General features: G+C 42.5%; 10 protein-coding genes across 21 annotated transcripts in view; 7 read left to right on the top strand and 3 right to left on the bottom strand.

Moving 5' to 3' along the window:
- Window positions 1–21,027: 21,027 nt before the first annotated feature.
- On the bottom strand, window positions 21,028–34,380 carry clcf1 (cardiotrophin-like cytokine factor 1). Its single transcript, XM_047584476.1, has 3 exons — window positions 34,053–34,380; window positions 25,370–25,524; window positions 21,028–24,285 (listed from the first exon to the last, which is right to left on the bottom strand). Exons 1-3 carry the CDS (start codon window positions 34,069–34,071, stop codon window positions 22,975–22,977), a joined length of 1,485 nt encoding a protein of 494 aa, XP_047440432.1. The 5' UTR covers window positions 34,072–34,380; the 3' UTR covers window positions 21,028–22,974.
- A 1,882-nt stretch (window positions 34,381–36,262) lies between these two features.
- On the top strand, window positions 36,263–48,783 carry ssrp1a (structure specific recognition protein 1a). 2 transcript variants are annotated; one of them, XM_047585731.1, is made up of 19 exons: window positions 36,263–36,388; window positions 37,155–37,235; window positions 37,811–37,996; window positions 40,256–40,361; window positions 41,231–41,424; window positions 41,503–41,603; window positions 41,697–41,826; window positions 41,927–42,030; window positions 43,135–43,263; window positions 43,372–43,593; window positions 43,705–43,777; window positions 43,894–43,899; window positions 45,084–45,216; window positions 45,299–45,344; window positions 45,473–45,605; window positions 45,694–45,861; window positions 47,001–47,098; window positions 47,187–47,358; window positions 48,279–48,783. In XM_047585731.1, exons 2-19 carry the CDS (start codon window positions 37,182–37,184, stop codon window positions 48,348–48,350), a joined length of 2,127 nt encoding a protein of 708 aa, XP_047441687.1. In that variant the 5' UTR covers window positions 36,263–36,388; window positions 37,155–37,181; the 3' UTR covers window positions 48,351–48,783. The 2 variants fall into 2 exon arrangements, with proteins under 2 accessions (XP_047441687.1, XP_047441689.1); XM_047585733.1 differs by lacking the exon at window positions 43,894–43,899 and having other exon boundaries at window positions 36,264–36,388.
- Window positions 48,784–53,103: 4,320 nt separating this feature from the next.
- Window positions 53,104–60,883, top strand: p2rx3a (purinergic receptor P2X, ligand-gated ion channel, 3a). Its single transcript, XM_047584986.1, has 12 exons — window positions 53,104–53,498; window positions 53,579–53,714; window positions 54,017–54,088; window positions 54,826–54,892; window positions 55,156–55,252; window positions 55,345–55,422; window positions 55,541–55,682; window positions 56,732–56,868; window positions 56,962–57,055; window positions 58,395–58,460; window positions 58,530–58,607; window positions 58,719–60,883. The coding sequence occupies exons 1-12, from the start codon at window positions 53,365–53,367 to the stop codon at window positions 58,845–58,847; spliced, it is 1,230 nt and encodes a 409-aa protein (XP_047440942.1). The 5' UTR covers window positions 53,104–53,364; the 3' UTR covers window positions 58,848–60,883.
- zgc:113229 (uncharacterized protein LOC550612 homolog) lies at window positions 60,224–67,178 on the bottom strand. 2 transcript variants are annotated; one of them, XM_047584984.1, is made up of 7 exons: window positions 67,051–67,178; window positions 64,430–65,839; window positions 64,212–64,330; window positions 62,433–62,877; window positions 62,226–62,328; window positions 61,888–62,090; window positions 60,224–61,221 (listed from the first exon to the last, which is right to left on the bottom strand). In XM_047584984.1, exons 2-7 carry the CDS (start codon window positions 65,300–65,302, stop codon window positions 60,973–60,975), a joined length of 1,992 nt encoding a protein of 663 aa, XP_047440940.1. In that variant the 5' UTR covers window positions 65,303–65,839; window positions 67,051–67,178; the 3' UTR covers window positions 60,224–60,972. The 2 variants fall into 2 exon arrangements, with proteins under 2 accessions (XP_047440940.1, XP_047440941.1); XM_047584985.1 differs by having other exon boundaries at window positions 61,888–62,087.
- rad9a (RAD9 checkpoint clamp component A) lies at window positions 66,430–71,764 on the top strand. The gene is made up of 12 exons (XM_047584987.1): window positions 66,430–66,923; window positions 67,058–67,128; window positions 67,253–67,326; window positions 67,464–67,512; window positions 68,405–68,519; window positions 68,690–68,789; window positions 68,973–69,079; window positions 69,397–69,503; window positions 69,677–69,741; window positions 69,831–69,929; window positions 70,654–70,918; window positions 71,378–71,764. Exons 1-12 carry the CDS (start codon window positions 66,890–66,892, stop codon window positions 71,483–71,485), a joined length of 1,194 nt encoding a protein of 397 aa, XP_047440943.1. The 5' UTR covers window positions 66,430–66,889; the 3' UTR covers window positions 71,486–71,764.
- A 126-nt stretch (window positions 71,765–71,890) lies between these two features.
- Window positions 71,891–79,730, bottom strand: tbc1d10c (TBC1 domain family, member 10C). Of its 2 annotated transcripts, XM_047584983.1 has the most exons (10): window positions 79,675–79,730; window positions 79,254–79,430; window positions 77,734–77,833; window positions 77,348–77,455; window positions 76,945–77,051; window positions 76,608–76,722; window positions 76,301–76,366; window positions 76,010–76,199; window positions 74,835–74,995; window positions 71,891–74,456 (listed from the first exon to the last, which is right to left on the bottom strand). In XM_047584983.1, exons 2-10 carry the CDS (start codon window positions 79,388–79,390, stop codon window positions 71,913–71,915), a joined length of 3,528 nt encoding a protein of 1,175 aa, XP_047440939.1. In that variant the 5' UTR covers window positions 79,391–79,430; window positions 79,675–79,730; the 3' UTR covers window positions 71,891–71,912. The 2 variants fall into 2 exon arrangements, with proteins under 2 accessions (XP_047440939.1, XP_047440938.1); XM_047584982.1 differs by lacking the exon at window positions 79,675–79,730 and having other exon boundaries at window positions 79,254–79,661.
- Window positions 79,731–80,181: 451 nt separating this feature from the next.
- On the top strand, window positions 80,182–83,743 carry ndufs8b (NADH:ubiquinone oxidoreductase core subunit S8b). Its single transcript, XM_047585751.1, has 7 exons — window positions 80,182–80,272; window positions 80,954–81,019; window positions 81,099–81,164; window positions 81,279–81,368; window positions 82,112–82,284; window positions 82,653–82,781; window positions 83,264–83,743. The coding sequence occupies exons 1-7, from the start codon at window positions 80,200–80,202 to the stop codon at window positions 83,393–83,395; spliced, it is 729 nt and encodes a 242-aa protein (XP_047441707.1). The 5' UTR covers window positions 80,182–80,199; the 3' UTR covers window positions 83,396–83,743.
- Window positions 83,744–84,205: 462 nt separating this feature from the next.
- On the top strand, window positions 84,206–87,129 carry ran (RAN, member RAS oncogene family). Its single transcript, XM_047585752.1, has 7 exons — window positions 84,206–84,311; window positions 85,242–85,299; window positions 85,450–85,534; window positions 85,874–85,999; window positions 86,110–86,297; window positions 86,429–86,599; window positions 86,753–87,129. The coding sequence occupies exons 2-7, from the start codon at window positions 85,267–85,269 to the stop codon at window positions 86,795–86,797; spliced, it is 648 nt and encodes a 215-aa protein (XP_047441708.1). The 5' UTR covers window positions 84,206–84,311; window positions 85,242–85,266; the 3' UTR covers window positions 86,798–87,129.
- Window positions 87,130–90,567: 3,438 nt separating this feature from the next.
- Window positions 90,568–107,700, top strand: stx3a (syntaxin 3A). 8 transcript variants are annotated; one of them, XM_047585187.1, is made up of 11 exons: window positions 90,568–90,957; window positions 97,996–98,070; window positions 98,211–98,310; window positions 98,564–98,638; window positions 98,740–98,810; window positions 99,074–99,182; window positions 99,281–99,354; window positions 100,510–100,644; window positions 101,581–101,691; window positions 106,907–106,993; window positions 107,102–107,700. In XM_047585187.1, the coding sequence occupies exons 1-10, from the start codon at window positions 90,928–90,930 to the stop codon at window positions 106,982–106,984; spliced, it is 858 nt and encodes a 285-aa protein (XP_047441143.1). In that variant the 5' UTR covers window positions 90,568–90,927; the 3' UTR covers window positions 106,985–106,993; window positions 107,102–107,700. The 8 variants fall into 8 exon arrangements, 7 of the variants coding, with proteins under 7 accessions (XP_047441143.1, XP_047441139.1, XP_047441141.1 ...); XM_047585183.1 differs by lacking the exons at window positions 106,907–106,993; window positions 107,102–107,700 and adding exons at window positions 103,150–103,229; window positions 104,571–106,487; XM_047585185.1 differs by lacking the exons at window positions 106,907–106,993; window positions 107,102–107,700 and adding exons at window positions 103,150–103,247; window positions 104,571–106,487.
- Window positions 107,701–108,860: 1,160 nt separating this feature from the next.
- The window catches only part of kdm2ab (lysine (K)-specific demethylase 2Ab), a 13,310-nt gene continuing 7,714 nt past the window's right edge, over window positions 108,861–114,456 (top strand). The window contains exons 1-10 of one of the 2 annotated variants that reach the window (XM_047585036.1): window positions 108,861–109,071; window positions 109,500–109,540; window positions 110,701–110,839; window positions 111,000–111,078; window positions 111,197–111,243; window positions 111,857–112,035; window positions 112,290–112,396; window positions 112,543–112,636; window positions 113,385–113,538; window positions 113,655–113,770. In XM_047585036.1, coding sequence (XP_047440992.1) covers window positions 109,505–109,540; window positions 110,701–110,839; window positions 111,000–111,078; window positions 111,197–111,243; window positions 111,857–112,035; window positions 112,290–112,396; window positions 112,543–112,636; window positions 113,385–113,538; window positions 113,655–113,770 — 951 coding nt within the window. In that variant the 5' untranslated portion in view covers window positions 108,861–109,071; window positions 109,500–109,504. The remainder of the gene's footprint in view (window positions 109,072–109,499; window positions 109,541–110,700; window positions 110,840–110,999; window positions 111,079–111,196; window positions 111,244–111,856; window positions 112,036–112,289; window positions 112,397–112,542; window positions 112,637–113,384; window positions 113,539–113,654; window positions 113,771–114,456) is intronic. The other variant, XM_047585035.1, reaches the window with a different exon arrangement.

The raw sequence follows: 114,456 nt of genomic DNA, 5'->3' as shown, positions 1-114,456 counted from the left end.
CAACCAGTGGCATGAATGCGTGTTGCGTATCGCGTGGCTTGATTCATGAAAACATTGCTCTACAGTGCCACAAGCAAACACAAACTCCGGTCCTTCCATGTACATACAGAGGGAACGTGAGGTGGAAAACAAAAGTTTGTAAAAACACAGACACAAGAGGTTAAACTCAGAGGCTTAGAGGAACACAAACACACAGGCACACTTGGACACGCTACGCTGAATCTGATGCCATCCAGCTAAAGGCTGCACTTGGATTTTTCCGGCTAATAAATTAGTGATCTGAACACTCCTTGGGGAAGCCAAGATTAAAATTGGCTCCAGAGCATGTAGGCACCACCAGTAGTGAGTATTACAGGGGATATTCAGCCTCCAGAATGCCACTTTCCAGCTAATTACAGGCACAAGCACTGAGGCCGTAGCTAATAAATCACAAAACAAACAGTGAAAAGCTATACTCGCAGTGAAAGACATCACACTGAACTCACAGGAACATTAATCGGCATATATAAGCGTAGTCCTCCCCTGTGCACAGACCCTTCGGCTTTTATTATTTTCTTGGACTGACCTCCAAGCTCTGGTAAATCTCCACTAATTCTGGCATCTACACAAAAGTATTAGTCCTGCTTACTCATGACTCTGACAGGGCTCACATCACAAAAGCCAAATCTGCTCCCTGCAGGGCGCCACGGGGAAGTGTCCAGATTTCCTTTTCAAAGCCGTAGCAATTTGTAGTAGTTGAGTCCGGTTAGTCACAGCTTTACAGATGGTCATGAAACATTTGCTCCAGCTGCAGGTTTAAATCTGTGGGCCCCAATTTCTTAATAAAATAATCCCGGTGGAATTTGTGTGAGCTCTCTCCAGCTGCGAACTCCTGGAGATGTGACCTTTGACCCCACCTGCAAACTGCAGCGTTCATATGAACTGTACTCTCTCCAGAGTGAAGTGTAGACGAAATATCAGCCCGAAGGACAAAGGACGCTCCTCTGAGGACAACAACAAATGATGGTTTGAAAGGACGGTTAAAGAGGAATAAAGGATTAGTGGGTTGTTACGGTACCATTGATTGGGGAAGGAAAACCGCATAAAAAACTGATCCCTCCAAATACAGTTATTTAACAGACACAGTCATGTGAGATCCTTAGTGGGCACCAGCCACAGATGTTTCAAACGAAACCCCCAACTCCACAGTGCATCGAACTTCTCCAGCCGTTATACAGGGTCAACACACAATATTTGAACACAGCTTGGTAAAACTCTTAATTTCCAATTAAATAGCAAACAATAAAATAAAGCTTTGATTGGAAGATCTTCAACCTTCAGAGTTTTGGAATATGTATGAATTCATGCCTTTAAGATGTTCAACATTTCATGTTAGGTGAAGGCTATATTCCACAATTTTAGAACTTTCAAAACCTCAACCAGTTAAACGTGACGTTTAAATTTGCCGGAGAGGCAGCCCAGGCAGCACACTCAGCGCCAAGGCCGCCGTTTTTATTCAGCTTCACAAATCCAAATTTGGCTTGTCAGACCTACTTACAAACATGGCAGTGAGTCCAGGCTCTCGAAACAACCTCTCAGGCTCATACGGGAAATATTACAGGTGCTGCGGCGTGCCCATGTTTATATAGCCTGTGGCCAGCGAGTCATTTTCTGAGCTACTGGATTGCATGATGTTGCACAGAGCAGATATTGCGGTCACTCACCATGAAACGGTAGCTCACTATGAATAGTTGTATTCAAATTTGACCAATGAACACATCATCAACTTTACATCTTTATTTTACATATCAACGTGTCACATTTTTAAACACCACTACGGAAATCCACATATAAAAAACAACCAGACACATATTTTGGATGTTGTCATAATCATTCATGATTTTTATCACGGAAAGAAAATTTCAATTCTGCTTCATGCGAGAGTCATGTAATCTGTACTCTGGATGAAGGACGCCACCTGCTGGTCAGACTGCTCTAGTCCATGATAGATTAAATTAGACAAGGAAGCAAGAGTTTTTACAGGCTTTAACTGGCTGATGTGTGCGTGTGCATACATGCCCAATATTCTCTCTGTGACTCATCGGATTCTGTCGAACTTTTTATTTCTTTATTTTTTGACGTCAGAGTTACTGAACCTAATGATTCTGTCTTCTTTGCTCCAGCCTGGAAGACGCTGGTGGAAGATATCCGCTCATGTCGCCCCTCCGTGGGACTGTTTAGTTAATGGCTGACACATTAGGAAAACGCAGGTGGAAACAGTTAACTGCAAAACACACTAATGAATATTCAACCCAGTCAATAAGGATGATGTGGTTCGTAATACACTCCTTCTGAGAAATCACCCACGGATCTTTCTCCACAGAGACTGAATAAATTGATGAGCAGAATTTGGGCCGTCTGAGCCTGATGAGTTCAGTGGGGACGTCTGAGTCTGACTGGATGAAAGGATACGCTGTGACTGGGAGCAGAAACGTGGAAACAGGACTCTGAATCCACCACATTCAGAAATAACTGTTTTTGTTGCTCAAATGAGTAAATGAGGCTAAAATTTGTCTTGATGGAGACAGAAGTTCAGAGACCGTTCTACGGAGGACACAGAGAGATCGACTAAATTAATACAGCTGTTATGAATGTCCACTTTATTAACAGTCTCATACATGTACTACCAATTCACACACTCAATCGGTTTAAAAGGCTCAAAAAAAGGTGAAAAATAAAATAAAAAATCAAACATTTATTCACTGTAATCACAGCCTTCTTTCTCTTGAGTCAACCAGGACTTCTTGTGCAGTCATCTGTGAGAATGTTTTCCTAAAGTCTACTGAGTGTGCAGTTGAACAAACATTTGATATTTGTGAACGGAGTTAGCTGTATCGAAACTAACAACGTCATGGCTGTGGAACGTCAACAAACAGAATTTCATTTCTGTATCAAATCAATTGAAACACTTCCGCACTCTAAGTGTCTCCATAGCAACCCACTTTATTTCTCATTGATTGCTGTCTGGCCACCACAGTGCCACTCCCACAGGCCAGAAATAGTAGTTGCAACGACATTTAAAAGAAACTTTCAGCAAAAGGAAATCCTTCATGAAGAAACACATTCTTGATACAACTTGGCGGTTCTCTAGCAATTTCCTGTAACATTAAGTGACTAAATAAGTAAGTAGACAGCCTCTTATGTTCTTCTGAAGCACTGAATCTTATCATTTTGAAAGTGTTTTTTTTTCTGACACGCAGCCAAAAACACCTACTTAGCCTTAAACTTTGTCATCACATTAAACAATTACCTTTGTAGCCAGTCACTCTGAAAGTGATGGTTTCTGCCATTTACAGTTCTCTTACTTAGACCAGTTCTTACCTCTGTTACTGCAAACATTTCATATTTGATACATGAGTTTTTGAGACCCCTTCTTTATTCCTGAAAAACTCGATGCATACAATCAGACACATGCAGTACACAGACAATCCACCAGGGATCAGTAATCCACGCACCTGATGTGGCCTTCAATTGAGACATGGACAAAGACACTGGCCTTTATAAACACCTGCTACTAGAGATTGCTATCAAACTAAATTTGCTGCAGCCATGACCGGATTGTGAGGACTCTGCTGAACACTAAGCTGAGTTAAGAGGAGAGGCTGCATTAATTATTAGTAAAAACACTGAAATGAAGTGTTGTGAGACATCGGCTGTAAGAGAGACACTTGCACCGCCTGGTGGACAACACTGGAGCAGCTCACATCTTCTCAGGAGAAAGAAAAGGCTGCACTGAATGAGATGGGCCACTGACCTCGATAAACTGACCTGTCAAGGTTAGTTATTTACTAAAATGATTATCCTGAAGAACACCAAAGCACAGGGGCCCCTTGTTTCTTCGTGGCCTTGATTGAAGCTGACTCTGAACACGTAATAAATATTTCATCAAAGGTGCCCTTGATTCACTCCAAGTTTGTTTGTATCTAAACAGACTTTTCTGCATCGAATGGTCTTTGTCTTATGTGCATCCTTTAGTTTCCTACTCAAGAGTAGGAGTGGGCTTATCTGAACATGTCCAAATGTTGAAATAAAAGACTCTTTATCCAAAAACTAAGGGGGCTGAACTTAAAAAGAATGAGATGATCCAATTTTTCGATCCCAAATCCCAGCAAACCTATTTTTAGTAACAGTAGACAACAAGCTGACAAAGACTAAATGAGGACCACTGAATTTATTTGATTGAGGTTAATTTAGGTTAGAATTTACAGTGATTGCTGACAAGTGATTATTGTTAAAGGGAACAAATAAAACTACAGTTCATAGTATGTTTAGAAACACTTAGTGGGGGCACAATGTCCTCAAAAAGTAATATAACTAAGGGATGGTTCAGAGTCACCCCGAATTATATGCTGTATCAACAAAAAAAGCTTAAAGCCTAACCGAGTAGAGAGGATGCCTTCCTCATAAACCCTCGCAGGAAGCTGGGTCTGTCCATTCTACTTTATTAAACTCTAAGAGCCACAACAGAACTTGCACATTGAGAGTGAAGAATTATGAAATTACATTTCATCAGTGGTCCATGTTGGTAAGTCCCATGTCAGATATATCAGACCTCTTAGAAGTTATTTCACAACAAAGACCACACCTTCTAGTGCGAGGAAGGTTATTGGTTGACTGAACTGGAGGGAATTAGATGGAGGGACAAAAGGGGTCAAGACATCATGGCGGTCAAAGGGAGGAGATGAGAGGGATAGAATGATGATCCTTAGACATGCAGGAACCAGGGCTACGTCTCAGGAAGCTTCCACTCCTTGTCCCTTGGTTCCTATAATTAAAGAAAGAAGTGGATGCAAGGAACGAATGGAGATAGAAGGGTCGGACACACCTTTTATGGGAAAGTACAGGAAATAGGATGACACGAGGACGGGTCTTGTTCCTCAACAAAATCACAAAAGGAATCACAAAACTCAGTCAAATACTGTAAAAAGTGTATATGTAGGTTGAAGGTCATACTATCATGATTTGCTCGGTCACAAAAATGTCAAAAAATTAAAAAAAAAAAAAGAGTACTGTCTCAAGAGCCAACAGCAGTTTTCTTCCTGTCTGGCTGCAAATCGTTTGGCTTTTGTAGTTACAAGAATGAAAAAACATGAGCCCTGATTAAAAGGAAGAAAAATAACTGAGCTAATCAAGCTTCCAGATACATTCCACAGCGCTTGGCTTTAATGAGATCATTTGCAGGCTTTCTGATTAACTGCACGGGCAGAGAAGTTTAATTAAATCCCGATGCATCCAGATGCACCAACAAAACAGAAAGAACAGCAATGCAGCTTTGTTTGACTTTGCTTATACAGCTGATATAAATGCACCATTTGTTGTTTTTTTTCCTGCCATAAAAACAGGGGTTGTTTAGTTGTAAACACTACTGAATGTATGATGCCAAAATGATTTTCCCTCTTAAGGATCACCTGGGTGCTTTTTGGCAAACTTTAGACAAGCATTCGTTTTTCTTCCTACTGAGCTGTGGTTTCTGCATTGACGTTGTGCCACGGATCCTGTTTTTCTTCAGCTTCTGATTTGATGGTGGACTCATGAAAAGTGGCTGAAGCCAATGACAGGAGGAGGTTACGGACCCCTGGATGTTGAAACATAAATTCTTTTCTATGATTTTTACTCTTTGCTCATTGAGAGATTTTGGCAGGATGACCACTTCTTGGAAGATGCAGCGCTGTCTCAGACTTTCTCTGCTTGTACGGCATGCGATTGGCCCGGTTCCAGTGGAGCCCTGGAGATTTTGGAATCACTTTGGAAGCATTTCCAGACTGACAGGCGTCAACGCCATCCCCCTGGAGAGGTTGAGTGATTGAGTTTGATCATGACGTTACGTGGTTCTGAAACCTGTGCGCTGACGGCTTTGGTTTTTGTTTTCTTTTTGTGGTGAAGGCCAAAGTTTGCTCAGACGTATAACGATCGGCTCCAAATGAGACAGGACAGCTGGCATTTGTGTTAAAGAGTTAAAGAGCTCTGTGTTTTGTGCTAAATAATGTAATATTTTTATAATGTGAGGAAAATGAGGTTAAGTCTGAACTTAAATTATATTTACCGCAAGTAGCCAAATAGCCTAGCTTAGCATTAGGACAGAAGTAAGGTCACTGAGTGTATTGTGTGTACATGTTGTTTAATCATTTAATCATTGAAATCCTAGATATGAAAAGGAAAATGCACTGTTTTCAAAGAAGATATATGAACATAATTTGAATGGAAAAAAACTTCTCGGATTTTCAGGTGGTTTTCAGGAAACTGTTCCCATGTGAGACACAGTCCAGCACATAATACCTCAGAAAACACCCACGCCCCCCCCCCCCCATTGGCAAAAACACAGTGAAATGTATCAGTAAATACCGCGATCCTGGGGAAAATGTGGATTATCAGATCAAATTAATTGAACAATGATTTGGAAAAGCGGATAAGCCTCAGTTTCAGTTAGTTTTAGGTAATTTCAGCTATGATAAATGTAGCTAAGTAAAAGATGCTAACGCTAAGAGCTTTAATGAGAAGTAACCGGAAGTAACGTTAGTCATATAATTACGTAGCGTCCGACCGGACGTTAAAAGGATGGCGAGGAGCGATCGCAAATTTTTCATTTATTGTTTCGTTATTTACAGTTTGAACCGAAATAGTTAATGTCGGCCGCAACTATGCCAAAACAACAACATGGACAGCCCTCCAGAATGAAACCGAAGAAGTAACTTAAGGTATGACTTAATCAGAAAAATAAATAAATAAATAAATAAATAAATAAATAAATAAATAAATAAATAAATAATAAAAATAATAATAATAATAATAATAATAATAATAATAATAATAATAATAATAAATAAAAAATACAGCATTTAAATTAATATTACCTGACACAAAATGTGAACCATGACACCATGTTTCTGTGCCCGGATTTGAGAAGTTTCTTCGTAATGCTGCGATCCATTTACTTCTCTTTTCTCTGGCAGAAATCTGTAAAAATATATCTCTGACAGCTATTCAAATGTGTTAGTACAGTCAATCACACAATAGCTCTTTACCTTTTTTTTTAAAAAAAAAATAAAAATAAATAAAATAAAAATAAAAAATACACTTTAGATGCTGTTAAAGTCTATGATTCAAACTAATGCGGCTAATCTCTATGCTCAACTGTCACTCAGTGACCGTAACCACGGAGACGTCCGCTTGTTGTGACGTCACGTGCATACTCTCCATAGATTACCACTATGTTCTAAATATTCATAACTTTATGTAACTCTCACAATACTCTCACAATACTCTCACATAAAAGCCGAGTATTCCTTCCTAAAACGTCCAACAATTAGTTTAAATAATTAAAAAAAAAGAAAAAAGTACAACCAGAAAATAACAAGGACGGTTTAATATAAAGCTTATATTTGGGGAAATGGCTAGCCAGCCTCCCTCAACTAGTACCTCACATCTTAAAAAACTATTTCATAACCAGGTGCAGTCAGTTCCAGAAGTGATAAGTCATTACTTATCAGTGTTAACTTTAAACAGAGTGAAACTCCCCATTTCCCCTACTTATGCTAAACTACGCCAATAACTTTATTTAACACACACAAGTGAGCAGTCTTCATGTCTAGTGGTGTATTCAGACCCACAATAAACAACCAACTGTCACTTGTCACGGTTTTTGTGTGGTGGGGTAGCACCCAAACACAGGACACCAAGAGATGAGGAAACACAATGGAAGGAAACAGAAGCCACTGCATAGATGGAAAATCCAAACAGAGCAAGCCCAAAAGGAGACCTTCAGATTTCAAGAAATACACAAAACATAGTAGATTGAAACAGTACACATTGGAAGGAATACAGACAAGGCGACAAAGAACAAAGGGAAAGGCCATATATATACATACACAAGTGGGCAGAGGGTGATGAGACACAGGTGAAACTATGAGGGCGGAGCACACAAGGAGAAACCAATAAAACAAATAAAACAGGTTATAACAGGAGGAACACAACAACAACAAGGAATCACTTAACAAGATAAAACAGGCTTGCAGAAAGAAAACCAGACAGGGTCACGGGAAAACTTAAACTCACAACCATGACGTCATTTTTAATGGAAGTCAGTGCACCAAATGAAAGATGAGCCAGCTTCACCTTTATTAGAGCTTGTTTCATTGTTTTACAAGTTAATTTAGATGACATTTTAATGCTGTTTTCAAATTAATAGCAATGGCTGTGGCAATGGCTTCAACTTTCTTTTAACGCTTGGCGGTGATGCAACAACCAGTCAAACGTGTTTCTTTCCCCTTTTTTAAACAGAGATGACGACAACAAAGTCAGTGAGCTTTGAAGTAAAACTTTAGCAGTGATTTGCAGAGAGTCTAGTTGGCCACGCTTGGCTGTGTGGCAGATGTGACACGCTACAAATCAAAGTTAAGCTGGCCTCAACTTTTTTCCTTGGCTCACTTTTAACCAGATGATGACATTATGAGCTTTGGAACAATACTTCAACGCAACTTGGCAACAACGTAGCCGTCCACTCTGATAGAGAGAACACAGTAAGCCTCTTGGCAAGTAGGCAAAACGTTGAACCGTTAGTTCAAGTTTATATATTTAGCATGCGTAACGTGTTTTGTGGAATCTAAAGTATTTGTAAAGTTTAAAACATATTTTATGCCTTTAACAGCAGAAAGAGTTACGTTTAGTGTCCTGTTACTCATGTGTGTGCTCGTGTGTGTGGTTTCAATTGACCTGAAGCCCCTTTTAAAGCAGCTCTGTGATGCGGCTGCTGTTTGACATAGTTAGGGAAATTCCATCTTATTAGACCTAATTATCATTCTTCAATCTGTTTCTTGTTAAACAAGGTCCAGACAGCAATCAGCAAACGCACACACACACGCAGACACACACACAAATTCAATGTGGTCTTAATTTTCATTAACATGAAGACGCTTGGCGGGTTGGCAGGGGAGAGGGCGAGTCTCACGGTACTTTAAACATAAAACATATCTAATCCTGTGATTCCATTAGCAGAACACCATAACACATCACTCTTCTCAGCTCAAAACTACACACAGGTGGTCAGACACACTCGCAGCTCCTGAGAAGTCATGAAATGCTAATAGTAACACTCGCTGCTCCCCACAGGAGGGCAACAGAGGCCCATAAAAACTCCACGGTGCTCACTTTTACAACAGAAGTCTATTTAACCTCTTTAACTACTGGCCAATCATTTAGGAAGCAGGACTGTGGGCTGAAGGAAAACAGTTTCCAGTGGGTTATTTACCCCCTGGCAACATTTGGAGCAGGAACTTTCTCCTTAATGTAATCCAGTCCTCTCTTCAAACTCTGAAAACAAAACCATGGATACATCTTTCTGACACATCTTTTTGGTTCCAGCCTTTTGTTCTCTCAAAGATCTTGGAGACGTTTCTATTGCCTCTCAATTCTGAAGCCATAAAGCCCCCGCCTTGTCCAACTTGGAACGTCATTTTACATTATTCTTCAGTGCACCGATTCTGCCCAGGATCTCATCAAACGCTTCACTGCAGAGATCCATACATCTTCCTCATGTGGGTGCGGCCCTCCAGTCCTGTGAAAGACTTGCGAAACAAAAAATGAGCCCACAAAAGTAGCCAAAGCATGTGTTTTTCAACAAGCTAATGTACGCACAGGTGTCAGGTATAGAAACAATATTGGCTAACTATCTAGAGAACATTTTTGCGTGTCAAGATGAATCAGGTTTTTGCTGCATATTCATTTAGTCTAAACTTTGATGCACATACGAGTCTTAATCTTAATTTTGAAGGTGGCTCAAAACGAAATATTCACACAGTCTGTCTGTATCCTGCTTCTTACTCATTACTTAAATCACAGGTTTCCATACGGAGAATTTACAAGACTACTTGGCCCTGAAGGGAGGCTAACGATGCTTCCAGTGGGAAAATGGAAGCTAGTTAGCTTAATTTATTAGTTTCCACTTCTCAACTGAAATCCGATCCTTCCCTGAGCCTATCTTGAATCGCAGAGCCACGGTATGATGTGTACAAGCTAGTAAATATCTACAGAGCTGCCCAAATTATATCATTTCTACATCGTATCATCTTGCTGCTTGCTGTCAGTCAAGTGGTTTTATATAAATAAATGGCATGCAGGTTAGGGTTAAGGCTAAGAACGAGGATGCAAGGTATTGTGTTAAGATTAGGCCCACCGCAGTATGTGCAGTGATATCATGCAACATGATCTGGTGTGTTACTCATACGGTGCCCGCAGATTAGAAACCGTCTCTGCAGATAAGTCCATAAATTGTTTTACTCTCTTCTGAAAAAAAAAAAAAAAAAAAGCGCACAATGGCTACATTGTAGTTTCTTTAATGTTTGTGCAATTGCCTCGCGGAAATTATTTTAAACACTTGAATTTGAAGTTTAAACATTTCCTGCACTGCCTATCTTTTTTTTTTTTTTTTTTTTTTTTTTGCTGTCAGCAGCCCAGTATTCTGGCAAGAAAGATACAGCCTCCATGAGAGAAGATATTTTTTTTTTTATAACTAATACAACTTTGGTCAGAATTGAAAAAAGATGTGAAAATGTAGTCCAGGCTGAACGTGGCCTGAGTTATACTTTTGAGGGGCATCTAGACCTTAGGGGCATTGTGTGTAGGTTGTGATTACCCTCCCTGCTGCTTCCCTGCACGCTCCAGCTCTGAAGTTCAATGGGCAGAGCATGGCACTAGCCGTGCTGTGGTTAGGGGTTAGACTCCCACTGTGCCTCCTCAAATTGAAACTGCATGTTTGCACAGTGAGAAAAGGCCAGCCATAAAAAGTATCCTGTAAATTGCTTATGGTGCATTTGTACCCTGTGAAGCAAGTAGGTGCCTAAAAGTGATTAGCACATTCGACTTATGTTGTATAAAAGCTCCTGCCGTCTTGAAATGACAGCAACCAGAGTTCGGTGTGAAATCAAAGACATCCCGCTGCACCGTTGGGCCAATCTCCCTCTGGCTTGAATTATGACATGAAGCTCTTTGGAAACATGGAGTCGAAGCAACCCTGAGTGTGCATAAAACCAACAGCACTACAGGACAAGCATATTCGCATAAATATGAGATAATTACACAACAGCGTTACAACCGCCGGCGACAGCACATGATGGATGAGCCAGGGAAAGAAAACATGTAGAAGGCGAGTAGTGAAAGAGACAGGCCTACTGGTGTAACACTAACTCTGGATGGAGGGATGGGAGCGAAAGGCAAAACAAAAGATGGATTGAAGGATGAGAGGGGAATGGTGGAGGTCTTAGTGTCTCAGGCCTCAAGTATTACCCTCTCCTCTCGCCCTTCTTCTATTTCTGCCTTTTAAGGAACACCATCACCTCAAGTAGATAATGAGTGCCTTGAAGCAGGCTGAGTAAATCAGACAGAGAACAACGAAGGGAGAGACGAAAGGTGTGTGTGTGTGTGTGTTGGGGTGGGTGGATTGAGAGAGACTGTGGGACACAGTGGAAGGAAGAAGAAGATTAGAAGTGATAACAAATGAAGCGAGAGAAGCAGAGAGGGAGCCGAGCCGAGTGGAGATGTGTGATAAGATCATGCATTAACTTAAAAGCATACTTTAATGAAACTCCACCAAGAGCTTAAGAGAGGGAGATGCGAGGATGGGTCTCGCGTAGGTTAGAAAAATACATCTTCGTGTATGGGTGTTTTTGAGTTCTTGATTTTCACGTTTAACCCTGAATCCCCTTCTCACCATTCCTCACACTCATCGCGCTTCCATATTTACAGTCCCAACAGCCCCAGGTGGATTCTCGATTTCCTTCACTCGTCCTTTTTGAAAAATTTACAGAGGGAAAAAATTAACAATCCAAGTGCTCGGCTACTCTGAAGGAATGCTTGGTCTTTGAAGGAGTTTTAGAGAGGGCAAGGCCAAAATTAAAGCGGGTTGCAACCTCGTGGCTGGGTTCAAAATCAGCAGTGATTGAGTCAAGTTTAAACTTTGACCTCCACTGAAGCTGAATGTGTCAGAGTAAGGAACTGTCAGACTGTCTTTTTTCATTTTTTATTCAAGTATAGAGCTTTACAACTTAGGACATCTACCCAACATTACTACCCAGCATTTGAGCAGAGGCAGGGTCCGAGTATTGTGTGTCGTTATCTCCATTCGTACCGAGTAGAGACATGTAAGGACGCTGAGTTACTGTAGAGGATCAGGGAGGCAGTCTAATGCAGAAAGAGGCTATGACTGCAGAATGTCTGTCCTGCTCAAGTGGCTATTTGATACAAGGACCAATGTTACTGTTGGTAGATTGTAGCTACATGGAAACTATTTCTTCAGTATGAGTATAATCATATTAAATGGAGATTCCAACATCATTGTTTTCAACGGAAATGTAAGACATTATTGAGTATTGATCACGAGGCCTTTTAATTCTAATTCGGTCCACGTAAATATAATCTACACATACTACCACATGGTTTCCATCCTTTCCATCTATTTTCATCCACTTTGCAGTGATCCCTGTCTCTAGCAGTGCCTTCCTGTCTAGGTATCCCAAGGTGTTTACAGGCCAGTCAAGATGTTTAATCCCTCCAGGGAATGGTGGGTCTCAACCCAAATGTCCGGCACACGTGTGCCGTTCAGGAAGCGTCCTCCCCAGATGCTGGTGGTTCTACTCCAAGCTTCCTCTGGATGTACGAACTCCTTCTCTAAGGCTGAGCCCAGCCTCATTAGGAAGGACTTTCGGTCACTACCACATATAAAGAGCATAGGGTTAGAACGTAGGTCCACAGCCTAGTTTCTTTAAACCAAACTGAACCACGTTGCTCTACATTTGCCCGATGGCACAATGATGACAGTGGGATGTGACAGACAAAGTTAGTACTAAAAAAGCCTGGTAATTCCTCAGTGATGGAACTGGTCACTGGGACAAGAAACCAAATGTTTCAACCTAATGTTAACATGTTGGGCTACACTGTGGTGTGGTGGTGTTTAGCACTGATGCCTCACTGCAAGAAAGTTCTGGGTTAAATCCACCGGCCAACTGGGGCCTTTCTGTGTGGAGTTTACATATTTCCCCTGTGTCTGCGTGGGTTCTGTATGGGTTTCCTCCCACCATCCAAAGACATGCCCGTTAGGATAATTGATGATTCTAAATTTGCCATAGATGTGTGAATGGTTGTCTGTCTCTGTGTTAGTCCTGCGATGGCCTGTCCAATGTATACCCTACCCCTCGACCAGTGACAGCTGGGCTATGCTCCAGCGCCCCCGTGACCCTCCAGAGGACAAACAGTTACAGGAAAAGAATGAATGAATGAATAAAAGATTAACGTGTTATGCTGCCTCCAAGCGGCCAGAAAAATTAACCAGTGCAGCTTTAGGGCTCGAAACTTCAACAACTGTTACACGTTTACGTTGGACTAATGAGAAAATGGACACCATATGAAAATGACTTTCCTGCCAGCTTGTCTGTAACTGTAGACGGTAGAACAGCTTCATCTGAGCATCTATGTGGTAAACTTCAATTTCCTCTCCAGTCAAAAATCCCAACAGTCATGTTAATAGAAAACAAATAGCACCCAAGCCTCAAATAATAATGTCACGTTATGTAAAGAAGGGGGTGGGGGGGCATTCTTACTTTAAAATTATATAAAAAACTTTCTCTGTTTTACTATGTTTTATTTTTTATTTTTTTGTATTTGCTGTCTCATTCGTTCATCTCTGTGTCCCTAAACCACAACAGTTGTGGGAAATCAGTCCCAGCTGTCAGCACTTTGATTTGATTCTAGAATATGTCAATCAAGCCGTGCCACGTTGCGCAAAATCTAATTCCAGTCACTCGTTATTTTGCAGAGGAATTAAATTTGACTGTCACACAGAGCTAAAGGATCCCAGGGCGAAACTCACCAGTGCATCTGATCTTTGTTCCATCTACCAAGCAAACCAAACATGAAAGCATGAACTGATCAAAACAACTTTTTCTGGAGCCCTTTGAATGTTCTTGCTTCAAGCAGTAAATACTTGCATGGCAGGGTTGCATGGCAGCTGTAAAAATTTTTATTTATTTTTTTTTTTGCATCCAAAAAGTAAAACACTTTTTGGATTCAAGCTACAGTCATGGAGAGAATTAGGGAGTCTTTGGATATCTGCAGTGATGGTTATTGCGCAGGTTTCAGATGTGAAGCAAAACCACCCATTCATTCAGAGCTCCTTCTCTTCCCCTAAACTTTCCTCCGTTGCTCATCATTATCTGAGCTTCCAGGCAGACACAAACATGCCTCGCTTTAGTTTATTTTGGTCCAGTCTCGTCCTAATGTACTCCAACGGTGAAGGACCGCAAAGAAATTAAAGAAAACTCAGACAGCGTGACGGAATGAAGAAACTGCATTGTATTACCGTGGGGTTTTTGAGACCGTAAAAAGATATGCCCCTGTGTACTTTCCAGGCCTGGAACAAAAAAAAATATTTGGTTCTGTCTTTCGAAACGGTGCACGGTGGGAGAAGAAAAGGTGGTCAAGGGGTTGTGAGAATGTAGGAAAAGCAAAAGAGGAGAATGTGTGTCCGAAGAAATGTGTGTTGTGTCTGTGTGTTTTAAGAAGAGTGTGAGTCATGTGGAGACAAAACACTTTTTTGTTTTTTGTTTTTTTTGGTCCTATCATTTGGTGTTGTGGTGATGAATCATGTCAAATCTGGGTAGAAATCCAGGAAAGATAAACCACTCAATCATTGGGTACAGATTACAGGCTAAAGTCGGTTTAAATAAAGATCACACTTGTCTGTATTTTATCTACAAAACCCATTAAAGACAAAACCAGCAATCAATTAGTCATCACTCAAACAATTTCGACTTAAGTCACAATCCTGGTGGTTGCTCATGCTGAATCTGCTAACATCTATTTAAAATTGAGCTTGACATTTTTGTGCAAATTTTACTCAAAATGGTCTGAATAATATCTGCGTCGGCTTCTGTCTGGTTATTAAAAGGCAAAATTTGTGCCAACATTTCATGCAATTTATAGAAAATCCCAACAGTTATTTTCAAGCTTGAGGCGAGGCTGTGGCATGTCGTTGTTAGGATTATGGTAGATCTCCAGAGCGTGAATGTAATGTCTCGTCCTAAGTGACAAAAACAAGTGTGCGACTGTGTGTACATGTGAGGGAGTCTGTAGTTCTTCCATAATCTCCTGTCTTTGTGTGTCCCGCAGACAGTTTAAAAGCTTTCTATTTACCTTTCGCACCATTCTCTCATTTTCAGGTCACGGGATAAATGTGTGCATGTGTGTGTGTGTGTGTGTGTTGGCGAGAGAGATAGAGAAAGAAAGAGCTTGAGAGAGCGCTGTAAGTCCTCCCTGTGTGGGTGGACAGCTGGTCCAAAACAGGCGTTTTAGTCTCTAACAAACCGTGACACGTCAAACATGTAACGTAGACCGCGACATGGCAACATGTAAAACGCCTCATTGACTCCCACTCAAAGCCTCGGGGAACAGAAAAGGGAAAAAAAAGAAAAATCTTTTCGCTCAAACACTCCAACTGCAGCCATTAATCATAGGTGAAATTTTTACGAGGGATGAGGAGGAATAAGATTGTCATAAAATGAGCAAAACAAATGCGCGGTGGGAAGTTCTTGTCTAAAGTTGCTTGAATCACCTCAGGACGGCTGTGGGAACAAAGGTGCCGAGGTGTTCGGGTGCCTGCGTCGCCCTCTGTTTCACATTTGTGCTTTCGCCTGGATTGACGTCGGTTATCAGACACATTAGATGCCACCACGTCTCCTCTGTCATCTGTTTGTCATCTGGCTCTGACTTGTCTCGACCATTCTCCCTCCTTTGACGTAGCTCCGGCTTGTTTTCTCTTTTCCATATACGCTACAGGCCAAAAGTTTGGAAGCAAGATCACATTTGCACATTAAAGATCATAGTTTCATTTTATATACTTTATATGAAGAGTAACTTAACAGAAGACATTTTTACTATAATTATCACATATTTGAGCTACTCTGGCTTTAACAACATCATGGCATATACGAGGAATTCGTTTCACAAGAGATATTTGTACGCAGATTCTCAAAAGCCAAAGAGTTAAAGAGTTTTTTTTTATGTTTTTTTTTTTTTTTTTTTTTTTTTTTACTTTTCCACTGAAGTTGTGACTCTTGCAAATCCTCTCAATCCCTAAACCTAAACCCTCCTTATCTTTTTCTGACATTCATTCAGGAACGGTCTGGTGACATCAATGTACACCTAAAGGTAAATTGAGGAAAATGGTTCATATCATTTAAAACAAAGCCTGATGGTGCAGAAAATACATCCCAAAATACATATAACTCAGGCTTTTTTTTAAGAATAGCATTGTGAACAGAAACTTGAAGTTGCTTCCAAAATTTTGGCCTGTAGTGTACACATCATAAAATACAATCCCAGACAAGAAGATGAAAGAAGACAGAAGTCCTGGTCTTCTCTATTGAGAATAAAATGCCAAGAACAATTTTATTTATTTTAGTTTTTTCCCAGGCTAAACTTAAGTTTGAGACAAAGGTTAAAACTAAAATATGCCCATGCCTGTGATTTCCAAAAGTCCACCATTGTCCAGCATATTGTACAAACAGTCAAATATCCCTGTTTCTGAAGGTGCATTGGTGAGTCGTATGTTAATTTTACATTGACCACCTTGCGTTGGAGATAACTTCCCGTCTTTGGGTCCCGTCACTGTGTGCTTGTGGATTTCCTCACCTCCCCCTCTTCTGTTAATTTCCTGTCAAGTCGCCTCGCCCTTTATTGCCACACTCTTCCTCCTCACGTTTCTAAAAGCACGGCATCGAATGGCCCTTCATGTAAAAAAGTTGCTGGAACTTGTAATCCCACTGAGAATCAATAATCAGTTAGAATAAATAACAGGTCATTTCTTGGTAGTGGAGTCAGGAAGTTCTTGTTATCAGACCGACGGACAGAAACTGTCGGCACATGAGCTAATTGTGCGTAACTTGCCAAGCGTGAGAGATGATGTAAAGGAGTGGTGTTGACTCTCGTTACCACTCCTTTACAACAGCTTCCATCATCTATCAGGTGGAATAGTCAAACGTCATCTTCTAAGAACTTAAAAAACCGGAGCAAAGGCTGGAGTGAATATTGGGATAATTTGGCTAAATCATTTCTCTCCAAACGTAAGCCATGTAAAATATATATATATATATACACGCAAATGACAGTATCATTAATTTATTTGCATTCAAACGCGCTGTAGCTGGAGTGGAGATGTAAACATGAATCAGTAAAACTGTGAAGGCTGTTTTCCTTCGTCTGTCTGTAGAGTCTTTACTTAAGGCTCCAGTAAAACAGCCGCTCAACCTTACGCCGACATCCACACGTACTACCCATTCAACCATCAGATGAATGAGCGCGCAGCCCCAATTCTCCCTAATTGCTTTTGAAAACATGTCGAGCAGCTGAATAACATGGGGAGTGACAGCTCTCGGTGTTTTCCTGCGGGAGTAAGTCAACAAGCACAGACAGTGACATGAAAGCGCTCGCACACCTCTGCGGTTTTGCTCACTCACACGGACGACCGATTGATTAACTCATAAATCAGCCTCATCCCAGGCCCCGGGCCCTGGAGCGCCCCTCTGCCTCCACCCCCACCAACCCAAAAAAAAAAAAAAAAGTGGCGGTGGGAAGCTGCAAGCCCAACCCTGTGCCCTCCAGCTAAGTAAGTGGAGGCGGGATGTTCCAGCTCATGGCAGAAACCCAGCAGGAGGGAGAGGCCAGGTGGAGCAGGTAGAGTGGGTGCTGGAGAGAAAAGGAAAATTCAGGGTGGGGACGTGGAAACAACAGGTTCGGGATTAGTGAGCGTTATTATAAAGACAGGAAAGGATGGAGAAAGAAAACACAGGGGGACTTAGAGAGGGATACAAACGTGTGACAAAGACAGTGGACGGGAATCAAACGGTGTGCAGCGCTGCCAAAGTGGAAGGAAACAAGGGGAGACAGATATGGAGACAAAGGGGGAGAGAAAGCATAGAGGAATGCAGTAAATCCCTGAGTGACTGAACTATTCTCTGGAGAAAGAAAAGAGGAATTTTTATGTGCTGCAGGTGAGCAGAACAGAGAGGGAGGGAGAGACGAGAAAGGGAGAGAGAGAGAGAGAGGGAGATAGACAGATGGAAAAAGATGGAGGGAGCGCGGGGGTGGCCGAGGGAATTTGAGGGGAAGCGTGAAAGGGTTTGATTGTAGCAGAGAGAAGGGGACACGTGGGGTGAAAATGAGGCGAAAGTGTCTCGAAAATGATACAAAATGGCCGCTCGCGCGGTCAGGGAGGATGGCACATATGTGGACAGGGCGACGGGAGGAGGACGGACATATGGAAAGACGATCGGGAAACAAAAAAGTCACTGAGAGCAAACTGGAGAAAGACAGACGGACGGGGAGGAAGAGGAGGTCCGAGAAGAGCTCGATTAACGCATCTGTGTATCTTAAAGGAGTACACCAGATTTTCTGTCCGCCTGTCAGCCTAAATGATGCGATCACACACACACCGAAATCAAAATGTGACCCAGAAATCCTGTTGAATGTTGTCTGCGTGGACTTCTGTTCTTCTTCTTCTTAGTTCTACTAATCCAACAAGTGTCCTGCAGATCTGTCCTGGGAGAAGTTTTCATTTTTTTTTATTTTTTTTAAATCAAATCTTTTTTTCTGCATGAAAATAAGTGAATCTCCCCTGTAGATAAATACTGAGAGGAGGGTAAAAAAAACAAAACCCTCAGCAGCGTGAATAAGAGCATCAATAATTCAGATTTCAACACGGAAAGGAAACAATGAAGCACAGTGGCTCCATTCTTCAAAAATGGATCCAGATATGTCAAAAGAAGCACCGCATAGCTTAGTGGAGATTCAGCCCTAAAAAGCCCTCTGTTAAAACCCAAGGGGCTGAGGCTGATGGGAAATATTTCATTACTGAAGGCCGGTCGATAATCAGGACATCCAAGTATTTGAAATACTTACACACAGGATTTTGGAAACGTGATTATACTAACAAATATTACATCTCATGTAACACGATCGTAAAGTGAACGGTGGAACGTGTATTTGATGAAAGGAAATGAACCAGGAAGTGGATTTGTATGGATGAGACCGGACCACAGATCATGACGCAGCTTTGTTTGGCTGAAGCCGTCTTATTCTGACAAGATGAATAATGAATCAATGAGAAACTATGTTACTACATAGAAATATAGCCCGAATTTCGTTGCTTGGAAGGGCTCGTTTATAGAATAATACTTGTACTCTGCTTTCAGTTTTATATGTTGAAGCGTTTTATTCATTCTTTTATATTGCAGTTGATCATTAAATGAATTATTGAACTTGAAGAATCTTGTTCCCGTGCCAACGATTTCCCATCTGACGAAGGGGAAGGGAAAAGGGAAAAACCTCTGCGTTTTCCTTTTTCCCTTTAAGACCTGGAGTTTCAGGCTGGAGTGTAGAGAAGCACAAGGAGCAGGAGAGCCAGAAACAAAAAAAAAGGAGGAGAAGAGCTCTCCGAGAGCAAATAAATGTTCTCCGACAAGATGGCCTGCAACGCAACTGCTCCTCTGTATTAGATCACAGCCCGTCAATCAGACTCAAAAAAGGCCTGTCGGCTCCTCCGTCAGCAGCTGCCTGATAGACCAAACAAGCCAATAATGTCGATGCCTTGTCACTCTCTATCTGCTCTTATCGAAGCACTTGCCAGCTGAGTCATCCTAACAGGGCTCAGCTATCCTGTTACGTATTAGTTACAGCAATTTGTCTCCGCTTCACTGACAGTGAGAGGCAGGCAGGGAGAGGGAGACAACAGTGAGTGATGGCTGTTAGATAGCTATGCATGACAAGCCTCATTCCACCAAAGTTCTGACACATAGAGATAATGATTCACACACGTGCTGCGCTCGCAAGCCCACACAGGGGCAAACAATACACACACACACACAGATAAACGCACACACACACGAGGTCCACACAAAGACGCCTTTGTCGACTACTGGCGGCCCCTCAGTCACTGCTTACTGAATGCAAAAAATACACAGCCCCCGTGTATTTGCGTGTGTGTGTATATACTGCATGTGTAATGCCTCTGTCACCGTTAACCCTCTGCGGCACTTAGTCATGAGTGCCCGATGACGACGACAATGCAGCCGTCCACCTCCCATATAAGTCACTTCCTGTTCTGCTTTCAGGCTCGTATGTGCTCTTGCATTTGTGCGTTCGGGGCTGTGCGTGCGTGCGTTTGTTCCAGGGCGGGAGCGTGCGGTTGCGTGCAGGTGTGTACCTCGGAGGTGATGGGAAGGGAGATTCTCATTGATCCTTTAATAGCCGGCCCGGGGCGAGGAGAGGCAGCCAGAGACAGGGAGAGAGAAAGAGGGAGAGCTGCAGAGAACGTGGGATAAAAGCGCAGTCGCAGGCAATAAAGCCAAACAAGAAAGAAAGGAGGGGTGGGGGGGTTGAGGGGGAGATAACAGGTGAGGAAGAGACCAAAGACTGCAGAAGATAAGGGACGTGCAAAAAAAAACGATAAGGGGTAGAGGCGGTGACAGAGACAGGCCAACTGTCGGCCTCGATGCACAGACACAACAAGAGGCCGTTGGTGGGATTATGAGGGGTGTGTTCGTACCTGCGCCCGTTTGTGCTCATGTAAATCCCCCACTGTCACAGGTCAGGGTGGTGTTTTGGGGGAAGAGGAGCTTCGTGAGATAATGCGTTGAGAAAGGAAAGCAAAGCGGGAGGTGGGAAGACAGAGATGAAAGGAAAGATCGTAAATTTTCAGCAGGACAGACAAATAAAAACTCTCTCATACCCCGCCTCTCTCGCTCTATTTTTTTTTTATTTTTTTTTTTGCGCTATGAATGTGAGCCGGCCTTTGTTTCTCAGGAAACGCCCTGACCCCAAACTCCTCTCCCCTTGTGCCAATCACCCGAAACCATCCCTATAAAACTAAAACCATTGCAAACAAAAATCCCATATGCATTTCTTTATTCTCTCCTCTCAGCGGATTCCCAAATGACCAATAACACCACGCTCTGTACAAAAGCTAGTATTTATTCTCTTTTGAGTTACAATACAGTATTTTCACACTGGAGGAAAATAAATAGACATCTTGTTCAATAAATAGCATAGATATGATCTATAACCTTTAGCCATATCATCTAAGATACATTGCAAACACATGACAAGATTCATTTAGATTCATTCTGAAAAGAAATCTGTTAGTTTTCCAGGAGGAAATCACTGTATGTCTGAACTTTGTCTTCAGGTTAAGTTACGTAAAGGAATATTTCAACATTTTGGCACTGAAAATATGATTACTGAGAAGAAATATAAATAAAAAAAAAAGTAAATTACTTTCTGTTGTTGTCACCGTGATCAGACTCTTCATCGGAAATTTGCAGCAGAAAACAAAAGCAAGTTCTTGAGGCCCCTAAGTGGTATCTCCATAGCCAAGATGGGCCTCGTAGTTGAAATATTAGAGGTCGCTCTCATTCCCAGGGCGTCAAATTCTGCTGTTTTGTCAAAGCGGCTGGCGTCACAGAGATAAGCACGGGGCTCCCTTTGGTGTTGTGATGTACTCCGATGTTAACCCATTTGAACCAAAAACCCACGATCCAAGTGGCTCTGAGGCCTCAAACTAAACGAATGAAGCCGTGAAGAGGAGACGTCAGCGGCTTTGACATAATAGCAGTATTTGACACTCTGGGAACGTGTTGGTTATTAACATTTAACATTCATACCGATCACCATACATCTGCTATAGCTATACCATATGGTCTTAGTGCGTAATAGTGGAATAAAAGTTTGAGAACAGTAGCAAACACCTAACCTAGCATTGTCCAAAGGTAAAAAGAAACCTACCAGCATCCAGTCTGTTACAATGCCTGGGATGCTGATCATATAATTTAATAAAAAGAAATATCTGTTTGTCATCAAGTAATGTTATTTTTTGGAGCTGTACCACTATGTTTCATTGTCATGGGTTTAGTAGGTTTGGTCCTATTTAAACAAATTAGATATTATGTGTCAAGAGGTGCTGGTGGTTTTATTTTACCTTTGCCTGATTCCAGTCTTCACGCTCAGTGCTGAACTCTCTGTTCGAGCTCTAGAACAGCTCAGTTTTAGGGGAAAAATAGGTCGAATGTCGTGTTCTTGCTGCAGAGCGATTGTGTGAACAAGTGTTACACATTTCTGAGCATTGTGTCCAAAGCAGGATAGAAGTTACTGGTAAGTTTAAGTCATAAAATGTGACAATAACCGCGTGTGTGTTTGACCGTATGACCGGACAGTGTGAGTGGCGCCGTTGTAGGGTTACTGTAACTGGGCAGTTAGTTCTGATTACTCAGCAGTGCCCCTCTGCTGGTTACTTCCACCGCTCACCCCCTGACTCAGCTTCCCCTTCTCCTGCTCTATGCCCTCATCATCCCTCCGGCCATTTTTCCTCCGCTTTTGTCTTTCGCCCATTCAGAAATTTTTCCTCCGTCCTTTAGAGAAAATGAATGTTTGCTGATTCACGCATCTGGGGCCGTTGAATCAGTCCTCGCTGAATGGCTGCACTGTCTGTCTCGCTGCCTGTCACTCAGTTTGCCCTCGTCTGCCCGTCTGTGTGTGTGTCTAACCACCTACAGTGGTATTTCTGTCGATCCATGAGCCGTGAAGTCCGGTAACTCAGCCCGATCTCAGTGTGTCTCGCTCAATGAGCTGCTATGTGCATTAGGCGGGTGACAGTGCTGGTAATGTGTTGGCTTTGTGTGTCTTATATTCCATTAGCACTTCTGGTGACCTGCCAAATAGTCCTTCATTCACTTATTCCAGTACGGTATGAATGAATGTGTTAAGCGCGACTGTGTTCGTGTGCTTCTGTCTGTTTGATGCCACTGTGCAAATAATAGACTTCCGAGATATATATATATATATATATACTGCACTTTTGTGTGTCTGTGTACGTCTCAGTGTCCCGCGCCGAAACCGCGAGTCTCAGCCTCGGAGTCTCTTCTTGAGGCGGTTGAAGTCCTTCGCTGACCTCCACAACCAGCTCTGCAGCTCCCGGAGGATCCAGAAGCCCTCCACCTTCCTGGCGAAGTCGTTCATCGTCGGCCGCACTGACAGGAGCGAAGACGAGGAGGGCGAGGAGGAGAAGAGGGGGCTCAGGGGAGGCGAGAGGAGGGAGGTGCCCCGCCGTAGAGACAGGGGCACAGTCTGGGGGAGGAGGGTGTGCTCCTCACCCGTTCCGAACTGGTAAAGCAGGGAGAGGGTGGACAGAGCAGGCGGGAGGGTCGGGGACAGGATGGAGCGGGGAGGCCGGCGGTGCTGCTGCTGCTGATGATGATGATGGACAGAGGAGGACGAGGAGGGAGCGTCCGTGTCCGTCTGCTTCTCCTCCTCCACCATCAACATCCTCTCCACAATAAATCCGTCCTCCTCTCGGAGCGTGTCGCCTGCGTGCCGCGAGTTCAGGTTGTAGCTGTACTGAAGGGAGCCGGAGGGGCCCACGGCCAGGTATGACACCTGGTCGCTGGGTTCAGGCTGCCTCTCCGTGTCCCCTCCGTCCTCGCTGACGCTCAGCAACCTCCTCCTCCTCCATCTCTCCGCCCCTCCGCTTTGCGTCAACTCATCTTCACTGTCAGCGTCTTTTCCAGCCCACTTCCCGCTCTCCGGCTCTTCCCTCTTCTCCCGTCTCCCTCTTTCTCCTTTCCCCTTCTCCCTCAGTCCACCGCTTCTTCCCGCGGCCCCGGTCGCCTCCGCCCTCCTCCCCTCTTTCCCCCTCCTCTTTTCCACCAGGTCCGCACCGACGCCGTCCTCCCTCTCCCCTCTGATCACCTTCGTCCCGCTTCTCCTTTGGTTGCTTCGTTGACCGGACTCCGTCCTCGTTCCGGCCCTGGACCGGTACAAGCTCTGGCTCATGAGCGGAGCGGGCCGGTTGCCCCCCGCCCCCCTCGGCACGTACTGCAGCTCGCCGCCGTTGCTTCCCACATTCGCAGACTGAGGGGGGAGCGTGTAACCGAGGGTGGTCATCAGCGCAGATATCGAGCCCAGGAGTCCATCCAGGCCCGTGCAAAAGTGAAGCAGGGAGGTCTTGAGGGAGGGGCAGAGGGTCGACCGAGCCAGCTCCCTGACGGCCGCCAGCAGGACGGAGTAGGCCTTCTGGTTCTGGGCGAGCCGGGCCTGGTTCTCCAGGCCGTGCCACAGCTCCAGTCGGGTAGCAGCGCTGGGCAGCGTCAGGGCCGTGCTGTTGGGCCGCGGGGGGGAGAAATCCTTCTCGTTGAACGGAGGCCCGAGATAGGTCAGCTGGGGGGTAAATAAAAATAAACGAGAAGAAAAGAAGAGAATGGATTAATCTTGTTTATTTCAAACTGCTTTATAGTTGATGAATCTTCTACTATTATACTTTAAATAGTTTCACTTCATAACACAAGCAAACAGACTGTTATACAAGTTGTAAATATCATGTAACCAGATTATCTGAATGTGAATGTTAAATTAAAGGGAAGTTCTCCTGTGTCTAACACACTCAAAACAGGAATGACTAATAGTGGTTTTACTGTTTGTCTTTGTGTCCTTTTCCAAAGTGGTTTCAAAATCATTTGGCTGACCAGAGCCTTTGAGAAGAAGCTGAATTTACTGCTGCCACGTTGCCAAATCTCAGTGATAAAGACGACACAGGACGATCAGTGAAAATGATCTGATTTTTCTGCCTAAAACCGAACGCTACGGGAATATCAGTAAAAAATGTTCATTTGAGTTCGAACATTTGATCTTTTCACGCGGGAAGAGCAAATATTATTCCTTGAAAAGATCTTTTTTTCTTTTTTTTTAACCAAACACTTCAAGAAATAAAAGTCAACGTTTGTACCATTGTGCAACAGAAGTATAATCATATTATCATATGATTAATATCAGATATCAAAACCTTACAAAAAAAAACACCTCAACATTGTCCTGTTACACAGCTCATCCCGACAAGTATGCATAATAAAAAATAAACACACAAGGATCTACGTGCACAGAAACACATACTCAAAACCTCACGTCACTGCTCAAGCATTAGTGACCTCCCGACTGTTTGCCAGGAGAGCTTTTTCCAGTCATCATGCTAAGCTAACCATTTTCTGGTAGCTGCAGCTTTTCTCCAGGGTAGTTAACAAGAGTATTTATCCACCAGATATATCCCCATTGGAACTTTTTAGGCCAATCTTCTGGGGAAAATACCTTGATCTTCATCACTACTGTTCATCACTCCATTTCAGACTATACCTACTTTAATAGGCACCTTAATATCATTGTATTAATTGGGTGAATTGTTCACAGAGCCATGATATTTAAGTTGCTTACATATGCAGTAGATTCACTTAAAAACAAAACAAATACTCACATATACGTCTTTGATTTCCTTGAGCTGATACTCCAGGTATTTGGTCAGCTCATATGTGCTCTCTATTGAGCTCCTCTCACTGGCCAGGGTGTGGGAAGGATCCACAGCCATCGCCATGGCAGCAGCCAATAGCAGGACGAGCTGATGGCGGCAGACTGCGAAGAAATTGAAGGAGAGAAGGCTGCGATTAAAGCTCAGACAGGCACGGCGAGATGTTTATTTAATGACATTCGCGTGTTGCGTGTCCAAGTGTTAATTAACATACACCGCAGAGGTATTCGTAACAATAACACAGAGGCGAAATTGATTTCGGCCATTATTTTCTCAGACGTCTTGTGATTATTTAACTTGGATGCTGAGCATTTTGATTAAATCAACGATGAGAGCTCAACAGACAAAAATCACCTCCGAGCTGCACTGCAGTCGCTGCACCATCTCACTGTTTATACGATTTTTTTTTACAATATTCTGGTTTATTTCTTTGTCTCTATGGCGATGGCCCCGTCTGTTTACATATTGCCAGGTCAGAGTCATCTGACACTGCCAATAAAGCTTTTTCCGTTTCCAATCTAATTTTAGAGGTTTCTGGCTGTCAGAGGTTTACTCTGGCGTCAAATAAAACCTCGCTTAATAGCTTCAGACAGGCAGACAAATGGCTCCTATGTTCAATGCACCGGTCTGTCAGGCATACGGCCGCTGAAACACACACACACACGCACGCACACATGTTCGCTCAAGACTGATAACCCCAAAAAACAAAGACATTTGGCTTTCTTTACAATCACAAACATTAATGTGTTTGTATCGGTTGCATGTTTGCTGTGGAGATCTTGTTTAGGTTTAAAGGAGTGTTTGTGTAGGTGGTCGATGTTGCTGTGTGAGTGTTTGTGAGAATGTCTGTAGCTGTAATTATATATGTGGATTAAAGTCGTATTGCCGTACACAGTGATTTTGAGTGTGTGCTGGTGTGTGTGTATGTGTGTGTGTGTGTGAGTGTGTGTGTGTGTGTAGGGGCTGTAACACTGGAAACCTTTTAGTACCCCTGTCTCTGGTTTCAAACAGAGAAAATTGGAGCTGAAAGGTGGTTTTCAACATTAAGGAACTTCATGTACGTCCGCTCCTCTTTGTCCCGTGGCTTCTCTCTCCGGACGCTTTCACTTTCGCGCTTTCTCCCTTTACTTTACTCTCTCAACGCGCGTTTCCGCTCTCCGTCTTCGCCTTCCATCTTCCCCCGTCCGGGCTCTCATCCTCCTGACAGTCAGGCCGTGATTCATGCTTGTAATTGTAGGCAAAACATGCTGCTGTTCAGCAGGTGTGAAATGTGCACTACGTAACGTGTGTGTGTGTGTGTGTGACCCTGCCGGCTTTCTCTCTTCAACCGAGCCTGACTTCCTCAGACACAAATCGGGCCGATCCAAACCCGTTCTCCTCTCGAATTAGTCACGCTGAACTCAAACGTTCCTTTCCCTCTCGTCATACCTTTCGCCGTCCACGTTTTCCCCCTCGCGGCGCCCTCATCCCTCGTCTGCCTCGGGTCAAAATAACAGCAGACAATTAACCCTGATTAGCTCTCCTGCTGCCCTTTTCTTTCCCTCGGCCTTTCATCTTTCACGATGGGCCCCACAGGACGAATAAGAGACTCTAAGGGGAAAAGGCTCAACACCTCGCAAGACATTAACCTAAAGCAGTCAACGCCTTCTCCATCTGACGCAACCCAAACAGGGCTGGGTGGAAACTCGGTGATATTACGCGCACCACGCTCGAAACCTAAACTTTGTCTTTGACGTGCGAAGGGAAGAATGAAACCTATTTGAAATCAAATTGGCAGAACACACTGACAAATAAGGGAAATCCGTTTGATTACGTTACAAATTGCGACCATCACATAGCAGCGGTTAATTGCAGTGACAGATGAAGGACTGTTCGGGAAATGGTTTCAAATTAAAACAGGATTAGAAATGCTTGTCAGCGAAGTGACAAACTGAACAAGCGATTCCCTCTCCGTTTAATTAAAAAGAAGGAAAAGCACAGCCTCTCTCATAGCTGGTGACTCTTCCACTACCTGTTGATGGCTACATCTAAGCGCCCTCCGAGACTATTTTCTAAACCACTGCGGTTGAGCAACCACCACACGCTCCCACACACCTTGAAATCAGTCAAGCGGCCCAACCCCTGTCAGCCCGGCCTCCTCCGTTCCCCCCCAACTGCTAAAGCCTCATCACCTGTCAGGGGCAATGTGTGTCTTTCAGCAAACGCCTGAACATTTGGAGTTCATCAGGCCACCGGCTCCTTCCACTTAAACATCCCCCCGATTAGCATCAAAACACCGTGAGAGTTGGTCACTCTCTCGTGGCGTAAATAGTCCCGGGAGGTAAAGGACGCACACCGTGCAGACCGGGACGCAATCACAGGGAATAAACAGGTACCAGAAGAACAAAATCAGCCTGGGAAGGAGAAAGAAATATCTTCTTGGCAAAATTCAATCCAAACTGTTCCAAATCGTTTCCTTTTGTCTGCAGCCACATGCTTGGAGATGATTGCCAGACGTGAAAGGCTCTTGTTGTTTTGATTGAGCACTGACATGTCTAGAAGCAGCCTCCGCCGCGGCTAAAAAACAACCTCTCTTTTGTACGAGTAAGCTGAGATAGCTCAAAACGAGAGTCGTGTTGTTGTGATATAACATTAGATTGAGTAACTACACTACAGTCGGCATATAGAGTGACTTCAAGGCGAGCCCCGCGGGCTTGGGGCTGCGTTTGTGTACCTGGCAGTGGAAGCACACTCCGCAGGGCAGGGTTGAAACCAGAACATTCTCCATGGGGGGATTGCATTACAGCAGCACAGGGGTTCCCTACAACGACCGTGACCTGCCTCTGTGCACTTGTGCGTGCGTTTGACTCCGCACACAAACTACCTATTAGGGTTACACGTACGCACGCACAGGGGAGCTCCTTTTATTCACAGCAGATCATATTTTTATCTTCGGTTTGCTCTCTGGTGTAAATTCAGATCTGGCACTCTGGAGTCTGGCTGCCATCTGCAAAACAGAGCCGAGCATGAGGCTCAGAGCATCTGAGCTCCAAACAGGTCAAGATTAAACCTTGCCACAGGGTCGGGGTTCAGAGTTGAATTTCGGGGCACAAGGCCGTATTCAGGGGCAAAAAAAAAAAAAAAAAAAACGCCTGTAACTCATCTGACAATTTACACTCCAGACGGTGTTTTGGTAAACCAGCGACCTAGTGTTTGGCGGGAGCTGTACTTCTCCTATCCAAGAGGACTAGTGTTTCATCTTTCCCAACGTGCACCACCATTTGAGGTTTTAAACAAGCAGCTTAAACAGAATTTGGTATTGTGGGAAACCATGTGAGAGTAAATCTTTCCAGACTGGCCCAGGAAAAACTTGCTCCGGTGCCAAAGAAGGTTGCCCTCCACTGCTCTAACCACTTGAAAGAGGTCTTAAACCGAGAGGAAGCATAAAAAGAAGATGATAAGGGTTAGGGCTAAATTGATTCCTTCTATAACATTGATTAGGGAGCCTAGACTGTGGTCATTACTGCCACTGCTGCATGTGTACACAACATTACATGTTCATATTATTACTATAATATTATATTACAGAATATATATTGTTATATTACAGAACTTATCTATCTGTCTACTTGCATATATCTGCTGTATATGCATAGCCATGTCCAGTGTTGCCACAGTTACCTTGAAAAAGTAATCGGATTAGTGATTACTGATTACTCCTTTGAAAAGTAGTTAGATTACACGTTACTTTATTAGTTACATTCAACAGCTCCAAAAAAAAAAAAAAAATCCAAAAAAAACAACATGTTTTTATGACGATGCAGAATCTCCCTTACAACATAGCGACCGACTTCTTCTTCATCTCTCCAAAACTTACTGGTTTTGCTCCAAAAGTTTTGAGACTTATAATCCTTTGTTGTTTTTTCCCCCCCTCTGGGAAGCGAACCTCTGACCCTTCGGCTTCCCAGTTGCACCTCTAACCACTACTCTGTGCTTAAAACCTGACTTGCGGCGTACGTGACATCGCTCCCCGAGATCCACGGTGACTTGGCTGAGTGACTTTGATCTGATCACTGGTTTGGAAATAGCAACGCTAAAGTAGTCAGATCAGAGTTACTCAAGTGGGTAAGAGCCATGTTTTACTGAACCCAAACCCCATGCGGCCCATTACACCCTCTCAGTCTGTACAGTCCGGCTGTATTTCTGCTCAGTCCCTGGATCGGACCTCACATGCCTTATTGTGAGTGACACATTTAAATCCCACCCTCGGACATTCGGGTGGTTAGCCTGTAACATATTGTCCCATAAATACTGTATTTATTGACCTATGAATCAGACTCAAACTGAACTGTCTGACTCTTATTTTAAATGTGTTTTGACCTCTGCAGACCTTATGAAAATAATTTGATTGTAATCTGCACTTATTCTGATTGAACAAATTTAGTTACTGTTAAATAAGACAGATGAAAACTAAACAAGTATCAAAAAAAAAAAAAAAAATTAGGGTAAAGGTTATATAGATGAGTTAACACAAGTTGTGCTGAGGTAAATGTCCACTTTCTTGCTTTTTCAGGTGTTTTAGTCGTATTTAGTTTTATTCCACTGACTGATAGGGCTCGCAGAATACAAAGATCCCTACCAACTGATATATTTTTATTGCATCCGCACACTGCAGCCAAGAAACTAGATAATGTACGCCGTTCATCGCGTCGAGCTACCTCGAGTTGCTTTTCCCACAACGCGCGCCCATCCTCTCGCATATTTGTTGTCATCGAGCTAACGTAGCAGAAACTGAGCTGCGGGCTCCTTGTGGCGCTGTTGACAGAAGAGACCCGTCAGAGCCAAACTCTGACGAGATGTTTGCTTCCTGCATAGTTTTTTAATTGTTCAGCTGCACCGTACCTGGTGGCAATTTTTATCCTCTGTCATGGCACTGAGCATAAACACAGCGGTGGGTGCCGGCGGCAAAGACATGCACAAACAGTCTGATGCAAAAGGAGGGAGGGAGGGAGGGAGGGAGGCGAAGTGGACAGAGACGCACACAATGTGGGGTGAAGAGGGGGAGGTTGACAGTCTGGGGGTCAGGGTCAGTGGTGTGTGCCTGTGTACAGTTGAAAACCAGATTTATGTGCAGTCTGTACTCAATCAAGTGTGCATTCCTTCACTAACTCAACACACACACACGCATGCACACATATGCATCTGGGGTGAGCAGCGGAGTGTAGGTTCACGTACTCATAGGCATATAAACAAACTAGTTTTGCACTCAAGCGCGCACGCGGAACACAAAAAGGACGCTCTTCTTCCCGTCTCCTCTCCCTCGAGATTGGTTTCCTCGGGGGTTTGCTCATATTCAATTTCAAATTGATCCTCCTGGCGCTGGACGCACACTGGGGCTGCCAAACAACATCAATGACCCAAAAACAAAGGCAAAAGAAAACACACATTAAAAAAAAAAAAAAATCCAATAAAAATCATGTTTATGCCCGGAAACTCTCTGTGCGACCATTTCTCACCAGTCGTAAACTCGACATCCTCCGCTTTGGTTCCCCTTCCCGTCCTATTGTCTGTCTCCCTCTTCACCTTATATGCCCGTCTATCCTTTCATTTTTTATTTTTTTGTAATCTGCGGGTTCCGGTTCGCTCCACGCTTTATCGCCATGTTTGGTTTCAATTTCTTTGTCGCTTCATCTGTCCCACTCCGGCACTAAATCTCCCCGAAACATCAAACTTGCATTTTAGAAGTCTCCTTCCTTTCCATCCCTAATTACCTTTTCCCCTCTCTTCCTTTCACTAATTGGCTCCACTTGTTCGCTCCGACAAAATCTTTCATTCCCTCCTTCCCCTTTTTCAGACCTTCGGTTTTTAATTTACCTCTGAGCCCACCGCCCCCCCTCCGCGTGCTCTCACCCACGCCCCGGCTACTCCCCATCCCGGGCTCGTGGACTGTGGCTTAAACAAATAGCCTTTTAAGAAAAGCTCATTTCAAATCCCCTGCTTTTCGTCGCCTTGAGAGGAAGCAGGAGTTATTTAAAACACTGATCAACAATAATTGACCCAATAACAAAGAAAGTGTTAAATATCTCTTGCATTCAGCTTCTCAGACTCCTTTGATTCACTGCCTTTCTTTCCCTTGTTTGGGAGTGGGCTGAAAATATTTCACTTTTTGACTTTTGATCAACATCGCAAATGATATTAAGACAACTCTAAGAAGCCGGCTGAGGAGGCGACGATAATGGAAATAGCTGTGCGAGCTGTTTACAGTCGTTATTAATTGTTAAATGTTTTGTTTCGCGTCTACATTTACTAACCGAACGACTGGATTCAAAAGAATCGCCTCTTAATATCACGGCCACGTGCTCTCCAGAGCCACGAACGTTAAATAATAATAATAAAAAAAAGGGTTTAATTTGTGTATGACTTGGTCGCCGACTACCAAAATAATTTCATGTCTTCGTGGAGAGCTCTCGACTCCCGGAGCCAACATCGTACTTTATACTCCGCCGTGTTTATTTTACAGTTTCAGTTGCTGCAATTGAAGCTTTTTATGAACGTAAACTGCATATTTGAGACAGTGCAGTGGATTTTGCCATGGAGTCACTTAAGCCACCAGACAAAGTATATAAAAACTTAAAAGCACCAGCTGCAACGTTAAAATAGCGATTGCACATTATTAAAATTACTTTTGTGACATTTTAATGGCAGACCTTGTTCTGAGAGTGAGGGATAGAGACGGAGACGGAGGGATAGAGGAGGAGGAGGAGGAGGAGGAAGAGGAAAAGGAGTTGGTGGAGGGTAGAGAGAGAGAGAGAGAGAGAGAGAGAGCCGGTGAGGGAGAGTTTTCTGAAGCGAGGGGCCATGTTAATTTGGGAAAAATGTAAACAGCATGTGTAACTGTTCAAAGCGTGACCGACTCATTTTATATCAGTCCCCCCCTCCCTCCCTCCCTCCCTCCTCCTCCTCTCTGCTCTCTCTTCCCCTCTGGGTGCTGCTAACTTCTGTCAATCTGCACTGCATTAACCCCTCTACCGCCAGTTCCCTCTCTCTTTCTCTATTTACTTTTATCTGTCTCTACCTCTCTCTTTCCCCACCACTCGCCCTCCCCTCCCTCCCGCACACATCCTCTTGACATCCCCATTTATATACCGTGAAGAATCGAGGATGGCCTGAGCGAATCAAAAGATGTGAAAGGTTCACTTTATCCTCCCCACTTTGTCCTCTCCCTCTCCCTCTCTCCCTCTCTCTCTCTGTGTGTCTGTCTCTGTCTCCTTTGTTTCCTCCTGTTGGCCGGTGTGTTGGAGCTCTCCGGGCCAACACACACTTTTATCTGAAACACACCGGCACTAATTCAAGCCTCGCAGCAATAGCAGGCTTTGTCTGTCTGTCTGTCTCTTTGTGTGCGTGTGCGTGTTTTACAATGTGTGTGCAGCAAAAGTAGAGGGAGGGTTGTGTGCCATTTAAAGCTAATTAACCACATATCTGTGCATCTGCTTCTACCTGGAGGAGATAACTGCTGTGTGTGTGTGTGTGTGTGTGTGTGTAGCAGCATGTTCTTCAACGGCTGAGCTCTCTCCCCTATCTGTATTTATTTGGCCTGAGTATGAGAGGGGGCCAGCACTTTGTTCCGCACTCAGCTCTCTATTTATTGACCTTCTACAGTTACACAAAACTTGCTGATGGCCGCCTTCTTCACATGTAGTGACCACCTAGACGAGGAGAGGAGAGGAGAGGAGAGGAGAGGAGAGGAGAGGAGAGGAGAGGAGAGCGAGGGAGGATGGCAGGCGGGAGCAGGGGAGGAAGGAAGACGGGGAGCGAGAGGAAGCTGGTGATGTTTGGTTCAGCTCATCATTTCATCGCTCATCCCTCAGTGTAGCGTCTGCCTTCCTTTCATAGACAAGGAGCAGCAGCCGCACCAGTTGTCCCAGGGGGGGAAAGTGTGTGTGTGTGTGTGTAAGTACATGTATGTGAGTGTGTGTCTCACACCCTCACGCCCTGACTAACGCGAATCATGTACTTTCTCATATCAGTGACAGATAACTAGACAGAGGCTGCGGCTGCCTGTGACCCCATCAACCCCTCCAAGATGTTTTAACAGTGAATAATACTCCCCAATTTCACACACACACACACACACACGGGCGCGCACAAACACTTTTCAGTCAGTCTCTTCTTTGCACTCTCCTCCTCTCGCTATTGCTTTTTTTTTTACGTTTACAGCAGGAAAAACTCAAAATTTCTCTAAAAGTAAAGGTTTTTTCAGTGTAGTTTTGTCTAATATTTAGACATAAAAAAACTCTCATTTTCTAATGTATGGAAATTCACAGCCATCTTTTACAACTAAATGAAACCCACAGAAATACAAAAATAATTCCATAATTTCACAATCGTGTTCTTTGGTTTTATCTGCAATGAATAAATAATGCAAATTAAGCTATAACACAGGCTGATAGGCCACTTATGGAAATAAAAAAAAGTACCAAAACATTCCCCGCAAGTTTTATTAGTAGAGGAAATAGAAAATATTTGTTGTCTTTATATTATACTCCGGGTGCTGATTTGACAGAAGGACTAGCCCACAATTTTGCTTTCTTAAAAAAAAAAAAAAAAAAAAAAAAAAAAACTGTCATAAAAAGTAATAGACTCGTGGTCTTACCTTCGCACGACCTTCTCATTTTCCCCAAATCCTTTTATTCCGTTCAGCGCTCTGAGAAGTTCACCCACAGGAGCAGAAATAAACCGATAATGATTTCTGCCTCCTCCTCTAGATTGAGTCGCTCTGTTAAAAAAAACTTTTCAGCACGTGTCGACTCAATTGAATCTGCTGAACTCCGAAGAAGATAAGAGGAAGCCACAGGTGGTTAAGATCCAGTCCTCTGAGCGGCTGATTATATTAAAGACATTATTGGGGAAGCCTCAGGATGGAGCTTTAACTCTGACGGTCCGCTGACTTGGTGTGTGTGGTCTGTATGACAGACTGACTGACGGCGGAGCCTTTTTTGTACCTCCTCTTTTGCCCGTTTTCTCCCTTTCCTCCCCTCCTTCCCATCCCGTCTCTTCTTCTTCTTTCCCTACTCTCCTCCTCGATGCTGGTGATTCACCGGGTTGACGCATCGCAGCTCCACTTGACAGAGCCGCTGAACCACGGGACTTGTCATAACTCATTTCTTCCCCTCTCCCATCTTAACCCCGGTGAACGCAACCTGACTGCAGCCGTTTGATCTTTAATCTCCTTCCCTTTTAACAAGGTGCGAGTCCGGCCGGATCGGTTCACCCCTGGCCAGGAGGACCCGGCAACCCTGCGACCCTCAAATCGTCCAGGAAACAAGGAATTACATTCCCTCTCTCCATTTAATCTCCTCGTGTCTGTCTAACTATTTAATATTTGCTTCTTCTTTTTTTTACACTATTGTTTTATCATGAATAAAAATTTTAGTCGTGAATCTATTATTTTTCAACCAATAAATATCTAAGGGAAATTATTTTTCTCCTGCCTTCTTTACGAAATCGAAGGCTTAAATGAATCTGAGCCTAATTATATAAATTAAAATTCTTAATATGACAGAAATATAGAAAAATACTGCAGAAAAGTTACTTGGATGAAAAAGACAATGATTTTCTCACGAACATTTTGGGGAAAAAAAGGGGGCCTGTACATTTGGAGGCCGTGAACTGACATATGGAGTTGCGACACGAGTTATCAGTGAACTAATAAGGGAATAATCCGTCTGTTCTCCTTTCTGTTTCTAAACGAGCAGACGGCAAAGACAAGTGTTTGCCTGCTCCTCGGCGTTTCTTTCTTCTCCCCTTCATTCCTAAGGTCTTAGTTTTTATTGACAATGAGATTACGCTGATCTTCTTCTCTCACCTCCAGCTGTCACTCAGCATTCCAGCAGCAGCCCGCACCGAGGCGCGCCCGCCTGCGCGCGTACACGGGCGGAAAGACTAAAGCGAAAATCAACTTTGTTGATAGTCTTATTTGTCCCGGTTCCAAGTTTAAAAACATCCCCCAGGTATTTTGGTCCTCGTTGTAAAAATCTTTCATAATCGCCCTGATTTTCCGAACCCGTTTAAACGGACAGTTTTCTTTTTTCTTTCTTTCTTTCTTTCTTTCTTTTTTCTTTTTTTCTTCTTCTTTTTTTAAATGACTGAATAAAGTGATGTGGTTATGTGGACTCAAAGACACAATGCTGGGTTAAATTGAACCAGGTTTGCCAGGTATTCAAATGTAATATAAATTGTGTTTAGGGATGCAAATAATATTACCTGACACGATGAGGGATTTTAATTAGCTCCGATTTAATTCAGGCCTTCTGAGGCCCGGATTTAGAGAAGCCCGGTTTGTTCCCATTTTGAGCTTATGCTGCATTTTCTCAAATAAATTTGTTTAGTCAAATTAATATCTGAGCGAGAGGTTCATAGCGGAAAAGTACAGTCCTGCCCCGAGGCTCTGTAGTAAATCTGACCACGAGTTTTATTTGATTCAAGGCCTTCCCACAGTCCTATTAACTCTGCTCTGTATCATGTGAATCAAAGTCTAAATTAGACAATATATTAACCACATGGGCTTGACCTTTATTTTCGAACTACTAGGAACAGATTATCCCTACATGGTCGCACCCAGTGTTTAATGCTGTTTTATGAGCTATTACAATTTTGCCATGAGAACAAGAGAATACTTCACCGGTTTTATTAGTTGTGCTGTGCACCATCTAGCGGTCATCTGTGGTTACAACAGTCCCTTCAGTTCCGCGCAGACTCAGTAACAACTTTGTTTTTCCAAATAAAAGCAACTCGATAATTTAACCTTTCCACGTTGAGTGGCTTCTGAAACATTTCAGAGTGTAAACACTTGACGTTAAAGGCTTTGAAGATTAAAATAAAATAAAAAAACTCACCGTACCGGAAGTAAATATGATTCTTTCCTGTGACGTAGCGCTAGCTCCCGATGCTACACGCGGGAAACAGGCGGAGCTGATCATCACTGTGACAGTAAGACGTGAAGTTTTGAAAATATGTTTACTCATTTAGTAGTGGGCCAACTTATGTGTATTTGTAAGTTACAGTGAAGCATAACGCTCACCAAGGCTTAACTTTGAGCTATTTATTTTGCTTAATTAAGTCTGTGCATCACTTGCTTTCTTTACACCGGCCTAGCTTTTGTAGAGCGCTCGATTCAATGCACATTGTCTCTCCGTAGGGCGGTGCTTTCGGGCATCTCTCCTTTTGCTTCATACACTCGGGGACTAAACTAAACACAGTGCAGCATAGCTCCATAAAAGAAGCGCCCCCTGTACTGTTCACTTTAGCTTAGCTGTTGTTCGTGGCGCAGCGTGGGTGTTAATTATCGTTTATGTTAAAGAAACGTGGGCTCACACTGCTGTAAAGTGGTTTATATGTTAATAAAATAGCAGGTGAAATGTTCGTGAAACTCCAGCATCAATATTTTATTTTAAACCCTCAATACTATTAGCTATTGTTAGCTAACTCTTGACTTAACTAGACACTTTAAATTGTGACTTAAGTATTGAATACTACAAAGAAAAGATAAAAAATACCAGCAAAAAGAGTTTCATCATCACATTAAAGCAGGCTTCTGTCTTTTTGCAGTCTATGGTTTGACTTTCTTTGTCTGCACCTCATGTTTTCATCAACATCAGACTATTTCCTGGGGATGTTATCAGAACACTGAGTGAACTTAGTATCTATCTTATTCAGACAGACTGTACCTAATTCAGTTTTTTCCTTCTGTCTGTAGAGCGTCGGTCAACGCCTGTGAGCTGAAATGGGAGACACACTGGAGTTCAACGAGATCTATCAGGAGGTCAAAGGCTCCTGGGTCAGTATCTTCATTAACTACCTCTGGATATTATTTTGTACCAAATAATAAATATTATGGTGCAACTTCATCAGTTTACAAGGTAGTACGCAGGTAGGAAAGAAGTATGACGTGATCAAAACTCCAGCAAGTTGTTGCACATACTTTTGTACATAGAACAGCTTAGTTGGACAAACGCATTTCAGAAACAAAAAATAGAACAATATAGAGAATCAAGAGTCTTTATTGTCATTATGAGAACATAAGGAAATTATATACGAAAAAACTATGTCATAAATGTATTAACTATCCTAATTGTCCGTTGAGGAAATAAACATGACTGTAAGAGTAAAGTGAATAAAGTGCAAATGTGAACAAGAATTACAGGGATTATATAATTACATGTTACTGCAGAGGTAGTGTGGGGAATAAATATAAAATATAGACCACACAGAAAAACAGAAATACCCGCATTTAAATCAGTTTATCTAACACTGGCTGATCAGGCCACTAGGGGATTAGTTGACGGTTCAGTTTGATTATCAAGCAACCTGAAGTCCCAGCATTAAACACTGTCTCCGTCATTGCTGCTGCAGAACGATGGGCGGCTGCGATTCAGCAAGCAGAACGTTGTTTATAAGAGCAGCAAGACGGGGAAGGTGGACAGCATCCCTGCAGGCGAGCTCAACGCGGCCCAGTGGAGACGAGTTTGTTTGGGCCACGGCATCAAACTCGGCACCAGCACGGGACACATCTACAAATATGACGGCTTCAGGGACACGGTGAGTTCTGGACGTGCCCGGTCCTGTAGTTCTCCTATCGAGATTGTTTGTAATGTATAAAGCGTTGTGTTTTTTTTTTTAAAGGATTTTTGAGGTTAAAGCAGCCGATCAGACTCTAAAATTTCCACGCGACGCTCTCCTTGTTTTTCTGCTCTATTTTCCTGCTGTTTCTAGGAAATAATTGTTACCTTACTCCGAGGAAAACAAGGCAACAGTGGAGTATTTCAGACTGACACACACTGCTGGTTTGTGTAGCGCTTTGTTTATGACAAAGGACGTAACACAATCAAGGGAACCACTGATAAACAATATCCATTCCTCGCTTGACATTTTCACAGAAAAACACTACCATCTTGCGTAAATGCCACCACTGCTGTGCGCATGAGTGTGTGTGTTTGGGTTTCCTTCAAAAATATGTGAATGAGTCGGCCCTTCTCCCCAAAGCTCCTAATGGGATTAATGAGGGAAAGCAGCGTTAGCATGTGTGTTCCATAAACAGTGTAATCATCTGCTCATGTGAGTCAGTGTTTATATCAATCCACCGAAACAATTTGGCTCAGAAAACAGACAAGAGAAAAAAAATTGTGGTCGTGTTTGTTTTTTATCACCCTGTATCTTTTTTTTTCCCCCTTTTTCCCTGCTGCTCGGGGTGCATGGGGAATGTCAACGCGCAAAGTACAACGCCGGGATGGGGTCTAACCTGGAGTCTGCGTCTGTCTCCTGGGGTTAATCAGCATATTTTTCAGGGAGATGGATCCTCTCGGCGCAGGCCGTGATGTCATTGTTTATTATCCCGCAGTTAGTGTCGGTAATCGAGAACTGGCCGGAGGTTTGGCTGCTGGCGTGAGGAACAGACACTTTGATTCATCTGTCCCTGTGAAGTGTCCTTGAGCGAGAAATCTCTGCCAGAGAGTCTGTAATACAGCTGACCTGTAAATGTCATCTGGAGGAGCGGGAGGTGCAGAGGAAAGTGTACGTCACTTTTCTTTCTGTCACTTCTGTGTTTAGACTGTAATTCACCCAAATCATTGTCGCGCTGGCTACGTTTACACAGACACTATGGCTCTAACTCGACTGAAATCATCCTGTGATTGATAGTGAACATGGGCGCGAAGAAAAATCATCTGATTGACAGTTCGGTCTAAAAAGATGAATTACACAGTCTCGTGTTTTCAGCGTTGCTGCTCATCAGCTCCAGCTTCGTTTATCCTTTCAAACATTTGGACATTGGTTTGGACAGCTCAGTATTTTACTACGTCCATGTTGATGTCTCTCTCCGAAACTCATCGCGTCACATGATGCGGGCAATGGGTGAACGTCGTCATCCCCCCGACCTCAAAAAAAAATGCTCGAAACTATCAGGTTTAGTGTCGTCAGTCGGTTCTGATGGAGGTGGTTGCATGTTTTTTTTTTTTTAAACTAGTGCCCACGGAAATCAGACCATCACGTCCCAAAGTCTGACTGGAACTGTGATGCCTTTTCTCCTTTTTTTTGTATGTGTGTTTAAAACCAAACAAGACAACACCCCGGCCTCTATGTTTATTATATGCAACAACGAATCTGTAATGAGGAGTTGAGAACTGCACAAACTCAGATTTTGTGCATTTACACATCTGCTCGCATTTGCTCTCGTATCTAAACAACGCTTTAATTCTGGTCAGCAAGGGCACTGATGAACCTCAGCACACACACACACACACACACATGCACAGAGAGACTCTGTGGGCTCTAATTGGCTGTAATAACCTCATGGACAGGCAGATATCCAGGTGTGTAAATTCGTTTTCCCACAGACTCTCATTCTACCCTGCACACAACTCGCACACCGCAATCACTTCCACATGTGTTTGTACTACCGGGACTGTGTGTGTGTGTGTGTGTGTGTGTGTGTGTGTGTGTGTGTGTGTGATTGACCATGTGTTTGTCACAGTGTGTGAGTCCTTTCCAGTTGTAAGCGGGCCTGCTGGATAAATAAACAGGCTGATTGTCAGTGGTGGGGTGGAGGACAGAGGGGGCGGATGGATTACATTCACCTCCTGTGTTCCCAGGAGACCCCAGCGGCAGAGGTGGTTACATTTGCGTTGTGATTAATTATCCCACATCCCTCGTTCTTCTTAGGTGCTGTTTTTATAAGCTGTGACCCATGCGGAGCCGATGCTTCTGCGGCCTCGACGCTTTTGGTTTCATGTGTTCTTTTGTTTTGTTTTTTAAACCTTACTAACGTGTCTCTGTCTTCCCTCTGTTTCCTTCACCCAACAGGACTTTGAGAAGATTTCTGAGTTTTTCAAGGCTAACTACAAGGTGGAGCTGACGGAGAAGGACATGTGTGTGAAGGGCTGGAACTGGGGAACAGCCAAGTTCTCAGGTAAAAACACATCAACACGTTGATCGCTTCTCTCAATCAGGGGTCAGTGTTTTTTAGGCCAGAGACCCCAAACTGATGGAGAGATTAGGGAGGGACCCCCCACCTACTGTATGTGTTCTATATTAAACTCGGCCTAGTGCTATGTATGAATATATATTATTATCATCATTTTGCATTGAATATTAAGCTATTAAAATAATACATAGATTCAAATATTATTTATTTCAAATATGTGCAACAGTAGAGTGGACGTACAGCTGCCGTAAACATAAACAATAATTGACATAATAATAAACATAATTGACACGTCCAGGATTTAACTTTAAACGTAGCTAAACGTTGTAGGAACACCAGTTATTTTGGCCTCAGTAGTGATGATGGGAGTGAGCTGCACTGTTAGCTTCCCTTCCGCTAATATTTCATCTGGGGACTTTAAGAGGATCTCGACCGATCGCGGAGAACCCGACACAGTCGGTGTGTAATATGCGGCCTCGTGATTGGCTCAGCAGCGATGGGGGCGGGGCCTACTGTGTCCAGGAGGCTTAGATTGACAGGTCTAGTGTGGCGCTCTGTGAGAAACGGTGCGCTGTTGAGACAGCTCCTGTATCGCTGAATGAAAGATGGCGTCTTCTTCCTCCATTTATCCCTCTGTTAAAATATGTTGGGTTCATTATAATAATGTGCATTTAAAGACATTTAAATATGTTAGGAAAAGTTAATAAAATATGTAAAAGAAATGTCTGATCAACCAAAGATTTTGCGACCATCCCTGCAGTAACTCTGTGGACCCCCCGTTGAAGACCTATGTTCTCAATGATCGATTGATTGATGTAGGGATTTACCGTTTCCTCTCTCTTATTCCATTTCAGGCCCGCTGTTGTCGTTCGACGTCAACGAAAACACAGCCTTTGAGATCCCGCTGTCCAACGTTTCCCAGTGCGCCACAGGGAAGAACGAAGTCACCCTGGAGTTTCACCAAAACGACGACACAGAAGTGTCCCTCATGGAGGTCCGATTCTACGTCCCACCCAGCCAGTCCGATGAACGACAAGACCCTGTAGAGGTGAGGAGGGGAGGGATACTCTTGTTTTTGTTGTCATTTGTGTCGGTAGCGGATCTAAAAGTCTGTGTTTCGCTTCAGGCGTTCGCTCAGAACGTGTTGTCTAAGGCTGATGTGATCCAGGCCACAGGCGACGCTGTGTGTATCTTCAAAGAGCTGCAGTGTCTTACACCCAGAGGAAGGTAATGAGATTTAAACACACACTACACAGCACTTATGTTAGAAGTAAACGTGACTGATGTCTCATTTCTTCTATTTTTTATTTATTTTTTTAGATATGACATTCGTATCTACCCAACGTTCCTCCACCTGCATGGTAAGACTTTTGACTACAAGATTCCCTACACCACCGTCCTCCGACTCTTCCTGCTGCCACACAAGGATCAGAGGCAGATGTTCTTTGTGGTGAGTGGAGCCCTTGTGCCTTTTGTGTCGTTTTTACAGTGTCTCTAACCCAAAGTAGCAGTTCTGACATTTGTAACTTGTCTCCCTGTTGTCTTCATAGATCAGTCTGGATCCTCCCATCAAACAGGGTCAGACACGGTATCACTTCCTTATTCTGCTCTTCTCCAAGGAAGAGGACATCAACCTCACCCTCAACATGAGCGAGTAAGTACATGGAGGTTAAGGATGCCAGGACAGTAGCATTGGGTGGAGCCAAGTCCAAGAGCACGGAGACATGTTAGGGACGTACGTTGCTAATGGAAATGACTTAAGGATAACTTGATTTCTTGACATTTCTTGATGTTGTGAAGCCTGTGTCCACTAGAGGGAACTACAGGTCAGGAGCAATTTTCACACGTTTACGGTTGCATTTAAAAAGCGTCTGTTTAAGTTTTGGTCCTTGGATTTTCCATTCAGAAAAGGATATTAAAAAAACAAAAAAGTGAGTGGTTATTTGATTTTTTATTTTAAAAATCACGGCATTTTTTATTTATCAGGATGAACAAGGGATAAACTAAGCTGTAAAAACCGGTCTGTTTTCATTTTCTGTTTCTAAAAACACAAAATCCATGATGTGCAACGAGAAAGTGACGTTTTTAGAGTAAGCGCATGTGTGAGGACGGTGCTGTGTAACAGAAGTTGATGGACATGGATCAGTACGTTGTTTTTCGACACAAAGTGTGTGTGTGTCTCAGTGAAAACGACATGACTGCAGAAAAACGTAGCTGCATATTGCGTAAAAACTAAAACTGGTAAAAACTAAAAATAACTACATGTAAACAGGGAATAGTTAGCTGCAAGCTAACGTTATACTGATATAGATGACGAGCCTTGTTTTGCCATCATGTCAAAAAGGTGGAAGTAATATGTTGTTATGCTCTTACCAGACACACAGCACCATGCAAGTGCTTTTGCTTTAAAAATGACAACTTCCAGTTGCACAATATGAAAAAACAGACACTTTTTTGTTTCTGTCAATTTTACTTTTGGTTTTTGAAACAAAAAAATGAAAATCAATCTTTTTTAAAACTTTTGTTTAGCCCTTTTCGACTCTTATAAAATAAAATACCTTGACTTTCAATTTTAATTTGGGAATTTTAAAATGAAATTCAATTACCCGTTTTTTAATGTCCTTCTCTGAACTGAAAATCCAGTGACCGAAACATACATGGGCCAAAATGTCTCCTGGTCCTCACATCGCTGCTTACAAATCCCGGGGAGCTGTTCTGGTTAAAGTCTTAAAGCTTTTCTTTCTTCTGCGTGAAACAGGGAGGATGTGGAGCGTCGCTTTGAGGGCAAACTCAGTAAGAACATGTCCGGCTCTCTCTATGAGATGGTCAGCAGAGTGATGAAGGCCCTGGTCAACCGCAAGATCACTGTACCTGGAAACTTCCAGGGGTAGGCACACGTTTAACGCGTAAACCGTACGATATGATGTTAACAATTTAAAAACATTTAATAAAACCTCGCTCTTTGGAACCAACCTCCCCCTCCCTTCCTCCTCAGCCACTCCGGGGCTCAGTGCATCACCTGCTCCTACAAGGCGTCTTCAGGCCTCCTCTATCCTCTGGAGAGGGGCTTCATCTACGTCCACAAGCCGCCCGTTCACCTGCGCTTTGAAGAGATCTCCTGTGTCAACTTCGCCAGAGGCACCACCACGACGCGGTCCTTTGACTTCGAGATCGAGACCAAGCAGGGAAACCAGTACACGTTCAGCAGCATCGAGAGGTGAGGAGGAGCAGATCTAGAGTAACGTGTTCATTCATACATCAAGTTGTGTTCATGTGAGATCGTAACATGAATTCCTGCACACGTCCCGTGTTTCTCTTTTCTCTCTAGAGAGGAGTATGGCAAACTTTTTGACTTTGTCAACGCCAAGAAGCTCAACATCAAGAACAGAGGGTTCAAGGAGGTAATGAATAAACCAGCTTTTAGAATAAACATATTACACACATTCTGTCAGACTTCCATCCTAGATATTGATGTTTGTCGCCCTTCTCCTGTGTGTCTGTCCATGTACCCCTGTAGAAGAAGGTGGGTATGGTCATGGGTGTCACGTTTCCATTAGGCACATGATTTTATGAGTTTGGAGTGATTTCTGCTTGCATGGCGTGCTGCTGGTGTGTTTGTTATGAGAACTATGTTTAATACTCTTGATTTGGTTTGATGCAACCAATATGTTTGGTGGAGAACCGGATAAATCTTGAGTGATTTATGAGTAATTACGGGTCTTGGGGGAGGGGGGGGGGGGGGGGCGAAGGAGTGTGTGACTGTGTGATAACTGTGTGTTTGTCTGCATCGTGCTGACTAATGTGTGGCCCGGGGGCTTTTGGTGTGCTTTAACACTCGACACAGTCGTCATCACGACCGCTGCCCGATGTAGGCGGCGCTGATTGCATTTACCTCTGTCGACACGTACGCGCTCCTGGCGTGTTTGACGGCGCGGCCGACTCGTTTTTTTCGCTGGTAAAGAGGACATCTGTTGCTATGGTGATGGGGTCAGCGGAGCGGGTCAATGAAAACGAATGCTCTCCATTTCCTGTCGGTGTGTTTTTAACAGCAGCCCGTGCGACGCGTCGTTTGTCTGTCGGCTGACGGACACGGATGCTGATGCATGGAGATGGGAAGAGAGCGTGTGGGAGGAAAATGGCTTGACTTGGGTCGCCAAGAATAGTTTGAGAGTTTTTTTTTTTTTTTTTTTTTAGACTTTTCCCAGACCTTTTGATGAGTTTTCAAATAAAACTTGAAATCAAGCCTAAGGTGTCACAAATTAAACTTAACTATACAGCATGGCATTTTTTTTTTTCCCCAATGGGTTCTAAGCTCTATGTTTTTCCTTATGACCGCTTTAAAAAAAACTACAACATCTGCTTGGGAGCCTCCTATTATTACCTGCACTCTGTTTACAGCTGGAGACTGATTAAAGGCTGCATACGCCTAAAACGATTCACCCATTTTCAACACAAAATTTTAGGAAAATGAAAAAAACATTAAACCATTTTCTGGTCTCTATTCTCCGTGAATGGTTGTTTCAGACCTTTAATCAACTTCAGCTGCTTATAATAATCAATACATTATTTAAATTCTTTATTGTTTCCGGATCAGAGAATTGGGACTCTTTTAAGATGGCGTTTTCTGACATGAGGGAGACTAATCTGCGGGCTGCTGCGTCGTGGGTGGTGGCAGGCTGTTTTCTTGACCATGCAGTGTGTTTCCAGGGCATGAAGGGTAAGATCGACGAGTACAGCGACTCGGATGACGACCAGCACGACGCCTACTTGGAGAGGATGAAGGCCGAGGGCAAGATCAGGGAGGAAGGCAACGACAGCGACGAATCGGACGGCGAAAGTGGTGAGTAATGGTCTCAGTGTGGCAGAAGAAGAGAGTTTGTCAAGTTCAGTAGGTCTGATTGTGTGTAACTGTCGCTCCTCAGATGAGTCTTTCAACCCTGGGGAGGAGGATGATGACATTACAGAAGAGTAAGTGACGTTCCAATAACATTTTATTGGCATTAACCATTTTTAAAAACTTCCCTCTCTGCCTTATTTCACGCAGATAGTTTGATTCTCCTTATTCCTGCTTCCGTTTTTCCTCCACATTCACTCAGGTACGACAGCAACGCCTCGGCCAGCGAGAGCAGCGATGAAGGGGACGACAGCGAAGACGAGAGCGCCAAGAAGAAAAAGCCCAAAAAAGCCAAAGTGGTGAAGGAGAAAAAAGAAAGGAAGCCACGGAAAGAGGTGAGACGACAGCTGCGAACAGACGCGCTGTATGAACCTTGACCGCATATTCCCGCTAACTCTCTTCAATTTGTTCGAACGTGAGCAGAAGAAGCAGAAGGATACCGGCGGCCCCAAGAGGCCGATGAGCGCCTACATGCTTTGGCTCAACTCCAGCCGCGAGCGAATCAAATCGGAGAATCCTGGCATCTCCATCACAGAGATCTCCAAGAAGGCCGGAGAGATGTGGAGGCAGCTGGGCAAAGACGAGAAGGAGGTGAGAACGAGAACTAGGGCAAATTCACTTTTTAAGGCGTTTAACTCAAGATCGACCGATATTTAGTTTTTTTACTGGTATCGGCCGATACGCGGTTGCGTTCACTGATACCGGCAAGATTTTTGTTACACAGCACCGTGCTGCTGTTCTGGAGACGCTTTAGACCCGTGCAGCCCATACATTGCCCCTCCCCCTCTAACAGAGTGTGTTCAGCTGGAAGTTGGAAAATGCTTGTACTATTAATAGTTTCACGCACCCTAAGAGTTGGAAAAAAGCATTTTCTTTTTTTTTTTATTATTTGAAAAAAAAAAAAATACCAAGCAAAGATCTATTTACTTAATCACTCAACACCAACACTTTCCAGTCATTAGTCCCAACTTTAACTGTTGTTGTTCAGTTGCAGTTTGCTAGCTGACTTTTTTTTTTTTAGCAGACAAATAGTGCAGGTTGTCAATCAACCACTGTCCACAGTTTAACTTGGAGCTGTTGTGCTGCTGTTAAGCTTGTGGTTGGGATATGTGTTGATGTTAAAGCCGAGGTGTAAGACTAATACTTCATGTAAGCTAAATATAATTGTCTGAGAAAGACCACAGGCCAAAGCAGACTTCAGGAGGTGAGAAGGAGGAGAGACAAGCACGAAAAAGTAATTGACAGATTTGCCTCTGTTAAGGTGGGACGGATTAGACTGGAGTCTGCAGAGTCTGTTCTGTCCAAAAGGAGAGACAAAGGTTAGACTGATGTCTCTCAGGCAGTGTGACCTCTCTTTATTGACCTCAGTATCTACATCTTTTCTTTGGTGGCCCTAAAATTCTTTGAGTTTAATAAATGTTAATGTTTTTGATTACATTGAGACTTGTAACATTTGTTACAAAAGCAGAATTGGCTCCGAGTATCGACATAGAAAAATCAGCAGCTCGTGTCGGCCATCGGCCAAAGCTCATGTAAAAAGTATCGGCCCTAAAAAATCCACATCGGTCGATCTCTAGTGTCAGACACGACAAAGGAACGATGATAAAGATTTGATGCAAACCGGTTTCATTTCAACAAACCAGTACACACATATGTTTAATTGATCCGTGTATTTCATGATGTTGTAGTCATGGATCCCCCTTAATCCCATCATCTTCTCTTACCTTTAGGAGTGGGAAGTGAAGGCAGGCGAGGCGAAGAGGCAGTACGACAAAGCAAAGAAAGAGTACAAAGAGAGCGGCGGAGGATCAACTTCCACCTCCAAGAAGTAAGACTCGCGACCTCGAAGCTTCATATCTTCTTTACAGACTTAAATATATGTGACCTTTGTTTCTTCACCGCCCTCCACCCATTAGGGAGAGTAAGAAATCTGGAGGCAAAAAGGACGAGAAGAAGAGGAAGTCTGCCGCAGCAGATAAGGACAGGGACCGGGCCGGAGGCAACGACAGCTTCAAGAGCCGAGAATTCATCGAGACCAGCGAGAGTTCGTCAGACTCTGATCACAAGAGCAAGTCCAAGAGGAAGAAGGTAAAGCCAACAATGATGGATGACATTATCAGAGAGGCCGCAGCAGGAGCCTCTATAGTCGCCACACACTGCAGTCAAAACAGAGACTAAAATAGTTTTACTCATTTCTGCAGGAGGATGCAGGTGTGTGTTTGCAGTTTTAAATAAAACTCAGAATTCAGTTTTGGTTAAGGATAACAACTAATGTTTTATGCTTGGGTGCATCTGGAGAACAAAATTAACTCAAGCTAAGAAGAGGAGGAGAGACTTATTTACGTTAGCTGCTATGGTCTGATAGAGGGACAGCTGCAGGGGAAAGAGACAAATGGAGAAGAATGGTAACTGAAACTGCACACGAGATAAAAGAGACCACAGGTAAGAACTAGAGACGGAAAGAGGGACAGCAACAAGTGTGACTGTTATTTTATTATTATATGCAGCTAGAACCAGACTGATACTGTGTGTGTGTGTGTATATATATATATATATATATATATATACACACACACACACAGTTGTATTTGAGAATAGTTTACACCCTATTAGATATTTAATTCCTTAAATTAACTGGGACATTTGAACATCAAAGACCTTTAAAGAGACATTTTAATATGTGGATGAGTGTATGTGGACCTGGTGGATTCATCTGTAGATTCATTAAGTATTTCCAACTCCAACTTTTAGCCTTGTCCTATGTAGCTAGATGTCGTTGAATTTACCTTCAATGAAATGTGTTATATTAAACGAGTTCTTTATACATCTAAAAAAAAATAACTGTAGTAGATGACTATTAAATGAATGCAATGTGATCCACACTGTTGCCACTGGTCGAACATTTGTCGGCAGTTTTTCATACAAATTAGCATTTCTTAGTTCGGTGATGGTAGTAATTTTTAAATGATCTCCCATTTAACGACTTTTATTTATTTATTTTTTTATAGCATGAGTCAGATGACGATGAGGAAGAAGAAGCAGTGTCCACACCTGCCAGCTCAGAAGAAGAATCTGATTAAACACTTTTTCAGATCATACACACAAACCAAGGACCAAGCACTCATACTCGCTATGTTAATATCACATTGACGGACGGACGGATCAGCAGACAGAGTTTTTTTTTTTTTTTTCTTCTACGTGTTAAGTTCCAACATCCTGTGACTGACTCTGAAAACTTGAGCGACCTTCCTCCTGACAGCTCGGAGAGACGACGGTACGCCGGTGTACCATTTGAATCCGTGAAGGGGTTTCCATCTGAACCATGTGAGGTTTTCTTTTAGTTTCAAAGTAGTGAGGATTCTAGGAGTTACTAGTGAAATAATGTGGATGGGTAGCAGATGTAAAGCCATTTCGTTCCTCTTGTGTAGAGAGACTTTTTAAAAACAATCGTTTCTGTGTTTTGCAATGTTATGATTTCAGGCTGAAATAAATAAATGAACCATTTTCAATAAATCCTCACGTTGTCGTAGTGAATTGTTTGTTGCGCCGTGGCTCAGTGTCGTATAGGAACCATTAATGGCCGAGGTGACTGGTCCACCCCCAGCTCCTCCTGTCCACGTGGTGACATGTCCTTAGGGACAGATGCTGAACCCACAAAAGCTGCCAGTGGTCGGGGCTCGCACCCTGACGGGTTCCCGGCACTTAAGCGTGTTTCCTTGTGGGGCTTCATTTGATCAAAGACAGTGTTTCATAGACTAAACTGTTGACTGTCTAAAACTGTCTTGTTTTAAGAACAACACTTTCATGTATGTTTGAGGGAACAAGATAATCCTTTAATTCACAGGTCTTCAATTCAAATCATTATCATTTTCCCCCACAAATTAAAATTTCTTTAAATATATATTAACATGAATCCAACATATTTTAGTAAAGGGATAAGGGACATTGTAATACTGAATGCAAAATGATAATAATGTATATGTATAAATAGCACTGGGCAAGTTTAGTATAGAACGCATATAGTAGGTAACTACTTAACGTCTCCATCAGTCTGGGGGTCTTTGACCTGAACAATGTTGAAGACTCCTGCTTTATTTTATCCCAAAGTCCAGCCTACACCATGAATTTTAACACTCACCATTAAAGTCAGCATAGATATGAATCCATTACATTGTGTTACGGACGAAAAGCTTTTAGCGTAGTCTTAACTCTTAACTCGAGAAATTTCCACAGCATTTCCACACACGCAGTTGGCACATCGTTTAACCAGGCAGGGCGGTTTTGGAGTGTGTGCGTCGGGCGGCTGCGCTGGTGGAAGTTTGAGAGACAGTGGTTTCCAACAAGAGGCCGAGGCCTAAGTACTTGATGGTTTCAGATGTGGTTTTTAAGAGCCAAAAACCACCGGATGTGAGGTTGACATCCATTTAGACAGCTTTTGATAATAGGGTACTCTTCCTGCGCCACCTGCTGCATCACTGACTGGATGTCCCGAGAATGACCTCTTCAGATCGTTACCCTTTTAGTTTAATGTGTGAGTATGTTTGCCGGCGTATAGATGAGGCTGGGACTGGACAATTAAATGTCTGAACCAAATTTCATCCAACGGTTGTTGAGATAATTCACGCAGAGACGTGGGCTCGTAATGGTGCTAGAGAAGGAGTCAGGGATTCAGAGTCGGCAGGAGTTCATTTTTGGGAACCGTGAATCTAGTCAGTTCTTTTTCTGTCACCATCTAGTACTTAGTCACTGTCTCTCAGCCGTCATTGACCTAAATGTTGATATTGCACACGTAAATGGAAACGATTTGTTTTGACTTGAGTGCTGAAGCAAAGGTTAATTCATTCTTTGGGGAATGAATCATTATCAATCCTTTAGCTGAGATCACGTTCCACTCAAAACTATAAATAAAATCGGGACTCGTGATTATGGAAAGACTGTGTGGTTCGAAGTCCTCAGGTCCATCTCCCATGTAGTGTCAATTTAACGTGTGCGCCAATCAGGCCAATCCCCATAACATTATGACCACCTTCCTAATATCGTGTAGGTGTCCCTTGTGCTTCTACAACAGTTGTGACTCGTCAGAGAATGGATGTGGACCTTCTGAGGGTGTCCTGTGGTGTCTGGATGTTATTAGTGGGGGCCTTTGGGTTGAGGGTGGGGGGAGCTCTGTGGATCATCCCACAGATACTCGATCAGTTTAGGATTTAGTGAATTTGGAGGCCAGTGGTATTTCCAACTCCAGCTTTTAGCTTTGTCCTGTGCAGCTAGATGTCCTAGAATTTTTGTGTGTGTCTGTGTCAGGCTGCATCCTGCTGGGGATGACTACCGCCATCAAGGACTGTCATTGCTATGGGGTGGGACTGCCCTGGTCTAAATGTTTCCCTGTAGAACATAGGTCTTCAACAAGGGGTCTGGGACCCCTAGGGGTTCCAGAGCGGTACTGCAGGGCGTTCGGAAAACCTTTTGGTTCATTAGACATTTTTTATATATTTTTTCAATTCTTCCCTACAAATTAAAATATATTTAAATACACATTAATGTGAATCCAACAAATCTTAGTAATGCACAATGTATAATGCATATTTTATATTTATTTATTATGTTTACAGCAGTTGCATGCCCCCCCTACTGTTGCGCGTTTTAAGTATTAAGAAAATTAGTATTTGAACCTGTGTATTATTTGGATAGCTTAATTTTAAATGCAAAAAAATATATATATATTTGTGTGTGAGGTGGCGTTCATGTGGTCTTGATATTGCTTGCGCTCAGACATTCCAAGACAGATTGGGTGGAAATGTGATCCACGCATAAACGACTTCCTGTCACATAAAGCTCTCTTTTACAATCGTCTCCTCTTTCTCCAACAAATCCATCCTCTTCTTCTGACTCACCCTCGTCAGCGCTGGCATCCTAGCGAACGTTTTCTCACATTTACAGATGTACAGCTTCCATGCTTATCATACGCTGTTGTGACAAACGCAACAATCACATGAGGTCTGAAAGCTTGCGCTCCCGATTGTTCATTGTCAAGAGCATGCATACGTGATTATGTGTGCCTCGTCCTGTATCAGGTTACCATTAAGTGGCCACAGACATAATGGACCCACTTATGAAATGACATACTGTCTAGGCACATACATCTACACATGCATCCCCACACACACACAGACACACTGCCACTGCATCACATTATCTTCCTGATGTGAAAGGCTGTAATGCCGCGGCTGAGTGTGTTGAGAACTGGTCGTATCGTATGCCACTGTTATTGCTCGGTTGTCAATAACGCCACAGTTTGTAATTCATTAGTGTGCATTTGGACTCACTATTTGTGAGCGAGGGGGGGTCTGTAAGTACGGAGTCGGACGCTTTTTTTGCGCGCTTGATGTACAGAAATGTGACAAAATTGCGTTAGGTGGGGACATCTGGAACTTACACTTTGAAATTAAATTTTGGTTTCTCTGAGTGGTCGCATTTTAAGTTATGACTTTCTCAGACAAGAGCTTTTTCGCAGCCACTTCCTGTTTGAATTCCAGTCCAGCCTGTTCGGTTATCTAAAGCATCTTTACTGTCTTTAGTATCTTTTCAGCGTGTTCAGGTATTTACATACGGTATATTTGTATAACGCGGCACCTGACCCTGATTATGAAAATAAAGAGGCAGATTGTGGGCCCAACACATTACAACAAAAACTACACAATACCAACTTCTACAAGCATCATGTTTAATAATTCATACACAGAAATCCAGAAATTGAAGCGACTTTATTCCAGCTACAGACATTCACATCTCACATCATCTCTTGACTGGATGTCTCCGCTTGCCTGCACGTATCAAAATGTAACTAAATGGTGTTTACTGTGTTCACAGATGAATAGACATTCTTCCATTTGAACCCGGTGGCAATGTGCCAAGCTGGGTCTTTGCTTTCTAATTCGTTCAGAGAGATCCTGAGGTCCTCCATAAATTTTAATAAGTGAGTAGGTGAAACATCATCTTCATTTTTACCTTTATTTATTTATGTGTTTATTAATTTTAAGTGAATAGAAGATCTTTACAAAACATTTGATGAGGAGAATTTAAATAAGTCAGCAGGAAGGGAGAGAGAAAAGTACTGAGCGGGACAGTTTAAAAATAAACATATATAAAAGGAAGTGGTCCTCAGCAACTTTTGTGTCTTATTTGTTGACACGACGTGTATGCTAATCCAAACTTTATATGTAAAGGCCTTCTGGTATATCTTACTCTCATCTGTCTCTACTGTATCTGCGTAGTAATGTCCATGAGGAAACATGGACATCACTGCACATTAGTACAATGAGAGACCTTTTCTCTTTTTGAGGGAACAATTTTAAAGTGATGCCTAAAAAACAAAGCGGTGAGAACCAACTTGATCTTGTTTTAGTAATATTAACCTCAAAGCTGCCCTTTGACTAAAACTGTCTGACCCAACATAGTGTAGCGTTTGTTAAAGAGTTTTATTACAATAAATATGTAATAAAAGCTGACATTTTATTACGTTGCTGCTAAAAGTGAAAGGCCTAGCCGTGGGAATTCCCTCTGGGTTACCAACGCTGTGGTGTAAATTAAGTACTGATAATTATTAGCAAACCACTGGAAGAACACAAAACGACGCACGGATATTGATTGGTGCTTGGACTAATTGTGTACATTATTGGTGTGTTTGCATTTCAAGCCAGGGGTGCAGATGCAGAGGTGGTGGGGAGGAAAAGGCATGGGGAGATGGGGGAATTGTGGTGCAGAAAGAAAGGCAGAGACAGAGGGAGGGACGTGAGAGATATTTTCCTCTTTGGGTGAAGGAAGGGGAGGTCCAGTTTGTGTCATGAACCAAAGAAACAAAGACAGTGAGGGAGAGGAGAGAGGCAGTGAGCTGTGGTCGTCAAATATGCAAAGAAGCAGATGAACACGGGAAACGCTGAAGAAAGACGCGGCCAGTTTGAAGATTAGGATCACAGTGTTTTATTAGATCTCCAGAAATTCAGCGGTTTTCCGTCACACTTCCAAGAAGGCACCTGTGGTGGCCTGAGAGGAGTTGCACTTTTCTCTCAAGACTGAGGATAGGGCTGAGTGGCGGCCATGGGCTCCTGGATGTGGGGCTTCGTTACCGACTTGTTCACCTACGAGACCACCAAGTCTGTGGTGGTCAAGAGCTGGTCTGTGGGGATCATCAACCGGATCGCACAGCTGCTCATCATCGCGTATTTTGTCGGGTCAGTGGTGTTTTTTTTTCCAAACTTTCATTTGGTTCCATGAACGAGATTCATTAATTTAACTGTATGCTATCCTGCAGCTGGGTCTTCATTCACGAGAAAGCTTATCAGGAGATCGACACCGGCATAGAGTCGTCCGTAATGACCAAAGTAAAAGGCTTTGGTTACCATCATGACCAGGTGATGGACGTGGCCGACTATATCTTCCCCCCTCAGGTATGTGACCGACAAGATGTGACAGTCACCTTTAGCCAATGACCGGTTTGGTCCTGTCTTTGAGTATTGTTGAGTGTTTGAACTTTGTCTAAGGTCCTTATCAGACTTTAGGCACAGCCTCTTAAAGAGTGTGAGGCTGTGAATGCGAGTTGATAATACAACTGGTTGCGAATGTGATGCGGTTTCTGTCAGTTAATGTGCGAACCTGTTGTTTTTATGTGAAAGTACTGCATCTGGGCCACCATTTTACCACCATTACTCCATCATGTGGTAAACCGTAAATGCTCTGCTGTATGTTTTAGGGTGCAGGTGTTTTCTGCATCTTAACCAAACTGATCATCACCGGAAATCAGTTCCAAGGACGATGTCCAGAGGTGAGGATGCATTTAAATCACTAGTTACCGGTCAGTTCCCGTTTCACTGATTGCATTTCATGGGCTCGTCGCTGTCAGTTTTGAGCTTTTCTTGACTCACATCGTCAGGGAGACCGAGTGTGTAGCCCTGGACCTCCCTGCATGATGACCTAAGGCTGGCAGACTTTGAAAAAATGTTTGCCTCCACACTAATAAGACTGATGCAGAAAACCCTCTGACGAATACGTGCAAACTATCTTGTTCGTTGGAGATAAAAACCTGCAGACATTTAAATCGACAAGGGGATTAGAATAAGAGGTTTCAGGAAAGAAAGTCATTAGAAAGCCATGCAACAATTACATATAACTCACAGCAATAATGAGTCGAATGAAGTGAGTGGTGCCGTGAATTCAGTGGTTTTGGTGCGGGAAGGATGATCGAGCTCTCTTCAGTCTATAAGAGCCCTACTTGAATTAGTGCAGCATGTGTAAGACGAGGAACATCAGCAGTATGTGTTTTTGTGATGGCCTCCTGTGAGATATGGTTTTAAATTACAAAAAAAAAAAACTATTTTAATTACAGAGAAGATGGTACAATCATAATGAAAGCTGTGTTACGGTGGTGGAGGAGAGTTGTTATTTATGTTCACTGTAAATAGCAGCAGCACAGACTGACCCTTGGAGAAAATCTTTATCAAACAGCTGTGTCACCACTGAAACAGTCCAGTAAATGAAAATTTATTTTTTTGTGTGTTTCAGACTGATTACTATAAGTGCGATACAGATGAAGACTGCCACAAGCATTATGGCTCCATCCTTGCCCATGGTGAGTAGGACCAGTGTGCACACAAATACAGTTGACACCAAAAGTTTACATACACTTAGAAGTTATAAAAACAGAATATACAGTAGATGTGTTTGCATCTGTTTTCGTCCAGTGTCTTCACAAGCTCTTAACTATTAAGTCTAATCCCTGTATCAGCCCATGAATCCAGATCACTTCAGAAATTGCGAGTGTTTCCCTTCACCTGATCTGAGAATCCCCAGTTCAATACATTATTTCTCTTCTCTTTCTGCTTCACATTCCAGGTGTGATAACAGGTGCTTGCCTTAAAGACTCCAATGAGACAGAGGGTCGGTGTGAGATCGAAGGATGGTGCCCGGCCGAGGATGAAAAGCCTGACATGTAAGGTTTACATGTACAGAAGCACAACATGAACGTGCACCCGATGACGATTTCCTCTTCTTCCCTTTTTCCTCTGACAACGTCCTCCACAGCAAACCAATGCTGGACGTGAAAAACTTCACCATCTTCATCAAAAACAGCGTCCGCTTCCCGCTCTTTGATGTCACCAGGTAGATCCAGACTACGCAGACATGCGCAGACATGGAAACTGAAAAAATAACTAATGAGAGCAGCAAAGGTGTCCAAAAGGCCTGCTCTTTTAAAACGGTGGCATTTCTTCTTTTCCAGAGGGAACTTTCCCTCCACGATGACATCCAAACAGATCAGGAGCTGTACCTACCATCCGCAGGACCAACCCTTCTGTCCCATCTTCCGCGTCGCTGATGTGCTGAACTTCACTGGCCAGAATGTGGCTGCCCTGTCAGACAAGGTCTTAGCTGACGTCCCCAAAGCTTCCTTCCTTCACTCGTCATGCTCTAAAATGTTGTATATTGGGATCAGTAGATTTTGCTGACATACGTAGAAAAAGGAACAAGAAGAGGGCTATACTATTGGGTCCCAGAGTTACAGGTGTATCTTCAGGTGTTCTCATCTCCCTTTCTGTTTATGACCACGTAACAGGTCACGCCAGCATCTTAATTAACTGGTAAAATTAAGTAGCATAATTTATTTAATTTAAATAACACCTGATTTCCTGCCAAGACATTTGGCATTGGGTCAGCATTGATTTGATTTGAAAGTTGTTGCTGGTGACCAGTAATAATCCCTCCTGACTAGAACAGAGAGGTCTAAAACACATTAACTACGCTGGACCGCTCACTTTTGTTTAACTGTTTCTGTTGGAGAATAAACAGCTCGACAAAAGAGCAATGTTAGAGAGCAGGACTCCATTGTACTAAATTCTTTCAGTAATAAAAGAGCTTTAAAACCAACTTCTGCGGGAAAGACCTCAGCAGGCTTCCACGGAGGTTTACTCGGGGAAGATCCACAGGCTCAAGAGCCGGGAGCACTCAGTGTTTTCTGTTTCCATGTTTAAAGCCCATTAGCCAGTGCTTCATAGAGTCAGAGGCTTGCATTGATGGCAAAAAGTGTCTACCCTAATCCATCTGATTGAAAATCATCAAGCATTCAACGGTCGATGACACTTCAACAGTGTGTGGATAGGAAATGCCATCGAAATTAAACTGTTTATCCACTTAATTTTTATTCTGTGTAATTATCTACTGTGTAACTGGGGTGTGTTTCCAGTGGTGGAATCCCACTAAGAAGACTGACTAGGAAGTAATGTACTCAAGGTACCCAGTCTTTACATTTTGGGCAACTTTATATTTCTACTCCTCCACTTCTCTGTCCCTTTTTAAGCCACCAAATACTTTTGATCTGATCTTAAAAGTTTCCAGCCAGAGGTTATTGGAGGTTACCCTCATCTTTGTGTACGGCCTTAAATGTGTCTCTCAATCCCTGATCCTTCCTTCTCAGGGTGGAGAAATAGGAATAAACATTGAGTGGAAGTGTAACTTTGACCTAGACGTCGAGAAGTGTCAACCAAAGTACTCCTTTACTCGGCTGGACGCTCCATTTGCCAAGAATGCTGTTTCCAAAGGGTACAACTTCAGGTAGTGGCCACTTTTCTACTAGATGTCTTCTCAGTGTTGCTGTTGGTTTTCTTTTTACATTTTTTGGTCACTTTTTCTTCCCTTTAAAAACAGGTTTGCCAAATATTTCAAGACACAGAATGGGACTGAATTTCGGACTCTTTACAAAGCGTATGCTATCCGCTTCGATGTTATGGTCTCTGGCAATGTGAGTTATATTTTCTTTAAAAGCTTAAACTGTAGAAAAAAGGCAAATTTGATGGGGTTGCCACTGAAATCCTGGCCAGTGTGGCACGCCGTAAAAGGAAAAGTTGAACATTTTAGGAAATACACTCATTTGTTGTCTTGCAGTTGAGAACAGAGATACCCCGTCATGTGGGTAAAGAAACATGAAAATGGAGGTATGCTTAGCTTGGCGTGGACGATTGAAATCGAGGGAAATAGTGACCCTGTCCCGCACATATTCTCCTGTAAAAACAAAACTTACAATTTTTTGTATAACATGCTCATTAGCCCCTACAACACTGTGACGTCACGATGTCAGCTGGAAGCAAAACAGGGGGAAGCTTGAGGTGAACACCGCCACCTTCAGCCATGAAAATGTCACTTTGCTGTATTTTTTGGTGCCAAAACCAAAAAAATCAAAAACACTAAGTTGAATTTTTATCACATACGAGCCACTGCCAGTTGTAGACAACTTTGGTTTGGCTTTGGCGATTAAAAGAAAGGACTGGAGTGAGACAATCAACACACTTCACATCAGGTCAGAATAATATGTAATGTATAATCAGTTTCAGCCTGGATAATGTTAGGGGTTAGACTAAATTGTGATTGAAATTACGTTAAGTCTTGTTACTTGCTAATGCTAACCACGAGCTAACACAGCGTTAGTTGTGTGTTTCAGGGATGTCCAAGCTGCATTTGCTGCATTTACTACGTTACCCCCCACAGTGGTTCCACTTACTTCTTGTAATATCTTTGTTGGAGAGGCTTCATTTGATAAAGACAGACTTTGTCCCCTCTGTGTCCTCCTTTGATCAAATCGTCCATCTAGTGAGTGAGAGTGTAGGGGTTGGTGAATGTAGTCCCATCAGTCAGAGTCAACTTTTTAAAATAACACTCACGGTCTCGGGGAGTGAGTGTATTGTATATTCTCTAAAATATGCGTTTCCCTCTTCCATTCTTGCCAAAACAGTCCATTGAAATATGCTAACCGCTGTTTACAGGCTATAGTGTTTTAGACGTTTTGCATCCAGTTAAGCCCCACCCCTCAGAAACATCACATTGTTTACAAACCGTGAAGGGGTCTATAACTCTGGATTGTCCTCCACTCGTTCCAAGTTTTCCGGCTCCAAGTTTTAAGCTACGCCACTGAGGTTTTATTTCTTTCCTCCACAGACTTGAGCGTGACTTTCCAAATCCTCAAACCCTAACTTTAAACTTTCATGCCTGAATAAAACTTTGCAAAGTTTGCAATATTTTGAATATATTTACATTTTGAATTGTAAACACTCAAGGTGACTTAAACTGATTCTCATCACTTCCAGGCGGGAAAGTTTGCCACAGTTCCAACACTGATCAACTTAGTCGCTGCCTTCACCTCTATTGGGCTGGTAAGAATTTCCAATCAAGTGTTTTTTGTTTGTTTGTTTGTGTATTTATTCTTTGTTGTATGTTTTCAGGGTACAGTTCTCTGTGATATTATCTTGCTGAACTGCTTGAAAGGAGCAGAACAGTACAAAGCTAAGAAGTTTGAAGAGGTAACGTGGTTTTTTTTTTATTATTATTATTCAGTAGCATGCATTTCGAACACAGAGTGACTTGAATCCAGTGGTTTATCGCGTATTTTCCTCCCTGCTTTGTCCACGCAGGTGTCAGATGCTCAGATAGAAGCATCCCTGGCTCCGAGCCCAGGCAGCCAGCTGTCACTTAAACCAGGGTTAAAGAGCTCCTATGACTCCGGAGCCATTTCCCTCTCCACCGCTGACCTACCTGTCTGACGAACAACAACAAGACGAAGAAATGGACGTTCCCCCCTCCCTTCTCTTTCCCTTATTGCATTGACATAAGAACATTATATCTTAACCGGCTGATCCTATAATCAGTATTAGTTTGTCAAGTAGAGTAAAGAAGCACAACGTACCTACCATTGGTTGCCATGTATTTCATAATAATAGCCAGCTATTATTACTACAATGGAGCCACTTGGTCAATACACTCAGGACAAATATGTTCAACACCTATGAAACTCAGTCAATTTAAGCTCTCAACCATGTAACTGGAGCTCTGTTAAAACAGTGTTAGATTTGGAGTGAAATGTACAGAAATAAAAATGATATTTTATGGTAAACGGTTTCATTTTACCAGATATTTTACAACATCTTAACTACAGTAATCTGTAACCTCCTGTTTGACAGCTAAAAATAAATAACCCTTTCGATAGTATTCCTTCACATTTAGTCAGCCGAGACAGGAAAATGAGAATCATTACTGGAACCAAGGCTGAGAATAAATAATGAGAATAAACTATTTGCATAAGATACTTCTTTGTCATCACCAAATCTATTTGTTCACAAATTAAAGTCTCCTAATGGTGTACATTGGTGTGTGTGTGTGTGTGTGTGTGTGTGTTTTGAGGTCTACAAATGGGCCATTATTAGTCCACCTCTGGGCAAAGTAGCGCAGTGGGAAATACAATGGTGCAGCCTAATGGACCAATGAAAGCATTCCTTTATTTAGAACGAGAAATATGATTTTCTGTAGACTGTCCAGGGTTTGTACGCCGCCTCTCGCCTGAGGACAACTGGAATCAGCTCCAGCCCCACCACGACCCTCGTAGTTATAGAAGATGAGTATGAGAATACGATTTTCCTCTTTGTGTTTATTACAGTGATTTACTTTCAGATCTTTACACACTTTTCTGTATATTTTTAATTTAGTTTCCCTCCCCCCATCTTCACATTTCACTATAACTGTAACGGGTCAGACAGAGCCCCTGAATGGTTCTGAGCGAGGGGATTTAGAGCAGCTTCATGTGCACATTTAATCACACAGTTTTGTAACTGTGAAAGAATTTGCAGATTAGAATAAGAAGGGATCTATATCACTGAACATTTCATGTAGAGGGGTTGATAAAATGGGGGTGTTCACAGACTCTCTCAAAGATAACAAGATGGTCAGGAGGCAACTTAAGATAGAGTGGAAATGCGGACACCGCTCTTAATTGTAACAAATGTTCACGTTAACACAAAGAATCGGGAAAAGGGACAGTCACTACCTGGGTTTAGGTCGGGGTTAACATAACCTGTGGTGTTGCAGGACTTCTCCTTAGCCTGGATTAAACGGTCATCCAATCAAACAAAACAAGGCAAATGAGCACATTTCAAAAATACTATTCCTTTAATATTAGTCTTAGCCTCGGTTTCCCATGTAGCCACGTGGAAACATAACTGAAGCAACAATAAAAACTTCACAGCAAGAGTAAAAAGTACGTTGCAAGAAGATACTCAGTGCTAAGGTGCTTCTGTCCGACCCCAACGGACGAGTCAAACACAGCTATTGAGAAACTGCCAGTTGATTTCAGCTTCAGCTCACATGTCTTCCCTCCTCTGCGGTTAGTTTCCCGCGATGGCCAGCCAGGGAGCCATTACCAAGAGACAGGATATGGGAAGTTTAGAATGGGAAGTCTGCTGCCGTCCACTGTGGGACTAAAGGGCTCAAGGCAGCAGTGTCTGAAGTGGGATGAGAGTCAATAAAACACATGGCAGTGCTTTGAATGTCCAAAAAGAAATCTTTCCAGCACGCTTGCTGCGTTCGCTGCAGAAAAAAATACTTATCTCAGCATTGCATTCAGTTGCTTTGTAAGTCTTAAACTCAACACTTTTAGAAGATAATCCCCAGAATGTGAGTTTAGGATGCAATCCAGCTTTTACTGTAATATTATTGCTCTTGATACAATTTGTCAAAGTACTGTCGCTTTCAAAAATAGAGGAATCTGCATTTGCGACATACTATCTATACTAATTTGATTATGGTTATTTATTCATTTAAAAAAAAACAACAACAAACAACAAAAAATAAAAAAATAAAAAAAATTGAATGCCCATTTTTGTGGTTTAACAGCTGCTATCTGTGCTTCTTCGCGTTGTTCTTCCTTTTCAGAGCCAGGATCCAGGCGGGGAGAGCAGGCCGACGGGCCGGTGCCACCTGCTCGATTACTGCCGGCTGCACCTCACACACCTGCTCCGTCAAAGAAAAGTCCTCTTCCGGTGCCGAATCTTCGTCTGACTCTGCAACATCCAGATCCAGGTCCTGAGATGCTATGGTCATGATCTCCTCTGCAAAATGAACCCGCCGGTTCTCCTCAACGCGCCTCTGATGCACAGAGGGATGAATGCGACATGGAAGAAAGAAAACGAAGAAGTCATGAAGAAATCAGCCTCTGATCACATGTCATGCTGAGTTTTATCTCTAAATAATATTTTACAACAACATAGCTGAAACACAAGTCGACTCCCAGTCCCATGCAAACAGATATCATATGTTATTTATTGTCATGCAAGTTGTTTCTGGAATTGTGACCACCAAACTGAACTGAACTGTTGAAGAATAATGTCGAGAGGTTTCTCAATAGGTTTTAATCCACAAACACTGATTTAAGTATACTTTTATTTGGTAAAGATACTTTAAAAACAAAAGGTCAAAAAGTCAGAGTAGGATTAGAAAAATCCTGAAACTGAAAAACAAACAAAAAAAAGTAGCTAGACCAGATAAAAATGCTTTTGAGTTCTGACTTTAATCTTAGAATTCTGAGTAAAAAAGTCAAAATACTGAGATTAAAGTCAGAACTCAAAAGAAAATAATTTGCTCTAAGTACAATTTTTTTTTCAGTGGCATTAATCTCTTCCGTAAAAAGGATAAAAAGAAAAGGTAAAAATATTTTTACCTTTCAAACCACAAGGTGGTGCTGTGATATTCAGTAACTCAGCGCAGTAAATCTATATATAATCTAATCTAATATGCAGCTCTGCAGTAATTTACCCTTTTTGACACTGTTCCCATTGCCTCCTCCTGAGATATGGACTGTTTGAGGACACCTCGAAGTGCACTGGAGGAGGACGGAGACTGAGGTGACTGAGGGGAGTTCAGGTTGTATAAAGGTATGACAGCATCCCGCTGTGGCTCTCCTGATTCATCCATCGCACTGCTGCTGGTTGGCTTCGGTGAAGACATGGACCTTTCTGCTAAATGAGTAAAAACACGTTAGTAAGATCAAATAAAAGAATCATTCACGGATTTATAGAAGCAAAACGTCAGCTAAAATAAACTAAAGACTGTACAGAAATGAAATGACTGTTAAAGTATAAGGTTGTTCTGACCTCGGTCTGTCTCTCCACCATCACTCTCCATCTGAACAGCTGGCTGATGATGTCTCTTTCTGTTGAGGTGGCCTCTGCTCCTCGGAGCTGAGAAGTTTGCACTCTGCAAATTAAAACGTGACTGGATGATTGCACGGTTTTCACACTGATAACGGAGCAGAGGAACTTGAGATATTTTGTGTCACATTACAGTAGTAAATATCTCACGTCTACAAACGATGGAGGTCTAAATTGCTGCCCCGGTCCCCTCTCTTTAGGCTGGATGTCTGATTGGTTGTGGCCATCTTCCATTGGTTCTGACTGGTCCGTCTCTCTCTGATGATACGGAAGTTTTCCTTCTGTGACGTCCATGCCCATAGGCTGGAAAGCCACGCACTGTGCCGTGCTGAAGGGGGGAGCTGGTGATGACTGTGTCGTCCCGAATCTCCACTGGTTGCTCCTTCCTCCAAACTGGTTAAAATTCCCGGATGATTGGTTGCCATCATGAGGAATGGGCGGGATTTTGGTTTGGCTCAGCAGCTCTTCTGATGGTCTCTGGTTTGTAGAGGTGGCTGCAAGGTTGGGGTTTATGAACTTAGCCCACTCTTGACCCATGACTATTTCATCCAGTAGGCTGAACGACCCGAGGCCCAGGTCAAAGTCACTGGTAGGCCTGAGAGAGAATAATATGCTTTGTAAAGTCAAGAATTCACTACTGAAAAATAACACATTTCAAAATTCATTCAGGTGAGGTTTAGTGTGGGGATACTACACATTTTCATATTGTCAACAAATCCTACGAAATGACCAAAACATAGGAGGTGCATGTCATAAAAAGAAGTGTTGTTTGTGTAGCCAAACCTGTTCCAGAGAGCCACAGCGTTGTCCAAAAACAAAATCCATGACCCTCACCATCGTACAGCATTATATTATATGTTCTGTAAATGATGTACTCAGTTCCATAAAAAAATAAATAAATAAATAAATCCTGGTGACACATAGTTTTTTTATTTACTACGGATTTACAACTATCAAAGTAAGTTGAAGTCCTCTTCTGAATCTGTTGATATGTTGAATCTTCAACAGCTATATCAAATGCTCTATATATACATAACAGCATGTTGTGTTCAGGTGGATATTAGAGATTCTTGTTTTGCAATTCAAATATCTTTCCAGGTGCAACTGGATAAACATTCACTTGCCAGTTCATTATGTGGACGAGTGAAAACTAGTCCATTCTAACATGACAGTCCTGCACTAAAATCCTCCTTCATGACTGTTCAGGCTATGCTGAGAATGTAGTTTGTGGTGCTGGTATTTAGCCTAGAACCTTTAGCTGAAATAGGGTTATCAAAATAACAGAAACACGTGTTGGTGCAACACAGTACAGTTCAATAGTGCTACAAACCACGGGCTCCAAAATAAAAACACAGTTGATTCAACAATGCTGAATACCACGACCTTCATGAAGCTTATATTTAGTGCAGGACTGTTGTATAGTTTTTATTGTTGATAATCTTTCTACGCTACAGCATCAAAAGTAGCTGTTTAAGGAATATTTAGAAAACTTGTATGACCCATTTTTATTTATTTAATTCTTTGGGTTTTGGAGTCTCTTAATATAATTTGTTACTAAAACTACAGACTAATGTCATCCTTATGTTTTAACCCTTAACGAAAAGGTTGAGGCTTTAATATGCCTGTTTTTTTTTTTTTTTTTTTTTTTCATGTTATAAAAATTGACATGGTACGTGCAGCATTATGAATGTGTCTGATGACAGATGCTCTGAGTGACAGGGCGGGTTTGGCACATCAGACCGCAGAGGCACATCAGTGGCAAACAAATGTCAGTCCATACTATTTTCGGTGTAAACATTTCAAATACCTCACATATCTCACTGCCGTTGTTTTAAGGATCAGATATAAATAAGCAAAGCCTGACTGTGAGAATGTTTCACCTGTTACATGCTGACTGCTGCACTAGTTTGTGTGTTGTTGGTTGCTCACCTGACGTTGCCATCATTAGTGCGGTTCTCTGTGTGTGCGGGACGACTGCTGTCTAGTGAAGTGAGGGTCCGCTCTCCATCATTACTTGGTGTGTTGGTAAAATTTTCTGCCATTAATGCCTGGTTTGAAGGTGAAACATGTGCCATAAACAAGCTGCAATTTGACGACTCCAAGGTGCAGATTGTTTAATGGAGAAAATATGGAAGCATGTTACTCACTTCAGGTGGTTGCTCTCTCTTCTGTTCTCCTGTCCCTTCGTCTTTTCCCTTTTTGCTGGAACCAGGTCTGTCCTTCCATCTGTCCTTAATTCTCTGTGTCCACCTTTTCGTTTTATTCTCAGATGACCTTCTAGTGCTGCTGTTAGTTGTTTTTTGGATACTCGAGACAGTCTGACCATCATTATTTATTCCAAATCCTCCATTTCCCATATGCAAAACTTTATTGTCTTGATTTCCTGTGTTGGCATCTGTGCTCTTATTAGCCCACAAGAAGACTCTGGGTGCATATCCTGGACTTGCTCCTGGGTTTGCTCCTGGACTTGAAACAGTATCTGTATGAGAAGGGTTGTTTTTTATCATCGCAGAACCGCCAAAACTCACACTCTCCCCATCGGGCCTCGGAGAGGAAGTGATATCAGCGTCCTTGAGTGGTTTCTGAGGAAACAGCTGCCCTGTAACTGTTGGGGTGATTTCAGGCCGTGTGGCCTCAACCAACGCGCTGTTCTCACCCGTGTTGCCATCAGTCTTGTCTTTCTGGGAGGGGAAGGAAATTAGACCCCTGCCAACTTCACGGCCACGACCTGGTTGTTGTATTTCACCACCTTTGATGCCAACGTTACCGTCCACAGCAGGAAGGGGACGGTCTTTTGGGGGGGTGCCATTTGTACCAAACTCAAAGACATTTCCAGGACTGCTGTTAACTCTCTGGGTGTTGGCTGCTCCTCTATTACTGTCTTGCCCACATGTGGAAGCAGCTGGTGTTGGGCCAGGTATCACGTATCTCTGGCCTTCTCTGCCTGACTGGAGCTTCAGTTTCTGCAGCATGGACTGCAGCAAGGCCTGAGAGTCTGCTGGGTTGTGTGACTGAGACATCTACGAAAACACTGCTATGTATCAAACCCAGAAGTCACAGAAACTCGTGTGAATACTCCAGTTTATCCGGCTAAACAGAGACAAATTCCACACAGTGATGTGCTGATTTAACAAGAGACTGGAGACCATGGCAGAAGAAGTTAGCCATGTGTAAATCATATCAAACCTTTGTCCAAATGTTAGGAAAACTCCTGCTTTCCAGTCTTTAAATGTGCCAAACCTTTTCCATTACTCTTCAAGTTTCTCATTGCAAATTTCAAGATAGGTCCACCTCTTTAAGTCCCAAATCCTGCTGCTTCTTCTCATTGATGTTACACTGTCATGGTGCCTCCACTCTCTCGTGATCCTCGAAAACAGCCAAACACAAAACAGCTCTTCGCTTTTGTTGTCTCATGTCCTTGAAATGTTTCTCTTTCACTAAATGTTCGTAGGTTCACAGCACAACTGCTTTAGTCACACCCCTTGTCCGGCAGTCATTTATATCACCAGGGATGGGAGGAGAGTCGGTGCCAGGCAGCGTTCCTCAGATCTTACGCACTGAAGCAGACCAACGAGAAAGACCAGTGAGGTGAGATAATTGTGTCTTGACAGTGACTCTCCCTCTCTCTCTACGTATCTCTGCCCATCTTTCTACTTGCAGTGCCTTCCTTCCTATTTCTCCCCGTGGCTCCCTCGCTCACAAATGTGCATACACACCCCCTTCACCAGTAATTACAGGGCGTTTTTAGAGAGAAACTGCTATTTATGTGTCATCAGATTTTCTTTTTAAAAAAAGTAAAAATAAAATGCCTGCAATGACCTTTGGAATAACTCTCTTTTTTATTAACTCTCTGATCTCTCTATTGTCAGTCTTAATTAACATGCATTAACAGGCTTAGTAAACATTTATTGCGACTTTTAAATAAATAATCATCCTGATCATCCTGTTGTAGTGTGTTTTATGTAAATTGAATAATAATAATAAGTTGCCTTGCGGTGTTAGTTATTTGAAAACCTGGTTGAACAAACATTGTTTGTGCAATATGTGTCAAGAGTGTCAGTGCTGCAATTTAATGTTAAAATAGCAATAATTCAAATAATAATTATTGTAATAATTATACATCCACATAGATAACTAATGTCTTTGTCCCTCCAGAAAAATCCCACTTCCACATATTTTAGTATTCTTTCTTTATGTATTCAGAATGAAAATGACTGTTTAACCAGATTTTCTTGATAAACACGCAGCGGTAAAAATTATTTGCGATTTATTATACTCAATACGCATGCGCTTGGTTAAACCCCCTCTGACTTCCTGCCTCTCTCTGATTGGTCCACGCTGCGGAAGTGGGTAATGGCGGCGTAAACAACGTTTAGATCGATGGAGGAGCTACTGCTTGGTCGAGCCGATACAGAAAATAAAATTTAGAAACACGGCTGTAATTATACAGAGCATGTTGTCGGTAGAAGTGTGTACACCCAGTTGGCTATTAACTATTAAAACCCAACCGGTTTACTTCTTGGTGGCGTAAAGCCGCTAGTTTCGGCTAACTTCTAGTCTAGTCTGCTAGCTAACCTAACGGTATAAGTAGAAGTTAGTTTCCAGAAATGCACTGTATCGTGACGGGAGGAAACGTGAAAGGTAGAAAACATTTCCTGCTTGTTTAACCCAGTCTTCAGCTAAAACACAAAATGACGTGATATTAACTGGCTGTTCATATTAATTATGCTATGTTTGTGTTTGTGTGTGTGTGTGTGTGTGTGTGTACCGTCCAGTGTTGGCCAAAGCCATCCATTCTCTGTCCCGTGTCGGTGATGAGCTGTATGTGGAGCCTCAAGAGGATGGGGTGAGCAGCTCTGAACACTTCCTCCTGCCATGCATAGTCTTGTTGCTTCCTGTTGGTGCACACTTTGCGTCAATGAACACAGTGCTGATTTGTTCATTTCTTTTTCTCTCTCTCTCCCTTGTAGCTGGCCCTGCGGTCTGTAAACTCTTCTCGGTCGGCATATGCTTGTTTCCTGTTCGCACCGCTCTTCTTCAGCAGGTGCAGATTGTGTGTGTGTATGTGTGTGTGTGTGTGTGTGTGTGCGCACAGGAGTGGGTCAGTGAACATCCCATTTTTTGTGTGTAATTTCTATTTTTTTAATTTTTTTGAAGCAACTTCTTCTGTCTCTTGTGCAGGTACTCCATACCCAATGGGTACAACTTCCGCTGCAAGATGTTAATAAAGGTGTGAGGAAACTCGATACATTTTGTGTATTGTATAGTGCATGTTTACACCTGCTCTTGTGTTTGCGGTCCACATATTACTTTTGAATGACGTATTAATATTAATATCACACAACACAGTTGCCAAAACATTGGATACAGTAGTGAAGACAAATGCATTTGAATAACAGTCCTGGACTAAGTCACACTTCCTGACTGTTATAATGTTGAGTTGATGTGAAAACTGAACTGTTGAACTGCATAATCATTTACAAGGATCTAGCTTGTGGTGATGTTAAACTGGATTGAATTGATCCCACAAGTGTTTCTGTTATTCAGCCCAGCTTATTGACTGATGGGGTTGTCAAAATAACAACAACATAAGCCGGTACAACTCAGTATATTTCTGAAAACCTAGTTGAACAGACTGTTGATTTAAAATGCACGTGTCTCCTCTGGTGTACCTAATAACTTGTTTTACCAAAACCTCATTTTTGGTTTTTCAGATCAGCTGAGCTACTCTACGTTATTTTTCCACTTACCCCCTGTAACTACAGTGGTTTTACCTCACAGGAGCACAAGCTCCCATGGTTAAGGTTCAGAGCAAAGTCTTACAAATGAATGAATAGCTTTCTGTAGTCAGCTTTGAAACGCTATCTTTCCTGCCATGTTTTTACCATGAGGGTTGTGGTTATCTGTGCGCTCATTTTGCAAAACCTCTGAGCTTCCGTCTTTTAACAGTTGCACAGTTGCAGAGTATTTATAGTTTTAGAGATTAAACACTAAGCAACAGTACAATCCAATAAATACAGTCGTTAACAGGACAAAACTACAGTTCATGCCAACAACCAGAATTTTCAGTTAACCTTAAAACGTGACACAACATATGCAAATATGTTTCCTCTTTGTGCTAGAGTGTGCAGGCCGTGTTTAGGTCTCTGGCATCTCTGGAGAAGACGGTGGAAAAGTGTCACATCCAACTGGATGAGGAAAAGGACCGTCTCACGTTCACCCTGCACTGCAAACACGGTATCAGTGCTTCGCTTGCTTCTCAGATGTTTCTTTACCTGATAAGTTAAAATCAGAAGGGTTGCATTTTATTTATACTGACTGAGATATTTTGTGATTAATTATAGCGCATTTGTATTATGTGGGTCTTGAGAACTCTGATGTCTTGTGTGCTGTGGTTTTCTCTGCAGGCCTCTTGAAAACACATAACCTGTCTTACCAGGACAGTGAAAGCTTACAGGCAGTGTTTGATAAAGACAACTGCCCCAATGCTTTCAGAGCCCAACCCAGGTCTGTGAAGTCTTTCTGCACCTTTTACTATCAAAATAACCGAGGTGTTGATGGTCTGTGCTCTGGTTTCCATCTTCATTCATGGCAGATGTTGTTTTAGACTAAAGTCGTTTGAGTAAATTGATAACAAAAAAACGATGTGGGTGCAACTTCTCGATATGTTTCATTTTGTCTTGTTCTCAGGGTGCTGGTGGACACGGTGGTGCACTTTCCTTCATCTGTGGAAGAAGTGACTTTAACAGTCAACGAAGAGCGGATGTGGGTCAGGAATCATGTGGAGGAAGAAGCAGGTGACAAGACTGTTATTTTCAGGAAGCAGTCAATAAGACGAATGTACTGACGTCTCGGAGGATGTGTGCTGTAAACCAGAAACTGAAAACTTTACCATATTAGAATAAAAAGACAAGATTGATGAATAATCACAACACAACCGTATTTAATTCCGTTCAGTCATTTCACTGAATTTAATCTATGATATTATGTTGTTGATGACGATCTGGGGGAAAATACAATACAATTAGACTAGATACAAACCCAGTGGTGCTATTGAGTGTAAGCTTAGCAGTTCTTTTGTCCTTTATAACCCGTTCCTTCTCCTCCCTCTCAGAGCAGTCCAAGGCAATGCTGACGGAAATGTGTCTGGCTTCAGATGAGTTCGACCATTTTGCCGCCCGGGTTCACAACAGCATCACTTTTTGTCTGAAGGAGTTACGGGTATGAGTCAGGAGGGACATGGTTGTGTGTAAATCGTCAGTTAAATGTTGTACTTGTCTACATGTTTGCTTTAGTCAGATGTACGTATCTATGACAGATGTATATTTATCTCGTTCCTCCTTCTGTTCTCTTCTCTCCCTTTTTCTGTCATTTTTTCATCGTCTGTCCTCCAGGGTTTGTTAGTGTTTGCAGAGTCCACCGGTCTCCCTGTTTCTATACACTTCGATGAGCCGGGCAGGTGAGCACGTTCCCCCGCATATCGTATGAACCGATCGCTCGCTTCACCACTGTGTATTGACAGGCGCATTTTGTGTTTGTTTGCGTCAGCCCTGTGGTGATTTCAGTAACAGACGGCGTCCTGGAGGGGAACTTTGTGCTGGCCACGCTCTCCGATGATCCCAGCCTCCATAAAAACAACAACACAGGGTAACAACCGAGCACAAATTGAGGGATTAAAGTGCCGCGGTAAATGCTGGATCTTTCCAGGTCAAGAACAGAAACTGTCAGTCAGTGTTGAAAAATGCCGGTGGCAGAACAAAATGAAAACAAAACAGTTTGGAATTCATTCAGTGGCTTCTTCATTTCGGTGACAGGTGGTAAATTCTCAATATTTACTCTACCATGCCACCCGGTGGTTGAAAGTGTTACTGAGAGTTAAAACTTGCTATTAGAAAAGCAGGTGGCTGTAAGACGAGGACAGTCATAGAAGCACTTTTTACATTGTCCACATAATGATGTAGATGCAACACGTGGGATGAACTGCACATATATGATTTATATTTTACTTTTGATACTTCAAACCCCCAAACCACCAAATGTCTGCATCTGCATCCTCACACACATCCACAAAATGAAAAGACTCTGCCAACAGAGGAATGCAGAAGTTCAGTGAGGTTGGGTGGAGCGCGTGGGCGAGGAAATTGTAATAAAATTAATTTCCCTACTAGACACCTGATGCAGGTGTGACTCTGCTATTGCTGTTGATTTATTATATTTATATATTGTTGTTGCATTTGCATCCTTATTAGGAAACAGAGCGTGGCATGAAACTACAAAAATAAAAACCAGGCATACTTTTTATGGTCCTCTTTCATATTAGCAACATTGTTCTCACTGACTCACACCCAAAACTATTTCCTCCACTCCTCAGATCGCACTCCCGGCCGCCGCCCCCTCCCGATGACTTCATGAATGATGACATGGATTCCTATCTAATTGCAATGGATACCAGTTTCGCAGCAGGTCCCTCAACTGCAGGTCCACCCAAGCCTTCATTGGCCAGCACCTCGTGTTCGAAACAGCCCGTTGCAGCCAATCACGGGACAAGGATACACACCGCGGAGGAGGAAGAAGAAGAAGAGGAAGAAGAAGAAGACAAGGAAACGAACGACGCAGACGGACCTCCTCATAAGAAGGTATGGCTCAGTTTACCCTGGAAAAAATGTAAATAATGTAGCATGTTCTTTTTCTCCATAAAGCTGTGAGAAATACATCTTTCGCCTCTTGGGAGCAAGTAATGGCACAATTTAAGACAAAAATAAAAGTGGCTTATTATTGAACAAGTACATTGTTAAGTTAAGACGTATTGTGCCTATGTTTTTCAGCAGCAAAGTCTCAGAAGCTTAAAAAATTATTATTAATCTGAAATGTATGTCTAAATCAACCTAAAGGGACTTTAAAACTCCAAACATAAAACTTTATTCAATCTGTTCTAAAGGACAATGTGGACAGGTGCGTAGACAACACAACCTCTTCATAACTGTGCACAGAAATAGCACCACCTCAGATTCATTTGCGGTGAGAGATGTGTTTTATCTCAGGGTCTGAAGCGTCTGAGTAACGATGTTTTTCTCTTTTGTGTTGTCCTCTTACAGTTTCGCTCCCTATTCTTCGGATCGGTAATTCCTTCGTCTTCTCAGATGAGCACTCAGCCACTAACATGTCAGGAGGTGCTGGCCAGCGACAGCGAGGATGACACTTAAGTAAAGTCATGCTGGACTCATGGCTGAGAGGAGGGACATGGCACTGTTACACTGTGACACCTGGAGTACTGTAAAAATAAACTACAGGACGTTTTGAACCCTAATTTTCATCTTTACTGGCCTGTGTGAGTGTTACCGGGACCTGGTAAAAATGCAGAGGACATTTACTACAGAATCCTGGATTATGTGAAAAAGGTCGTGAAGCACTTCCGGTTTGTTTTTGGACTGTTTGTAAAATTGAGCGTTCCACCAAATAAAACCAACGTGTTGTTTTTCAAAGGCTGTAAACATCTTTTATTATTTATTTACATGTCAGAAGGTTCAAGTAGGGCAAAGAGTTAACAGGAAGGACCTTCACACATCAACCGATGTGTCATTGATGGAAAAGGGCAGTGACATCGGATATGAGATTTTATTTTTTTTTTTGTCAGAAGTAAGAGTCAGTATAAGGAGCAGAATATCTAAAAGTCTGTGAACCAGTCTTTGCAGGAGGAGGGACCTCGTCGCTACCTTTTTGCTCTTGAAAACTTTTCCCCCTCGTTTGCGGTTTCCTCCTCTCTCGCTCCTTCTCTTTCTCCTCCTTCTCCTTCTTCTTCTTCAACCTCTCCTCCTCCTTCTCCCTTCTCTCCTGCTCCCTCCGCCGCCTCCTCCTCTCCCTGGAGGACAGCTTCTCCTCCGCCTTTTCCTCGACCACCATTCCTGCGCCCGGCCCGTCGCTGAAGTCTTGAATCAGGATTTTCGGCACCTGCAGTTTGGGCGCCCCCTTCGCCTTGCTGTTTTTGGGCTGCTCTCCCTTCTTCCTGCGGAAGAGGCCGAAGCGTTTCTGGGGCTGCTGCTCCTGCTGCGCGGAAACCTCCTCGGCCACTTCTGCAGGACGCGTCGCGTCGGGATCAGCTTGTTCTGAGTTCGCAGCCGCGGGACTGGATGGTGACTCTGCGTCTTCAGCGTTTGGGTGGTTAGGCGCGCGCTGGGATTGGCTGGTTGCCTGCGGGTAGGTGAAGAGGTCCTCCGAGAGCTTCCGCGCTAACCTGGACCCGCGCGAGGTGGACGACCTGCGGACGCAGAAATCTGCCGACGAGCGGCTGCTGCGACGCCCGGAGGGCTGCGCCAGGGACTCGGACTGGCTTCTGACAGAGTCTTTATCTTGGACTTGTGGTTTGCTGTCATTGAGCGGATCATCTGTAGGTACGGTAGAGGTGAAGACATCGTCCTCTCTCGCTGTGTGTTCTTCAACATTTTCGGTGCTTTCCTCCTCTGGTGGACTCTCGGTGACTTGACTCGTCGGTTGTTCGGTTGTTTGCGGTTCAGAGGTGTCTGTCTGTTCCGGACTCTTCTCATCAGGCTCTGTGTCTGGCTCTTCAACCAAAGCCTCTTCACTTTCTTTAGCAGCCTCCTCAATCATTTGATTTTCCGTCGCCGCTTCTTCCGCATTTGTCTCATCGCAGATGCACGCATCAGCCTCGGCCTCTGGCTGCAAGGTCAGATCTCTTTCTTCGTTTTCCTGTGCGGGTTCCTGTGTAGGTTCGCAGGCTTCATCGTTTGGCTCCCTGACTGGGACTGGTGTTTCAGCATCTGTTTGTGTTTGTGTCTCGGCCCCATCTTGCTGTTCGATGCACTCGGGTGAAGTCATCATTGATGTGGCTTCCTCTGAATCTGTTTGCATTGAGTCAACCGTCGTTTCGTCCGGTGCGTCTGCATTCTCTTCTTCATTCTCCTGAGTCTGTGCCAGTTCTTCGGTCTCTGTCACTGCTTGGGTGTGGGACTCCTCTGTGTTTTCTGTTTCTACTAATGACTCAGTGCTGCGGCATTTTCCCTCAAATGTGCCTCCTTCGTCTTCCTCTTCTTCATCTTCTTCTTCCTGTTGTGTTTCCGTCTCCGCTGCAGGAGCTTGGTCTTTGACGGTTGAGGCCTCGTCGTCTCCGCCCTCTGGGTCCAGGCTTGTCTCAGTCCTTGTCTCTGAGTCTTCAGTGACGGTGTCCGTCTGCTCCTGTTGCACATTTTCAGTTTCTGTGCTCTCTTCTGGTTTCGCGTCAGTCGGTGTCACCTGCTCCTCACTCGAATCTACGCTCGCTCGCCTCTCCGCGTCTGCCTTTGTTTCTCCCTCACTCTGTGTCTGAGTCTGGTCGTCCTCCGCTGCAGTTGTATTTTCTGTCACACATTCCTCTGTGTCTTCGTTTGTGTCTTCGTTTGTGTCTTCAACCTTTATTTCCTGGTCCTCACATTTGTCATCTAGTGATTGGCTCTCGGCCTGCAGCTCGTCCTCTTCTTCGCAGTGAGGTGTGTGTTCTGTGGGCTGGACGACATTTTCAACAGCCTCATCTTTTGCTGAACTCTGACTTATTTCATCTTTCTGGTCTGGAAGCGTTTCACTGTCCTCTGCCTCTTTGAGTGCGTTTTCCTCTTTTTCAGCGGTTCTTGTTTCCACCTTTTCAATCTCAGTTTCGTCTTTATGTTCTGTTTGTATGTTTTGGCTTTGTTCTGTGTCTTTATGCTCTTGTAAAAGTTCTTTCTGGTCAGGTGATTCCTTTGGTCCTGACTCGCTCTGTGTTTTGTGCACCTCTAATACTATGTCCTCCTCCTCCTGGACGCCCTGCACCTTCTTAAAATCTAAATCAGTCCAGCCTCTCATGTCCTCTCTTGCTCCCATCGAGAGGTGCCTCACGACTCGGTTGCCGCCCTCCTTTTCGCCCGTGCTGCCTTTCCCCCCCTTCCTCCACTTCTTGTGAAGGAGGGAAGGGGACAGCGAGAGCGTCGAAGAAGAGCGAGCGAGAGGGACGGACAGGTTCCCTTTCTCTCTGTCTTTCCTGTCCTGTTCTTCTTTTTCCTGTTGAGCCCTCGTGCAAGCCATCTGGTAGCCTCTGCAGTGACCTCTTGGGTCAAAGGTGGATGACGGTCTGTCTTTCTTCCACTTGTCAAACTCCTTCTCCCTCTGCTTCTCCAGCTCTTTGGATGACAGCGGCACAGAACACACCTGAAACAAGGGAAAATATTTAGGATCTTCACTGCAGGAGAGAAATAAAACGTGTTTCCCAAAAGATACTGATGATTGAGCGCAGGCTGGTCTAACGTGATAAAATACCTTTGCACTTTCCACCAAAGCAAAAAGTGGGCCAGAAACACGCCTGGAAAACCCATTAATTATTCATTTGCTTTTAATTGCCTTTTTCAAACTGTGCTGCCTGTTTATCTGGCTTTGGAGGCTGTGGTATTTTCAAGGTAGCTGTGGTCTGGTTTTGAAGGCCAGACTTCCGCTGTCATTAGGATTAGAAACTAAAGCCATTTACACTAACTTGAGAGTGGGGCTTGCAGCGATCATCACGGTGGCCGCCTCCCCCCGGGCGCCTCTTACCTCAGCTATGAATGCTTCGTCGTCTTCATCTTGGACCTGCTCCTTGATGCTCCTCAGCCTCTCCAGAGTCTCCATCTGGCCCGGGCACTGCTTCCTCTGGTCGGCCCGACCCAGCACCCGGCGCACCAGCACCACCGCAACCTGGAGCAGCACCCGCACCCCTGGAGAGCAGAGGGGAGGATAGTTGAGGATGGAGAGAAGTGAAGAAGTGTGTGACGTGGAGAAGGGGGAAGGTTCTTCTACATGTCAGGAAGAAATTGCTGATCTCATTCCACATGTGTTACAGTAGTAACAGCTTCCAGTTCGTTGCATTATACTCATTATGTGCACAGGAACAGGAGCCTTCCCCAAACTGTTACCACAAAGTTGAAAATGTTCAGATACTATTTCAAATATAATTACATGCTGTATGTTTTCTCATTGGCCACATTTGATCCAATGGGAAAACAATGAGAAAACCTGCCTTATAGTATATAACCTCCTGAGGCCTGAGCTTTAGTCTGGTATGCATTTTTAATTTATCCAGGGTATTTGGAGTTGAATAGGACCTAAGAAGTATAAAAACTAAGCATCATCTTTGAACAGGAAGTAGTTTTTGAAAAACACGATATCCTCATATGTGGAAACATTGGTTAATTCACTGTATATTATAATAAAGTCACCACTGTTCATAACTGAACATGGCTGTGTGAAGGCAGAGTTGGATATAATAATTCCCAATGTCCGCAAACGTATTTGCTAAATTAGAGAAGTTGTAGCTCGTTAATGCAGATGAATAAACAAGTTGAACAGCTGTGAAATTTGATGAGGTTTTGTACATTTGTCACGTGATCGACTGAAGAATGAATCCGCTGAAACAGTCTTTGTCATGTTTTTATACAAACTAGTATCTAGTTACGAAGATAAAAGTTTAAATGAAGCAGAAGAACTTAACATCCTCATATGAGGACAGAGGGTCTCAGGAGGTTAATATAACTAAAATGTCAAACCAGCTTTGCTGTAAATGGTGAACCATATAATGTGAACATGACTAATAACTCAAAGACTTTACCATTGTTCAGTATAATTAATCTCATTTTGGTCAGTACCCCAGGAACTTCTTTTGTCCATCTCTATTATTTATTGCTTTAGGAGATCACTAGTTGTGGAATCGTCAGACGAAGATGCCGACATACCGTAACAGAAGAAGAGGTCCCAGACGCGGAGAAGTGTGTTGAACGGAAGGTGACGGGTGAACAGGCACATGAGCCAGTCCGTGGCGAACATAAGGGGCTCCACTCCGTGGTGCTGCAGGTGTTTATGTGCAGCTGGACACGTCTTTTTCAAAACCCAGGTCAGCAGGGCCGCATCAAAGAGGACTCCCTCCTAAACGACACAGGTCATAAATGTGTATCAGACGTCTCCCTTTGAATTTAAATTAACGGTGTGTATTTAAATGCGTCAGATGAGAATGTGCGTGTCCTCACCAGCAGAGGGCTGTAATATCCAGGCAGGTACTGCTGGCTGATCTGAACCAGACACCAGAAGGCTTCCTGCCAGGGTTAAATAGGGTTAAGATTAGGTGCCATGGTAACAAGATATTTAGGTTATGTATCATCATATAGAGTTAAGCATGTATGTACAGAATGTAAAAATAATATTTTATCAGACACATATAGCAGATTGTGTTACAGATTCAGTGTCAGTGGACCCTTCAGTGGAAGATTCGAGCGTTTTAACTTTGCAGCCGATACTTGATTCAAAAGAGAAGTAAACTGTGCTACTGGTTTCTACCTCTGCAGGCATGTTCATCAGCAGCACTGCAGCCACAGGCCCCTGGGCCTGGCAGTAACCCTCTTCTGGTTGATACTGTGTGAAAGCCTTCAACACCCGGAACAAACCACGCTGCCTGCACACACACCACAATAGTTAGCGACACAAACCAGAGGTTTACATCTCATGATAGTGTTCACTCCCTGAGTAAATACGTCTGATTTTGCAGCATATGAACAAAAGAAATGAAAAGATGGCGTAGAAGCAGCTCAGAAAAAAAACAAAAACAAAACTCTGTGACATTTGTGTAACTGTCAGCTTGTCAGTGACAAAAACTAAAATTTGAGGCCTTGCCGACCCGTGTCCGTCCTTGGAGAGGAACATTTCATGGAAAGGGAACTGCCGGTCCAGGTCTCTCTCGATGATATCCACCCAGCTCTGCAGGCCCGGCTGTAAGTCTAGCCTCTGAACACAGACAAAACCTACTTTGAGAAAACCGTCGACAAAACATTTTAGACACTGTTGGTGTCTAATATTATACTATTATACTCAAATTGTTATAGTGATATATGATTTAGTCCAGGAAAAGGCATGAAATATTCATCACAAGCTCCTACAGCCCTCTGACATTTGTATTATTAATGACTGACTTCCCATAATGTATTAATTAAAACTGTAAAAAGTGACAAATCTGTTGTTAACGTGAATTCGGCATTAGTTACACCATCCATTGTTCTTGTGTGAGGGTTAGGTTTTCCTACCTCATATAGTTTCTCATTTTGTTTCATCTTGATTGAGGCTCCACACAGCAGAGGCCAAGCCTTGGCTCTGAGCGAGGCAGGGATGCCTTTCTGACACTGCTCTTTTATCTGAGGACACACACACAGAGAGATAGCACAAAGCAGCATAAATCCTGACTTATCGAGGAAGATAACGCCCATTAACAATGGCCCTGTGTCCCAGTAAACCATGACCGTGGTTTACAGTGGGACACAACACCAGGAGTTTGAATTAAATGGCATTCAGCTTTCATTTCATGTGTCAACTTGGCGCTCTTCCTGCTGTGGTGCGTCAAATAGTCTGTCACATATAAAACCTCTCATCCTGAGTTGAGTTGCCGTCATTATGAGTCTAAAATGGGACACACCTTGTTCTTCTTCATCGACAAGATGCGATCCTCGTGCAGAATGATGCTTATCCACTTGGCCTCCCTCTGCCTGACCAGTTCAGGGGATGGACCCACATTCCTGACGTGATGCAGCAAATAAAACGTAAGTGTTTCAAGCATAAAGTATAAGATCTCTTAATGTGTCTCTTGATGTGCTTTGAGTTTTTAATATGCAAAAGCTCTAAAACCTTTAATAGCACTGGCAACCTTTGTGCCAGAGTTGCTTCACGCACATTTTGTGTGTTGTCACTACAGAGATGGTGCTCCGAAAAGGCAAGACAGGAAACAGGAAAACCACAGGTTTGCAGTGTGACGTCTCCACGGCAACCAATCAGGATGTTATCAATGGGGAAAGTGTAACAGTGACAGGTAGCAGTTTGTTCGGTTATACTAGATTTACACTGCTTTGTTTTCGCTGTTCATTAAAATGCACTCTAAACACATAGTCCCACGGTTAATATGGAGGCTTGGCCATATCTTAAAGTAAAATGCAAAGTATTCTTCGTGCAGACTGACTGCGTAATGATTCAACTGCATTGAAATATATTCAACACATTTGTGGAGAATGTGTGAAATCCACGTTACTGTAGCACGCACACCGTGTCTCTAAATTCACCGGTAAAGGTTATTTCAACACTCTGCATTACTGCTGATCTTTATTGATGTACCAGAATAACAGGTGTGTGTTGCCTTTAACATTTCCGCTCTGAACCAGTGTGGTCGAAGCTGCATTATAACTCTCGGCTAGACTTTTTAAAGCTTTTTTAATATATCTCCTCTCTTTGCACCGCCAGCAGATTTTCAGAAAGGTGAAGATCTTCAAGTAAATGTTGTTGGAACTGAAGATTTCCGTTAAAGTCGTTTAAATAATTACATTTTTGGAGTGATATTTATTACATTTAATATATTGTTTCCCTGGATGACTCTGTGTACTGGATGCAGACGCTGACCAATCTCTTAAAAACATTAGCCCTTTAGATATGTGGTCTATTTAGAACTTCCTGTTCTTGCCATGAGAAAGTGACTTAGCTTGTTATCTCAGGCCCCCTTTAGAAACTTTCAGTTCACCTGGACTCCACCTATGAAACAGCTAATCAGTTCTCAGGAAAACGTTTGAATTAGTCCTTTGGGTATCGGTAGACACAGGTGCATCATAATTAATAATTCATAATACGTGGAGGGGCTCATATACAGAGACATAACATAATGTTTGTTATTATATGGTTAAACAGCAGGTGGAAAACTTTAAACATTTCCATCAACTCTAAATTAACTTTTCTTTTTTTGTGTGTGCAAATTTATTGAAAGGGTTTGAGTTTTGACTTATCTAATAGTTGACATGGTTCCCATACTCAACCTCCCGAGACTATATTTGCCTCTCTACTGTTACTCTTAACACAAAACACACAAACCAGTCTTTGAAACCGAAATGAGGCTGTGCACCTATAGTGCAGCAGTGCAATGGCAGTGCTCAAGCACGGTGTGGACAACATGCTCACCCAGCTGTGGATCCATTGGTCACAATGAAGCCGAACCGGTCCGTCTCAGGCTCCAGGCTGACCTCTGACCCTACATCCGATCCAGAGCTGTCCTCTTCAGTGACATTCTTCTGGGCTGCACTTGTCGGACTCAACATCTTATGCGGAGAAAAGAGAGTCGGCTCTCTTACTTCATCACTAGGGGTTATGAGAAGCCGATTGAGACGGAGATGTGTAAAAAATCAATATGTCAGAGATGTTCAATAACTGAAGCACATCCAGGAATAGTAGTTAGCTCGCGAACGTCGTCCCTTTCTAGTCAAAGTCATGAGATCTGCTCTCTCTAAAATTAGTGTAAAAATAAATCAACTTCTCGCCTTTTATTTTAGCACATAACCGCCGTAGTTGAAGCCGCTGTTAACGTGCATTTCAGTGTAATTACCTTTTACATTTCCGTCACATTTGAAGAGGTGAAGTGTGAGATCGTCTACTGATGGAAGAGGAAGACAAACTTCCTCTCTCTCTCTCTCTCTCTCTCTCTCTCTCTCCTTCTCTCTCTCTCCCCCTCTCTCTCTCGCCCATTTGCTGTTCATGCACATTGCATCTTGACTCACTGTCTTTCCCTTTGACATTTCACACAATGAACGGGGGGACGGGGGTGGGGGATTGTGGCAGTAAATTCAACTATTTATAAAGTACATTTATAAATAGTTTTTTTTAATGCCGTGGTAGTGCTATTTAGTTGCTCAAATATGAATCATCCGAGCATGACTTATGAGTGCCTTGTGTGCTATGTTGCTTTCCAGTATTGGTGGAGATGGTGCAATCATAAACTGTCATCCATTTACACAATGTGGAAAATATCAGACCCTAGTGAGGATAAACGGTAGTAGAAGATGAGATGATAGATGAGATATCAGAAAAAAATAGTTAATGTGCGATTTCCCATCTAAGAATGAGGTCTTGAATGCAGCACAAGCACTACTGCGCAGTTCATGGGCTATTGTTTTCATTCTGGTCATCCGAACATTGTGTCAGCGGTAAGTCCAGTTAAACTGACTAATATAATAATGTGCATCTGTGTTTTGTCATTGCTCGTGATTATTTTAACCTTAAGCTAAGAATAAATAGCCAGGCTGAGTTTATGGCTCTTATTATAGTACCAAATGACTCTAAATGAACTAATCATTATGATATTTTTAGTTGGTAAAGGATGCGTTGGGGAAATTCGCTGCACACATGTTGTGTTACGAGCATGTATTACCTGAAAAAATAAATGAAAGTAAAATAACCAAATCAGAGCTTTGGGGAAAGTCTGTGGTAGCGTCTTTCAGTAAAAGAAATTAAATGACGCGTTCACGTGTGTCGCACAGACCTCATGTAAGATTCTCTAAGCCTAAGCCTGTTGTTGATTGCAGTTTGTGTATGTGGCTCAGTAATATTTAACGTGATAAAAAGCCATACACGTTTCAGTTTAAACGAAATCTTTGAATGTGGGTTTGGCAGCTCTAGTTAATCCGTGAATGTAACCGGATGTGTGGCCGTTCTTCCCATTCTGTCGGCGTTCCGTGAATGTGCCAAATCGCTAACCCACTGATTAGTATTTGGGGCGCCAGATTAAAGGACTCGAGGCTGTTCTCTGCTGCTGGCAGCCTCATCTCTTGTCGTCAGAACTTTTTAAGGTTGCAGTAAGGTTTCTAATGTGTGCGCCTCTATTTCAGTAATCGTCTCTGCTCAGATGTCTTCTGCGTTGAGTCTCCGTCTTCTCCACTGCTACTCAAAGCAAGGTACTGAAACAGGTGTCATTAACAACGTATGTGCACAATATTGGTCATTATTAACATTGCTTATTGCATTCCTCTCCAGGCACAATTGGATATGGCCCTGGTGTCATGCGCCCATTCAGTGTCAGTGTGCAGAAAGGTGGATATAGTAAGTGCTGCTACACAACCAAAGATATTAATATATGAGAATTGTCAGAGTCACCGCATCCGAAAGATTATTTTCTAGCCACACACCCGCTTCCTCCTTTTGTTATGCTTGCAGAGTATGTCAATGCCCAGGAGCTGCCAACAGACCTGAGGTCCATCACTGACCGGGCTGCCACCACCCTCCTTTGGACTGAGCTCTTCAGAGGTCACATTTAATATTAGTTCAGTCATTTACTGTGAACATCAATATAGAACTGTTAAACATAAATAACTCTTGCATTAAGATAAAGCAGCTATTAGCTTGAGCCATTTCTACGTACGCCAACTGTTTGCTCTGAACACTCACTAGAATATGAAATGCCTACTTATTTGCAGCAGAAAATAGTAAATTAATGTTAGTTTATTTGACATTATGAGTAGAAGATCATCAAATCACAGCTGCACAATGTCAAGGATGTTGCAGTCAGACTTCATTCAGATACACATCATTTCCATGACGTTAGTAAATGGCATAGGTAAAGAGAGATGCAGAATACTTACTTATTACTTAACCATGCATTTTATTCTTACACTTTTTTTGTGTCTTCTTGAATTAATTTTACCACCCTTCCAAGCTTTGTCCTGTTTGTAGATACACCATGGATAACTCAAAAATAGCCAAACCATTTACTAAAGTGATGAAGCTCTCCTGAAAAGTATTGAAATGAGCTACATTAGGGAATTTTTACACCTTTTTTTTTGTTTGTTTTTTGTTAATTACAACAATATGTTTAAAGAACAGAGTCTAGCATGCACATGGGCATGTGTGTGAGTCCTACAGACAGGATAGGCGACTTTTGACTGATGGACCGACATATTGTTGCTTTTACTTTTCATGTCTTGACATAGTGTTTCATGTTAACAGGAGCATTGTCCTCAAATGACATTGATTTATTACTGTACCTGCAGGTTTGGCGATGACCATGAGTTACCTGTTCCGTGAACCTGCCACCATCAACTACCCGTTTGAGAAGGGCCCTCTGTCACCACGCTTCCGCGGAGAGCACGCCCTCCGCCGCTACCCTAATGGAGAGGAGCGCTGCATCGCCTGTAAGCTGTGTGAGGCCATCTGCCCTGCTCAGGTGAAGTTCCTCTTAGTTGGATAAATTAGCTGTATTATATTACACGTAATCACATGTCACCAAAAATTATCAGAAAGGAGACAGTTGTTTAATAGAAACACGATTGAAGCATGTTTTTACAAGACTACAGTACCTTTATTGATAAACACAACAAATAGGACAAGGTTGTATTGGGTGAATCAAGGGGATTACTTTTAATCAGTATCATTCATTTCGAGATTCTGTGTCTAAAAACAATTTCATTCAGTATATTTGCATGCCACCCAGACTTGACAATGTGTGTTGCTAATGTTTAAAGATAATGCACCATTCACCTGACAGGTCTGTCTTAAGATCTATCCTCACCTTCCTCTATGTCTTTCATTCAGGCCATTACTATCGAAGCCGAGACTCGAGCTGACGGCAGCAGGAGAACTACGCGCTACGACATCGACATGACTAAATGCATTTACTGTGGTTTCTGCCAGGAAGCCTGCCCTGTTGATGCAATTGTTGAGGTACAAATAAGCTAATGCTGTACATTGCACTAGTAATGACATCAGTTTCACATCTACATTCCCTCTATTTACTTTACGATAGTTCACTGCCTCCAGTTCTTGAAGCAAATGGCTCGAATTAGTCAGCTGTAAGCAGGGTTTGAACTTCTCTTTCATTTTGTCTTTGTGATTCTTCAGGCTGCTACTCAGTTTTTTTGTTTGTGTTTGTTTTTACAACTATTCACCCATGGACTTTTAATCTGTTTACCACGCCTCCTGCTGTGCCCTTTCAAAACATTTCTACCTTCATTGATAATGGTTCAACTAAACCTGAAACATGCTGAAACATTAAGAAGCTATGCAAAGCATGTAGTTTTAATTAATGTAAATGCAACATTTCTTAACTAAAATATCAGTTTTCTATCATTGAAAACCTTGTGACCCGCATAAAACATGCGGCGTTACAACAGACAATATAACTGACTTATTTCTCTCTCCCTCAGGGTCCAAACTTTGAGTTCTCCACAGAGACACACGAGGAGCTTCTTTACAACAAAGAAAAGTTGCTTAACAATGGAGACCGATGGGAGGCTGAGATAGCAGCCAATATACAGGCAGACTACCTGTACAGATAGACTGTTCAGCCCCATTGAAGCTACGTCCTACATTAAAGTGATACAGCATTAAAGAGTTTACTTGTAGCTTTGCAGATATGTCAGCGAATCACAGATGAGTATTGAACCCTTGCAGCCTCACAATCTGTTGAAAGAACAGATAAAAACATGTTAAGCGCACAAATTATATGTTGTAAGGATGGGTGAGATAGCACTTTATGACTTTATAAATTCAAATGAACAGTGTTGTAGAATATTTCAGTGGCACTGTAAAACGTGTTGTATGTGATTTAATAGTAATTTCACATCAGAAGATTATTTTTATGAGACTATTAAAGACACTGAAATAAATCATTTTTTAAAAGCAAATGTTTATTAATTCTGTTGAATGAATGCTGGTGTCTAAACACAGAGTCCCATAAATGGACAAATTGCCAAGTTTTTAACTAGAGTAAATAATTAGGGTTGATTTTCGTCAAGGTAAAACAATGTCTGACTCCAGCTTTAATGGTGTGATGATTTGCAGCTTTTATCGGTTGCATGTCAAGTAAAAATTCCCCCCAAAACGAGTCATTTATCCAACTTCTTGTACGTCATATAATAGCGTAATGCAGATCTACGTTTATCAAGAAAACTATTCTCCAGTTGAAATAAGACATGACATGCCATAAGAAGTGATAATTCCTGTATGCATGTGTAAAACATGACAAAAATGATACCTTACGATCTTTAAGGCTTTGGAGTGTAATGGTCGTAAGGCTGACTGCTGAATCATGGTAAGCAGATAATGTTTTGGTCCACTCCTTTACGTCCTAGCAGCAGATGCGTTTTTGCCGCTGCGTGGATCACATGATAAGGGCGGAAACTGACTCATAGTCCACGCTGAATCTCCCGCGAACGCAGCCATTTACTCTTTTCTCTCTAGGCAGTGACACCGGTGAGTCTCTACAGTCTTCTCTCATTGCGGCCCAGCCTAAAATTACAAGTGCTTATTTGTGGGTAAAGTCTCTCTGAACAGTAGGGAACTGAAAGGCCCCGTTTACCGGGGGTTTAGGTGTAGCCATGTGAGAAATGAGCGGCTAGATGGGCCCATTGGTTTTCCTCCTCTAGTTTAGCCGTTAGCTCGGCGGTGGAAAAAAGAATGGCTTCCACGCTGTGGTAGCTAACAGGTTAGCAACCGCTGAGCTCCCTCATTCTCGCCGCTTTGTTCATGAGAACCGCTCATATTCCTACTCTTACATTTATTCATTAATATAGAGAACCCCCGATTTGAGTGCGTTAAGCGAGTTCAAATGTGTTTGGCGTTTGTTTAGGTCGACTGCAGCCTGGAACACATTAGCTGGGCTCTCCCGGTCTGATTGTTCCAGTCGAACAAGAAAAAGTGCGGCGGTGTGACGCATTCAAAGCGGTGCTGCTAGCGTGGAGGCTAGCTAGCATCCACTAGTGTCGGGATGGCGTGCCGTGTGTCGAGCCTGACTTGTTTTCGTAAAACATTTTAGTATTCAGTGTTCATTGTGATGTTTAGCGCGCAGCCTCTTCCAGACAAATAATCCAGATGTTGGCACGGCCGTAGCGTTGCACGTAGACGTGTATGCTAGCTTGCGTAGAACATGCTAGAATAGGTTGTTATCTCTGGGCAAACTGCTGTGAAAGATAGCCGAGGGCCTAGCCGCACATTAAACCGCCCAATGCGACAAAAAGGCAGATTGCTATCACTCATAGCCCCTACTCCGCATGTATTCCCTCTAAACGTTCTTTTTTTTTGTCATTGCTAACACGGCTAGCTTAGCGTCTAACGAGGCAGACAGGCGGGTGATGGAGTACGTGCTAACTAACGTTATCCCGCCTTGTTTTGTTTCTAACTCAGAAAAATCGCAACCACGGCGGACTCAATGGCACAGTGTGTACCGGTGGCGGTGTTCAAGGTAAGTGCTATGCAGTGTAATATCACTCGCGTCCCCATTTATCTATTTATAAATTTAAAACGGTTACTTAAGCTCGCGGTGCTAGCGGCTAATGTGCTAAACCAGTATCAACCAGTCTGAACTAACCTGTGGCGTTTACCTCTATTTCAGCTGGTGTTGGTGGGAGATGGAGGCACCGGTAAAACCACCTTCGTCAAGAGACACATTACAGGAGAGTTTGAGAAGAAATATGTTGGTGAGTAAGTCCATATTAAGTCAAAAGTGCCCTGTACAGACGAGTTAAAGACCTAACTATTGTTCAGATCCCAGCTCTGATGTTGGCAGTAAACGCTGTCACCTATTCCGACCAAATTAAGATGAAAATAGGCTCCAAAACCTGAGATGTGACTCCTTACGTAGCTGCCTGCTTTCAGATCTGTGAAATGCTAAATTAGCTTTGGCGTGATCTAGGTGCAGGGACATCAATGCATTTGTTAAATGTCCTGCTTGCTTAATATTTGAGATGCATGTATCAAAGCGTATCAAAGTCATGTTTTTATTTGCACTAACGTGTTGGTTTTGCTTGTAATTTTAGCTACTCTGGGAGTAGAGGTGCATCCACTGATGTTCCACACCAACAGAGGTGCCATCAAGTATAATGTGTGGGACACAGCCGGTCAGGAGAAGTTTGGAGGCCTGAGAGATGGCTACTACATTCAAGGTGCTCCTCACATCCTAAGCATGCCGCTCCACTTTTACATTCTTCCCAGCTGCCATTTAAATGAATCCCTCATGTATGACATGTGTGAAATCTCCCTTCTCCCCCTACAGCTCAGTGTGCTATCATCATGTTTGACGTTACCTCCCGAGTCACCTATAAGAACGTGCCCAACTGGCATCGTGACTTGGTCCGCGTCTGTGAGAACATTCCCATTGTCCTGTGTGGCAACAAGGTGGACATCAAAGACAGGAAAGTCAAAGCCAAGAGCATCGTGTTTCACCGCAAGAAGAACCTGCAGGTAATAACTACACCCAACATCATTGTGCATCTCCTGTACTATTGTTGCTTCTCAATAACAGAAGACACTTGATTCATTCTATTTGACTCTTAACTATTGTTTCTAACTGCTGTGAACTGTTCTTTCCCCAGTACTATGACATTTCCGCCAAGAGTAACTACAACTTTGAGAAGCCTTTCTTGTGGTTAGCAAGGAAGTTGATTGGTGATCCTAACTTGGAGTTTGTGGCCATGCCTGCCCTCGCTCCCCCAGAGGTCCAGATGGACCCAACCCTTGCCGCTAAGTATGAGGAAGAACTTCAGGTGAGGATGGCAATACTGGCTCAATTTGTGTCCAGGCGCAAATATGTTAAAGCCAATCCAGCAGCTTCTTGATCTGAGAACAGTATATGGAGAAACTTGGGATGGCACTTAAGATTTGGAACCTGAAAATTAATTTTTGCCTTCTTTCTCCAGGTTGCATCACAAACAGCACTCCCAGATGAAGAAGATGACCTCTAACCTGTTACTTGGATTCTCCCTCTCCCCCAAACTGTGGACAGGAAGTTGTTGGAGTTTTGCCCCCTTTACTGTAAAATCCCTTTTCAGATTTTTTTATTTTTGAATTTTTTTGTTTGTTTTAAAACTAAGAAAAAAAACTTGGTGGAAAAGTTGTGGTTCTAATGTCACTGTATAAGACACACCCACCCTAGTGTTGTCGTCGGCATCGCAACGTGCTACTCTTCATCGTCGAGCACCCTCCACTGCACTTGCCCAGCTCACATAATGCTGTTGTATGGTGTATTGGAAGCACTAAGGGGAGTAAACTTTGAATAAAAACATTCTCAATATAACATGTCTGTGTTTGTTGTAATTTCCCTGCAAGGCATCAAGTCACATTCCTTTCTTGTTAAAGTAGTTCCAACAGGCCTGTTCATTAAACATACTTCTGCTTGACATGGGGAAAACACAGGTGTTAATGACAAATGGTTAAGTTGAAGTTTTTCAGTGTGCAGGATGGTGCTGTTGTAAGGTGGTATGCACTGAAAAAACCTGATCTGTACTCTGCTTGTCTTTGCAACACTGCCCACAATGAGCTCAATACAGCTGATATGCAATACCACAATGTAAAGGGAAGATGTGGAAAGATTCTCTGGCCTTTACAAAATTCCTCCCACTATGCTGCTGAACATGGCATGTAGAAACATTGGGAAATTATATTATTTCAGTTCCTGCACCTATAGAGGAAGGTGATCTGGATCTGTTACATGTGGGTTAACATGGAAGTGACGGAAGTAGTTTGATGTTTACTCTGAATAATCAGTAATAGTTGTCCATTAGGAGAATTGTCTGGTTAGAAATGGTTTAAATCACAACTATACCCTTTGCTTTACCCCCCAAAAGTACAGATAATCGATTTTCTTGTTATTTCAAAATTTTGTCAGATTACACATTCATCCTACTTCAGTGAACTTCTGTACTCTTTGATTTTGCAAGCCAGACTTTGGGTTTCCACATCAGTCTTGTGTACGTTGTCACCGAGTCCCACTACTGTAGCTTTAATAAGGCTTCCAGTAATAACCACTACAGTGCTGACCGCTAGGTGTCATCCATGTTCTTTTTTCAGATTACAGTGAACGCGCACCTTGCGATTACGTAATAGGTCTGCCTCTTCATTGTGACGTATGCTTTTTAACGGCTATTACGCGGATCTAGGTGCTACGTAATAAATCCTCCATTTGCACCTCGAATTCAGACTTTCCTTTAGGACATTTAGAGCAGATGCAGATCAGCTGGTTCCTAACTATGTTAAGAGGCCACAGCAGAGGACAGAGACACCAGCTCCGGCTCCCAGTTGGGGACTGGTTGCTTAATTAATGAGACGTTCCTTTATCCGCTTAGCTGAGATCAAATGGCCATGATATGATGAGGGGATAACAGAAATGGAAGTATGTTTTTAATAAGTAACTGCACCACTCGACTGTAAACACCACGGTCTTGTTTGTTATTAACATTATATGGCCTATCATAATGTCCAACCACACAACGCAATGAAACCATTGAATCCAGTTGTTTTTATTTAATGTTTTTACAGATTAAGAGCTAACATTTCACTGTTGCTGTTGCTGTATTTGTATTAAATCCTCGAAAGCACAGTCTATAAAGCCTCCACAGATCATTGTTATTATAAATCAGGGGTGTCAAACTCGTCTTAGTTCAGGGGCCACGTACAGAACCATTTGATCTCAAGAGGGCCAGACCTTTACATAATGACAACTTGTATAATGAAGCAAATGTTTCCCTTTGTTTTAGCACAATGAAGTACATTATGAAAGTGTTTACATATAATGAACTGTACTATTACAAAATCTTTTGTGAACGACCAGATGTTTCTTAAGAAAAAGAAGTGCAATTTATGTTTCAATGTTGTGTTATGTCCACAGCTCTTACTAAAATTGTGTGAAACCTAGGAAAAGTAGTTACTTTTATTGGAAAATTTGGGTTAATGTCTTCAGTGTAATTTTTGCACTTTGCAAATTCATCCCGCGGGCCAGATTGGACCCTCTGGAGGGCCGCTTTTGGCCCATGGGCCGTATGTTTGACACCTGGGTTATAAATCCATGTGTTGCATTCAAAAGTAAGTCATACAATATCTCTACTTCACCATATTACAAAGCCTTTAGATAATTAATACGAATTGGAAGCGCAACAACATAAACCTGTGCAGTGAGGTGAAGTGCAGTGTGACCATCTACTACAATGCAAACAAATACAATATGCGCGGCAGTAGTCTTTGACTTTCTACGGCATATTCCACTGGCATTATTGTTCTTTGTGGTTTGTGGGATGAAAAGGGAATATATCTACATAATTAAAACCAATAATAATGTCCTGGTTATTCTGGATAAATTCCTGTTGAGAAAATCATCAGAGGCTCCAGATCCTGCATTGAAGTAATTTGCTGGTTAACACTGTTCTGAGTCAGGGACACTTTGATCAAAATGTAAACAAGTAATAAATAATGAACATGTCAAGGCTTCAGTTCACTGAAGATCACATGAATGGAGAAGATTTGTAACGTCTCCGTTTCAAGAGCTAAGTAAATTCCCACTATTATTCAGCAGATCACTTTGCTCCACGTAATAGTTTACTGGCTCATCCTGTAACTTTTCCTTCAGGGTCATGGCCTTGGGTGAAAAATGTAGACACTGCAGAATGCCAGTAGTGCATTTCAGAAGCACAACACTTTGACCAAATTAATGATGTGGCAGCGATCATAACAAAGACAGATTAGTAGCTCCAGAACTCTGAAACATGCTCCTGCACCAATACAGAAAATAATAAAAAAAATGGTTTTGATGAATGGAATGAATGATTTATTTTTTTTATTATTATTTAATTATTATTATTTTTATTATTATTTTTTATGACTTTTGCACCACTAATCTCAACATACTACCTCAGACTTTGGTGAATACATTTGTGGTTGTTTCAAGATAAACATTTCAAGGTATTTCGGGTATTTTTGTTACACACAAGATAAATCACTATGGTGATCATTTGACCTAAGTGATATCGTCATCGTATGTGCAATTCTGTGGTTTATGACCAAATACCTGAGAAATTACAATGACAATGTGTAACTAATGCTGGCATGTCAAAAGTCAAATTAAGACAGGCATGTTAGCAGAATATCCTTTGTGTGATCCACCTTTTTATTAGAGTTTAATCAGCAAGATATTTAGTTCCACACAATGTGTTGTTGAATTTTATGAGCTATAAATCTTCTTTGTGCGCCCCTATGGCAACATCCTCTGTGGACATTGAAACATATTTTCCATGATTGTACGTGCTATCGGCTAAACCTAATTACAGATTCTGAATAAACAAGACAATAAAATAAACGTGTACTACCTGGGACAGAAACGCTTAACATGACTTTATTTTAGAAAATGTACTATACTGGAAAGAGAAAGGGGAAATATCTAAGTTTTGTTAACACAAGAAAGATGCAAAAGTTTGTGTAAAAGAATAAACATGGTGTATCAAGCAAAGGAGCTTGTGTCTCTTCCCTCTTTAGATTCACTGACAAGACACACACACAGTAACATTTTGATTTTAACCGATGCTTTGGCCGTCTATGACGATTTCCATTCGAAAATAATCGGAAAGCTACAGAGGTTATTATTCCTACACCACCTCAATGCATCAGCAGTGCAGGTGGCTCAGGGCGTGGCTACATCCCAGTTGACGGTGGCCCGTCTGCGCATGCGTCAAATAGAAAAGTGCGTTTTAGAATGATTACTGGAGCACAGCGGAGAGGCAGATTATACGGTCTACACAACTGTTGTTTTAATCCCCTGGGCGAGGAGATTTAGCAAGAAAAAACACTGGCTTTAAACCCAGCAGCCATATTGTATGGAAAAACGACGGAAACACTCCCGTTTTCAGAAAAAGTCGTTTTCTCAGACTCTTCTGTCAAGACTTTCTTGGAGTTTAATTTTCTTTCTGACTGGCGGTGGGTTTGTGTTGCACAGCTAGCCTGCCAGCTGGCTGAGGAATTGGGAGGTTGGCGGTAGTTTTTCAGCCTTTCCACACAATATTGTGGTTGTTTATTTGGCTGAACAGTGTTGAATTAAACGCCTAAAAAAATGAAGGACCGATTGGAGCAGCTTAAAGCGGTAAGTGTCCAGGAAATGTCCTTACAGTGTGTTTTTTTGCCTCAGCGCACTCAAGTGGACTCACAATTTAGAAGGAAATTGCAATATTTTTTTACCGAAGCCTTTAACATAAATACTTCACACTATCAAACTGAACCAGGGGTGCATGTGATGACATAACTCATAAGATGAATGTAAAACTCCTAACTACAACTTGGATAATGATCGGAAATGTTGGATGTAGGCGATTCAGTTATTGGGATATCATTGTGTTTGCACTGACAAAATAGTCTAAAAATAGTCATTACTGTACCTCAAGTCATATTGATTAAGATGGTGCTTTAAAATTCAGTCAGGTCTGAACTGGGGAATCCCAGCTGAAAACAGTGATACCGGATGAATCATTCATTTTCATTTTCTTTGATTAAAAATCGCATGTTAATGCAGAAAAGATGAGCCCACTGTCTAATTAGTTGTCCAGCGCAATATAAATCAAGTATGGTGTTTATATATATATATATATATATAAGTACATGTTCCGAAATGTTCGCAAACTACATGTTCCAAAATGACCATACACTGTTTAAAGTAACTGTTGTGAAGGGGTTTTTAGTGAAGCACAGTTAATAATCATAATTTCTTCACTACTGTATCTTATGAACTGTTAAGTGAGTGTATTTCATTGTAAATTGTAAACTGTGAGGCTTTGGACTGTTCACCAGACAGAAAAACAATTGGAAAATGTCCCCAAGGATTCAGGATTGTTAATGAAAAGAAATGTCTCTTTCAGTCCTATTAGTGTTTACTGATAAAACACATAACTATTAAAATGTAAGTAGAAAAATTGAGAACTGGTCACGTGATCTCTAGTTAACACGGACTGAACCCAGAATCCCGGCCCTCCTAGTCAGATTAAACAGAGAAGTCATTGAGCCGGCAGCATTTAATACAGTTGCTGTATCTCCCTCGGCCTTGATCCTATTGTAACCCAAGATGGGATGTGTTGCTATGGCTACCTGAAACTGCCGGCCAAATATTTGCCGTGTTTAAAATTGCTGAACTGCGCTATCCCCCACAGGCATCTGTATTTCACACCGCTGGCTTAGTTTTAGAGAAAAGAAGTACAAACAGCGAGGGAAGTAAGCAGTCATTTGTTGGGAACTTGACATATGTTAGACATTGTTTAGTGTGTAATTATAATACAGCAGTTTAATTGTTTCCACCTTAACTGCTTTTCAATAGCTCTTCAGCTCCGTTTCTTTATCTTTCCACCTTATCCGCCCTCACCCTCCACCTTTATTTTCCTCCTTGAGTTTCCCCTCTAATGTTTAACTTGCTGGCAGGAGTCTAGGCTGTATATGAGTCTGTGTGTGCATGCATATAAGTGTTTGCTCATGCCAACAGCAGCATGATCACGTCACCTGACACGCTCCTCTGTACTCCTGGAAAGTTTGGAAGAAATGCTGAATCATTAGTTAGTTAGTTAGTTAGTTTAACGTCACATTTTATTTGGCATGTTCCCCTCGAGCAAGCCGAATGCACTTGTTTGTATTGTTAGATGAGTAAATATCTAGAGCAGAAGTTGACGACCGTTCAGTTCCCTCATAGTATTTTCAAATGTGCTTTCAGTCTTAGTACCGTCACAGATATCCTGTCGCAGACATCCACACAATGAGTGGAGAAATTTGCGCGTTTTAAATCCCTTGTCAGACTTTAGCTTTGTAATAACACAAGTCCTGATGGAGTGTATTGGCACCTGCCCCCATGCTGCTCTAAACCTGAGCCTCCGTCCCCTGCTGCTGCTGCTGCTGCTGCTGCTGGGTTAGCTAATAGCTCATTTGCTAAATGCACACAAGGGAAATTCTAGTACATTCGACTGCAGCTACTAGTTGTTGTTTGTATCGATTGTCATGAATATTTATTATTTGGTCTAAAACTGTGAGCAACATAACTCCCTAAAGCCCAAATGTATGCATTATGCGTACATGACAGTAGCAAATTAGGCCACACCCCCATTTGAGTGTTTATTTTGTGTTGCTAGCATTCATCGGCCGGAAAGCGTGCAGATATTATCATGACATAAATACAGCGTGGAGCTTTGCCAACATTAACCATCTACATTTATTAGGTTTTTATCCCTCTCTCTTGAGGGAGCAGGGAAAATCTCAGAGTTGTATCTTTTAAATGGTTTGATGAACAATACACAACGCAGCAACTTACGCTTTGTTTTCACCCATAAGGAGCCGTGACCTTTTCAGCGATGTAAGGTTACTTTCTTCCATACCTTGTCTTGTCCTCCAGAGATGTTCAGTTTACTGGAACTATGACGAATAACAATTCTTCGTGGAATACTTGGATGGTTTTCCATTTTTACTTGGAGGTTAAACAATCCATTATCAAAAAGACCATTAGCTCTATTCTTGTTATTGTCTTGTAGTTTTACACATTATTCAGATTTTTCTCCTCTGTCTTTCAGCAGCAGAGTGTTTTAGATTTCATCATTTATCTTCCTCAAGAGACAAAGTCTGACATTTAATCTCGTCGTTTCTCAAAGGCGATGGAATCACAGGTTAGATAAGTTAGAGCGAGAGCATTCAACAAGGCCCACTGACTGGTTTGTGTGTACAAAATAGTGAAACACAGACGTAACCGGAGTGAAAATGTTCTGTGTACACAGATCATTATACCATTATGACTGGCTGGACTTAACCTCCTGAGACCCTGTGTCCTCATATGAGGACTAGATACTAGTTGGTGTAAAAACGTGATAGATAGTAAATTCTTTCTACAGCCGATCACGTAACAAAAGTGCAAGAATGTCCAAATCTGCACCAAATTTTACAGTTGAAACTTGTTTATTTATGCTTATTAACTTCTTCCAGTTTATTATGACATTCAAACGTAACAAATTCAAATAAACACACAGAACAATAGTGACAAATATGTAACAAATACTTGTTTGAGGACACTGGGAATTCATTATTTGCAGTTCTGTCTTTGCACAGCCATGTTCATTTTTATATTTGTTACATTTTGGTGACTTTATCATAACATACAGTGAAATAATCCCCGTGTCCACATATGAGGACACCAATTTTTTATACTCCTTGGTTCCTGCTAATCCCAGATACCTTGGAGAAATTAAAAATGTTTACCAAACTAAAGCTCAGGTCTCAGGAGGTTAATCACTGGTCAGATGAATAACACGGATTGTCAAGTTTTCATGAAAGCTGTGGGATGTGTCAGACAGCAAAGGAACTTACAGGAGTGGTCCAAGGATGGAAAAGAGGTGACGGCTCATTGATGCTCGAAGGGAGTGAAGTTTCAAGTTTAAGTCAATGCTGGTTCTGATGGAAAGGTGTCAGAATACACAGCGCATCCCAGTTTGTGGTGTGTACGACTGTGTAGCCACAGACTAGTCAGGTTTCCCATTAAGGGTGGGAAAAAATATCGATATGGCAATATATCGCGATACTTTTCTTCCGATACAATACGATGTTGAATGTCTTGATATCGATTTTGAAAAAAAAAAATGCATTTTTTGGGCCCATCTTGAACAAACTTCCACACCTCCACCACCACATCTTGTGTACAAGAGCAATACATTTGTATTAATATTGTTTTTTGACTCAGTTTCTCCAATGAATTATCGCTGTCATCAGATGTACGTACATGCAAGGTGTATTTAAGCTGCATTTAAAATTTTGCAGTGAACTATGTAGAATATTGCGATATATCACAATAATGTACCGTATCGTCACTCGGGTATCGTGATACGTATTGTATCATGAAGTCCTTGTCAATACCGACCCATACACTCTTGTCCCCTGCCAAAAGAAACAACTTGGCTCTATACACACATTATAATGAAACGTGCAGAGAGTCAGGTAGTCGGTCCGATGGCCAGTTCCGTGAGAGGTGACTAGCGTGTCTGCTTTTTGTGCATGACGTGCAACACAATTTGTTTGCAGATTAAGCTTGATCAAGTGATTTGTGTTAAAAAAAAAAACAAACAATCAAGAGTCTGAATTCACCTGAAGTGTGCGTCATTCGAGTCATCTTATCTTGATGTGCAGTTGACCAGATTTTCAGAAGTACACAGTCTTCACTGTGAGATGACAGCATTTCTGTTGTTTTTGGTTTAAAAAAAAAAATCTAATCTGCAGCTGCATGTCTGTGAGTATTTTGGCTCATGTTCCATCAAATCCTAGTATCATCTTTGAATAAAAATGAATTACTGGATAATGTGGATCTGGTTCTATTGTGCAGACAGACGCCTTTTCAAACTTTTAGATATTTCACACGTCATTTTTTAAAACCGTATCATGAAGCGTTGCACAACGTTCATCCCCCATTTATGGAGGTTAATGTATTACAAATAACAGCAGTTAAGTGTCTCCGAGTTGAGTCATAAGACGCCTTGGATACGGTCACACCCTCTGACTGTTCCTGCCAGTGTCAAGCTGTTTTCACATTGAAGCAAAGTGCCTGTGCATGTGGCCTTTGTCTGTTTGGTTCATCGCACACATCAGTTCCTTCCCTCTGGTTTTCGCTGAATGAGAGACACTGGAAGGAAGTGAGTTCTTGTTCTTATCTCACCACTGCAGAAATGCTGTGTGAGGAGGGAGCAGAATGTGCCGGCCTGAGTGGCGCGTTTGATGAATAACCCTCGGAGATATTCAAAAACAAGCATTGTGTCGGTGTGCGTCCAGCGAGCTCTGTGTTCTCAGCTGTTGTTAGTTACAGCAGCCTGAACCAAATAGTCCAGGGCGCATTTGCTAGTCAAATTTTTTGAAGAAGGGCAGAAGGTTAAAGGTGACCTAAATGCTCGCGTTAGAGAAGCTAAAGGGATCCAGTGTTTTTGTAAACTTGCTAGGCACTGATTAATCTGTCAGTGACTTTTGTTTATCAGTTAGTTGTTGCGGCTTTAGCTCCGAGATCCTTTCTGTGTCCTTGTCTTACGCAGTGACAGAGGATCAGTGTAGCTCCGTTAGGATGTTCAAGGCTAATAGCAATAACAGGGCTAGTCTATTCCTGCGTCAAACAGCTGTAATCCCCATATCTATTGACATTACTTTCGAACAGATTGACTATGCGTCAGTTGATATGAGAGCGCAGGGAAGCCGGCAGCTGCGTGACGCCTGGTATTTTCCAGGCCTTGACTTTGACCCGGGCGCACACCTGAGGAGACCAGACTCGAGACTCGTGCCTCCAGCTTGGCTGTAAAAGCCGGGGCTGTCTAATAAAAACATATTTGACTTCAAAAGCAGAAGCAATCTAAGGGGAAGTAACAGCGGGCGAGCTGATTGTCTCCTTTCGCTCATTGTTACGGAAAGTTGTGTACACCTAACGCCGTCACGCCGTGGCCTCGACGTCTGTTTACACTGTTCCTCCGCTGTGGTTTCTGAAGCCAGTTTGAGAGTCGGTTGAAAACAGGTTGAGTTCCTGGAGCCCGGCCCTGGTACTTCATGTAAATACTCACCGCCAGCACCGCGTTGTGTTTACTGACTTGTCCCATGTCACACGTTTATTGACTTCAGCAGAGTGGAGCTTTCGTATAAGATTTATTGGGTGTGGGTTATAAGGGTTAGACCAGTGTTCCTGGTTAATGGTACACGGCCCAGCTGGCAACCAGGAAGAGAGTTCAATAGTATAACCTGCAGTGGGGCTCGTTTGACCTAAATGCTGTTTAGCATCATTTCCCTCGTAACAGGAACTTTTTTTTGAATGAAAACGGGCACAAAATACATGTTTTTAGTCCCGAGTATTAATGTCATTGTCGGCCTTTAAAAGCTGTTAGATTTTTTCTAAGAGTTATTTATAGTAAACAAATCTTGCTGTATCACGTGGCATCATAAACTGTCTTTAAAGGTGACAAACTAATGAGTGATCATATTCTCATATGAGGACCAAGACTTCCATCGCACTTAGGTTTTTGAAATTCATTTATTTAAACCAGTTTTACTTGAATTCTTTTAGGGCAAGTGTTGAGACCAAATTCGAGGAATTGGCAATTAAATTTTTCGCTTTCTTGTCTGAAGCCACTGACACCACCGTCATATCTCTATGGTAAATATGAACGAGGCCCCATACAAATGGGGCGTGTCCTTCTTAAAAGTCCTTTTTTGTGGTATTCTCAGCCGCGTAACACGAAAGTTTTGATGAGGTCCGTCACAAGTTCATGATATCCATCTAACGGCTCATGGTGGTGAAATTGCTAACCTCGCTTCATGGTAATACAGTACGTGCCGCTTCAAATGTAACTAATGAGCGGGTGCTTACGATATGGGAAGTCGTGCGCACAAAATGCTTGCCCTTCAGAGTTGTGAAAATACTGCCGCTAAGCAACTCCCCGAATCTAGAAGCAGCAGAGGCTAAAGAATTTAGCATGCTAATGACCTGGTGACGTAGGTTGGTAAACGTAGGGACTTCAATGCGTAAAGAAAGGAAGACAATGTTGGGAATAACAAAAATTTCCTCAGACACATTGTGCCTTTATGAAGAAAACACCATATGACAAAAGTAAATTAACTTGCCGTAATATCAGCAAAATATCACACGTCAAAACTTGCGTAAAGCTAACAGGTTATGGTTTTATGAGTTATTACTGTATGTGCTATTTGTTGGTTAGGACCAGTTACTTCCTGGAGCCTGTCTTCCTGATAAGTTTACAATGGTTGTTACACTACGGGAAGTTTGGGGTTGTCTTGCATTATTTTGTTGTTATCGCATGAATAACTTTTGTCTGAGTCAGCATCACAACTCTGATTGATACATGGTTAAATATACAAAAAACACCAAACCACAAATTGCTTGAGCTACACCAGTAGGTCTTTAAAAGTAATTTTAAACAGGAGCGGTATGTTTTCGCCCCTGGTCGACTGTTTATGATGACGTCATAAATCATAAAGAAATAACAGACAGTAAGTTGTGGGTGAATGCAGATACAGAATGGTGCAGATGGTTTTATGTTTTTAGCTGGTGAACATTTGAACCAACCTTTAATCCTGAGGTTCTGATGACATGCTTCATAAATTGACTTATGTTTTATTCCGTCAGACGTGCGATCAAGATGACGAAGAGGTGGAGATCGCTGTGGACAATGCAGCCTTCATGGATGAGTTCTTCTGTCAGGTGAATACCGCTATGGATTATTTATCCCGCAGAGGCTCTTCTTCTTTCGCTTGCGTTTAAGACGGCTTGCATAGGTTAAAGTTCTAAAAAACGTATTCATCCATTTACACATCTCAGGTGTTTTTGTGCAATTGTTTCAGATCGAGGACATCAGGAACAGTATTGACAAAATAGACGAGAATGTGGCTGAAGTCAAAAAGCTTTACTCCGTCATCTTGTCTGCTCCCACATCAGATCAGAGTAAGACCCCGGCTCTCCTTTCTCTTCTCTCCTTTACGCTTTAATCGGCCATTTTTGGCTGCTTTAAATACATTATAATAAATAAAATAGTAAAAAAAAAAGGTTAAATTTTTAATATACACGATTGCAAATATACACAAATGACTGTAAATGCACCATGTTGCATCATTACCTTTAAGATTCATTTGTATAGGTTTGCATACACCATAAACGCAGCCGTCTGGCTCCACTGCTAAAACCTTTTCATTCTCAGAAACACAAGATGACTTGGAGGCAATCACCAATGACATTAAGAAGATGGCCAACAACGCGAGAAACAAACTCAAGAGTGAGTCTGCCTCCCACCGCCACACACACAGTGTTTTCACTGAGAATATTTACGTGACATTAGTACAGAATCATAACTTAGTAACTCTGACTTCTTCCCAGCCATCGAGAGGAATCTGGAGTCAGAGGAGCAGGAGAGGGTGTCAGCTGACATGCGGATACGTAAATCGCAGGTAAATTATTTCAGTCTGAAGGTTTGTGTACTAAGAGACAAAGCCTGAATATCGGCATGTCCGACTTTGAATATTACGGCTAATGAGTGAATTATTTCTTGAGTTTGTTTTGGCAGAAATCCACGTTGCCTTGTGTTTTTCAAATTCAAAAATAGTCAAAGCGTATTTGTCTTCATGCGTAAGCTTAAATCGATTCAATTTGTACACCCAAGAAGATTCCTTACGTACCCGTTCGCTAATTCCTTTTCCTTTCTGTTTCCCAGCATGCAGTGCTGTCCAGGAAGTTTGTGGAGGTGATGACGAAGTATAATGAAGCTCAGGTAGACTTCAGGGAGAGAAGTAAAGGACGTATTCAGAGACAGCTAGAGATCAGTGAGTGACGCCAACGTGCACAGCAACAAGGGACTGAGATGGTCTTCTTTGTTACTAACACTTTCCTTTCCTTTCATTTCCTTTCCTTTCCTTTGCAGCTGGAAAAGCAACAACAGATGAAGAGCTGGAGGAGATGTTGGAGAGCGGTAACGCTGCCGTGTTTACTGCAGGGGTAAGCGTCTGCAGTATGAGTGCATGCACACACGCATTTCCGCTGTCTTTAACCTTACCTTTACGCTGGTCACAGTGTGGTTGAACTGTGGAAGCTGAACTGTCAGTTGCTTAGTAAAACCTGGTGTGACCTAGTTGTTAGTGCTTGTGATTTGACATGTTGGATTAAATTCAGTTTGTCTACTTGTAGCCTTTTGAGTTCTCATTTCACAGATGTAACAGCCACACGATTCTCATGAAAAGAAAGAAGATTTCTGGATAACAAATGACGAGTAGCGAGTGTGACACATTTTGCTGAGGAGTATCATCGGCCTGAATCATCTTCTCTGCCCCTGTACTGATAAAAAATGTGACAGTTTTTCCCATTTGTGGATCTGATGTATTTACTGTACACTCCTTAATAAGTGAGCATTAGTCTTCACAGAAACTTTACAGAGCTTTTTCCATTTTCGTTCGTTTACTGAGGAACTGAGAAGTTTAGATATTTCTTTTATGCCCTACCTCAGGGCAGGTACTATCTCTTGCTCAGGTCGTCATTGTAAATGATAAATTGTTATCAACTGACTCATCTGTTTAAATAAAGGTAGAATCAGTTACTTTCCCACTGCAGTAGGCACCTTGACTTATTATGTTGATCGGTTGAACACATTGGCCCAGGCCCTGGCAACCACCACATCTATATAAATATACATATATATGAATGTAAATGCTGGTACGGTGTTGCTGTGTAAACAACATCATCCTACATGGCAAATAGTTGCACATGGCGATATCAAACATCAGTTTGGTATTAACATAAGTTCGAGGTTTGCATTGGGATGCGAATGCAGACTTAAATATATATGTTTTTGTCAGTGCGCTCCAACCGCGAGGGGTGAGGGTAACTACTTGCCTAATTGCTATAATAACAGCAGCTTTGTGTTTAAGACTTCCATCTTCCATCTAAGTATATTTATCTTATTTAAAGGCTATCAAGCTCTGTATATATTAAAGAAACCCTACTACTCTAAGACTGGACGGCGGGATTTATTCAAAAAGAACTGGCATCCACTTCAGAAATAGGGCTGATGCATTTGTACTCTAGTACTAAGATGTAATGATGATGAGACGCTTGCGCTGTAACGTCTGTGTAACAGGAAGACTGTCCTCTCTGCAGATTGTTGACTCCAGCATCTCAAAACAAGCCCTGAGTGAGATCGAGGCCAGGCACAAAGACATCGTCCGTCTGGAAAGCAGCATCAAGGAGCTGCACGACATGTTCGTAGACATCGCCATGCTGGTGGAGAGCCAGGTACGCTCTTCTGCACCCGTCTTCTCTCCTGCTTCGTTCATTCTTCAAACTCACATCTCTTCCATGGCCTTTCTGTGTTCGGTCCTGACGGTATCAAACTCTTTTTCTCCTGATCGTTTGGGCTCTGGTGTGACTGTCAATCTGCATCTGTTTCCTCTTTTCCAGCTCCATGCCTTTCTCATACCCCTCTTTGCTCTCTCCTGCCACTGCCACCTCCATCCCATCACCCAACATTAATGGAAGCAACATGAATGCATTTAGTAAGATGTGCACGTCAAGCGTCAAAGCAGACTTTGTGCTATAGTCAGCTTGTTTTTATGTATGTGCATGTTATATTATAACACATATTTCCTGCTGCTTACACCATGCGTTCTGAGGGAAAGGCTTGTTATTTGAGGTAAGAGCCGCTCTCTTCCACACTCTCGCTGTTTGTGTTGTGTTATTTCTTCTGAGATTTTCCAAACTGTTGTTTTTTCCGATTCTCCAACACTACAGAAATTACATAACCAGACGTATTCCTTCTGTACTTTGTTCACCTCGCTGTGTGCGGCTCTGTGTCTCACCGAGTGTCGTGTGTGTTTCAGGGTGACATAGTAGACAACATAGAGCAGAATGTGTCCAAGTCTGTGGACCACATACTGGAGGCTAAGGAGCAGACCAAAAAAGCCGTAAGGTACCAGACCAAAGCTCGCAAGGTAATGCCACGTTGCCAGACGTCGCCCCGCGAAGACTCGCGGCTCTTCCTGTTTTCTCTTTCTGCTCGTTTTAAAGCACGTTTTTTCACGGTTTGACACTTCCAAACCGCACACTTCACCATTCACACATCGACTGAACCGTTGCACCGTGCGCGCCTCGCTTTCTGTTTCTCTCTCTGTCCTTTCTCGCCCGTTTCACTTTTGCTGCCTTTTTTGTTCCCTCTGGCACCGTCCGTGTCAGGGTGGGATGATCGAGAGGATCGAGAGCAACATGGACCAGTCGGTGGGCTTCGTGGAGAGGGCCGTGGCGGACACTAAGAAAGCCGCAAAGTTTCAGCAAGAGGCTCGCCGTGTGAGTGACTCGTCAAAAACAAATGGCCGGTTTCCCAAAAGCATCCATCAGATATGTCCCCTGTTTCCTTCCACCTTATGAGGGGTGAACAGAAGTTAATATTTTTGCTGATAATGCACTACTCTTGCCCACATAGTAATCTTTTAGCCTCGGACAGCTAACAGCTCTGCGTGAATAGCGTAGCTTGTTGCTGTACAGGAGGCGAGCAGAGCAAAGGGTTTCCTGATAGAAACCTCTGAAACCAGGTGCGGTTACGAAATTTGTCTATGACAGTGTCTGGAAATTGGAAACATGCAAACCCCAACTCCTTGTATATCGCATAGTGTAAATATAGTTCTACTGTTGAACTCCGAGTCATCATAGTGGAAGAGAAAATACCGTGTTGAAGATTAAAACTTAACACCTGGATTCCTGGAGGCGAGATTCTTCCTGAGAGTCAATGATGTCCCCGGTTCACAGAAGAACAACTAATTTAGACACAAAACCATCATCAACGAACAACTGGCAACAAAAGAAGACTGGAGCATGAAAGGAAATAGGTCTTTAGGGAAACTAGAAAAGCTACTATTAGCTGGGAGGCTAAGAAGAGCTCGAAACCGCTGTGCTGAGCTGACCTTTCTTAAATCGTGCAGTGAAAATATTTATGCTTGAATGTTCGAATAAGACGTAAAGCTGGAAAAGCCCTCTGTGTGCCCTTTACACTTTGCCCAATAGAATAATCTCTCTCAGTGGCCTGATCGACCATTGACGCTGATTCTGCTGAAAAGCGTGGGCTTGGTATCGCTCAGAGATGCAAAACAGAAACTAGAGCCCTAATTTTACTAAATAGAGGAAGTTGTTGCCGATGCACGTGGCTCTGGACGGCCACGCGTGTCAGAGAGTTGGGAATGATTGGAATTCCTCTTTGACTCAAGGATGCTTTTGGGAAACCTGCTCAACCACGTGAAGACCCTCCCCACCATCCATCAAGACCCCGGTCTTCCCCTTGACCCTGACCTGTGCTGATCCCCAACCCTCTGACGTCTCCGTTGCCAAGCAACCCAACCCGTGGCCTGTGGATCCCTGTGCAACCAAGATCCAGAATCGAGACAACTTCCTTCCCACTGACTGAGACACACACACTCACACACACACTGACTCACAGCTTCCACTCTCTTTTCTCTCTGTCCTTTCTCTTCGGCTTTTATTTTGTCTTCATATATGTACCGTTCTCTGCTCGATTGTTTCTTTTGTCCGTGCTTGAAGATGTTGTTTAGTAGATTCTGATTGTAACTTAAAGTCATACGATCAACACATTGTAACAAGGGAAAACGGGTTTATCCGATTCAAGACCGTCGTCGTGGAGCGTTTGTGCGGTTGCCAAGCTGCAAAGACAAACTGCATCATTGTCACATACAGTAACAAACAGTCGTAATGTTGCACAAATCTGAGATTGGACTCTGTGGTTGTTCCCAACAGAAAATGGTGATAATAGGTGTGGCTGTGGCGGTCTTGCTGGCCATATTAGCTCTCATAATCGGGTTGTCAGTGGGACTGAAGTAAGTGGAGAGCTATGGGTGAGTAACTCTGGAGGGAATTTATCTGCTGTACTGCCACAGTGGGTGTGGGTGCTTTGGAAAGGAGTTTGCACTTCCCTTCAGGCTGTGTGTGTGTGTGTTTTCTTTCTGTCTAGAGAGCTTACGTGGGGAGTGTTTGTGTGTGTTTGAAGTTCTTGGGTGTTTCTTTTTCCCATTCTGCAGTATTTGCTTCTAGTTACAGCTAAACAAACAAAACAGTGCTAGTGGTGAGCCACAGCGGTATATTAGAGTGAGTCTGGCCAACCAGGGAACGGACGGTCTGAGCTGTCCCTCTGTGCTGATTGGTTCTGAGCTGGACGCGTGTTTCGTGGGCGCCGCGTTATCTACGCCTAATTAATATTCTCCCATAGAGAAGTGGCAATAACAGAGAATAAAACTGGATTAAAAGCTGAAATATGCCTCAGTGCTCAGCCTACGGCTCCAGCACAGGATCAGGAAAACGTGAAGGAAACTCCACCGTTTCCCCAGTGGAAAAAAAACAAAACAGACAAAGTCATGGGAGCAGAGGATTAAAAGGAAGAGCTGGATGACAACTGATTTCTCCCTTTTTTATTATCATGTGAGATAAATGTCAATGTCCCTTTTTCCGTTTGCTAAGATTTTCGGTAGGAAAAATGAAGTCATACCATCATGAATGTGAACCTTGATCTCAAAAACGCTGCTTTACAAATGAATTCGTTTGAAGTTAACCAAGCCTCATGCCAGCTAGTTATCTAGACTAAAGCCTTAGAAGCTGCTGCCATATATACTGTGAAACCCATGTGTGCATGTAAGTTATGTCCATGTAGATAGCCAAATTTGATTGATAATAAAGTTGTTATGGCTAGCGTCCAAATGTTATAATGATAATACAAACTTTTAAGGGAGATCGATGAACAGGGGAGACTGAGGAGAAGGTAAACACAGCCCCATGACTGATGAGGCGTTCAGGCTCCAAAGCATTTTACAGGCTCATTCAAGATATTTAAGTAAGTAAGTAGATGCTGAGATATTTAAGTGAGGACCTTTTGCATATTGACAGATATTTGCAATAACATTTATAGGTCTGTAAATAGTGAAAATAAGATATTTATTTCAACGTAGCACATCTGCCCCATAGTGTTTCTCTGTACAATCTTCCCTCCGATGTATCTAACACAGCGCCCGTGATTTGAGTTGACCAGACTCTCTCTAACATACGGCTCTGGTGGTGAGCTACTCGTGCACAGTTTCAGCTGGTGTTTGGTCTGAGCGTTCACTTTTGAGCTTGCGCATCCCGTCATTAACATCATCCTCCCTTTGTCTGTACCTCCTCATCTGTAGACGGTGATGATAATCGGCGGAATCTGTGGTTGTTCTCATCCTCCTCATCGTCTCCTCCTCACCCGGACACTATAACCAGGACCGTGTCTCTACCGTCACCTGATCATCTGTGTTTCCACCGTCCTCTCATTCACTTCTCCATCCATCTGCTCGCTAAAGAAGAACATGATACTTGCCATCGCTCCATGTGGATATCATAACGTTCAAACTGCAGATCATGTGCCACATTTGACTTGATGGAGCTCACTTTGACTTCCCCACTTCTGGACTTTTCACTGCCCTTCTGCAAATGAGGAAAGGGGACTGAAGCTGACATGAGGTACAATATCTATTGTATCTGCGTGGAAGCGAAAAAGGGAATTGAAATAATCGCTCCAGGGTCACTTAACATTTCACTTCTCATTTTCCGGTGACAAAGGATTCGCGTGGAAGCATTTGTCACCTGAAATTTTAACGTCCGATGAGCCCAACAGAGGCACCGCGATCATCTCCCCGATCATCTCCCCGATCATTCCCCCCTTTGCCTTTACGAGCCTTGACACATTTTATAATTGACAAGCTTGTGACTGAATGTTCACTGTTCTGGGATTTTGTTAGTTTTTTTTTTTTTTTTTGGTTGTTGCAGCACTTTCACGTTTGAAAATATGTGTTTAAGCTAAAAAATTTGTGTAATTAAAATAGTAATAGAATTACTATTTGTGCGTTGGCGGTATGGCGTCCTGACTGTGACCTAGTTCTTTAACTTGAAGAGGAGTGATCTTCAGTCTGGAGATCACAGTGGTTAACCAATTAAAAATGTGAAGAGTGGTACTTGTGTGTACACATTTGAAGAAAAACACCAAAGAGAAAAAAAAATGAAGACGGGGCACATTTCGTTCTTGTTGTTGAAAACACTCGTTAGAGACTGAAGCCTCTCGGAGAAATACCTGAAGCCTTTTTCACATATAACCACGATCGTCTTCCGTGTTAAAATGCTGTAAGACTCGTTTTTATTACTAAATGATTTGTGTAGAGATCGGTAGCAACACTAGTGCCTTGTTTCCCGTTAGGTCCACGGTAGTTTTTGTGTTTGTCCTGCTGCTTCAAGTTGCACATAAACGGATTCTCTAACATACAGTGAAGTCTCCCTGGCTGGTGCCTCTTTACTGGTGTGAGATGCATTAACTAGTGTTTATACAGCTCTGTTGCCATTATTAGGTACACCTCTGTAATCATGTGTTCATGAAGGTTATTTTGTTAAGGTTTCTGTTCACTCCACTCAAGTACAACAGCACCACAAGATACACCAGCCTGAAACATTTCACGTGTCTAGAACTATTTCAGTAACTAAACATCCTTATTGTAACTATAATTATTATTGGGTATATAAATACATGTCTTTCACGGTTTTGTCCATATCAATCCTGAAAATATATATATATTTTTTTGACAGTCTTTTACACTTGAATAGTTTTAGGAACGTGTGCCTAATGAACTGACAGCTAAGCTCAGATGTGGCTGGCCACTGTCATCCTGTTAAGTTTTTTTTTTTTTTTTTTTTTTTTTTTTGTTTTACTATTACTGGTCGAAGGAATACGACTGACAGTTGTCGGCCCTTGTTTTAACAGGGCCATTAAAGCAGGTGACCAGCTGTACAAAAGGGGACTAGATCAGAGATACTGTTTCAACCAATCATCAAGAGCAATTCTAATCAACTAAGGGCTTTGTAGGTGCAACATCTTTGTGTGTCAGACCAGAACCTTTAATTCTGACGTCGCAGTGCGTGGACTTGAACGTGACAAGTCCTCAGTCTGCTACTTTAGCTGAGCTTGAGCCGTCCGCACAGGCCGCAGTAAGAAATGAAACCTGTTGTACGTTGTTTTAACTCAGTTAAGTGCCAATGAATTCAATAGAAATTAAAGATTTTATGTTTTTTAATGACTGGTTGACTTGTGTTCTGTTGCTGTTTCCTGACTCCCCGTCCTGCAGCTGTTCGCCGGTGGCAAAAGGTAAATATGTAACGGAGTGCGAAGCTGTCTCGTGTGTTTTATGGGACGGCAGATTGTTGATGCAGCATGTTGACCGCTGTGTTTCAAAGTGCGGCTTTAAAAGGCTGGATGCACACATGTAACAGAGGAGGTAAGTTCACCTCTCCTCTCCCTTTTACACACACACACACACACACCCCGTCTCCCTGGCCGCCCTGCTCCCCTTCCCCTTACTTCGTGACCCGCATTTCCTTAACAAAGTGAACATAAATGTGAATAGTTGTGCTGCCTTTTTGTGTCCAGACTCCATAAGCAACGCGTAACTCAACTTGTTGTGTGACTGCTGTTTATTTTTGATTCCAACTCCAGAAAAAGATGATGATTATGTTGTGCTGTGCCATCATTGGGATTGTCTCGTTCTCCTATCTCTACAGCTTTTTCTCGTAAAAAAAAAAGGTGAAACATCTTTATCATTCTTTAATTTACCATATGTCCTCACCTTACACCCCAGATGTTATAAACACTAACTTTCTTTTCTTTATTGTCGTTGTGTGGTGTTTCTAGGGATAAAGATATCTTCAAGAAAAAGAACGTGTTAACGAATTAAAAAAAGAGTCCACATCCGTCCTGTGCACATCCCCTGCTATTGCTCATTTGAAAATATTTTCTTGCTGTGTGAAGTGTTTGCAAACGTGTTATAAATGTGTAGTTTTTTTTTGTTGTTGACGGACAGATGTGGCCCTTCTGACCGACCATAGCCGTATATTGTCTCTAGTATACGGCTGTGATCAACAATAGTCGACCGCCCCCTGGTGGTACATTAAGGGAACAGTCGTGCTTAGAGAAAATGTCAGATGAATATTCAGGAAATATTTCCCAAGGGTTCATATCAAAATAAAAATGCATGCGTATGAGTTGTTGTTTTTTTGTGCTGTCAAGGCTCCAACATGCTCTGGTCAAAAAAAAAAAAAAAAAAAAAAAAAAATCCACTGAAGTAGTACTTTCTGACTTGTTTGTTATTTGAATAAAACGTGCGTGGTTTTGTCGTGTGTGATCTGTCTGTGCGCTGAAACGCTTGTGCTGACGGTGTTTTCTGTATCAGCGGCTGCGTGACAGCTCAGTAAAAGCCTGTTATGTAATAAAAGATTTCTGTGCGTTGAAAAGTGTTGTGCACGACTCGCTTCTTGTGTGGTTCGTTGATACGTGACTCAGCTGCTGCTGCGTCTTTCCTCAGCTTCTGCTGTCAGGGCATCGACCGTACGAGCATCTTCTATGTGCACATTTAATGTATGGCGACGCATGATTAAAGCATCCATGCATGAAGAGCTTTCCTGACCTCCTTTCTTCCCCCATCTCGCTGTTATTCCTAAACCAGAGGAAAGCCCGGCCCATCAACACTACATGGGGCGGGGTCTACTTCAGGGTACGTTCGTTTTGTTGTTTGGGGAATAATCACGACTGCGAAGCTTAATGATAAAAAAAAAAAACTTTTAATAAATAACAGAGACCGACGTACTTAATTTAAACAAGCACAAGCAAAGGGTGCACATTATGAGGTAATGCATACTGTATACCTGAAATAAACAAAATTAAATATTATTAACCATATATAGTATAGTGCGAAAACGATGCTTAAAATATTCAGTATGTATAATGTTAATATGACATTTATTAAGACTGTAGGTAGGCTAGGGTTAAGGGTAAGCATTTATTAGTTATTATTATAAACTGTGATCAAACTATTGTGTAAAAAAAAAAAAAAAAAAACAATGCTACTTTGCTAACATTAATAATATTTAAATCTGAGAATAGTTTTTACTTTTTTTGTATTGAACCTATCGCTAAAATGAGATGTTTTTCTCCCTAGTTTTGACTGTAGCTTATTCCACATTAAGGTCCACATTAGTCTTTGGACTTTGTTTTTTAATGTAACATTTACTGTATAAAGTGTACACATATAGATTGTGGTTTAGTGCTTTATTTAAGTGTTTATTTAACTTACTTATACGTTTTTTTCAATATACTGATGTGTTTTTGTTTTTTTAATTTGTAGTATTTTGTATTTAAGTCATTTCTTTTTTTTATTTTTTTATTCCGGAACTTGTAATTGAATATGTCTATAGTATGTGTCTACAGTATAATGCAGCGTATTTACCGTCGTATTGAGCCGTCACACGGCGGCCAACAAAACAAACACACCTGTTTGTTAGCATATTCTAAATAGCACACGCTGTGTCCAATGGGAGCGCTTCAACTCTTTCTTTTTGGCACAGTGGGGCGGCGAACAGGGGGGCGGGTCGTGAGTCTTTTTCCTTTTTTTGGCCTGTGTGTGTATGTGTGTGTGTTTTTTGACCAGCTGAAAATGGCGGCTCGGAGCGTCGAATCGCTGTAACTTTATCGCTCGAGAATAAACATAACAAGATTCGCGGCTGCTGTCACGTAACATGGGGAGGAAGTTCGCGGCGAGGCCCGGGTCGCTCTAGTTGGGAACAGTACTTTGAGCACTACGTCTGGAAGGAAGTTCAGAGGCAGAGGTAACCACGAAGAAGCTCACAAGTACCCTACACAAGCTAACGTCAGCTAGCCACCTAGCCAGCTAACGACTTAAGAAAGGGATGTTGAACTGAGCTACTTCATGCTATCGGAGGACACCAGTTTAAATAGCGGCAGCAAACAGACGCGTTGTCTCCGAGTAGTCCCGTGAAATCGCTGTTTCTGTCCACCTGCTCTACTTCGCACAGTGGCGCTAGTTCAGCGTAAACGTTTGGGATTTTTCCTGTGATGCTAACCGTGGCTAGCAGGCTAAAGCTAGCAGGGCTACCTAGCTAGGCTCCACTCAAGAGGCAGAGACAGAGAGACAGAAAGGCGTACAGTATGTAAACACTCCAGCGCGTCTCAGTAGGCGTCAGGTATTTAATACGCGTCACTCAACGCTGGCCTTGAAACTTTGCTTCTCTTCTAGAGACTATGGAGGACACTCACACACGGTACAGCAAGCGCCTGGTAAGTAACTGAACCAAACACTTGTGTTATGTTTACATAATACCGAGCTGCGCTGCGAGCTGTGTGTCTGGCGTTTTTACGTTACACACTTGATGAACACGACCATTTTTCGTCCGTGAAACTCGTTTTTGTGTCACCGGAAAGGCCCGCTGTCTTTTTTTTTGTTGGGACCTTGTGTGGTCCTCTCAGCTGCTTTAATGACGGTAATGAACCTGTCCAGAGACTCGGGGTTCAAGAGGAGGTCATCAAGTTCACTGTCTGTCCTGGCATCACTTGACCTGTTACCTCCTCTAAACCTTTTCCCTCCGCTGTTGCTGTACATTAAAAAATAAATAAATAAATAAAGCTTTTAAACTACCCCTTAAAACTCATTTGATACCCATGGTTTGAAGGCTGTGGAAACAACAGACCCGTTGTTATAAATATATGTATTTGTAATAAATAAATTCTGCCATTGTTGAGTAGATTATTTGTTGTCCACATATACAATCTTAGTAAAAGCACACATTTAGTGGTTGCTAAACTACTAGTTGAGTTCTTGTTGAGTCTCTCTTGTTGTGATCAATAATACCAGGAGTGTTACATTCTTCCATAGTGTTTGCTTCACGTGGAAATTAAAAGCTGCCGCCCTCGGTTGTGAGAGTACAGGGCATTAAATAATTCTATATGTGCGGTAAAGAGATTGGGGGTGGGGGATATCTGAGAGCGGGGGTGTTGTGCCTGGTCCATCTGTCTAGCAAAGCAGCGCTGCATAGGGTGAATGGCAGGAGGAGGGGGGGGGGGGTCAATGTGTAGAAGATTAACCCCCCCCGCCCCCCGCCATTGTAATGTTGAGCTGATGTGGTAGCAGGCTGACAGATCAGCTTGGATTGAGTTATTGCCGTTTTAGTCATGCTCTGGAGAGGGAAAAGTAAATTATAATTTCAGTTCCTTTTCACAGCTGTGATGTATGAGTGTCACTTTGAGGTCTTAGCAGTTTGACTGCTGCAGTGTTCGTACAGGAGGCTCTGTGGTTTCTACGCTTGCTTTCATGTGTGAACAAGGACCCCTCAGCGTGTATGTGTTAAAAGTCTATAAATGACATGCTTGTGTTTACACAGTGTCTAGAATATTAGCGTATTCCCTAGTGCACCTAGTATAACCCTGTTGTATATCTTCAGCGTACAGGTACGCGGCGCCGCTACCAGGATGACGGGATCTCGGATGATGAAATTGAAGGAAAACGAATGTTTGACCTGGATGAAAAGTTGGAGTGTGGGAGGTTTACCTCCGACTTGGTCAAAAAGATGGCTGGTAAAGGTAATATTTGCTGGACACGTTATCAACAAAACCATACGTGAAAGTAGGGCAAGCCCGCTGATACTGTGTTCAATTTTATTGTTGCGAGGCCAGTGTTTGTTGACACTGTTGATTGGTTGTTTTGTCGGTGTTGTTGTAATGCATTTGTTTCCTTTTCTAGATTTCACATTTGAATACATCCAGAGGGAAGGGCTCAGGGATCCTATTATCTTTGAGACGGCCGATGGCCTCGGTTTACAGTAAGGAGCAGTTTGTTTAATCAGAGAATACTTACTTAATTTCCTTAAGTACAGTCATTTACTTTCCACAATAAGGAGAAAAGTACAAAATTACCTTTTCTTTTTCTTTCCCCTACAGAATGCCAGACCCAGACTTCAGTGTGAGCGACGTAAATTTGTTTGTTGGTAAGTTCATGTTCTCCTTGACTTTAATCATTGCACACAAAATGTAACACACCAGTCGTCTTTTGCTGCTAGAGTTGGTCCAGTAAATGAAGAGTAAGCTGAGTGACATTAATTTATTTCCAAATGGTGTCACTATTAAACAGTTTGCCTCCTGTACAGCACAGACAAGTTTCAACTGTAAAGTTTCCAGCTCAGTTGTCATCTATTGAAGATGTTAAAACTAAAAAAACAATGACACAACCCAACAGGACATTTTTTTGTGTTGGGGTTTAAATTCACGCTTTAAATGAGTTCAGTCTGTCTGCGCTTTTGGCACCTGAACATAATCAGAGTTGTCCACTCAAAATTATAAAATTAAATGGCAAAAGCTGTGTCCCTCCTCATTAATACACAGCCATGCCAGGTGTTCCACTTTCTCCTTTTTTGAATGCAAATCAAACAAACATAAATCAAACAAAAAACAAAAATAAAGAAGCGTGCCTTAGTGTTTGGAGGTGTAAATGTAACCCAGAGATTTTTTTAACTCATGAATCTGTTTGTGTCTCACAGATGCAGCTTCTTGCAGCAGTAGGTTCTGGTCATATCAATTGAACACCTTCTTTATCACTTACAGGTAGTCGACGCATCGTAGACGTTATGGACGTGAACACCCAGAAGGGAATCGAGATGTCGATGGCCCAGTGGCGGCGCTATTACGAGACTCCACCGTCAGAAAGAGAGAAACTGTACAATGTCATCAGTCTGGAGTTCAGCCACACCAGGCTCGAAAACCTCGTAAAGCGACCGGCTTCGGTGAGAATAGACACAGTCTCACGTTTCCTGGCTGCCCTTCTTACATGTCCATATTTATAATTATAGGACTCTTACCGACACTTGTGCATGTTGCTCCTTGTGAAAAATATAGAAGGACTGTTTGTGTTTGTTGCACATATGGTTTAGAGCACTGGCTGGTCACAATAAAAACATTTGATCAACGTACAGAAACTCTCAGTTATCGGTTACAGTCTTGGGTTTGGTGCTTATATTTTCTTCTCCGTGTGTTCAAGGTGGACCTTATAGACTGGGTGGACAACATGTGGCCCCGCCACCTCAAGGAGAGACAGAGAGACTCCACTAATGCCATCATAGACATGCATTATCCCAAAGTACAGAAGTGAGTAAATCTCAGATCTTATATTAATTATAATTTCTGTTCTGTATAATTAAAATGCAACTACTGATTACAACTCTGATTGAATCATATAAACTGTCCTAGATTTTATGCTTCGAAGCCATTTGTTTTCTCGTTTGTTTTCTCAGGTACTGTCTCATGAGTGTGCAGGGCTGCTTCACAGATTTCCACATCGACTTCGGGGGCACTTCAGTCTGGTACCACATTCTGCGAGGAGGAAAGGTCAGTCAGTGTCACACACCACACGAGAACCATAGGTATTAAGGCTCAGGTGCTTGGACGGGACAGGTGATCTTATTCTTATGCTTATTGTTAATAATAATAATAATACATTTTTACTTATAATGCCCTTTTCATCAAAGGATCTCAAAGGTCTACAGGATAAAAAAAAGTCACATTTAAGATAAAAAAGAAAACAAGATGAGGTTTAAAATCTTAAAAACATCTAAGATGGAGAATCAAAAAGTTCGACTAAACAGAAAGGTTTGTTACATTTCTGCCTCTTGTTTCCATCCCAAAAATGCAAATACAAATTAATGATAGTTCCTTCAGCTACATCCATGTCTCCCTTGCTTGCTGCTATGCAAAAGAAAACTTTTTAGAAAACTGTGTACTTTGCTGATGTTACCCCAGATGTGTTAAAAATGAACTATTTGTGCATATACAAAACATGTTTATCCATTTTGTTTTAGTGAGTAAAGGTTTGATTTTTTTTTAAGACCTATCACTAAAAAATAAATAAAATTAGGAGGCAATGCAATTATTTGTGTGTACACTTACTATTAGAGTACTATTACTACTACTATTGGTGATGTCGTGTGTCCTTACTAACCACTGCTCCTTAGTGCAGAAATGAGATGATTAATGTGAACTTTCTTATGAAGAACCGGAATGATTTCCACATTGATTGTGCAGCTGACATGTGTAACATGTATTTATTAAACTCACACCACGTTTCTCACTCTTGCAGGTGTTCTGGTTGATTCCACCCACACCCCAAAACCTGGAGATGTACGAGAACTGGGTTTTATCAGGAAAACAGGGCGACATCTTCTTGGGGGACAAGTGTCACGACTGTCAGAGGATAGAGCTGAGGCAGGGCAACACTTTCATCATCCCATCAGGTCTGTTAATCTGATTCAGCGATCATACGCATAGAACACACACAGAGTACTCAGTTACATGTACGGTCTCTAAGCCACTACACTCTTCCAGCATCTCGTGTCGTTGTGTGTTTTAGGGTGGATCCATGCTGTGTACACACCAGAGGACACGTTGGTGTTTGGGGGAAATTTCCTCCACAGCTTTAACATCCCCATGCAGCTCAACATTTACAACATTGAGGATCGCACACGGGTGAGTGTCACCTCACATTCAGCATGAAGTATTTATTCCCCTGTTGTCATGTTAATGATTTTTATTATTATTACTATTATTATTTGAATTTTATACATTTTGGCCAGTACACATGCTAGAAGTTTACCAATTTCAGATATTTAGATATTCTGTCTTTACTGATTAGCGATGATATCGGTGCTCTATGGTTCCTCTTAAAGTTAAGTAGTAGTGTTGAGAGGTTGGGCTCCAACAAGATGTTCTTCACTCCAGTAATGGGCTGTTCATCAAACATCATAAACTCTGTAACCCTCACTTTGACGCTGTCTGGAGGAAACCTTTCTCTCCTTTTAAATGCAGCGTTCAGTGTTTGTTGTTGGTATTTGTGTGCAGCCTTCGAGTGCGCAGTTTCTCCGTAGGTGGCGAATCTTGTTGGTGGTATTGAGTGGCCATCCCCTGCTCCTCTCACCTTGTCAAACATCCACATTGCGCAGTTTTCAAATTGCTCCCTGACTGACTTCATTTTCCAAAGTAGAGTTTACTTACACGCAGGGGACGAGTTTAATCACGTGAAGTTTGCTCCATTTTTGGCAGCTTTGACAGCCAACTGCCATTAAAACAGAAGAAGAAAATGTGGTTTTGATTTCTTGCAGACTTTAAACAAATAACTACCAAAGCTCTGATCATTTTAAAAACGACTGGATTGG

This window comes from Mugil cephalus, chromosome 5 (genome assembly GCF_022458985.1).
Source record: "Mugil cephalus isolate CIBA_MC_2020 chromosome 5, CIBA_Mcephalus_1.1, whole genome shotgun sequence".
NCBI lineage: Eukaryota > Metazoa > Chordata > Actinopteri > Mugiliformes > Mugilidae > Mugil > Mugil cephalus.
Note: the sequence above shows the minus strand (reverse complement) of the source record. Positions and strands in the feature narration are given on the sequence as shown.

Excerpts from the sequence above, each read along its gene's own strand:
- zgc:113229 (XM_047584984.1), bottom strand. The coding sequence starts at position 65,302 with ATGTCTCAGTCACACAACCCAGCAGACTCTCAGGCCTTGCTGCAGTCC. Across the intron at positions 62,329-62,432 it reads GACCTCCATCGTTTGTAGAC|AGTGCAAACTTCTCAGCTCC; the intron begins GTGAGATATTTA and ends TTTAATTTGCAG. Across the intron at positions 62,091-62,225 it reads TGGTGGAGAGACAGACCGAG|CAGAAAGGTCCATGTCTTCA; the intron begins GTCAGAACAACC and ends TTACTCATTTAG.
- ssrp1a (XM_047585731.1), top strand. The coding sequence starts at position 37,182 with ATGGGAGACACACTGGAGTTCAACGAGATCTATCAGGAGGTCAAAGGC. Across the intron at positions 41,827-41,926 it reads AGAGGCAGATGTTCTTTGTG|ATCAGTCTGGATCCTCCCAT; the intron begins GTGAGTGGAGCC and ends TTGTCTTCATAG. Across the intron at positions 43,594-43,704 it reads ACGTTCAGCAGCATCGAGAG|AGAGGAGTATGGCAAACTTT; the intron begins GTGAGGAGGAGC and ends TTTTCTCTCTAG.
- ran (XM_047585752.1), top strand. The coding sequence starts at position 85,267 with ATGGCACAGTGTGTACCGGTGGCGGTGTTCAAG. Across the intron at positions 85,300-85,449 it reads TACCGGTGGCGGTGTTCAAG|CTGGTGTTGGTGGGAGATGG; the intron begins GTAAGTGCTATG and ends CCTCTATTTCAG. Across the intron at positions 86,298-86,428 it reads ACCGCAAGAAGAACCTGCAG|TACTATGACATTTCCGCCAA; the intron begins GTAATAACTACA and ends TTCTTTCCCCAG.
- clcf1 (XM_047584476.1), bottom strand. Across the intron at positions 24,286-25,369 it reads AGGAAATCAAAGACGTATAT|CTGACCTATCTCGGGCCTCC; the intron begins GTGAGTATTTGT and ends TTTACCCCCCAG.
- tbc1d10c (XM_047584983.1), bottom strand. The coding sequence starts at position 79,390 with ATGTTGAGTCCGACAAGTGCAGCCCAGAAGAATGTCACTGAAGAGGAC. Across the intron at positions 76,723-76,944 it reads CTCTCCAAGGACGGACACGG|GCAGCGTGGTTTGTTCCGGG; the intron begins GTCGGCAAGGCC and ends GTGTGTGTGCAG. Across the intron at positions 74,457-74,834 it reads ACGAAGCATTCATAGCTGAG|GTGTGTTCTGTGCCGCTGTC; the intron begins GTAAGAGGCGCC and ends CCCTTGTTTCAG.
- ndufs8b (XM_047585751.1), top strand. The coding sequence starts at position 80,200 with ATGCAGCACAAGCACTACTGCGCAGTTCATGGGCTATTGTTTTCATTC. Across the intron at positions 81,165-81,278 it reads TGTGCAGAAAGGTGGATATA|AGTATGTCAATGCCCAGGAG; the intron begins GTAAGTGCTGCT and ends TTATGCTTGCAG. Across the intron at positions 82,782-83,263 it reads CTGTTGATGCAATTGTTGAG|GGTCCAAACTTTGAGTTCTC; the intron begins GTACAAATAAGC and ends TCTCTCCCTCAG.
- stx3a (XM_047585181.1), top strand. The coding sequence starts at position 90,928 with ATGAAGGACCGATTGGAGCAGCTTAAAGCG. Across the intron at positions 98,639-98,739 it reads CGCGAGAAACAAACTCAAGA|CCATCGAGAGGAATCTGGAG; the intron begins GTGAGTCTGCCT and ends ACTTCTTCCCAG. Across the intron at positions 99,355-100,509 it reads CTGCCGTGTTTACTGCAGGG|ATTGTTGACTCCAGCATCTC; the intron begins GTAAGCGTCTGC and ends TCCTCTCTGCAG.
- rad9a (XM_047584987.1), top strand. The coding sequence starts at position 66,890 with ATGCACTGTATCGTGACGGGAGGAAACGTGAAAG. Across the intron at positions 69,930-70,653 it reads CATAAAAACAACAACACAGG|ATCGCACTCCCGGCCGCCGC; the intron begins GTAACAACCGAG and ends TCCACTCCTCAG. Across the intron at positions 70,919-71,377 it reads ACGGACCTCCTCATAAGAAG|TTTCGCTCCCTATTCTTCGG; the intron begins GTATGGCTCAGT and ends GTCCTCTTACAG.
- p2rx3a (XM_047584986.1), top strand. The coding sequence starts at position 53,365 with ATGGGCTCCTGGATGTGGGGCTTCGTTACCGACTTGTTCACCTACGAG. Across the intron at positions 53,499-53,578 it reads ATCATCGCGTATTTTGTCGG|CTGGGTCTTCATTCACGAGA; the intron begins GTCAGTGGTGTT and ends GCTATCCTGCAG. Across the intron at positions 58,608-58,718 it reads AAGCTAAGAAGTTTGAAGAG|GTGTCAGATGCTCAGATAGA; the intron begins GTAACGTGGTTT and ends TTGTCCACGCAG.